Raw genomic sequence first — 115,366 nt, 5'->3', positions numbered from 1 at the left:
TTGTCCCTGTGCTTCCTTCTCCACCTGTGCTTAGAGTATTCACCTCATTTTTCACTGATATTCTTGTTTTTAGCAGAAACTGTGTTTCTTCCATTGGAGTACCAGGTGCTGCTGATCTCGAGAGCACTGCTGGGGGTGTCTCAGCATCCTGCCCAGGGCGTTGTCCAGGACCTGTAAACCAGAGAAATCCCCATCCCTCCTGGCAGAACAGCCTGTTTTCTGCTGGTCATTCCCATTCCTTGGCAGGTCGTGGTGAGCAGCTGCTCCAGGGGGCTGGCAGGTTTCTGCAAGCACCATCACTTACACTGACAGGCTGTTATTTTTCTATTAGGACTCTGATTTTAGGTTGTAAATCACTGAATTACCAGAGCCCAGGCCTGGCTGCTGTGCTGTCCAAGGGACTGTATGAAGAGCAGCTGCATTTGACTTCTGCTTCCCAGTTTTTCCTGCTTGCAGGAAGAGCACGTGGTGCATCCTTCTCCTGAGCCACCCTTTCCAAATCTTGTTTCTCTGCTGCCTTTTCTCTATGGATTATGAGATCATGCATCTTCGTCTTTCCTTCTCCTTGCAGTTTTTAACAGCTTCCAAAATTCTACCGCCTCACACTGCAAAAGGAGATTTCCTCTTCCTCCCATATTCCTCAGAAAGGAGCGAAGGGACCAGCTCTGTGCTGGGTTTCTCTGGTTTTCCTTCTGGAAGCAGAGTGAAGGATTTGCACAGCACTTCCATGTAGCACTGACTTTGCATGGAAAGAAGGCCAGGAATGGCCCTTGATTTTCTGAAATCTTGTTTTACCTGGATGTGGATCTAATTGATTGAGCTTCACTGTCTAAACCTGCTTAGGTCAGGAATTTGTCTGTGACCACTGCAGAGGTTCAATGTTTGGATATTTTTATAATTTCCTCTCATCTGTTCCTTTCTTTGCCTTGCCTTCTTTTTATCCATCCTCTCCTCTTTAATATTCTCTGGTATTCTTTAACTTTCCCTATTGTGCCCTCTTTATTTTTCCTGGAATTCCTCTCCTCCATGCAGCCTGTCAGACACAGGGGCCTGTCCCACACAGGCTCTGCTGATGATCTGCTCTGTGGCTCCTGCCCTGCTGTCATTGTCATGCAGAGCTGGATATTTTCTCTGCTCATAGGCCATCAGTGATTGCTTTACAGAAAGGCATCCACTGTTTTGATGGTTCCCCAGAGATGAATTTATTGGCAAGACACCATAAAAGTTCTTTTTTCTCCATTCTGCAGCTGAAACTGAACATGCTCATAGTGCCTATTATTTCTGGCACTTGCTGTTTTATTACTAATACAGAGATTTGTGTCTTAATCAGCCAGTTGATGCTGGTCAGCATTCATAGCTGTACTGCTCTAGTAGGAGGGCAGAATTGTGATAAGATTGATAGAAATTTCTGCTATGTCTGCTCTATTGAGCCTATATTCTGTCAGGCTTCTCTTGAAACCTTAAAAATAATTAAGCAGGCTTCATGCAATTAGTTTTTCTACCTCCTGATTCCTTGTCTTTTTGGCCTCACGATGTTTGTTGCATGGTAATATGTTTTTTCCTGGGCTGTACTTGATGGATCACTTTTGTCTGCAAATAATTCCTGGCAGGATTTTGTTGGATCACTGTCCTGTTGTTGATGCTCGTTCCAGTACAGTGAGCAAATTCACTTGCCCAACCTTCCCGGTGGGAGAGGGACATGGGTGAGAGGAGAAATCCTTCTCGGTGTGCCTGCAAGGAGATAATGATTTAGACTCTGCCTGACCAGGATTTCAGTATGTGCTGAGCTTTGAAGGCCTTTCCCTCCTCACAGGCACTACGGATGGCCTTGAGGCATTGTTTCCTTTCTCCTTTAAAATTGTTACAGAGCTTCCAATCCCAACAAGCGGCATTTATGGGTCTCCTAATCCAGTTATCGTGCTCCTGCACCTGTCTGATGGCTATCACAGCCTGTCTCCAGCAAGAGCCAGTAATGGGTTTGCTCTTTTTGCACATTTGTGGATTTGTCTAATGAATAGCTCTGAAGTCCTTATAAAGAATTGGTGTGCAGCTGATGGGATCTGGATATGCTCCCTCCTCCTGGGGATAGCTCACCTGAGCCCCAGCCACATGATCTGTCAGGGATGCCAAGGCATCCTTTGTTAACACTGAATGAGCTGTGCAAGGTGCAGGTTTTCCAGCATTGGAAGCATGAGCTGATCTCCTGCTGGGATCAGGTCTGTGGTGACACCACTCCAGCTGTGATGGCACAGGTACCTGCTCCTTCCTCACTGGGCTGTGGCATCACCAGCTCTGATGGAAGCTTTGGTTGATTCAGACACTCCAGTTACACATTGTCCAGCTCATCCAGTTACACTTAAGAGATTTGAAAAATGTTAAATTTGTTTTTCATCAGTGCTAATTAACGCATGGAGATGATCTTTGCCACGTTATGCTTTATCACTGTTTTGCAGTCCAAGCTGTCTCTGGCCTTCTCTGGGCTGGGACCACAAAAAATGTTTGTAGAGGTATTACAGAATCACAGAATATTTGGACCTGCAAGGATCATTGAGCCCAACTCTTAAGTGAATTGCCTGTGTGGAGGATTATGGTTTTGGAGAGGTGCCCACTAGAAATTAGTTGAAGAGTGATAGGAAGGTATCCAAATAAAAGCAGCATGCATATTAATAGTGTTCCAGCAGCAAAGAACAAGCAGAATTAAATGGGCCGTGTTTCTAAGAAATATTTTGACTTCTAGAAGACTGAAACATGAACTAAATCTATTCACTTGCACATCAAAACGTAGGCAGCTTGGTGTGGAACAGATCTGCCACATCAATTGAACAAATTTAGATTAAAGCTGTGATCATGACTCAATGCTCTGATGTACATGTTCAGAATCTCTTCCAGCTTCCAGAGGCACTGCCAGCACCTGAGTGGGGCTGTAGTTTGCAAATGCTTCATGCTGTTTGCCATACATTTCCCCAAACATTTGATTTTGTGGGAAGTAGGGGGGGAGTTCATCTTCTTGGCATTTTAATGAATATTGCTTGGATGTGGAGCTTACTCTGTGCTGAGCTGATGGCTCTGTTCTGTTCCCTGTGGAGCTGCTAGAAGCTGACTCCAATGGACATGCTGCAGCCATCCTGCCACACATGTCCCTAAACAAGTGATTCGACTTCTCTGAGTGCTTCTAGTAGTGGATGCTGCTTCTCTTAGTGCTCTTGGAGCCAATGGGTGCTATTAAATGCAGCATGCTGAAAAATAGTAGAAAAAAAACAATAGAGGCTTTCATGATGAATCATGACTTATTTCCAGTGCTCAGACAGTTACTGAGAATCCAGAGGAATCCATGAGAAGTATTCAAAAGAAACAGAAAGTTTTTGTGTGAGCTGCAAGTGCTCAGGGACAAACATGTCCTGGGTGGGCTCTCACAACCAGACTCCCATTTCCTGTTTTCCTTCTGCAGAGACTTGGCTTTCCTTGCCATGAAAAGCACAAAGGAGAAGACACTGCCCAGGCCAAAATGCATAGCCCGGTGTGGTTCTGGGCTTTGGGTAAGAGCTGGAGCCAAGTCAGGCTCAATCCAAACTCTGCTCACTGTCTCAGCACTATTACTGCTTCTCCATGAATCCTATTCCAGAGCAACAAACTCTTTCAGATGTGAGGAAGCATCACCTCCTGGTGTCCTTGCTTCTCTCTCTGCCTTGGCTTGGACAGCAGTATAACTTTCTAATTCTGGTTATTTTATATCTCAGTAAAGTTGCTGCAGAATCTGTCTTTGCATGACATTCTCTTATGCTTAATCTTGAAAAGAAGTAATGCCCCTCAAGAAGTGCTGTCAGACTTCAAACATGTTGAATGTACTTCAGATAAAAGCAGGACTGTGATGGTCCATGGGGTGTGATTCGAAGCGTAGGAGCTTTAGGAATGTGATGATGCTTCTGACATTTGCAGACAACCTCACCAGCAGAAGGTGAAAATGTCAAGGTAAGAGCGGATTCTCTCAAGACCCAGAGAGCTGCTGCTAAAATTTTAAGTTGTAACAAAAACAAAATGAGCAAAACTGGCAGAAAAGTCTGAGGAGTGAAGCAGCAGCTGTACAAAAGGTGGGAAGTGTTGGTCCTGTGCTTCAGCCCACCCGCTGGGCACAGAGGAAGGAGAGCAGACAGTACATGAGTCACTGTGTCCTCCCTTCCAGGTGATTTTACAAAAGACATGTGAACAAAATCCTGGCATGACCATCCTCATCAGCAGCACTGAGGAAAGCTGTGATTGTGCTCCATCAATGGAGGAGGAAGGAGGAGATCTAATATTTTTGGTCTAATATTTGCTGTGAGCTACAATCATTTGATATTGCTGTCCACTGCTGAAATGATCAAAGTCGTCCTTTTGCTTTTTAAAATTTGTTTTCCCCCCAGCAGATCACTTTCTTGCTGTTTCCTAAAGCTGCAAAGGGTAAACTGACAAGAACCCCCATAAATCGTTGAGCTTGTCCTTAGAGAAAATCTTAATTAATTAATTTAATTTTATCTGTTCAGCAGATTGCCAGTGGTTGGATTTCATCCCTTCAGAGCTCCTGAGGTCCTGGAGGGTCATTTGAAGAACATATCTCACATTTTGTGTATAAAAAGTCTCTGGCTTATCGTTACTCCAGCAGCAGCTGTGATGTCAGGGGGTGGAAGCTCCTGGGAAGAGAGGCAGGTACAACCCCATGGAATGCTCACCTGTTAATAGGAGCTGGCCTTTTGTGGAGTAGGACATTGGTTCTGTGGCAGAATTATCTCACCTGAGCAGGTATTTACCTTCCAGTGTTTTCTTTAGCTGCTATGACCGGGTTTATAATTAACTTGTGATTTGTTTGTACTCAGTATATTCTTATTTGAAAATGTGGGAGGATGCCTGGCTCCTACCAAAATGGTTTAATTCTTAAGCACTCATAGTCTTCGGTCAGTTGTGGGAGTTCAGGAGCAGGACTGGAGCCCAGCTGAGCTGACAGCAGGTCCAGGGCTTGTGCAGACACTGAAAGAGCTGAAGCGAGGCAGGGGCAGAGCAGCCCATGGCTCTTAAGGCTCCCTGACAGACCTTACAGGAGGTTTTAAAAAGAAAATAAATACATAAATATTTATCTCTGCTTAATTTTAATTGCTTTGTTTCCATAGAGTTACTTATTTTGGCCTCTAGGTTTTGATCTCCTAAGATGTTGCAAGATCTGTGCCCATGAGCAAGCAAATCTGTGTTCAGATTGAGTTCACTGCCTCAATTTAGAGGCAGACAGATTTTTGAGCTATAGCAAATAAAAATTAACTTCAGCCTGGCAAAATACAATTAAAATCATTGTGAAAATGCTGCAATTCTTGTCATCTCACACTACCATTTTTGACCAGGAATACTTATAGACAATCTTCACATTTACAATAATTGCAGCTGTTGGTGAATGTACCCTGACCTGGCTGCTGACTCCAGGGTGCAGGTGGGGCAGGTTTCTGGAGCCCCCATCACCAGCAGACCTCTTGCAGGATGCCAGCACCATTGGGCAGGAGCCACTGTAGCCTTGCCCACTCTTGGCAGGTTTTTCAGGTGCCTGGTGTGGGTGTTCCATCCTCCCAGTGGAAGCAGAGACATTTCCCAAAATAGATGATTTAAAAACAAAACTCATTTAGAACTGGCTGAGCAGGTTGCTCAGAGCTGACGAACTGTGCAGACATGTCACTGCCTCTTGTCTGAGAAGGAATTCTGCTGAGGGCAGGTACAGGATTGCTGGAAAGAGCAGGGATCTGAGAGCGAGGAAAGGCTGCACGAGCTCTGTTATTTTTATCAGTGGCTAAAACACCTCCTCTGCAGTCCTCTCTGGCTTCGTGCCCTGCTTCATTTTGGTTCTGTGGCATTGTGGCTGTTGAGGGTGGTTGTCTGCCACAGCTCCATCTCATGGCACTGGCTCTGGAGCAGGATGGGGCCACAGGATCTGAGGGATGAGACCCACAGGTGAAACTCAGGGCAGTGGGGAACAGACCTGGCCAGATGCATTTGTACAGGGGAGCAGCGGGCGTGAAGTGCAAATAAACCATTTGTACAGGCTCATCATCCTTCCTCTGAGCACTTGATCCTTACAATGCTGGCAGTTTGTTATTTTTATGGCCTAAAATCTTGAGCAGCTGCTCTGGTTCAAGGAAGGTGGAGTGTTGGGTGCTGTTCTACCTGTGGGATGCTGAGGTTTTTGGGATGACGTGGCTGGCCAGGGACCTGCAGCAGGAGGTGCTGGGAGGGCTGGTGGCCCTTCTGTGCCGTCACCCTAATTGCCAAGGATGCAGTTGTGTTCCCAGGCATTATTTGGTAATTATACTTAGTAGACCGTAGGGGACAATTAGGAAAGCTTAAACATGTGTCAGCTTCCACTCCATCATTTCTGTGAGCACCAGCAAGGCTTGGATTGCAGCTTAAAAAGGGGCAGTGCAGGGGAAGGGGAAGCAGCTCTCTCAGCAAGGCACAGAGGGGCAGCTTTTGGGGGGCAGGTGTCACCCTGGGAGCCTGAGTTGTCTGTATGGTTGTAAGGAAATAAAGGGATGACTGTAAATGCTTTTGACAAGAAATTCATGTTGCTTTTTCTAATCTAAGCCCAAGCTTTACTTGTGCTCAACACAAAGGTAAACACCAGTGGTGGAACAATGCTGTGTACTGTGCCTTGGTGTTTTTATTAATTCATGTTTATTGGCTCATTCTAGTGGGAGAGGGCAGGACTTTGGCTTGGTGGTGCAGCTGGGGAGGTCTGCAGGTGACCTCTGCCTTTGCCTGGAGGAAGAGGGGCCCAGGATGTGCCTCTGGGAAGGTGCATTAGTTCATGGGCTGTGCATTCTACTTTTTCTGGAATTTTAGGGCATTTTTCTGATCTTTTATGTTCCTCAGCTTTTGTGCTGTGGGGCTGTTTGTATCCAGATCTTATCACTCTTCTTCCCAGCACTAAAGACATTTTTCTCATTGTTAGAGCAAGAGTAAAGCAACAGGATGAAGTCTGTAATATCCTATAATGATAACTATATTATTATGGATGCTTTGTACATAATGATCTTTCCTTCAAGATTTGGGGAGTTGAGAACTGTAACAGCACATGATGAAACACCTGCACAGAGGAGCACGGAGGGTTGGGTTTTATGAAGCACACAAGGAATGTCTGTTGAGTGGCTGCTCTGTGAGCAATTCCTGCCTGCCAGGGCTGGATTTTGGAGTAGGTTTCTCAGGGAAGGACCTCTGGCTTTCTCCCTCCTTAAGGGAGTATTCCTTATAATGACTGGAGTGTGTTGAGTAAAAATAGAGACTCATGTTACTTAAATGTGTACTTCAAATAGCAACTCAGAGCAGCCTTGTAAACTATTTCAGTCCCTGAAATCGTGGATGGGTTATTCTAGAGGAAAGCTGGGATCCAGCTGTGGCACCTTGGGGAACCCACCCTGGCAGCTGGGATCTCCCTGGATCTAGACCCTGGGCTCAGCAGCAGGCTCTGGGCAAGGATTGGAGCAGCCTTTTGGCTGTGACCTTGGCCGGCCAGGAGGGCCCTGAAACAGAGCCTGGTGGGTTTTGTGTGCTCCCTGCTCAGGGCAGAGGAGCAGGGTCCATCTGCTTGCTGAGGCTGCCCTCTCCTGAGGCAGCACTTAAAAACACTGAATTGGCTTCCAGTCGTCTCCTGATGATTAGCTCTCTCATTTCTCTAATTGCTCTTGTCTGCTAATGGTTTGTTTTGTTCCACAGAAGTTTTGTTTTGTCTGCAGCAGTGTTGATGCAAGCGTGGCAGCATGCTAAGCATCAACATCCCGTTTGAGTTCCAAACCAAGGCACAGCTCGTTTCTGATAACATTCCCTGGAGCCATGAGGAGGAGAAGGGCGATTTTTCTCACTCAGCTCCGTGATGCAGCCATGGAGCGTGTGCTCCTGAGACACCTTTTGCAAAGCCTCCACTGAAACAGGGCAGGACCCTGGTTTGTCTCCCTGGCTGTGAGAATGTCACCTGCCCGGGGCTGCATCAGGGGGATCCCTGTGGGAGCTGTAGGTGTGTCACACCCCGAGCCCTCCTGAGCAGCCTGTGTTTGAGCAGCGCGTCACCCTCTGTGCCCCAGCTCTGCAGCAGGAGGAGATCTCCGCTCTGTCTGCGCTGCTAATGAATAACAGCCTCTCTGAAACCATGTGTGACAGCACAGGTGAGACCCTGCCACCTCTAAAAGCAGAACAATTAGGCCTGGTTTTTTCCCCTGACTTAAGCTTAAATCCCCAAGCCTGGAATGCAATAACATTCTCATGTTTTCAGCTGCTTCTCCGTTGGACATAGGAGCTGCTGTACCATAGAAATTGTATATGATGCTTCTTTTCAGGTGTCCTTGTGCCCTGATGATGCTGGTGGGGAGCTGCCCTGGTGTTTTCCTGATCTGTCGGGGTGTTTGTTATGGGCTGCAATGCTGTGGGCACCCCATTTGCAATGTGCCTGTTCCAGCTGCACTCACATCTCTCACCGGCTTCAGGACTGAGCGCACCGCGGTGGGAGTGGTCACTAATTGCTTGGAGAAGTTACTGTGTTCTGAAATGTTGCCCTAAAGCGAAAAACTTATGGAAAAGGAGGAAGGAGGGAATGGAGTAAGTTCTTTATATGTATACATATATATATATGTATCTATATATATACACACCTATATACATAAAATATCTTCCGAAGTGGCTGTCACCATCCAGATATGTGGACAGCTAATTGTGGCAGTACTGAAGCTCAGACATGTAAAGGTCACCTTTCAACCTAGACTGCCTCCTTATTTTCTCTTGAATCAGTTGGCTGATATTTCTGATTTGATTTTGTCTGTAAATTGCTGAATCCCTGTTATCTAAATATAACTTTGAGATGAGCTATAAAATGTCTGTGTCTCATGGTACTTGCGGTCTTTAAAACTTGGTCGGAGGAGCTATGTTGATTGAGAGCCAAACCTGCTTTTTTAAACTGGACTCAGAGGTTTTTTAAAACAAATATCTCTTATATATCAAGTAAACTTGTTTTGACACCTAATTAAGTTAATTTAGGTGGTTTAGTGTAGTTCAGCAGCAGCTCAAAATCATGGTCGTCTTCCACCTGGGCTGATATATTGATTCTTCTGGTGTTCCCTCCATAAATCTCCTGCTTCTCTGCAGCTGTAATTGCATTTCAGAAAGGGGAAAGCATGTGTGTGCCCAAGCCACCCATAATTACTGCTCTGAAATGCCTAGGGAGGTAAGTGCGAGCTCAGTGTCTGTCGTGAGGCTGAAGTTTCCCAACAGTTTCCTCACATTTTCTGCGAGCAGCTGTGTGAGAGCCGCTCCCAGAGGCTGGGGCAGGCGGGCGACAAAGCTGTGACAATGCCAGAACAGCTTTCACACCAGCTCCTGCTAACGTGGCAATGATGTGCAAAGCCTCTCTCGCATAAATCCCCATCCTGCTGGGGTAGGATTGCAGCGATGTGTTCTTGTGACTGGCCTAGAAGGTCATCTTTTGTTTTTCAGATGAACCTCCTTCAAGATCCCATGGGAGCTTTTGTTCTGGAAATCGATTGCAAGTCCACAGGGACGTTTTTTCCCTGATTGCTCCTCATACGAAATTGAAATTATACAAGCCAAGAGGGTTTGGTTGTTTTTTTTGGCTGGTTGGTTTTAGCTGCTTTTTTTTTTTGAATCCCCCTTTTGGAGCAGTGAAGTGTGTGTTCTTCGCTGGAGCAATTGGATTTTGTATTTGTGTTGATTCCTAAAAGTCAAGCTGGGCTTTAGGAACCTCGCACATACACAATCATCAGTTTGGCTCTTAGGCTGTGCTGTTCATGTGCCAAAGCAATGTTTATGTATATTGTATGAAAATGTGGTTGTCTGGGGGAGTGAGCAGTAAAATTCCAAAGCTCTGATGTGTGTTTCTGCCTACACCTGACCCGGGTCTGTTTATCTCCAGATGATGTAGCAAATCCATCTGTTCCTCCACACTGGAACAAGATAATTTTACTAGGAATTGACTAAAAGCAGTATGTTGTCACTGGGGTAGGAATTCTGTGTTGTTACTGCACATCTGCTTTAGCAAATACGGAAGAGTTTCTGCCTCTTCCCTTCACTCTGTGCACTTGTTCTGGTGAAACCTTAATGTAAGACTGGGGAGGCCAAATATGTGGGGTCTTTGTTAATTCACAGAATCTCAAAGGTGGAAAGATCCCATCCCTCAGGATCTAAGGGTATTTGCTGCCCCCCGGGCACAGGTAATCCTCTGGGATAAAGGGTGAATCGCCTCTCATTCTCCATCCCACAGGAAATGGTGTTCTGGGAAAGCTCATTTCCTACAGACTTTAAATCAAGTGGTGGATGATGGAGCTCCAGGATTTAAGTGCTCTCCACCTCTGGAGTGTCTGACAAGCCCAGCTGATGTTCTTCCAGCATCTGTGTGCCCGGCCAGTGCAGGACCAGCCAGACTTGGGAGTGTTTACTTGCATTTATGTGGCCCTTGAAAGGCTTCTTAAATTGTGTGAAGTTAATACAATGGGAGATGGATTTTTCCTGCCCACCTAAGCAAGCCTTTAGTGATTAATGCTGTAAAATAAAAACAACAGCAACAAATTCAGTTTTATAATGCGCTGCGGATTTCAGGTCTGTGAAAAATGCGTTTCATAAATGAAATTTTTCCTCCTCCTAGTACTGTTTCAAAAACACCTTATCTTCAGAAAAACCCCTTGCCTCCACAGCTGCATTTGGATGCTAATGGGATACATGGCTTCATAATTCTTTGTCTCCTTTCTTGCGTTTGTACAAAGCTAAACTCTGTTGCAGCATAGAAACGTTCTGCTGGAGAAGAGCAGAGGAGAGGTTCCGCTCTGTGGTTGTGAAATGAGTTGAGTTTTCTCATCTGTTTTTCTCAGAGAGATGCATTGTGTGCCACAACTACAGCCAGAAAAAGGGAATCCTGAGGTGCAGGGGGAGCTGTCACAACCTGCAAGAGGCAGCTCTGTGCCATTAGCTGTGGGCACAGCAGGATCGAGGGGCTCTCCCACCCCAGGAGCCATCAATGACCTCAGTGCTCGTTAAGTGACAAATGTCCAGCCCAGCCAGGTGGGGCCCTGCCCTGCCCTGCTCAGTCCTGTCCGAGCTGGGGGCTTGGCCCAGCCTTCCAGGGGTTTATCCCTAATCCACTGGGCTGGATGTTAGCCAGGGCTTTGTCTGAGAGGTTTCAGAGGCTCTGCTCCGAGCTGTAGCTGTAGCAAAGCACACTCCTACTCGGAAATAATGGCACGCTGCGAGTTGGGATACTCTCCCTGCTTGTGGAGCGATCCAGGAACGGGAGGCACGGATTATATGACTTGAATGCTGCACTATTTATGATGTGTGTTCAGCCACCTAAATCACATTGGCAGTGTTCGAGCTTCGCCTGGATAATTGATTCAAATGTAAATTGAATGGATAAATCCTGTACAGCTAAAATATGCCCTCTCTTTATCTTGATTCTTTTTCTTCTTTGTGCTGAATGGCATAGAAAATAGGGAGTTAGAATTCATAAATAGGTATTTGACTTCCTTTGTTGGAGGCAGGTATAGTGAAGTTTGTATGGTCTGTTTGGAAATGCTTTACAGTTCTGTTTATTGAATTATGAAGCTGTTTATAACTTGGCTTCTGTACTTCTGGTCAATAATCTGCTTGTGGCAATGTTTGTGCTGCTCTTCAATGGCAAGACCAGGTGGTTATTTATTTCAGTAAGTGCACATTAGTCAAGGGCAAAGTATCAGAGAAATTCTTTTTGTTGTTGTTTTTATAGCCTTGGAGTGAAATATTGTGGGGAATGTGTGCCCAGCTGGCATCAAAGGCTGTTTTGGTTTGGGAATCTGCTGACAGGGACTTGAACTGGCATCAGGACAAGCCTTTGTGAGCTTTTGGTGAAGGTTTTAATCTGTTTTCCCTCAAGGCTTCCCTGTTTCATCAGACTGGGCTGAGGTGCTGACTGACACAAACAAAGCAGCGCTCTGGGGCTTTCCCCCAGCCTGGGGGCGTTTAATCAGAAATTCCACAGATGGGAACTCCTGGGACTGGTGTCTTCCCAGTACGGTCTGGAGGCCCTTCAGTCCCTCATCCCCGGAGACCCCTGCTCCCAGTTCTTCTCCTGGAGCAAACATTCAGCTACTGTGTGGAATGAAGTGCTTGGCATTCCTCAGGCTATAAATATTGGGGCAGTTTTCCTCTCTCAGGGCACGAATCCCAGCAGTGCCCATACCGGGCACTTGCTGCCTGGTCAGGATTTTGCTCTGCCCTCATCAGCTTTCCCCTTTGCTCTGGCTTTAAAAGAATTAAAACACCCCAAATGGATCATCTCCACCCCTCGGGACTGTCACTCCTCGCAGGCAGCTCTTGCTGTCAGGCCCTGCAGAGGTACCAGCACTTTGCAGCACGTGTTAAAGCACCCACCTGCCTCCCCTCGCCGTTCTGGTGTCAGAGTCTCTGGGAGTCAGAGCCCACTGAGGTGTGATATCCATGAAGTGTGATATCCACGACATGTGCTGCTGCTCCTGCAATGCTTCCCTGTGTCCTTGGTGTCCGTGTGAATGTCCAGACCTGTTTTGCATCTCATCAACTTCTTGGCTTAGGAGATGTCCTTTGGCAGAATATCCCACATTTTAATCGTTGATGTGAGCATCCATTTCCCCCTGCCAGTTTTCCAGAAGCCCCAAATCCCACTTCAGCTGTGTCTGCTGCAGTCCTGCTTGCTGGAGGGTGGGTGCCCCTGTGATTTCTTTATTTCCCTTCTCTTCCTGCTCACCTCACTGTGGTGCTGGGGCTGCTGCTCTGGGGTGATGGGTGCAGGGACCCACCATACCCACCATACTCTGTGGAATTGCTGATTAAACACACCCAGGCTGCGGGAAAGCTCCAGAGTGCTGCTTTGTTGGTGTTGGTGCTGGGATGTGTTGCCTGTACCACTCCCAAAGACATTCCAAGTTCCATCTTTCCCTGACCCCTCCACCTTTCCTTTCCCCCATCCCCATCTGCTGGCAGTATTTTGAACACCCAAAACTCCCTGTCTGTGCTGGACTCTGTTACTTCTGTACAGGAAGAACTTTGTCTGTGCCCTGCATCTGCTGCCAGCTGTTGAGCATCAATATTTACAGATTTTTTTTTTTTTAATACAACTTCTTGTTGGTGCATTTTGTTTATGGGGGAAAAATTGCAAATAAAATTGTTCATGTCCAAACTTGTCACTATCCAGAACTTGAACATCCCTCTCCTATCTCTGCTGGGCTGTTAGGAATGGGAGTTTTTGTGGCTGGCTTCAGAGACCAGCTTTGGCTATTTAGACAACATCCATTCAATAAATCATAAGGGGAGCAGCTGCCATTCTCTGCTGAGCCACGGCACATCAGATAAAATATTGCTCATTTACTTGGTTTGGTAGAAATAAAGTTGCTGTAGTGGAACATCATTACAGACTGTTCTTAATTCACCTCAGGGCTAATTCTAATAGCAGCACACAACTCTCCTGTGACAGCCTGAGTGAATGAGATGGGTGTTTTGATGTCAAGCTGAATGTAAGAAAGGTTTTAGGAATCAAAGCTTTGAGAGAGAAATAACTACTGTTTGTGCTGTGATACTGGAAGAGGTCCCTGTTTTATTATTAGCACTATAGCTATTGAAAGCCCTGACACTTGTTCCTGGGGGATTTGAAGCAATTCAAGCCATGAAATACTGTTTCAGCTCAGCTTTTTACAAGTGATGGTGTGTCGGTGAAGCCGAAGGTGGCTTTGATCGCTAGTGGAGGCACCCAGGGCTGGCATTAACTTAATAATATTAGTTTGATTTTCTCAGCTGTGTGGCAGCCAGGAGCCCTGCAACCACCCAGCTGTGGTGCACAGCAGATATCTGGGGCTGGCCAAGCAGGAGGGCTGGGGAGCGGCTGTCCAAAGCCTCTGAATTCAGACCTGCTGCTTTGCACAAATGCAGTCAGTGTCATGCTCAGTAATGGGGCCACAACATCTGTAGGGACGGTGCCTACTGGTCTGAAAAGATGCTGGAGACCGTTACTTTAAAAATTTTTAAAAAATTAGGTCTCAAGGTGTCTTATCTCCTCCTTGCATCAGGGCTTGGCAAAAACAAGTGAGAATCGTGTGGTTCTGAAATTGTCATTGTATTGCAGCGGGACAAATGGCCACTGCCACAGTGTTTGCTGTGTTATTTCCTTAATGCCCACTCACCTGGGTGAGGCAGCAGGTGTTTCACCTTTGTTTGGTGTGGAATGCTGCAGAGGGGAGCCTTGGACCCTGCTCTGCCACAGGGTTTTGCTTTGCCCTTGCTTACCTTACTTATTCTCTAAAAAAATAGAGGCAACTGGTGGAAAACGTGTATTTGCTCCAGCTCCCAGGAAAACAGCTTGTGTTTCTGAGAGTGTTCCAGCTCACTGTGCAGGAGCAGGGCTGGATTCCTGTGTGTGAGCTGTGTTTGGCTGCCAAACCTGTGCCCTTCACTGGCGTGGAGGTGCTGTGCTGCCCTCACTGTCGCTGTCACTTGGTCAAGGCAGCGCCGTCACCCCTCAGTCCTGGGGTCTCCTCACAAGCCTCTTCACCACTAGTTCTGGAGGGCCCTGTGTCAGAGGCACGTGGGGAATTTGGTGTGAATGACAGGATGCTCGTCGTTCCTGGGAAGAAATGAACAGCAGGAGGGAGGGATTTGCAGGGTGCTGGTTGGTGTTACCAGAGTTTCACACGCAGCGTATTTCACGTGCAGCAATGCTCCTGCTGCCCATGAGCGTGCTGAACACACCCCTCCCCTGACAGCCCAGCAAGCCTCTGCTTACAATAACTTCTGCTGGGAGAGAAAAACCAATTGCATCCTGAAATAGCAAGGCTGGAGGAGCAGAGCTCTCCTGCCAGCTGCTGCTGATGACCTTGATTCCGTGCAAAATGTCATAATTCAATGAGAATATTTATACTGAGCTGCACGGCACAAGCTCAAAGATTCTCAGCTCCTCATTTCCATCTGACTAATTTCACATGGCAAAGAGGGGAGTCAGGTTTTTTTATTCAGATTCTCTGCTCTGAGTAAACCTCCGGAGTGCTCATCTCCTGTACATAAAAGTTGCTCAAAATAGTGGTGATAAAGCTGTTTAGTTCAGCCGTATTCCTGTGCTATCGGTGACTTTGTTAACAGCAGGCCTCTGCAGACACTGTCCCTTTGATGCTGGGTGCTGTATGGCACATTAAAAATCCTTAGCTTGGTTCTAAAGCCTCACTAAAAACCCTCCTGGGACTTTGATGTTGAGAAGATTCCACTCAAAGTGCCCAAACCCTGTGAAGCTCCCCAGCCTTATCTCGGAGGCAGGCCAGCAAGTGGCTGCCTTGGGCGAGAAAATATCAGTGGCAGCAAAAACGTGTAGTGATTATTTACGGTCTGAGCATCTGCAGTCAGGAGAGGCTGTTGGAAATTCCCAGATCCTGGTGATGCCGTGAAAAATCCTGTTCTTCATTTTGAAGACAGTTTGGAGGGCTGCACGCTGTGATTCAGTGTTTGGGTATCGGGGTGATGCAGCTGAAAAACCTTGGTGGAGCATGTGGTGATGTCAAGCACAAAGTCCAGTTGTAAGCACCTGTGCCCCCAAATGTTTACCAAGGGTATTTCTTGCTCAGTGATGGGATGCTAAAAGCAACTGTAAAAGCTTATTTTGGTTTTAATTAGTATTGCAGTGAGTTTTTAACCATGACATCTTCCTTGCTGCTGTGCAGGTGGAGGACACGTGGTTCTTTGCCACAGAGTGTGGGGTGGCCGGGACCTTTGGCATGGCTGTGCCAGTGAGTGTCCCTTTGTGCATGTGAGGAGCTCTGCTGTGTTAATGGATGCTGTTAACAGATCAATCTGTGCTATCAAAGTTTTGCTTTTACTGTCTGCGGAAAATCAGCCTTGAGCCACGTTTTTTTTTGTAACTTAGAATCATGGAACGGTTTGGGTTGAAAGGGACCTTCCAAAGTCATCTAGTCCAATGCCCCTGCCATAGGCAGGGACATATTCCACTAGACAAGGTTGCTTCAAGCCCTGTCTATCCTGATCTTGGGCACTTCCAGGGATGGGGCAGCCACAGCTTCTCTCGCCAACCTGTGCCAGTGTCTTACCAACCTCATTGTAAAATTCTTCATCCTTATCTCTAGTCTAAATCTTCCCTTTGTTAGGGAACAGGCCCTGCTAAAAAGTCCATCCCCATCACTCTGAGTGTGTATTTGTGATGCTGTAGTGTGAGGTACCTGGCCCTGCCCCAAGCCCCTGGGCTGCGTCTATGCTCAGGGCTGGCATCTTGCTCCTTACCTGTGTCAGATCGGTATCAAATGTGTCTTCTTAGTGAAAGGGGAATTAAATGGTCTCTCTCTATTTTGTCTGTACTACGTTTGGCGTACAGGAATCGATCTGCCCGCACTGGGAATTGCTTTAAGGAGCTTTATCCCCTTCATGAACCCTTTTTTGCGGAACCTTCAAACCAGTGTATTTTCCGTTCCAGCTCCAAAACCCCAGCGTTTCACCAGCACCCTCCTGTCGCCCTGCCCTGCCCCGTGCGCCCTTTCCCTTGGTCACCGGGGGCGGTCGGGGGTCCCTGCCCGGTTCCTGCCCGGGCCGTGGTCCGGCTCCCCGCCCCGCGGGGCCGCTCGCCGCCAGCAGGGGGCGGTACAGCCCCAGGGAGCCGCCCTGAGCCCCGGGGGCCGCGGGTTCGAGCCCCGCGGGTTCCAGCCCCGCGCTGGGCGTCCGCCGAGTCGCTCTCCCTGCTCCCGGCGTGTTCCCCGCGGCCTCTCCTTGGTGCTCCTCTGCGCTACGCGCTACGTGGGTGTATTTCACCAGCCCGTGAGCAGAACCTCTCCCCAGGTTAGCTCTGGGCCCGTGCACCCCCTGCCCTGCGCGCTGGGGCTGCTCCTCACTCCCGGCCCCGCTTTCCCTCTCCGGGAGCTGAGCTCCTCGCCCATTTTTGCACTGGAATGGCTCTTCGGTGTGGAAGCATGGGGACCCAGGGAGGAAGCGTGGGATATGTGGCGACTCCTCGGTGCATGGGACACGGGATGGGTGCTCACAAATAGCAGCACCAGCTGTAGGTGTGAACTGGGATGCTGAGCCCCGCGGGAGGTGTGACACTGTTCTTTGCCCTCCAGCCTGCTCGGGATTTTAATGTCTCTTTGTCCTTTATTGCCTCTTTGTCTCCTCCTTTCGGAACCACATCGATTGTTTTGATGCTTCTGCCCCGAGACAGGATCGACACACCATCACCAAACTGATGGAAGGGAAATGGCACCTGGGTGAGTTAGACTTCATCTGTGTTCGTCAGGCTAATTAACTCATCAGCAAGGTTTGTTTAACATGAACTCACTCTCTGGTTTCAGCTGCAATTTCTTTAGAGCAGTCCGTGTCTTCCTGGATATAAGCATTTATTTCCATAACGCTGACTCCAAACCCTGCCTGCCTGCAGGGCTGTAATTTATCCCCTGAGGAGCATCTGGACAAAGCAGGGCACTAATTCTGCCACCTGTGCTGATGATGTGTCCGAAGAGACCGTGTCAAGTCTCTATTAAAAGCTGTGAATAAGACAGAAAGCCTGAAATCTTTACTTCCAGAAGATGTATGAATGTAATATAAAGCTGCTGCTAATTCTTCTCAGGAATTAATGGAGACGATCAAGGACAATTTCACTCAATACTGCTTTCCTTTTTGTAAAGTAAAGCTTCCCCAAACCTCAGGCAAGGCAGAAACATGACTTTGAGTCTGTGTCGCTATCCTTCAGTCAAATAGAATTAGCTGTCTTTATTTAAAAAGTCTTTGCTGGCACCACAGTGCCAACACTTTCTGAGACAACAAAATGGACAGAAATCCATTTTCTAGCCTGGGAGGAAGGCAAAAAATAAATTGGAAGAATGAAGAGTGAGGAGGAATTGAGGCGTTCACAGCACTCGCAGTGCGAGTGATTGGAAGTGATGGGAAGAAAGCAGGAGAGGGATTCATTTGCTTAAAACATGGAACTGGAATTGACTTTGAGGTGCACGTTGCATCACTGAGGAACCCAGGCTACCGTGGCTCTGCTGGGGGCATGCTGGGCAGCAGCAGGAAGGGAGGGATGGAGAGATGCTGGTGTAGGTCAGCTACTGCCGAACCCAGGGATGACTCTGACCGTGCACCCCTAACACGGGGCAGACATCTGGTGTGTGCCCCATGGTCCATCACTGGAGGCTCCTGGCAGTCCTTCAGGAAGGTCACAACCTCTTCTGCTCACCAAGTGTGCCTTGTGTGGGGCCACCTGAGAAAGGATGCCCCGGGGAAACCTGGAATGGGCCAAACCTGAAAGTCCAGCTACAAAATACCCACCCAGAAAGGTGCTCAGGGCAGCACTTTGGCTGCACCTTGGTCTTTGCAGTGACAGACACTGACAAAATATTGCCAAACTTGGTGAAGCCAGTGCCTGCCCAAAGCAGTTGAGAAGGGATTTCCAAGGCTGCCCAGGCTTCCCTGGGTGTCCCTGAGAGCCCTCCAGCCTGTGCCGCTGTCAGTGTTGTGTTGGAGCTCTGGGCAAGGGCTGAAGACACGTCTGCAGAACTGCCTCCATTTTTGCACTGCAGAGTGTCCAGTGAGTGACACTTTTCCGTGCATTTCTTTTCTATCTCACTGCACTGCATCTGACTAATGAAGTTTGTCCCTTTTTGGGGGCTGATAGCATTATGCTCCTCCTGCTTCCGTCTGCGTCTCAGAAGAAGAAAATGTCCTGTCTATAAAATTCCTGGAGACATCGATCTGTGCTTATCTCATGGCAGTGATTTTACTCGGCTTTGCTGTTTATGCTTGGCATTGCAGATGCTTCCAGAAATCAATGCTGCTGCTCTCCCTCCTCCTGACAGGCAGCTCCTTGGAGCTGCTGCCCGTGCCTCTGTGTCCTTCTCCCTGTCTTCCCTGCTCAGGTTCTCTTTGTGGCCCTTCCCCAAGATCATGTTCCTGCTTCTCAAGTTCCCCATGTAGGAAACTGCACGGCTGAGTGATCAGACACAGGTACATCTGGAAAGGAGGACTCTGACGTCTGCCCACGCACACCCTGCCATGGGTCTGGGGTTTGTGCACGAAGCAGCAGCCCTGGGTCAGCATGAGCTTGGCAAGGTTGGCTGTGCTGCAGGAGTGACGGGTATTAATTAAGCTGCTCTGCCCTCCTGGGCTGCTGACAATGGGAGCTGCTAAACCAGCTGTAAATCTGGCCCTGGGGATTGTGGGTTTCCATCAATCCTGGGCTCAAGTCGAGGCCCAAAAGTTGAGGAGGGTTTGAATCCTTCAGTTCTTACTAAAACCTTCCATCTCCTTTCTAGGAGACTCTAGTTAATGTTTCGGCAAATCCTGTTGCTAGAAATTGGTTTTGGAGCCTGAGTCTGGGAGGATTCATCCATCCCAAACCAACCAGAACACAGGTGACTCTACAGAGACAGTGCTGCACTAATGCCGTGTTTCTGGTGCTGAATTCAGTGTGTTACACTGCATTGGGGAGCTCAGAGACAGCTCCTTCCTTCCACTTCCCTGAGCAATTTCATTAACAGGAGTGGGAAGAATTCTCCCCTCAGCAAGCCGGCTCGCATTGAGGCAGAGGGAACAGAGCAGTGAGTGGCACTTTTCCATTTGCCTGTTTTCCAGGCTGTGGACTGAGCTGCCCCTGGCTGAGGTGCCCAACCTCCTCCCAGCGCAGATCTAGTGTGTTGCCGTATTCCCCAGTAAAATGCCGGGTGGGGTAAACAATTCATCACCTGAACTTCAGCATTCTGGGGACCAGGCTGGGAGTTCACAGCCCAGCTGCAGTCAGTGCTTAAAACTTATTTTGTTCCTCCCCGCCCGTTTCCCAGTTTCTATTCCAGCACAGCAGTTTGCTGGGTCATTTTCCTCCCCGAGGGCTTTCTCCTTCCCCCTGAGCTGCTGCCTTCTTGTTGGCATCAGGGAGTTACTTTCCATCGATGTTTGAGCTGAGCAGTTCATTAATGTTCACGATATCTGTTTGGACACAGTCACAGGCTCCTAGGAGGTGTCCCTGAGAGGGAAAAGGCTGAACATGTGTACAGAGCAGCTCCATCACAGCCTGCAAGTCCTGCCACCAGACTTAGGCTTTTCACCTCCAGAGAGAGGATTCAGTTTATGTATAGTCTTAATAAGGAGTTACTATTTGCCCATTAAAGAATTTTAAGTATGAGGTTACTCTTTTCATTTTTTAAGTTTTATTTTTTATTTGCCAGGGAAGAGAAGTTGTGCTCCTGTAGCCCGCAAACCTCTCGAATGCCTCAAAACCACCATCTGTCATTAAAATGTAGTGCAAAAATTCTGATTTTATTTCATCTTCAGTGTTGCTCAGCATTTTAATTTGACCTATATGGTGTAATTCTCCTAAGTTTTCCCTAGACTTCCATGGCTCTGAATATTAGAGAAAAAAATCAGTTAATGTAATCATATTTCATAAATTATTATATTTAATTACTTTAATATTACTCCTCTAAAGATCTTGTTGCTGTTTAACCTGCCTTCTTGCAGAACCCCAAGCTTGGGGCAGTGCAGGATGCCAAAGGCTGCTCTGGAGCATTTCTTCTCTGCGGGTGTTGGTCTTTCCTTGAACCCTTCTGCTTTCCAGCAGTTGTGCTGAGACAATCTCGTCTACGATTTCTTGCAATGCTTTATTTTAATATATCTTCCCCTGTCACTGCAGGACTGCATCCAGCCTCCTGGTAAGTGATATCTAAATCACTGCTGCAAGGAGAGGATGAAATATGGGCACATGAGAGGGGAGGCAAGGGATATGACTGAGGAGGAAAAGTCACAGAGCAAGAAGAAATATGGACAGGGTGTGTAAAATGGGCCATGTTCCTCAGAGCTGCTGTCACTGCCGTGGTTCAGGTGTGGTTCAGGACGTGTGTGTATGGACACAGATCTCTGCCTCTTGCTGTGGAATAACGAGAGGATCCCTTGGGAGAGTGCGGTTGTGCTGTGCATGTGCACGTACACAGCGACTCGGGTGCTTATTGCACACACAGTGGCACTCTGAAACCAGCTGGAAATCCACATTTGTTTGTGCTCAGCAACTGGCTTTTGCCAGCAGCGATATTCCTGCAGCCTGTACACAGCTGGAGCAGGCTCGTGAACACTTCACTGTGGGTGTGTTCATGGTGACCGCTCAGCCTGGTGCATTTGGATCTTTGAAAGCAGCAAAAAGGAGCAGCATGGATAGGTTGCCAGTTAGGATCATCTAGTCCAGCCCCTGATTTTGTGACTAGACTGTCACCAGCACATCAACTGCAGTCTAGGTTGAGTGTTAAATAAAACAAGTTTCTGTGACAAGCAGAGGTTTGCTCCATTGAGCCTGAGCCCAGGGCAGCACCCGGTGAGGGACTCGGTGCAAGCACTTCACTGCTGCTGCAAGAGCACTCCTTGTGCTGTACTGAAGAGCATCCTGAGTATATTTTTGTTGCTTTCTGTATTCCCAGGGGACAGCTAACCCTAAACTCACTGTGGTGGTAGCAGCTTTCTCCTAAATTCAGGCTGGGTGTATCTGCTTGTGTTTGTTCCTGTGCCAACCTTGTCCCTGAGCCTCCCTCCCTCCTCTCCTTCTCCTCTCCCATGTTTGCGGAGAATGGTTGTATCTCTGCTGCTCCATGTTCCATGAGGCTGAGCACACCGGCCCCTCTCTGGCTCCCCAGCCCTCTCAGCAGCCCTTTGCTGCCCAGTTTCTGGCCAAGTCCATCCCAGTTGAACATGGGTGACCAGACCTGAACAAAGTGCTCAGATAAGATCTTCCTGGGGCTCTGCACAATGGAAACTTCTGTGAAGCCCAGCCAAGGCATCTGCTGAGGGGTGAGAGTCTCATTCCTGCAGGATGAGACTTTCCTTTGAAATCCATATTGCTGGTACCAATGTTCAGCTACCATAAGAGTTGCTTATTTGAAATTATGTTTATCTTTGGCTTTATGCATTTCAATACAAATTTGTTTTTTACAGTGGATTGGTGACACTTTACAGATCCAACTGAAATCAATGAAGAAACCGACATTTATCAGATCTCTGCAACTTTTCCACATTGCTTTTTGTCAAGGAAATCTTTTCCCAGGACTGCACTTGAAACAGGAATGAGCCTTTTAAGTCTCACACCTCCTCAGGGATTGGCAAAAGTAGTTAGTTTCCTGCTCTAAGTCTCCTTGAACCCATATTCCTGTGCTCTGTGTGCTGCCTCCCTGTACAGGCAGCCCCGTCAGCCTTCCACCAGGTTTAGATGCTTCAGTAACTCTCATGATTTCCTAAAAATGTTGTTTTCCTCAAAGCATAGAGATCCCCACTGGATCCACCATTGCAGGGCATCCTTTTTATGACAGACTGGGGGTGGGGGGAAAGCACCATCTGAGTGATGCAGGCCACAGAGGGGAATGGCAGCGGGTCAAGTCAGTGGTGACGTTGCCTTGTATAAATCAAGAGAGGTGGCAGCTGGGTGTTGCTCACAAGCAGCAGAGGGATGGCTGCTTGTGGGCCAGGGAGGCTGAGTGGAAAAGGTGTGTCTGTTTGGCTGCAGCTTTTATATAAGGGCCACTGCTTTCATCTCAGCTGTGGGGAAAAAAAGGGACATCGCAGAGTCTCAAGGAGTCCAGAGGAGCCTGAGTGGAGCCAAGAGCCCGTCCCAGCTGGCTGCAGCTGAGTCAGGTAACACCCTCTGTGCACTGGTTGTGTGGTGGCAGGGTGACAGATGTGGTGGCAGGGTGACAGGTGCAGTGGCAGGGTCCTCATTCTGGAAGTGCTTGACTGCTTTAGTTGGAGATTGTGCTGGACACCAAGCTCCTGATCACCTCCCCATGTCTGCCATTTCATAATTAAATTTATGTTAGAATTTATTAAGTTATAACTTCTAGCTAGCTCATTTTTATCACTTGTACTTTAGTTTATTGCTTTTGACAGGTAGAAGGAACAAGGATAACCCTCAGACACTTCCCTTGGCAAAGCCCCTCACCAAAACCCCTGTAACTGTGCATTGCAGGGATACAGAAATAACTTAAACGTCAAGTGTGGCTCGTTTTGTGTGAACATTTTGGGCCAGTAACAAGGGATGAGGAAAGGGCTTTTATTGACCCACACATGGAGTCTGTCCATGTGTGTGGACATGAGGAAGGTCCTGTTGCTCTGGCCTTGAGCAGAGTCTCCTTTGATCCGGATAAAGAGTAAAGGAGGGATTCCTTGCTTGACTTCTTTCCCCGTAGAGACACTGGGGTCACTTCTGAGAGTATTTTGCCTCACTGTCCCCTCTGACATCTCCCTTTCCAGCAGGGGAACCTTCTGGAGATGATGGTTTTGAAGCTTTTTGGAATCATCTTTTTCTGCGGCCTCCTCTCGCCCTCGCAGGAAGTCTTGTCTGGCCTGTCCTGTGCTGTCAGCCCGCGGGCAATGCAGAACGGTAACTACAAAAAGGCACAGGTTGTGTTTGCTTTGAAAGCTCTGTGGGACTGTGATGGGGAGTAAAAATGCCTTAGTGTCTTCACCTTTATTTCATAATTCCTCAGGGCTGCAGACTTTGCTCAAAACCCCTGAGAACATCGCCAGATTCATGGGTCAGGGAAATCTCTGCTCCAGAACTGGGGCATGTTTCAGCACCAAGCAGCCACACAGAATTTCAGGGCTAAATCTGGGTTATTTCCTCTTTTTGTCTCAGTTTCTCATTTCCATATTGGAGCAGCTGATATTTGACAAACCACTGCTGTGAAGTAGCAGACATGATAATATTTGCAATGTTCAGGCTTGTTTCAAGTTGCTTCTACTAAAAAAACTCCAAAAACCAAAAGCAAAAATAAACAGGCAGAAATCAACAAACAAAACCCCTTTGACAAGGGGAAAATGAGTTATGAGTGGAAGCCCAGCCTCTGAGTGGGGTCGCTGGTGTTCCTGGCAGTGCACAAGCCAAACTGTGACATTCAAATTGGGAGTCTGGGATGCTTTCCACTGCTGCCCCTCCTGTTTACTTCACCAAGGGCAGCTTTGGTTTAGTGCACCAAAGCTGTAAAATACCATCCCTGTGCGATTTGACTGTGTGGAGACAGCTGACGTCTCCCTGAGGAGTTTTGGGGAGTGGAGGGGTTTTGCTGTGCCAGGATGGATCTGCCTGAGTGGGGAGAGGTCACTGCTGCCCGTGCTGGTCCTCACGCACTGATGTTTTCCAGTTCTCTCAGATGCCATAATTCATAATGGGCTCATCCACCAGCACCTGCAGGGTCTCGTGGTTCCCAACATCATGGGTGAAGGGGGTCAGCTGAACTCTCCCACCAGCATCACGGAGTAAGTGCTTTGCTGTGAGTGCACCTTCAGCATCAATTCTGAACAAGACGAGCTGAGCTGCCCTGGCATGGTTGGCCTGGGCTGTTATCCTTGTTTTATTGTGGTACTGAAATTCTGACCTGAATAATATTGTCTGTGTGGTAGCAGTGTGGGTGGCAAGGGACACTGCAGGTTATGGGTGCAGGTGCAGAATGACAACTCTGGTGGTGCTGTTAATGCCTGACGGCACTGAGGGAGGGAAAAGGGACCACAGAGGGAAAAAGCAGATGGCTCTCCAAAGTCAGCTTCCACCTCAATCTGGTTCTAGGCTGCCTTCTTTTAGTCAGCTGTCTCTTATCGTTTTGCCTTCAGCTGGACATGGCTGGAGTGCTGTGGGTGCTGTAGGCTCCTCCCTGGGTGCAGCTGCTCAGCTGCTGGAAGGTGTTTTTAATTTGTGCCAGCCTTTGCTGTTGTTCACAGCCTGCACCTCATCAAGGTCCAGGTGCCCAAGCTGTCGGTGGTGCTGCTGCCAGGGATCGGAGTCCAGCTGACCATCGGGGCAAAACTGCAGCTCAGAGGCAACTGGTGAGTGGGGGATTCAGGATGGATGTTGAGGGAAACCCCTATCCTGACGTATTTTGCATCTCTTAAGGGTTTTGAGGTGTTTCTCACCTGTAATAAAGTCACAGAGCAAAACAGACACCAAAAGATGGCTTGTAGCATGGGTAGTGGTCTGCAGGAGATGGAGGAGAAGTCTGTTTCTCCTGGCTTTGGTGAGTTTCTCTGGGTAGAGGCTGAGAGATGGAATCATCCTGTTTGCTTTTTTGCAGCTTGGTTGGCCTGCTCTCAGAACTCATTGATATCTTAGTGGAGGTGAACATTACTGCAAACATTAAATGCACGAATTTTGAATCTGGCACGTTCCAGGTTGTCACTGAAGACTGCCTCTGCATTCTTGGAGCTGTGAAGATCAAGGTCCTTTCTGGGTAAGTGCCTGTGGATTTATGTTTCCTGTTAATGTGCAATTCTCTCGTCTTTATCCCACAGTATGGACAGTCGGCCAGGACACAGATGTTGCTCAGCTGATACAGAGCCAGGCCTCAGGGATGGAATTTCTTTCCTGTTGCCAGTGCCAATTGCTTCAGTGGAATGAGGGTTAATTTGCCCTGTTTGCCTGTGGAAATTTTAAGATCTGAAGCATGAGGTTTGGTACATTTCCCAACACACTTTCTCTAGACTTAGCTAGAGAATTGATATTCCAAAGGGTAGGAGTAATAGGGCTGGGAGAATTCCAGGAAAACAGGACCATTACTTTCCCTGGTTGTGTACTCTGCCTTTGGCTGCTGTCCCAGGAGAATGCCAGGCACGTGGAGTTTACCTCTGACTGCTGTGGTTGTGTGTAATTCCATGCAAATGTCCCATCTCTTGCTCAGTCTTATTAAATTCTTGACAGCAAGGATTTGCTGACTTCATGTATTGATGAACACAGCAGTAAAATGATCATGGGAAATATTTTCTTCCATTGCTTTTGAATTACTCACTTTTCAAGTTCATCGAAATTCTCCTAATTAATTTTTGCATTATGCATTACATTTCAATGAGTGCAGCAGCTGCTTTGAAAAACGCTGTGTGAGTGAACAGAGGAACATGACTCACCTGCTCTGGGGGTCATGTTTTAATTTTTAGCAGGTATAAAGTGATGGTTTGCAGGAAGCAAACTCCTGGGGGGGGCAAGGGGAGTGTAGATATACACAATTGCCTTCATGGCAGTTCCTCAGAAACATTTGTAGGCAGAATTTGGGCATAAATAACAGGTGCCCTATGAATTCCTGCTGTCTGTGTCTTGCCAACTCAACAGTCCAGAAATATATTGATTATCGGACAAAACTGCCTCTGTGCTGCTGCAGGCATTGCACGTCCTGAGCGAGTTGTTCAGCAGCAACGTGGAAATGTCACACGGCAGATTTCTCCTCTTGTTATTCCAGATGCAAATTGTTTGTTCCCAGTAACTAACATGAAGATATTTCCTAACAGCTCCCTCTTCCCTTAACTACAGCACTGATTTAAATACTAGAGGGAGACACCAAACACAAGGTTAGACTGCGAGAGGCTCACTCCTTTCATGCAGTGAAAGCTCCCTGAGAGCTGAAGGAAAAATTTCTTCACGAAAAGGGTTGTCAAGCATTGGAGCAAGCTGCCCAGGGGAGTGGTAGAGACACCATCCCTGGCAGTGCTAAAAAAATGCAGCTATGGCACTTGAGGACATGGTTTAGTGGTGAACATGGTGGTGGTGCAGAGTTGATGGTTGGACTTGACAATTTTAGATGTCTTTTCCAACCTTAATGATTCTGTAATTCTCAGCAATGAGCCCAATTCTCCCCTCGGGGTAAGTGGCTCTTTTGTATCTCCAGCCCGTGCCCTGTCGAGCATCAGCTGCAGCATTAGCCCTGAAGGGAAGACTGAGGGTGTAGGAGAATGTAAAATGAAGGCTGGAGATCTTTTTATCTCCTGTCCTGGAGCTTTGTTTGTGCTGATTTGGAGTTTTTTTTCTTTCCTTTCCAGCTTACTCACCCTGTCAGTGAATGAGCTGGTGCTTCGCCAGCTGACAGCGACTCTGCCTGCTTTGGTACAGCTGAGGATTGTCCTCCTTTCACAGCTGAAACACAGAGATTTGGGAAAAACTGGTTATGAGTTCACAGCAAGCTGCACCATCTCTCTGTGCTGCTCTCCCACATCACTGGCATGTGCCATGGGGCTGGCGGGGTCTGTGGGCAGCCTGGCAGCTCCACGGGACTGCTGCCTGTGGGGTGATGCCTCAGACGTTCCCCAGATCAAAACATTCCCCTGCAGTGTGGTCCCACAGCTCCAGGGATGCTCCACTGCCCCAAGTCTTTCACAGCATCCCAGCTGTGCCTAGTACCATGCAACTTTTTCCCTGGAGGGGAAAGGAGGGGGTCTGGACAGGCTGTGGGTGATGGTGATGAGGGGGATTGGACAGTCGCATTTCTGCTTTGTGTTGCAGCTCTGTCCTGTCGTCGATATTGTGATGAACCTGGTGAACATTCATCTCCTGAGCACTCTCAATGGTGCGTTGCTTGTGGAGGGCGAGGCACTGCTTCCCCATGTTTCCCACAGTAGGAGCAAATCCCATTTCCCATGTCGAGTCACTCAGTGCATCAACAGAAGTCCAACACTTCTGCAGGACTGTTGTTGAGCCTGGAATTCACACCCCAGCATTCCAAGAGAACTGCTCCCACCTTGGCCCCCCCTTACCTCCTTATTCCGTTTTTATCACCTTTGGATCTTTTTTACTGTCTTTGATGCTCTTTTTGTGCTGTATCCTAAAGGCAGATCCCACCAAGCTGAATTTGGGGATGTTCTAGCCTTTTGGAGTAGCAGCGAGCACCTCTCAGGCCTGAATGCTTGGACTTGTTTGAGGGTGCGGGGGCTGGTGGCCTTTGGGGACAGGGGAGGTTGTGTTGCTGCTGATTTCCTGGTGCTGTAACCATCCTTTCTCTGTGTGCAGCCGTGATCCCAGTTGGCACAGCAGGAACGATCCACTACCAGCTGGCCAGCATCCCCTACACCTCCGGCAAGTTCCTCGGGCTGGATTTAGATGTAAGTTAATGCTGGGCAGCAGGACCCTGGCAGCGTGGCTGCGTGTTGCCTTTCAGTGTGCTCACCTCATCCTGTGGGAGCTGCAGAATCCCACGAGGAGCTGGGCTAATGACTTGTCCTGGAAATGCAAGCTCCTAAGTGCTTAGATCTTTATCCAAATCACCACTAAGCGACTGTGTGTGCTTTTCTTCTTCTGCTCTGTATGCCAACTTACCCTGAGTCTGCCCTGTGAGTCCGGTGCTTTCCCAAAGCTCTGAGGAGAGGAGGGAGGGCACCGGCTGGCACTCCTGTGAGGATCTGAACATGCCTCGCGGCTTTGAGGACTGATGTCTGTGTTACCTCTCTTTGCAGGGTGTGGTGAAGCAGGTGGGAGGCAGCACCATTCCCCACGACTCATCCCCCTCCGCTTTGCCTCCTCTGATGGACAGGCTCCTGCTCTTGGTGATGCGCCAGAGCTTCCTCAATGCAGTCCTGGCCCTCCTGCTCCAGCTGCCACCACAGACCTTCCCCTGCACGCCAGATGTTGTGAGTGCAGCAGGGCCTGTATTTCGTGCCGGAGCAAGTGACAAGGAACAGGCATCAGCCTGGCCTCGGGTCTGCCCAGGAATGGCTGTTTGTGCGTGTCCCTGGGTGTGTGCATGTGTGTGCTCGCTGGCAGAGGATCGACCCCAGCACTGCCTCCTTCCTGCTCTTCTCAGAAAGCTGTAACAGTGCCTGCACTGCCCAGATGTGCTCTTGTCTGTAAGGACACTGCCAGGGACACCTGCTGGGACCAGCTGGGTACTGGTTGTGCCGTGGACTCCTGCAGGCGCTGCTCCGTTTCAAGGAGTCTGCAAAATGCAACTGAGAAGAGGCGCTGCACGTCTGCAGTGCTGTTCCCTGGGTGTTTGCATCTCCTGTGCCTCTGATCTCTACTTCCAATGGGAAATGTTAGGGGTCCACACACTGGCAGGTGTTGAAATCCTCTGGGGGACATCACCTTCCATGGCTGGGTACTATCACCTTAACAACTACCTGGAATCACCCAGACAGCTGGGAAACAATGGAGAGGGTGGGAGGCTCAGGGTGCTGTGTAATGGGGGGCCTCTGGAAGGATGGGAGTTGTTGAAATCAGCTCAAGGGCTCAGTGGGGCTGCTGGTGCTTCTGTCCCCACAGTTCTCCAGTGCCAGCCGCCTGCAAGAAGCCGTGTGGACCATCGCTCCTGCTGGGGTGAGGAACTTGTTCTGGCACGAGGGTTTGTGTAAACCTCTCCAGAAGACACCTGGATGTGCCATCATGCCCCTGCTAAAGGTCCCCAGTCTTCTGCTCCCCTCCTCTTGCACCAGCATGGCCTGAGCCTGTCCTGCTGCCTGACCAGCTGATGGGAGTGGGTGTAGGGGCTGGGGGTTTGCACAGCCCCTGCCCAGTGCCCACTCTCCTGTGTGCCATTGGCTGTTCCAACCTTCTCCTGCTCCCTGAACAGGGGAAAGTCATCTCCTACAGCTTGTAGCCATTGACATAGAAAGCTGATAAATATCCCCTGTTTCCTTGTCTGGTATCTCCCATTTCTTGGGCACCCTCTGGCACCCACAGCCTCCTCTATGTCCACCTCTCCTTAGGCCCTTATGCCCTCAGCATGGAGAGCTGATCCGTGCTGCTGGACCTGTTTGCTCTGTAAATTTGGCTTGTCCAAGGTGTGTGTGACCTTGGGGAGGCCCTGTGGAGCTATGGGGCTGTGAGAGTGTGCCTGAGGATTGCCAGTCCCCTGCCTGGCTGGTGTGTGGGGTGCCAGCAGCCACCTCCATGTGTCCCCAATTCCCACAGTGCTCCGCCTGCCGTGGGACCAGTCCTCTGAGCATCAAACTGACGTTGAGAGGGAACCCGCTCATCCTCTTGGAAGAAAACAAAGCCAGCGTCAAGCTTTCAGTCCTGATTCAGCTGTTCAGTAACCACTTAGATGGATCCATCCTCAACTTCCTGCTGCTGAAGGCCGTAAGTGTGGATGGAGTTTTCTCCAGGGGAACAGCGTGCAGCCAGCTGGTGAGTGGTGGCTGGGATGGGGATGTTTCTGTGTGCTGAGCCTCTCCCTCTCTGCTTGCAGGACCTTGCTCTGAACGTCCGCGTGTCGATTGTTGGGGGCAGGCTGGTGCTGCAGCTGGCCCTGGGCAGGTGAGCTGTCCCCTCATACAGCTGAGGACATTCTCTGTGCTGCAATGTTGGCTCTGGGACCCCCTGACTTGAAATGTTTTCCATGTCTGTAAACCAGGCATTTCATCTCCTGGGTGTGAGAATTTCATACCTGACTGATGGCATGAGGTGGACGGGGTAGTTCAGGAAGGATTGCAGCAGTTGGAAAGTTTTAAGAGGCTGGGGGAAAAGAGTGTCAGTTTTATAACAAGGAGGAATGAGGTAACCTGAATAATTTTAAGACCGTCAGCTTGACTTTGATCCTGGGCAGTGGTTCGAAATGCCTGATATTGGACATGAATGATAAAGCAGTAAAGGAAAGTGCTGTCATTAATGCCAGTCAAGGTATGATTAAAGATTGGAGAGCATTTCTTATAGCGGGAGGTTTGAGGATTTTGGGCCATTTAGCTTGTCAAAGAGCTGGATTTAGAAGCAAAATTGGCATAGCTTGTATGCAGCAATATAGGGAATAGAAATGCGTCAAAAGGCTTTTAATTCAATAGACAAGGGTATAACAGGATTCAATAGAAGTAGAAAAGAGAAATTGAACGTGGAAATAAAGCATCCATTTCAGATATGGATAGTCGTGTGATTGCAGTGATAGGATGAGGAGCTGTAGCAAATTCACCAGGTCCTTAAATCCAGACTGGGTGCTTTTACATAGAATCACAGAATGGTTTGGGTTGGAAGGGATCTTAAAGATCATCCAGTTCCAGCCCCGCTGCCACAGGGTTCCAGAAGCTCTGCTCTCAGCTGAGGAGAGCTGCCTCCTTCCTGAGAGTGAATAATCTGGGCAGGGAGAGGGAAGGCGCAGCCAGGAGCTCTGTGTGCCCTGCTGCAGTGCTGCATTGTTGACAAGCAAATTAAAATTAGGTTAAGCTAATTCCTGCTCTGTTTTCTCTCTTGCAAGTGTGCCAGTCCCTGGTTTTTGTGTTACAATGCAGGTGTCCCTTTGTGGGTGATGCCTCACAGGGGTCCCTGCCCAGGGGCTTGGAGGTGGCCAGGGTCTGGCTGTGAGCTCTGGCTGGTGCCTTGTGTCTGACCTGTAGTTTGCCCTCCTTTCCCTGCAGCACTTCCCTCTCCTTGGAGTCTTCTGATGTTGGCATCAGTAATGTAAGTCTCTAACACCAGTCTGGGCTTTACTGGGCAGGGAGAGCAGCCAAGCATGATGCCCTGTGGCTCTTGGGGAGGGAGGGATGGAGCCAGGCAGTGGTGTGGGATGCTGTGATGGATTACCCCTGCCGATGGTCAGAGCTGTTACCCGCTCTGTGGTGTAGGTTGTAACAATTCCTCTGTTGCTGGTTTTTTTTTTTTTCCCCTTCTGCCATTTCTAATAAAGCAAATGTAAAGCTGAAATCTGTTTGTTTATTCACCTCTGCTTGGGCAAAGCTCACATTGAGCTGCAGAAAGAACATCACAAGGCAGAAGTTTGTCTAAAGGAAGGACTGAATACAAATTGAAGAAGAAAAGTAGATTCACTTTAAAGAGAAGAGGGACTGTTTGTTCTTTTGCTGTGTCAGTGGGCAGCAATTTTCAGTCCCAAGGGTCCTGCTTGCTGCTGTCATGGGCCAGGCAGCATTGCTCATGTGGTTGTTCCTTCCCTGATTCAGATCTCCGTCCTGAAGCCCCACTGCAGCAGTTTGCTTGTGGAAAAATTCCTGCCTGTGATCAATGGTAAGGTGACCAGGATGGCTGTAATTTTGGGAGCACTTCGAGTTCTGGACAAGGAGGGGAGAGGGGGTCTCATGTGTGTGTTTGGAAGATGTACTAGGAGTGTAGGAGCCATTAAAACCCTGAAATCCCCATTTTGATGATGTAGCTAAAAGTCCAACCTTATATTTGCCCCATCCCACCCCAGCACCAGTTCTGGCAACAGTCAGTGATGGAGAACCCAAGGAAAGCCAAGCACACAGTGATGGCCCCAAGAAGCTCTTCTCCCTGTGTCCTTCCTGGAGCAGCTCTGTCACAGGGTGTGAGCTGGCTCAGCACGTAAGGACCTGTCTGTCCCCTGCAGGTGCCCTGAGCATCGGGATCCCGCTGCCAAAGGTGCTGCGCATTCCCTTAGTGAATGTGGATTTTCGGATAAAAACGGTGAGTGCTCGGGTGGGCTGTTCCCTCCTGTAGGGCACCAGGGCTGTTTACAGGACCCTGCCAGTGGTGGCTGTGTGTGCAAGAGCTGTAGATTTTAATCCCTGAAAGACCAAAAGGGCTGCTCTATCTGACCTCCCTCAGGTCAGGGAATGCTGCCTGAGGATGTGATGCCCACACATGGTGTGGACCCAGGTGCATCATGAGCAGTGCTCAGGCCCTGGGGTAGGTCCCAGCTCCTTGTCCAGGCCCTCTTTTCTTTCTGGAGAACTCAGTGGGAGCATCTCTGATGTGGATCCAGGGATTCAGGCAAGCCCTCTCCAGTGGCACCATTCAAAGTGTCTTGAACTGCCCCAAGTTCCAGCCGTGTTCACCCTGGAGGTGTCCGGAGGAACTGGGATATTCCCCAACACTTCCCAAAGGGTTCTGTGCCTTCCTTATTACAAACTGGACATGAGGACTTTTGCAGGAGAGTTCTCTCTTTGCTGTGTGTTGTGAACCAGCAACCCTCGACAGGAGATAATTGTTTGTGTTTCTCCCTGCTCTCCTTCAGGGCCTGATGGTGTTTCTGGTGTGAGCTGTGGAGCCTGAGGCATGGAAAGGGCTGTGGGGGTAGAGAGAGGAAGAGAGCAGCGAGGATGGAATGCCAGGACCAGCATTATCTGCTTTTTTTCCCCTAAACTTGATTCAAGGTTCTTGATAATATTTAAGACATTTTAAAGTGAATTGGCTTGTGTGAGTATGGTTTGACACTTGTGTAAGCCAAACCTGACCGTCAGCTCTGTGTACAAATATTAATTTAGAGAAGTTGGTGTGATTTTGGGGTCACAGTTACAGCAGTTGCATGTGGTGCTGCAGTGGAATTGGGAAATTTTTTCTGAGGTGAAACTCCTCCTGATAGAATGAAAAAGTGAACTTGTTGCATGTGGCTTTTGAAGTGAATCTCCCCATCCTTGTCCAGAAGGTGTGAGGTGCTGAGCGGGAGCTCAGAATACATTTGCCATGTAACTCTTTTAATAAACGTTCCTACTTTTTTAGTGCTTGGAATGAGCTTCTGGTTTCTGATGCTTCTCAGGGAGAGCTTCTGTCCTGCCTCCACTCTGGGATCTTGTTCCTTTGTGACAATCGATATTTTGGGTTTGGGTTTGAAAACTCTTCCCCATGAACTTCCTGAGAAACAGAATTGAATTTTCAGTGGCTCCTCCTGGCCTGATAACCTGCTGACCAAATGCTAATCCACAAGCAGAAATCAAAATTAAATCGAATTTCCAAAGGTCATGAAGCGTTTCCTAATGGAATCTGGAGGGAAAACTTCCTTCCCAGAGGACTGAGAGGTCTGATAGCTCTGGAGTACACCCATCTGCCTGCCAGAGCCATGTCTGCTTAGGCTGATGTCACAGCCTGTTTGTCTCTGCATGTTACAGTGACAAGAATCCCAGTATTTTGGATTTTAAGAGGCCTGAATTATTCTGGGTTAAAAAAATATGAATCTCAGGTTTTAAATGGCCTCTCCAATATCTGTTTTTCTCAGCACTGGACATTACTATGAGCATGTTTTTTACTCCTTGTGTCCCCAGAGATTGTGGTGGTCTGGCACCGACCAGGTGAGGGATAGGGCAATATTCCACTCTGCATTTCTGCCTGAAGGTAGGAATAGTTCAGCATCTGCAGGGCCCAAACCTGTGGCTGGTGCATGAGCTCCCAGCATCGCTGTGAGATGCTGCAGAGGAATCACTGAACACAGCAGAGAAGGTGCTGGACTCATTGGGGTCCCTCTTTGTGTGAACTGGCCAGAGCTCACCTGAGCTGTGCCAAACACAAACCTGGTGTCACACACTGTCACCACATGGACTGACCCGCCTCGTGTCCAGCAGAAGGGCTTTGGGTCAGTTGAAGTCCGTGGTAACATTGAAGATGAGTGTCCTGGTGAGTATAAACAGCTCCTTTGGTTCCCAGCGTGGTGCAGGCTGATGCTGCCTGTGGGACTGTGTTCCTCGAGACTGTTCAGCTGCTGGTGACATGGGCCTTGCCCTGTCCTTGGGCAGAAGTGATGCTCCTGTGTGGTGACAGGGTGCCACACTGAAGCAGCAGGCTGGGTACAGCCCCATTGCTGGGTGAACCCCTGTGAACTGGGGTGCCAACAAGGGTGAACACTGTGGAGCACTGGAACCTGCTCAGGAGCCAGGAGCAGGGAGCTCAGATCCCACTGCTCATGTTCCCTGACACCAGCATGCCCACGCACCCTCTTACCTGCAGGACAGGATGAGTGGCCCCAGCAACCTGTGCTGGCAGCTGCTTTGTGCCACTTCAGGGCTCCTGCACTGCGGGGACTTGGTGTCTCCATCCATCCTTTTTGCCCACAGGCTGGCAGAACAGGCTGTGTTGATACAAGGTTTTGTTCTGGTTCCTGAGCAAACACCGTCTGGATAGTAAGTAAAGTTTAGGCCCTCTTTTCGTTCCCATTTGGCCATCACTTCTGTGTGTATTCTGCTCTGCTGGGAGGCATTCATTTCTCTGGCACATTATAGAGGGCTCTGTGATCTGGCACTGTCTCAGGCCTCTGCTTGTCTTGAGAAAGAAAACAGTGTGACGAGAGCATGTGATGAGAGTTTGCTGCTGCATGGAGCACTGGCACAATTGCAAGCCCAGGGTCACAGAAGATGGAAAAGCCATCTTGTGCCCCTGGAAAAGGGTTTTCCTCTTGGGGTCTGTCCTCCATCATGCTGCTCATCACATGGGACTGAGGGGGAAGCAGTAGAGGAGCCTTTTCCAAAGGAAAGGGCAGCATCTCAGTGTTACTTGCACCTTCTCCAACATGTACATCTAAATTTCTAGTGGCTTCAGGAGCATATCCAGAGCAGGAAACTGCAATCCAGAACCCATAAGAGCTGGGACAATCCTGTTCAGGAAAGTTTCTTTAACACTGGTACCCTGACAGGCTGGGAAATCTTGAGCTGGGTGAGCAGCAGGAGGGCTTGCCAGGGACTGGCTGTGCTCCTGGCTGCACGTGCGACTTGGAGCTCTCTGGCTCTTGCTCCAGTGGTGACCCTGGCAAAAGCTGCATCCCTCTGCTCTTTCATGGGGGCTGCAGAAGGGGCTTGCTCCCCCTGCTCCAGGATTTGAACAACCTGGCTGGTGCCTGCTGCTCCATGTGCCGGTGGTGAGGGAAGCTGGGTGTCACCAGACAGCTCTTCCTGCAGGACTGCCCAGGAAGGTGCTGGGTTTTGTGCATGTCAAAGGGGCTAATGCAAACACTTTTTTCAGCATTCCTTTTCCCTCGCTGTGCTGGGGGTCTCAGTAAATGGGGTGACTGGAGTGAGAAGCAGAAGACCCTCATTCTCCAGCATGAGCCAGCTCTGCTCTAAGCCTGTGGCTATTCCCAGGTGGGGCTGGCAGCTGAGGATGCAGCTCCTGAGACTCCAGCCCTGTGCTGGAGAGGCAGAGTCATGCAGTGAAGCTTGGAGCCAGAATATTCCCTGTCAAAGAAATGCATCTTCTTACTACGGTAACTTATTCCTTTTGGGAAACTGGTTTAACATATATTAGTCAAAGAATAATGGTTGCAGCTCTACCAGGAAACTTTTATTAGGAGCTGTTCCTGCTATGGCCAACCTCAGGCATTAACATCATTAGTCAGGTCCCCACTCTGGGCACATAAACCTTCAGGGTTCTTTACTCCTTGCAGTAAATCAACCTGGCTTGTTTTGTTTGCTTTCCTGTTTCTGAGCCTTTGAAATACAAGGTTTTGAAGTGTTTTTCAGAAGCTTCAGAGGCCAGAAATGATGGGTGTAGTTGTAGCAAGTGAAAGCAGATGTAATGGATGTAATTAATAAGGTTTCATGGCTGGGGTGTTACGTGAGGCATCACCATGGCAGAGCTGAGGCAGGAGCTGCATGATCAGGGATGAGGATGCCCCTCCCGGGCATCAGCAAAGCCCCGTGTTCACCCTGGCTGGGGTAGATGCAGCAGCACCCAGTGATTGAGTGACTGGGGCAGCTTTTGGAGCTCTGTTACCACCCACCCTTCCCTTTTGGATGCCTGTGTCTGTTGTGGGTGTTTTATCCCCCTTTTACATTCCTGAACAACTGGGAAATGTGTTTGATCAGTAGGAAAGAGCATCCTAATGCCAGTGACCACGGCGCCGGCGCAGTCACCTCTCATTCAGCATTTTCTCTGTGATGAGCTTTCTCAGAAGCAAAGTGTTGAAAATATAACTGCCTTCAGGTCTAAAATTAGAAACCATTCTGCAGACTGATTTCCTTCCCCTCCTCCTCTTTCTGACCCAGGAAACACACCAGCTGTAATGTTCCCATAGTAACACGAGACATGGAGGAAAAGCAGATGAAAGATCTCTCGTTGTAGGGGTTGTGTCGTTCTGCAGAGGCACGAGTCTGTTTTGCATCCTTGTAAATGAGTGGAATTGATTAAATGTAGGGTCTGGACATGATGGGCAAAATTCATCTGTTTCTAGATACAAATTGTTGAGGGGGGAAAAATGTCAATAGTCACACCAGCAAATGCGGAATTAAAGAGAAATGTTTAATTAAAACGTGGAACGTTGTTACAATCCATCCTCTGTACAACAAAACTACCAGGAGCAGGGCTGGAAGAGAAAGGTGCTAGTGCAACACCATTATTATCCAGAATATAAAACCATGATGTTTCAGTAAGGCAAGAGAGAAGATCTTCAACGTTTCAAGCAGTGACAAACCACAGAGCGAGATGTGAGAGTCAGCGGAATGATTTTGCCACTGTTTTACCCCAGACACTGGACTTCACTCCCGGGTGCTCGCCTCTCCAGTCTTTGCCTCTAGCTGGAGGTTACAGGGGATCAAGACATAGTCCTGAGCAAGGAAGGGAGGAAGGAGGACTGAGCATGGTGCCTGTGTGGCTCCATCAGCCCACACGGGGCTTCACCACCCCCCAAGGCCCTTTGGACACAACCACTGCCTGTGTCCATGGGGCTGAAGAGGAGCTGGGCCTATTTAAGGCAACAGAACTTGGTTCTGCAGGTTACCAGGGCTGGATGATCAGGCTCTGATTCATTCTGATGCTGGGAGGTTAGCATTGCTCCCAGGCTTCCTTTAAATCAAGCACAGCAGGGAGCAATTTAAATGTCTTATTTCTTACCTTGTGAATTGTGATGTTGACATTGGTGTAAGTGAAACTGGCGATATGGGGCAGGAAAACACCTTGTCTCAGGACCACTGAGAAAAAGAAAGAGGAGAAGTTGCCAGCTGGGTGCTGTCTGGGTCCATGTTGATCATCCCACATGGCAGCATCCGCAGAGCTCCCATCTCCTCACCGTTTATCTGGGCTGGCACCTCCTCACGGACTGTGGGCAGGAACAACTCCTCCAGCAAGGCAGCCTGTGGGGGAAAGTCAGGGTGAACGCATGGTGTGGGGCTAAAGCATGAGGAGAGGGGTAGAGACCTGTGAGAGCGTCCTGATGCTCACGGCACCTCTTCCCATCCCACAAGGACCCAACTGTCCCTTCCACCGGGTGCAGCAAGCACCCAAAGTCAGTATTTCCATATTTCCCTGCTGGCACCCACTGCCCAGGATGGCTGGGGCAGCTGAGGGGGACCAGGCTCCTAGAGGATGGTACCAGGAGTGGCCACAGCTGGAGGTACCTACCAGCACAGGACCCACGTCAGAGGCAGCCAGGCTGAGCTCGATATCCCTGGAAAACAAAGAGCAGCAGAGGAGCTGCTGGTGCTGAGCTGTAATTAGCAGTTTCTCCTGTTTCCCCAAACTCCCTGTCTGGACTCAGGGCCTTTGTGGGAGTGTGGAAGCTGCAGTTCCCACTTTGCTCCCTAGTTGTGTTTGTGGAATTTCACTGTCTCCCTGGGAAGAAGCTACCTCTGCAATGCCCAAACTCTAAAAGCTAAAAGCCTCCCCAGACCACTTTGCCTGTCCTTTCCCTGCTGTGACTGGGACGTGTCCCCTTCGGGCTCCCGCAGCTGGGCTCATTACTCTACGGCTGCCACAGAGATGATCATCCTCGTGTCGGCGATGCTGAAGTGGAGCCTGGCAGTCACATCCTGTGAGGGGAACAGAGGGCAGGATCAGTGAGGAATTGGCCCCACTTCAGCTTTGAAGAGTGGGGTATGATGAACCCATCCATGTGCTGCCTCCTGCAAAGTGCTCCCTGCATCCTGCACAATGCCACGTGGGCAAACACTGCTGGAGACTGGGAGCACTGTGATGGAAAAAGGCTGAATCAGCCCCTGCAGTGGGGCCAGGGCTCAGAGCAAGGGGCAGTGCCCGTGGGCAGCATGGACACACTCGCAGCACACGCTTCCCAAGCTCGGCGTGCTTCCACACTTACCACGTTCACACTCAGGAAGCTCTGGAAAAGGGATGATCCTGCTCCGATCTGGGCAGTAAGGAAAAGCTTCACGATTGCTTTGTCTTCCTCCAGTGCCACGTGAGGTGAACTCCGGGTCACAGCTTGAAGCACCACTGGTAGGTCCTCTTGGAAGAGGGAGCCCATCTGCCGAGGGAGCAGGGTTGTTTCTGGGCATGGCAGCCATCCCTGCACCCCCAGGGTGGGAGGTGGGCAGGTGGGGAACACTGCCTGAGCTGGGGCTGTGCTTCTTGGGGTCACAGCCACAGCAACACACCTGAGTGATCCTCTCAGCCAAGGTGGCAGTGGTCAGCGAGCTCTGAAACACCAAGCACAGCTCATGATCAGACCAAGGGTTGCCCAGGGCTGCTGCTCCAGGGCTCATGTCCAGCGTGGCCATGCAGCCCCTCTGAAGAGCACCATCCCACCCCTGGGTACGTGCAGAAGCCCTCCTCACACCAGCCCATGCCAGAAACAGTGTGCAGGTGACTCCTCACGGCAAACTCTCCATGCACCATTAGACCAGGAATATTTTTAAGAGCTTGGGGCTGAGGGGCTGTGACTCCTGCAGGTGCTTGGACACACTCTCATTTCTGTGCAGGGCATGTGGCTCCTCCAAGTCATTTCTGGGGCAGGGCTGTCCCTCCAAGTGTGTATCTCCCACTCCTTTCTTCCTGCCTTGTTCCACTTACCAGGAGGCTCACATTGAGGGCTCCAGACTCTTCCAATGCGGAGAATAAGCTGGTGTAGAAGTGCTCGGAGAAAGCCAAGATGAGGTGGGAAGGGCTGGAGCTCACTGGCTCGGGCATGCTGAAAGGCACAGGGCTGACTGGCAGGGGGATCGCCGTCCCTGCCACTTGGAAAGTTGTCTGCAGGGACACAGGCAAGGAGAAAAGGAGTTTCAGGTGTCTCAGTAGCACTGTGAGGAAGCAGCTCTTCCAAGAACTGGAGCTGGGCTGTGAGAGATGAAAAGTAAGGACTTACTTGCAAAGAGATGATGATTCCCTGCTCAGAGTACATGGGGGCAGCCAGGGGCAGGTACTGGACCTGGCAGCTCGGTGTGATGGGGAATGGAGCTGCAAATGGAGCAGAGGGATGCTCAGTAAGAGGAGGGAAGCAGTGACAGGGGATTGGCTCCAGAAAGTGTCTGGGTTTCCTGAGTGAAAAAGACAGGGAAAGAGCTGGGCAGAGGGAGCAAGTCCCCGGGGAGATGATGGCAGCAGAGCCTCTGCTGCTGCAGGGTAGGAATTTATCCCACCTCATTAACCTGCTCCAAAATGATCCTTGAAACCCTCAGTCCATAATGAGACTGAAAGCCAACTGCCCACCTGCCAGAGAGATCAGCCGTTCGTTTGGAAAGAGCAGCAGTTTGGAGACTTCCAGGCAAATCTATGGAATAAAGAACAAAAAGAGAGGTGATAGATGGACATGGGGGTTTGCCGGCATTGAGTTTCCCTGGAATGCCTCTGCGGTGGGTGCTGCCATCTGCTGACAGCAGGAGCCAGGGGATGATGGCAGTGTCCAGTGAGCACAGAGCTGTGGGGGAATAGCACCATAAAGTGCTCTAATTCTTACAGGCCTGTACAACGCTGTCTCATGCCTTTACAAACTTTATCTTACTTTTTCAACGTTGATTTGCTTGTCCACGTCCGATCCTGAGGACTTGCTGGGTGAAAACAACAGAACAGAAGTTAGGAGAGAACTAGATCAGCCAAAGGTAGGTGAGTGTCTTTTATCTGACCCAAAAGGCATCCAGAGACAGAATTACCATTGTTTTCTATCATCTGTTAAGCTATGATTACTCTTCAGAATCCCAAACCACCAGAGAATTGCCACTGGACTTGCATTAAAAGCATTCCAGCTGCACAACTCTAAAAGTACTGCTCCTTTGTGACAGACTGAAACTCTCTTAAAATGGGGAAACCACCCCAAAAGTAGAGGAAAGTTCCTCCCATGAAGGTAAAGTTTTAGTGCTGAGCTTTGAGGGCAGTGAGCAAGTCTCAATCCAATCACCTTCCAGCCTAGAAACACTTGTGCCTCAGTTTCTTCTTTCACCTGTTACCCAAATCCCACAAGGAGGAAAACTGCGGGGCTGACCTGTCCTCAGTGACCCCCTCAGTGCTCTGCACCTCCTCCAGGGTGGGTTTGCAGTCAGAGGTCACCAACTCCAGGTTTCCTTCGGGGTTCATGTCCACATGGAGGTCTGCCAGGATGGACAGTCTCATCTCCTTGGTGGTTGAGCTGTGATGGGGAGGAGAGGAAGAGGCCGGAGCTGGGGGGTGCTCCTGGCCACACTCCCCCCAGGCTGTCCTTGCTCCTGGAGGTGCTTTGTCACTCCAGCCTTGAGCTTGGGCTGGTTCCAGCCCTGCAGCCCCAGCACTCACGGGGCAGATGTGGTGCCAAGGTCCACCTCGATGCTCAGCCGCATCCCGGTGTCAGGGATCAGGGTCAGGGAAAACTTGTCAACTTTGACAGAGATAATTTGGTTCCTGCTGGAGCAGAAAGGAAGGTGTTGGGAGACCAACACAGACTGATACGCAGTCCCTGAGAACCCCCAAAAGTTCACAAGAACTGCACAGATAAAATCCACACCCTGAGGGCAGCATGGGTTCTGCTACTCTTGGACCTCAAAGAAGGAGCCAGGAGCTCATTTCTAAAACTCCTGGTCTCCAGGAGGATCTTTCCCTCACTGGTAAAGTGCCTTTTGTGACAATATTCAAACACCAGTGTGAACCAGGGATATGGCAGCAAGCCTGGGCAAGAGAGGGCAGCTCACCTGCTTGGGGAGATGGGAGACGGGTCTGGGGCTGGCGGGGCCATGAAGTCGTGCCTGAGGACCGACTCTGCATGTGGCTTTGAAACTTCAGCAACTGCAAAACAGGGCAGATGTTTTATGGGAGCCTCTGGGGCTTGTGTCCTGATGGACAGGCTGAAACCCATTTGCATCCCTTACTAACCCCCTGCTGCTAGCCACAGGCAGGGAGTAAAGCAGGTGAGCTGAGTAGTGGCACAGGATTCTGGTGCCAGCATTTGGTGTTTCACCACTGGAGTGGAAGATGTCCCTGCCTCCCCTCCCTGCTGCTGGCATGGGAGATGTGGGTCTGCACTTACGGTATCTCAGTCCAGAGGGGGTGAGGATGCCGCCACAGTCGGGTGACCTGGTGGTGTGAGCTGGGACCAGGAGGCTCAGGAAGATGCTCAGGGTGCAGAGCATTGCCATGCCAGCACCTGGAGGAGGAGGAGGAGAAAGAAGAGGAAGAGGAGGAGGAAGAGGGCATCCACAGCAGCCTGGTCAGAACAGCATGGCCCTTGCCTGGCCACTGAGGCACAGAGCCACAGATCTGCTCCTTGCCTGAGGCTGTGGTGGGGAGCTTGTCAGCTTTGGTGCAGTAACGACCCACAGCTCTCATGTGGTGTCTTAAAAGCACTGACAGAAGGCTCAGCCTTGAAGAGCCTCTGCAATCCTGTGAGCTAGAACAGTGCCTGCAGCAATATCTCACTTGCTGAGGAGCACAGAATGGCCACAACTGGTATAAAAACAGCAAATAAACAGAAGTTAAAATTAATAGAGGAAGGAATGGAAGTTATGGAGGAGTTACAAAATCAAATGAAAAGGTGAAAGTGTTATCTGTCTCCAAAAAACATTTGGGAATTGTTTACAATGTCTTTAATGCTCTTACAACATTACAAAAACAAGTAATTCAGAAAGTTTAACCTGCAGAAAACATACATATTTATCTCAGTCTTTGCAGAAAGCATCACTTCTGGTGAGTGCTGACCCTTATGGAGACACACAACAGTAAGTAGGAGCAATGCCCGTATCAAGCTATTCAGTTTGCAAAGCATCTTTACCTCTCCTGGCTGGTCTTCCCATTCTTCTGACTCAGTCTGTGTCTTGCCGTGGCCACACCAAGAAATTCTGCTGGTTTTATATATCCTCCCAACCAAAGCTGATGGGGCAGGAATTGGCAAAGAGGGCTGGGAACCAGGATACTGGGGGGACGCTTTGTTTTCTGTACCATGTTTATTGTTTCCCTATAGACTTGATTACTTTGGCCGTTGACCTGGCGAGGTGAAGGATTGAACAGCAGGTGCTGGGGCAGCTTGTCTTCACTGTGGTGTTCCTGAGGAGCACAAAGAAAGGCCTCTGGGTGGAGGGTGCCAAGAAATCAAACATTGTTAGAAAGCAAACAGGTGGGTTTCTTTGCTCTGCAGCCACCCTTTCTTCTGAACACCACAGGGACAGCACCTCCAAGTCCACCTCTGCTATGGACACACTGAGAGCTGGGGTTGTTCAGCCTGGAGAAGAGAAGGCTCCAGGGAGACCTTAGAGCCCCTTCGAGTGCCTAAAGGGGCTCCAAGAGAATTGGAGAGGGACTTGTGACAAAGGCATGGAAAGACAGGGCAAGGGGAAATGGCCTTAAACTGACAGAGTGCAGGGTTATGTTAGAGATCAGGAAAAAATTCTTCCCTGTGAGGGTGGTGAGGCCCTGGCACAGGTTGCCCAGAGAAGCTGTGGCTGCTCCATCCCTGGAAGTGTTCAAGATCAGGGTGGATGGGACTTGGAACAACCTGGTCTAGAGGAAGGTGTCCCTGCCCATGGCAGGGGGTTGAAATGAGATGAGCTTTAAGGTCCCCCACAACCCAGACTATTCCAGGATTCTACAAGAGGCTGCTGTGGTTTGTGTCACTCTCCCAGCTGGGCAGCTCAGACCAGAAGGGATGAGATCAGCACATGACCTGAAGGAGATCCTGGCAATTTATTCAGGATGTTCTCCTTTTCCATCAGGCCTGGGTAAGTCTGTTGAAGGTAACGTGTTTCTATTGGGTTCAGCGAGTTTTAGACCAGACAGAAGGTATGAAATAGCCCATGTGCAATAATCCCTTCCTTTCTTTAACCCATTCCCAACAAGAAGCCACTGGCAATATTTATTACAACTGGCTGAAAAACGGTGGGTGACATCCCCTCTCTTTGGCAATGTCTCTACAAGCAGTGAAAGCATTCATGGGAGGGAATAAGAGCTCCCTTCCTTCCTGTGCTTGATGTCCATCGTATTCTCCTGGCTTCCTTTTGGCCTGGAGGACAGAGCATGGACCCCCTGCAAACACCATATACACACACCCTCCCTGGCCACACCAGTTCCCCTCTGCGTTCTGACTTCCCCCCATCCCTCCCCAATACTTGTGACCTCTGCTTTGAGGCATGACCAGTCTCCCAGAGAGGGTTGAGTTGCCCCTTTTGGTCTGGCTGCCTTGGCAGTGGGGTGAGGTGTTCAGGGCTTGTTGAAACACCTGCAGCCTGGGCAGCAGCCATTGTCCTTTGTGTGTCAGTGACGTGAGGTGCCGGGCGCTGGTTCCAGGTGCATCTTGACACATTCAAAGCCCTTGGCTCTCCCCAGCACTGTGTTGCTTTCCTGCTCAGCATGACAGGGAAATGCCAAGAAAAGCAGCATTCCAGCCACGCTGTGCATTTCCATCGAAGGCATCCTGGAAGCAGTGTCAAGAGAAAATATGAAGATCGAGCAGCCTGCCAAGGGAGAGCAGGATTTACGCTTCCACACTGATGTAGGCAGCCCATTGGGAGGCAAGAAATGTGTTCAGAAAAGTAAATCCATTGAGAAGATTGTAACCCTCAGATGAGTCCCCTGCAGCCACGGGAGGTGTTTTGTGGGATCTGACTTTGGTAGGGACAAGGATGCAGCCTAGAAAAGTCTCTAAGAAATGAGTCTTTGCTGTGTTTTAGAGCAGCAGCTGGGAATTTGCCCCTGTGATTCCTTTTTCCAGTGCAGGTGATATTGGCAGCTCTCCCTGAGATTGGGGATTTTCTGGGGAGCGTTATTATCTCTTCCAGAAGTGCAAGGGTTGGGGATAAGCTGCCACCCTGGTGCTTAGAGGTGGATTTTCTCCTCCTGAAGAGCTGTTCTGGACCTGATGATGCCTGTGGAGGCTTAATTAGATGTCAACTCACAGCATAATGACTGATCAAGTTACTAGCACAGAAGTGTCTTTCTGGCATGATGTGCTCCTTGTCGGGAGTTATCCATAAATCTTACACTCCTGTTAGATAAGATGTAAATCTCCTTGTCTGGGCTTAGCAGCGGGCCACTGAGCACAGCTCTGGGAGGGAGGTAATGACGGATTAAACCTCATGACAAGTTTTATACAGAAATGAAGAGAGGAAATAAATTACTTTGTGCTGCATTACCTCACCAGGCTGAGCTCCCAGAGCTGGGTCCTGTTGGGTGGGGCACCCAGGAGGGGACGGGTTGGGACAGTGGTGGCCACAAGTCTAAGGGCCAGCCACAGGGACAGCAGCAGCCTGGAGGAGAGTTCTGTGCAGCCCATTTGCAGTCTGGTGGGATGGATGGATCTCCCATGGTGGAGTTAGGACAGGGTTGGGCTAAGGACCCCATTCTCTTGGCAGCTGAATGTTCTTCTCACCCTCACTCCAACCCTGCCTGAAATCAGTAAGAATATTATTGAGGTTATCACAGTTTTCACTGTGTTATCTCCCAGCTGAGCCCACGTCCTCCCCCAGTGTTTGCACAACCCCATGAGCCTTTGGGGAGTGGGAGCTGCTCATCCAATAGTCACAATGACACATGTGGCTCCAAGAGCAGAACTCACCACTGCCCATCTTAGGTTTCTCCCTGCTCCCACTTCTGTCTGTACCATGTAATTAAGCAGATCAGGTTTTTCCTTCAGACTTGGTGCACAAGTCCCTGTTGGCTGTGAGCTCTCATTTGAATGGAATCCGAGACTGAGAATTTACCCAGACTTTAAGATTTATCAGTGAAATTATTTGTATTGGGGGACATTGGAAACCCTGAGGGTTTAGCTCATGCAAGAGTATCACCCAGCCCTTTAATTCTTTCAGTTCTCCTCTTTCTCAGTCAGGTTTTAGAGCCTGACTGTTCCTTACCTCTCTCCAGAAGATCAGCAGGGCTCCTGGGTGTGTTGGGATGGAATATGTTAATAGAGATGTTTCATACAGTACAGTGGGAGCGCTGCAACCCCTCACCCTCTGGCACAGGCTCCTCTCTGGGGGGTCTGTGCTGAACTCATATTCTGCAAATTCTCCAGCAGGCTCAGCTGCTCTAAGTGGGAGTGGTGTTCTGCAGAAAATGGCAGAGGAAGGCATGAGCAAAAAGCCCAACACCAAACCCATGAAAGGCATCTCAGGGTGAGTGATGAGCCACAGCCTCGCACTGCGAGCCCGGAACCGGGGACGAGCAAATAAAAGTGGGAGGTTGGGAAGTGTCAGCCTGGAGGCAGCCACGAATCACTCCCTGCTAACAAGTGGGATATTAAAGCTGGTGATTTTCTGCTTGGCTGTGTCTACAAACACACAGAGAAACCGTAACTTAAAGGCAACAAAGTGCATCAGCTCCTGCCTCAGCACCGTCCGGGGCAGGTGTCATAGCTCTGCAGTGTGAGGGGGCCCAGCTTTAGTCCATGATGTCTTGATGAAAACCCCAAATTTCTGGGGGATCAGGGCTGGCCCTCCATCCCCCAGATCCATGCTGGATGGGGCTATAGAAATGTCTGGATGCCAAAGCAGTTTTTTCCTGATTTTTTCAAAATTGGACTGTGTGATTTTTCGTTAGGAAGAAACATGTTTCTACATGTAAAAGTAGTTCTAAATAAAAAGTTTGAACAAGAAGAGGAAGAAAAAAGGTAGTGAGAATATCAGTGAGAGGTGACTTTGCTGTAAGCTGCAAATCCCGCACATCTGGATCTGACTGCTCCTCTTTACCCAGCTCTTTGCCTGCGTCTTCCCTTCAGGCTGAAGGTGAAAAGATTCTGTTCCCTGGTGATCTCTCTGGTGCTCTCCCCTGGCTTGGGGTTCTTCATGGCTTAGTCCAAATGAGCATCACTGGGAAAAGGTGAAAGGGAGCCAGTGCCCACAGAGAGTACGGCTGGGGGATCTGGGGGACTCGCTCATCCCTGGGGTTTATCCTGTGCTGACCAAACTTTGCTCTGAGCAGCTTTACAGAAGGAAACATGGAAATTGCTCTGGTTGCAAACCTGATAGTCAGAGGGCAGCTGGGGCAGGACACCACGGGCACCCTCAGGTTCAGCCCCAGGAACTCCCATATCACCTTTGTCAGTGCTAGAACCAACCCCCCATCAGGTAAGTCCCAAAGGACACATGGCTAGTGTGCTGGGATTGACAATTCCTAAGGGACAGGTAAGAGCACTGTTAGGTGTTTCAGTCTTCAGGTTTGGATTTCTGCAGCACACAAATACTTTTTGCAGTTCTTTTTTCTCTTTTTGTTATGTAAACAAGGGTTTTATGGATAAATTCAGGCCAGCTCTAGTTGTGCTATTCCATGCAATGTGCACATTTGTCTGTTTTGTACTCCCAGACCGTCAGAGCTTCTTTTAGGGATGAAAACCTTCAGCTTCCTTTAAAACCAGAAGATGGCATTCTTGAGAAAAGATTTGCAAAGACAGAAAACAGATTTTATTAGACATGAGGCATATTTTGCCCTAATCCGTACCAGATCAGTTTCTTTAGTGCGTGACTTCCCCCCTTTTGATCTTCAATAAATAATTATTGCTGTGTGCACGAGGGCTCTGAGGGTGACGTGTTCTCCCTGCCCAGCGTGCGGTCCAAGTCATGAGCAGGGTCCTTCACAGCACCCTTCACAAAGTGCTGCCAGCTCTGGTAAGTCCCATCCTCCTCCCATCCTTGTTTCCCAGAGATCATCTCCTCCTCCTTTTCCTCCTCCTTTTCCTCCTCCGCCTCCTCCTTTTTCTCAGTGCACCGTAACAGGTTTCACAGTTTTGCCACACAAAGGAGCTTTCAGACTGGCGAAAAGGAGCATTTCCAGCCATTCCTGGGTTTATGCAGCAAATGCACTGGTGCTGCTGGAAGCCTCCTTGTCCCAGCCTGGCGGGTAGGGATGTGATGCACGGACAGAGCTGTCCTTGGGGTTGAGCACCTGGTTCCCAAAGCCTTGTCAAAGGGCAACTTGCAGCCCCCTAACATGTCATAAAGTCAGTCCTTCTTAGTCAGATACCTGTGGGGCTCTGGCCCTGCTCTTTGCTCAGCTTAAGGCATGTTTAATCCAGAATAACCCAATTCAGCCAGGGACAGAGAAACTGAAGCAAGCCCTGATCTGTGTAACCAGCAGTGGAGGCTCCCAGTGTTTGTGGGTGGGTTCTGCACTGGTCTGGCAGCCTCAAAGCTCTGCTCCCACCAGAAGTGTCTGTGCAAGGTTCTCTCACACCTTTCTTCTCACCCTACAGCTGTGTGCAGCTGTGGATGCAGTGCTCGGCCTTGTGAATGCAAAATTCACCACCACGATTTGTAAGTTGGCATCCATCCATCCATCCATCCATCCATCCATCCATCCATCCATCCATCCACCTCCTTCCCTTCCCCTGTCAAAGGGCAAAGTGCAGATCTGGTAACTTCTGGTTAGTTATCCTTCTTTGCTTCCATGCAGCCAAAATCCCTCTGGGGATTTCTGGTTCACCCTTTGCTGAACCCCGCTGCTGATCAGTGCAACTTCCATAGAGCTGGATCTGAAGGTGGGTGCTGCTGGCTGCCACTGGGTCTTGGAGTGGTGACATTCCTGAAATCCGTTTTTTCAGAGGTGTTGATTTCCCCTCAGCTCAGTGTTTCCTGTGGAGTTTGTTGCTCCATTTCATTGCAGAGCAAAGCACCCAGCACCTGATCCAAATGCAAATCCTGGAACATCTAAGAAAAATGGGAGATGTGGGGCAGCAGACAGGGATGTTGGTTAGGAATATGTCTGTGTGCGGTGTCCTATGGGCATGGAGAACTCGGGGGGGACTAGGATCCTGGTGGGGACTCCCTTTTGCTCCTCCTTTCCCTTTGCAGCACAGCAATCTGGAGGCAGAGTTGGATGTTTCGGAAGAAAAGTTGTGGCTCTCCCTCGCTCTGTGACTGTAACGTGGCTGCTGCTCTCCGGTGCCAGCACAGCAGAGGGACAGTCCCTCTGAGTGCGAGAGGGCACACGCTGCCTCTCACTCCTGCACTGTCACACAGAACCTCCTTTGTCTCTGCCCGAGTTTTTTACAGCTTATTCTAACAGTGGGTTAAAAATAGACGAGGGTCACCATGACATAATCCAGCTGACCTAAAACCTGGAGAGATGAAGTTGTCCTGGTTCAAGGCAGAGAAAATTCTCTGTGTGGGAAGCAGCCCCTCTCTGGAAGGTGACTTCCAGAGAGCAAGGGGGGTTCTGGAGGCCAAAACTGGGGTGAGGAGTTTGCTGAGGGTGAGCAGGATGCTGAGTTCTCCTTCCCTGCGTCTATCTCATGTGGCCTTGGCTTCCTCCCCGCTGGGGATGTTTGGTGTGAACCAGGGGTCTGCATCAAGCTGGGATTGCTGCTGGGAATCTCAGTTTGCGTAACACTGTACCAGGAATTTTCCCCTCACAGCCTCTCCAGCTGCTTTCGTTATCAATACCAGATTCATTTAAAAAAACCCACAGAAAAACCGGAGTTAATCCTGAAAATGAAAATGTTATTTCAAGGAATAACATTTCAAGGAATTACATTTCAAGGAATAACAAATGATGAATCAGCCTCCTAAACAATTTTCCCACGGGCACAAATGCTCAGAAGTGATCCCTGCTCCCAATGTACCATGTGCATTCGTGGGGGTGTTTTGGCCACCAGTAACTCTCCCTGGTGTGGCACCTGTGGGGTGGGATACCTGGCACATTCCTCCTGTCCCCAGACTGTCAGGGACTCTTTAGGACAGTCACTTGCTGGCCCCTTCCATTGCAGTGGAGCTGGAGGGGGGAAGTGTTGGGCAGTGCCTCCAGTTGGGTTCTGTCTGCCCAGTCCTTCGGAGGCAGGAGGGATCTGCATGGACAGAGCCACTGCAAAGGATGCAGACAGCTTCTCTGAAGCCTCTTTGAACATTGCTCCTGTCCTCAGAATCAAACCCCCTTGCTATCACAAGCTTTCTGAAGTCTCCAAAAATCAACACATCTCCCTTAACCACACCTAAAACCAGCTGAAATGGCAGTAAAATCCCCCACCTTGCTGCATCCATTTATCTATTTAACTCGTGGGAAGTATGCCAAAAGCAGAGACTAAACTAAAATACACAAACCCGAGAATTCCCACCCTGTTAATTTTCCCTCTGAGTATTCCCAAAATCCTTTGGTAAGCAGGGAAATGCTGGAGATGCTGGCAGTGCTCACCATGGCTGAGATGTCTCTGACAGTGTCTCCTACTCATTTCAGGGGTGCTGTGTGCAGGGATCCTGTCCGACCTGCTGGGCAGCACCCACAGCATCAGTGGGGACAAGGTAGGGACGCTGCCGTGGTGGCTTTGCCATACCCTGGGTCACCCCAAGACTTTGTGCCATCAGTCCATCACACCCAAGCACAGAATCAGCTGTTAAATCCCACCCAGGTGCTTTTTGCTGTTAAATCCACAGATCACACTGGTGCTGGACATACCTGTCACTGAGACCTGAGGATGGGGACTCTGTGGCTGCAATCCCCAATCCCCACTGTGGCCAGGAGTCAGTGGGAATGGGTGGGGGAGGGAGCAGCAGGGTGCTGGGCTTCCTGGGGTGTTTCTTCCTTTCTTTGGCTTTCCAAGAGTTTGATTCCACAAGCTGAGATAAAAAGACCTCATGACCCCACAGCGAGACTGTCCTGCCATGCACTGCCAGAGCCAGCTGGGCATGGCTGGGCAGAGGCCATGTCCTGAAGGAGCTGATCCCTAAATAAATCACATTTGCATCCACACCTCCCACAAGTCAGGGGTCCAAGAAAGTGACCCCCTGCTCCCGGGTGCACGTGCTGTGAGGGGTGGGGACTGTGCCCGGGGTTTAGGACCTCAGAAGGAGTTAGGTTCAGGCTGGTGTTGGGATTTATCAGCTGCTTCACTGATATTGATCCTGAGTGTGTAAGTCACTGACTCCTGGATAATTTCTTGTCATTAGTAAGTCAATAAACAGCTTCGATCCTGACTTCATTGACATGATTTGAACATCTTTCCTGGTGACAGGAAGCTGGCACTGAATGGAGGATATTTTTGGAAAGACTGTTGTGTTTTACCCCCAGGAAAACCTGCTGGGGAGGCGGGCTCCGAGAACCCCGTCTGTTCTCCACAGGGATTTGTTCTGCATCACGTGTAAGGACTCATTCTCCTTGGGAGTTCTCAACAGTGAGGAAGGAGCTGTAAAACCAGCTCCCCATGAAAACTGGGGCTTGTGATGCCTCTCTTCATGTCACTGCAAACACGGGTCAAATTGTCCTTATTGTTCTTTTGTGAGCTAACAAACAAATTAAATGGTTTGAGTTTCAGTCCTCTGATCAGAGCAAAAAAATGAATCCAAATACCTGTCCACTGCTTTCCTAGAGAATTTGAGAGTGGGAATCTCACAGAGCACCTAGTTAATTCTTTGTGAAACAGCCCCTCTGCTGAGCCACACTATCATGTCACTGGTGCTGGTGACCTGGGGTGGACGTGCAGCCTTGTCCAGCGCTGTCCCCTGGAGCCCTACACAGACCCAGCAGCCCTGATCCCTCAGCAGCAGGGATGTACCAGTCTCTCAGTGGTTCCACAAGGATGGCAGGGCAAACCTGGGTTTCCTCAGGCAGACAGGCCACGTCTGAATGTTGCCATCAATGGGAGAGCAGAGCAGATCTACCTCATTTTCCAGCGACGGCTATGACATTTCCCCAGGCTGCACTGACTGGAGCCTGCTGACCTCCTGCTACCATCAAGGCCTCCGATTCTTCTCAGGGATACGTGCCCCTTAGTCTCTGCCTGACAGCTCCATTTCAGGTGATCCAAGAATAGAGAATTGAACCTGTCTGTTCACACCAGTCCTATTCTTCTCCCTTTGACCAAATCCGTTCTGGTTTGCTCCGTGTTTCTGTCCTCGCTCAGTGATTTGGCTTTGTATTCTTGGGGCTTTGAAAGTCACTTTAGCGAGACTTGGACATCACAGCTTCATTCTCTTTATGGGAATCTGCTTTGTTTTTTTCAAAATATCCAATGGTCAGGGACCTCTGCATTCAGCAGCTGCTGGGGAGAGGCCAGGTTGCTGTCATGCCTGAAAGGTCACTGCACAGGAGCTATTCCCAGAGGTGCCACCCTGCCCCTTCCCTGTGCACTGACCAGTATTGGGGCTGTCTTCATGGTAATTCAGGTTTTGGACAGTGGCTCCCATGAGTATGAAGCGATTCACGATGGATGATAACTTAATACCATCTTGTTAACACCCTCGTCCATCTTATCAAAGGTCATGATCTCACCATGACAGCCGGGCTTTGTGCTCTGGAGGTCCTGGCTGATCAGGTTGCAAGGAGAGTGTCAACTCCTTCAGTGCTTTGACATCTTTGCCACCCCTTCCTTGGCCTTTAATTAAGGTATTTTTTCAAAGCTGGAAATAATGTGTGTCCAAAGCTGGCTCATCTGCTGGAAATATTTATTTCCAAGTTTACAGAAAGTATTAACACTGAGCAAGCAATTTTTTGGGATTATTTTTCAGCAGGGCTGGGGAGCAGCCATCACTATTCACTCCTGTTGTCAATGAGGACATCTGGGAGCAAAGAGTTCACCCCAGTCCCAAAGAGTTCACCCCGCACCCAGGCTGGTGCATTCTCCCTCCAGCACAGGCAGCTTTTGCTGTGCTTGTTGGGATGTGCTCCATGCACGGGGACCGTGTTTGGTCCGGGGCCTATGGAAGAAGGTTTCTTTTCCCTGCCCCAAAGAGCTGCTGCTCTTTAGGGCAGGGAAACTGTATTATCTTTGTGTCTCCTGGGCAGCAATCAGGGCAGGGACCTGGACAGAGCTGCAGGGAGGAGGCAGAAGACCCTGGGCAGCTGCAGCACATCTGTTGCATGGGGCGGTATGATAGGAAGGTGTGCCCACAATGGGATCAACAATCCTTCCAGGACTTCAAAAATACCACAAACCAACAAACTCTGGCCTGGGAACTTCCAGGTCAATGGCATCAGCCTCCTAACAGTATCTTCCTGTTAAAGCACATCCCATCTCCAGCCCTCTGGAGCACTCCGAGCAGAGGTGATGGGCTTGGAAGCAATTCCACACCAGTTAGATAAGGGCAGCATTTTCCAGTTGGATGGTGTCTCTCCAAAGAGTCTGTCAGCTCAGGGTATCTGTTAGGCCGTGACATCCGATCAGGCTGTAGGCAAGTTGGATGGGAATGCTGAGCATGTCCTGCTGGCCTGGACAGGGAATAACTGGCTATTTTACTATCTCCACAGTCTGTCTTTACACTGGAAAAGGTGCTGCCTGGCCCTTCATTTATCATAACAGGTGACACATCCCCACACATGGGCTTACTGCTCAGTACTGCAGCCCTGAGAACTGCAGAAGTATGAACAGCCACGGATGGCCAGTGTTTTGATACATTTTTCAGTCAGAACATCAATTTTATTTGGAAAAAAAATAAGAAAAGAAAAGAAAAGAAAAGAAAAGAAAAGAAAAGAAAAGAAAAGAAAAGAAAAGAAAAGAAAAGAAAAGAAAAGAAAAGAAAAGAAAAGAAAAAGAAAGGTATTTTATCAGGGCATGACATCTCAGCCACGTCTGCATCTTGACAGGCTGAAAGGATGATGTTCCAAACCAGGCACCCGGAGCTGGCTGAGTCTGCGCCTACAGGTCGTTGCTCAATGATTTACCTAACTCCTAATATCTCCAAGGAAATATTTGCAGTGGAAGTCACCAGAAATAAGACCTTGTTTGTTTTGCTCCCCACCAATTATTCTGGATGTCCCAAATGACATCACCTGCCTTTTTCCTTCTGTAAAGCTCTATATATGAAGATCCTGGATCCCGGTGATCTTCAGAAGACAGGGACATCGGCTGGAGACAGAGCTTGGTCAGGTAAGAGCAAATTTATTCCTCAGTAAGTGTGTTCCTTGCTTCTGTCTCTGCAAACTCTCAGTGTTGCTTTGGGAGTGGTGGCCTTTTAACAAAAATTGTTATTCTTGCCTGCTGCCTGCCTGAATTATCCTCCAAGAAGTAAATGGTGCCTTTCAGTGTGAGTTTCTCCAGCAGAGATGTGCATGTTCATTGGATTGCAGTCCTTGCCGAAGAAAGGGTATTTCAGGGTTTTCATAAACAATTATCACTTAAATTATCTTTGGTATAGCTCTATTATCTGCAATAGATTTCTAGCTAAGGCAAATTAGACCTCTCACACGTGTTTTGATCCCTTTTTGATGAGTTATTTACATTTAGATAGATTTGGAGCAATGAAGTTCATTTTGGTTCTTTAAAAAACAAAAAGAAGCTACTTCAAGTTGGAGGTCCCACAGAAATATTTCAATGACACTGAAATGTTAAAGTTTACTTTCTCTTTCTTACAATTCTATCAGGTATTTCCACGCAGAGGGAAGCCTCAGATTCTGATGTTTGTGCAGAAATCATGACATTCAAACTGGAGGTGCTCTCCAGTGCATTTGTACTGTGGAGATGTTGCTTTACTTCTAGAGACAATTGTGTTGTCAGAAATGTCATATTTTCCCATAATGCAGGATGCAGGATTTGTTTCTTAGAGAAATTTCCATCCAGAATGGATGTACCCCAGATCACACAGCTAAGTCATACCATTACTCACCAGCACTGAGGGGGTCGCAGCAGGAACATCCCAACAACCACTCACTTTCCCCACAGCTGCTGTGGCCATCGGTCTTTGGAGTAACTGGTGTTGACATTCTGGTTTCTCCTGCAGGAAAGTGCCACCAGGAGGATTACTGTCCATCATCACCAGTGTGATGAGTAGGCAGTAGAGGTGCCAGCAGCCTCCTCCCTGATCTTGTCTTCCCTGACAGCCATTTGTCCTTTTTCCTTCCTCCCTCCTCCTCTTTCCTCCCTCCATGGACCGGTGCTCACTCTCCCAGCACTGCTCTCATGGCAGTCACTTCCCACAGTTATCAGGACTGAAGATGTCGGTGTTTTGGACTGTTGTCCTCCTCAACAGCCTGCTGGTCCCTTCACAAGGACTTGGACTCCTGTCCTTGGTTGACAGAGGAGATATGAATGGTAAGTGTATGTAAGAGACAGGATTTATCCTTCTTTTGAGAGCAGTTTTGCTCTTTTGTCTCTTGACCATGCTCAGAAAATCAGAAGCTGGTCCAGATCTGCCCAGCAGTAGTGGCAATGCTGGTAATTTGCATTTATACAGCACTTTGGAGATGGCACTTCAGATACTTTACAGTGGCTGGTGCCACCACCTCATTTGTATGAAGAGGGACAGGGGAGGGGAAGGAAGAGCCAGGCTGGCTTGTGTGCTGAGTCCACGTAGCTCACAGTGACCTCTCATCCTGTTCTTCAGGTATGAGAGATTCACCAGCCAAAGGTCTTCCCCAGAGATCTCAGGATGGTCTCCTTGGTGGCAATCTGCTTGGTGGTCTCCTTGGAAAAGACGGAGTTGTTGGAGGTCTCCTGGGCAAAGACGGTGCTGTTGGCAGTCTCCTTGGAAAAGACGGTCCTGTAGGCAGTCTCCTTGGAAAAGACGGAGTTGTTGGAGGTCTCCTGGGCAAAGACGGTGCTGTTGGCAGTCTCCTTGGAAAAGACGGTCCTGTAGGCAGTCTCCTTGGAAAAGACGGAGTTGTTGGAAGTCTCCTGGGCAAAGACGGTGCTGTTGGCAGTCTCCTTGGGAAAGATGGAGTTGTTGGAGGCCTTCTTGGCAAAGATGGAGCTGTTGGTGGCCTCCTTGGTGGAGATGGTCTCCTTGGTGGAGATTGTCTCCTAGGTGGTCTCCTTGGCAAAGATGGTGTAGTTGGTGGTCTGCTTGACAAGGATGGTGTCCTCGGTGGTCTCCTTGGCAAAGGTGGTGTCATTGATGGTCTCCTTGGCAAAGATGGTCTTGTTGATACTCTCCTTGACACCGTCCTTGAGCTTCTCATTGGCAAAAATGGTCTCCTTGGCAAAAATGGTCTCGTTGGCAGCCTTCTTGGTAGAAATGGTGAAGATCTCATGGGGTGAGTGAGAGTGGGAGATGGTGTCCCTGAGCAGCCCACTGTGTCTGAGCCATGCCAGGGAAAGGAGATCCTGTTCTGGAGCCTGCACACACAGAGCCCCCTCCCTCCCCTCTTGGGGCAGGCTCATAAACAGGGCTTCATCTGCTGGGATTTTCTGCCTGTGCCTTTTATGTGCCACAAGCTGCTCCTGATGGAGCAGGTGGGGGTCCCTGATGACCCAGGTGGGCAGGACCCCAAGAGCATGGCTGCCGTGCTGGGGGCTGAGGGACAAGGGCTGTGCAAATGTGCTGTTCACTGCCTTTTCCTTATTTCAACCATCCAGACTGAGAATTGTGAACAACACCCTCCCCAAAATCAGTCTGCACTCCCTGCCGGGCTTTGGGCACCAGGTGGACTTCAACACCCAGCTGCTGGTAGAGAGCAGGTAAGGCGTGTCCATCAGGGGCATGGCTTGGGGCAGGCGGTCACCATCTCTTTGGAAAGTAGATGGTCAGCAAATGTCCTGAGCTGCCTGCTGTGCTTCCCCTGGACAGTGTGCCGGGCCAGCCGCTCTGCAAGCAGGTGGAGGTAGATGTGACCATGCTGGTCCAGGACACGTGGACAGCTCACCAGAATGCTCTGAACTGCAAGACTGTTGACATAAACACCTATGTGAGGTATGAATCAGGTGGGACTTGTGGCAGTGGGACACCTTGGTGTTGTTGGTGATCCAGCTGCTGGGCTCAGAGGGGAACAGTTGACCTTTTTTTAAGATTTGGGCTAAGAAAAGAACATTTCTGGGTGTGGGGAACCTAGCACTGGGCAGGATTCAGAGGGCTTGGGAATAGTAATATTTCGGCCCTGAGTATGGACGATGCAAGTGAGGCCTCATGTTTCTCTTGTGTAAAATCCTCTTACTTTCCAGCATTAATCTTTGTCACTTGTTATTTCCTATTTTCTGTTACCAGACCCAGAGTGCCAGTTCTGGATGAGCCTTTGAAACGCCTCCTTAGCAATGTCCTGCAGGATCTGGTGAGTCTGCAGAGCCACCTTCATGCGACCCACCAGTACAGTGCTGGGTGGGCAGGGCAAGCAGCACAGGCAGCAGGCCAGGCTGCCCCATGGATGTGGATATTTGCACAGCTGTGGGCTCAGCGGGGCGGTCAGCCTGTCCTCCTGCCGAAAGGCACCAGCACCATCACCTGTGCCAGGCTCTGGTGGCAAACAGATTTCTGAGCCAACTGCTGGTTTAGCAGCCACTAACCCGGGTGAGACCCACGCTGGCTCCAAGGGGCCGCTCACCCACCCGATGCTGAGTCCTGTGTGATGGGATGTCCCCCCCAGCCCCGCCTGCAGCAGCTCTGCCCACATGTGCAGCCCAGCAGAGCCCACTGTCACTGGCTGTGTGGGTGCCATGTCACCCACTGGTGCAGCGCGTCCCAGGACCCTCTCACTTCCCTCTGCCTCCCCAGGGCTGCAACATCATCAACGCCAAGCTCAAGGTGTTGAGCTCCCTGCTCGGCTCCAGGAACCGTAAGTGTTGACACCTCCTGTTCCCCTCTTCCCAGTGACATCCTGCCCTGAGCATGGCGTGGCTTTTTTCATTAGGTAAATACAAATATTTTACCAATTTTCTAAAACCAGAACTCCCAGCTCAAACCCAACATTCAGTTTCCCTGCCCCAGCAGCAGCAGACAGCTCTTCCTGCAGAAACCCAGCACAGGAATGGTTGCTTTTAGAAACAACATTTTGCTACAAAATATTGTTTTCTAGTGGCTTTTCTAGCTGGGAATGCTGTGAGCGGGAGCTGCTGCTGGTTCCAGTAACTCTTGGGGCCATGGGATTTGGGAGCATCCCCTGCCATTGCAGCTGAAGAGTTTTCTTCCCTGTGTTCACAGAGGTGCTCCCACTCGGGGCTCTGGGGGACCTGCCCTCCTTCTCCATCCTCAGTGCTGACGCCATCCAGATGGATCTGAAAGTAAGTGCCACCATGTTCCCCCGTCCCAAAACCTCTGACTTTGGGTGATTCATTGGAACATGGTGGCTGTTTGTCAGAGCTACTCAGATTTCAGCTGCCTTCAGGCACATGTTCACTGGAAGGTACTGATGAGTCTGCTCTGGCCACAACCCTGCTATTGCCACTGCTGGGTCTCTACCTTATTTTTTGCCTTTTAATCCTTGATGGTGGCATGAGCAAGAGTGGCTTGATGCTACTTAATTAAGCATAATTGTAGCACTCTCATAGTTTTTAATCAGAAAAGTTTAATTTCATACAGGAGCAGCAGTCACTGCTCACAGACATATTCTGTTCATAAGTGGTTTGTCAAAGTAATTGACAGGGACCAGAATCATGCATAAAATATCAGCAATGTGTCTTTCCAATCAGGATACGTGGCAGTGCTCCAACGGGGAAGGGGTAACAGATGCAGCCCTTGCCTGTGCCAGGGCAGCCTGGAGCAGCCCTGTGATCATTTAAGTGCTGACAAACCTCGTGTGAGCCGCTCTGCGAGGTCCACAGGCAGGCAGGGTGCCCAGGGCAATCCTCTGAGCCCCACCAACATCCCTCCCTGCTCTGTCCCCTGTAGCTCCTCTCTGAGAATGCCAGAGGTGGCATGACAACCCCCATGCAGGGGCTGCCACTCACTGCCAGCCTGAAGTTGGCCACCGGCCGCCCGCCACGGCTCAGCCTTTCCCAGGACACCCTCAGCGCCCTGCTGGAGCAGGTCCAGGGGCAGGGAGCCCTCAACCTCAGCATCACCAGCTTGACGGGTAGCAAATTCCCTCTGCAAGGCCAGGTCAGTGTCCTGGTTGCTCTTGGGTGACCCAAGGACACCCAGTGTTGCCTGCTTGTGTTTGTGGGGTCCAGCTGAGGCCAGCGTGGGCTTTGCACGAACCCTCCCGGGCAGCGACGTCACCAGTGCTGTTCCCACAGGTTCCCGAGAGCAGCTCGCTGACCATGGATGCCCTTTTCCCGTTCATCCCCCAGGTCAGTCACCTCCTCCATGTGCATTGATTCCAACCCCACCACTCACCCCACCCTTGCCCTGACCTCCTCTGCCCCTGCAGCTCGCCCGGGTCCTCCCTGGCTCTCTGCCACTGGAGCTGCGTGTCCAAGTGAGCAACGAGCCAGTGGTGACTGTGAGGGACGGAAGAGCCACTGCCACCCTCAAAGCCTCTATCGACGCCATCAGTCCCGCCCTGCAGACCTCCCAGGGGCTCCTGTTCTCCCTCGATGTGGTGAGTGAGCTCCCAGGAGATGAGATCCCTGAACAGGGCGATGGCTGAGGCTGGATGACTGCTGGCATCCCCTTGGCTTGCCCTACCCTTGGCCCTGCAGCATTTGCACTTTTGTATTTACCGCATCATCAAAACAGTGATGCCCAGTCCTTTAAACAAGCTCATAACCAAGCATAAAACGTAAGTGAAATGTTTCAGGAATAACACAAAATAAAGACAGGAAGGTGAACCCTGGGGAGAGAGATACATGATGCCATCTGTCACAAAAATGTGGCTTCTCGGCACAGACAAGTGTTTTTTCTCAGAATGGGTAATTTACAAATACACTTTTCAGTCTTGGGAGCTGTGCAGGGGAATAACCTCATTTCTTTCATTGTTCCATTTCCAGGACATCGTTCTGAACATCACCCCATCAGTCTCTGATGGCAAATTGCAAACCTCCCTGGCTCTTGACAGGTAGAGCCCAGCTCTGCGGGTGGGGGGGCTCTGCCTGGGGACAAATGGAGCTGGTGGCAGAGAGGGGGGACAGTGACGTAGACATAGTAAAGATGTCAAGGGCTGCTGGAGCCTTCCTGTCTCATCCCAGCCCCCACCTCAGACCAAATCTATGGCTGATGTGATGAGACAGTTGTAAAAAAGTTGTTCTGTTTTTAAAATCCTGTATCTTTATGAGGGTGAGGAAAATTCCAGACTGAGAAAGGGCCTGGAGGAGGCTGCACCAACACATCCCAACTCTTCCTTGTTTTCATCTTTTGTAGCATCAACCTGACACGGTTCCCCTCGAGTCTTGACGCTTCCACTGTAAGTGCATGCCCTGGATCGAGGTGCTGCAGTGAGTGATGCAATGGCCAGAGGCTCTGTGTAGGGGAGGAAAACCAAAAGCTAATTCTTCTTCAGTTTTCACCCTTCTACTTCTCTTGGCAGAGGGCAATTGCTCTCTGTCCTGCAGATCCTTCTGTGCTGTACAGCAGTGACACTTGGGTGTCTCTCCTCACTTGTTGGCAGCACAAGTGGGGGTGCTGGGAATGGGGGAGGAATAATTAAAAAGAAATTACCCAAAGAGCATATCCACCCTCAGTCCTGGGAGTGTTTCACTGGAGGAAGAAGCTTCCTAGTGCTTGTGTTTCATAGCACTGAGTAGAACTCAACCGATAACCCTGCCATGGCCCAATAACCACTGCTCTCCTCTGCTACTGACACACCCTCTTCCCTGCAGGCCTCCTCGCTCACAGAATGGCTCAAGAAGGTCCTCACAAATGTATATGTACCTTCTGTTAGAGGTATGGGGGTTAGGGTCCCCTCTCATCTCCAATTCAGCTGGATTCGGGGCTCTCCCCCCCCCTTGCTGCCTTCATTCTGGGTTTCATCCCTGTGACGAGATTCTTACACCTGTTTTTGCAGATGCCTTCCATGTGTCGGTCCCACTGCCCAATGTCCTTAACACCAGCCTCAGGAACGCTGAAGTTGACATCACTGATGTAAGAATTGCATTTTCCCATCGTGCTGTGTCCTGGGGAGTGGGAATGTGCCCACCCAGGGCTGGGACGTGCAGATCCCACACCCCCATCCCACCCTGGCCAGCCTCATTTCCCATGGGCTGCTCCCAGTTTCCCTCTGCTGGTGTGGACCCACAGGAAAACCTCACCTGGGGTATGGGAAAAAGCTGGTGAAAGTCTGAATGAAACAACTGAGTCGTTTTTGTGCTGCTTCTTCCAGGTGGACGAGTTTTCCGGCCAGACCACTCTAGAAAGATTCTGCTCAGGAGGAGCCTCGATGCTGTTCCCTTTCTGAGGCAGCACATGCACCCCAAGCCCTGCTCTGCTCCACTCTCTCCCTCTTCCTTTCTCTCAAGCCCTGCCCCATGCTGTGGCTGTGGCCTGAGCAGGACGGGCAACAGCCTTTGGCCAGCATCAGGGTGGGAAAACTTCTTGGCTGGTGGATGTTTGGGGGTTTCTGTGGCCGCTTCTAACATCCATAGCCAGGAAGCAGAGCTCTTAGGCATAAAGGTTGCTCTTGTATTGCTCTTTCAATAAAATCTTTCACTGTCACAGTATTTCCTTCTCTGGATATTTATTCAGATGTGTTTCCGGCTCCCCACACCTGTTTGCCTGCTCCATGCCCCTCTGCCACATGGATGGGTGGGGAGGCTGTGCCTTCAGAGGATGAACTGGTACCTCAAGAGAGCATTTCTGAAGCACAGCCCGTGGCACCAGCTGTGAAACAGCCTCTCGCAGGGGCACTGGGTTGGGTGCACGTGGGTGCCCTGCTGGAGCCCTCTCTCGTGCCTGACTGACGAGGGGCAGAGGGGAGATTGCAATGCAGTGCTGGCACAGCTCTTGCTGATATCTCCCTCTCCTTTGGAGCTCTTTGGAGCAGCTCCCGCTGGCAGCAGGTCCCACATGGAGCCTGCTGGTGCTGGTTGTGCAAGGCTCTGTCCAGAGCCCGGCACAGATAACCTGAGCTCACATTCCATAGGGATTTATTTAGGTGTGTATTATGCCCTTGTTGTGTAAGACGCACCAGGTTATCAAAAAAAGCACATTTGATCTCACAAAGGTATTAAGTGTTGAGGGCACCAGAACAAAAGCACCCTTATAGCCAGGAGTGGCCATGGGGGTGTCCCAGCACAGGAAGGAAACGCCATCTGCCAGGAAGGAGCTGGCAGCTGCAGGATGGGTGGGACAATCCTCAGGAGCCACTTCTCGAGGTTCCTCGAGCACTACAGGAGACAAAAATCTCCTGGTACTTTTCCAAAGCCTCCCCATGCACTTGCTGGAAATTTAAGAATTTCCCCCTGATGTGGTAAGCTGTGTGTGCCAGCCCACGTGCAAGTGTCAGCAGGCATTTCTGTGGAAGAAGCTGATTTCCCAGCACGGCTCTTTCAGGTCAGTGCAGCCACAGTCTCAGGCAGCAATTTCTTCCCTTTATCCCTGGGTTCTTGGGTAACAGTGCTACCTGATACTGGCTGTCCAGTAACCTGTTGCTCAATGCTTTTCCCTGGTTTACAAGTCTTTATTCATAATGGAATATATGAAACCCACAAATGGTGCTTTACACCCTCAATCCACCAGCTTTGAAAATTTAGGCACCTTTCCACATTTCCTGCAGCACCATCACTGCATAAGGGTCTGCTGTGTGGGTGAAAGCAGAGGTGCCCACAGAGCAGCATAAGGTCTCACCTTGACCAGGAGCTGAGCAAAGCCAGGCTTGAAATTCAGGATGAGGTCAGGTAAAGAAAAGGAGTCCAAATAGTGGCACAAGGTACTGTGAGCTTGGGGGGACAGAACCCCTGTTTTACCCCCAAACCTTATGATACACCCTGGTGAGCCAAGAAAAACCATGGGAATAAACCCAACAATAGTAGGAATGCAGGTGAGTAATTCTAGTTTATATTTAGTGACTAGTCTGAAAAATCAGAAAAGAAGGTTGCTACAGCAAAATGAAAACCCTCTTCTTAAAATCCATTCATTTAACATGAACATTTCAGGAGGTTTTGTGTAGTGGTATCCTTTTGAGGTTCTGGTTAATTTTATCGTTATAAGGTTAAAATGAGCCATTTTAATAAGAAAGGCCAATGTGAGTCACTGATATGATTTCAGCCTTAATTTTCACACTCACCTCAGGGTGAGGGGGGCTCAGGTTGGGCTGTAGGTTACGAGGAATCATTTCACAGTGTATGAATGGTGTCACAGTGCCCAGGGATGGAAAGGATTTAGGGGGTGACCATAAATAGGAATAAGCAAACAGGGGTGGGCAGGAGCTGGCTGGAAACCTCCCTGTGGATGGATGGATGGACTCCCCCTCTCCCCACTGTGTGTTCCCAGATCCATTGGCCCAGCGTGGCTCTAACTCGTGAATGGTTTCCGTTCTCCTAAAGCTCGTGTTTTCTATTCACTGAAAAATTGTCACCCATCTTGAAATACCTGACAGCCCTTGATCTCAGCCCAGCCTATCTCCACTCTCCCTGCTGTTGTTCCCCAGGTCCTGCCAGCACCTACAGCTTTCCCAGTCCAGCAGCAGACACGATGCCACCATTGCACTGCCCTCCTGTGCATCCTGCTGACCCCAGCATGGAGCCAGGCAAGAGATGCCATCCTCAGGCTCAGTAAAGGAGTTTTGAGTGATGGTGAGTCACCAGTGCCACTCTGGAAAACAGGAGCCAAGGGGGTCCTTTGGGATTGACACCCTCATACCAGCACCCATGATCAGGGAAGGAAGAGCAATTGCATGTGGAAAGGGAAGAGCACGATGCTTGTGAGCAAACCTTCCCCCTCCAAACTGATCCTGGAGTAGTTTTGTTTATGTAATTAAAATTTCAACTGGCCAGACTCTTAAAAGAAGAAAGCTCCGTGTGGGATCTGACGGCTGCTGGGAAGTCGTGCAGGTTTGTGGGGCAGAAGAGGCTCCTGAGCCGGCCGGGGAAGGGCCGGGCTGGCGGCAGTGCGGGGGCGTTTGCCCGTAGAGGGTGCGCGAGTTGCGCGCTGGCCGCGGCTGCCGAGCCGCCGCTCCCGGCTGCAGCCCGCCCGCCTGACTCCGCTGCAAGCCCAGCAGAAGCAGAAGGAATAGCAGGGCAAAAGAACCGACCTCCTGATAAAACTGGAAAGCAAATTAAACAGGAAAATAACTGAGAAAACTTGGTGTCTTTTATAATTTCTGGTCTAACTGGCCTCTGACTCTCCCACCTCCTGAGCATGGCTGTGTTAGCTGTGGAGCCCAGTTGGGCGTAGAGCTGCCACCTGTAATGTCCCTCTTGCTGTCCCTGGAGGCTGAGGATCGTGGAGCTGACGCAGGGTGTCCGTGCAGGTCCTGCCCGGCATTGGTGCTTACCTCGACCCCTACACTCGAGTGGCCCTCAATGGCAAGAGATGGCTGGGGCTGGGGCTGGTGCTGCAGCTGTTTGGCGGCATTAAAATCAGACTCCTGAGAGGATGAGTGATGCAGATGTCCTCCCCTGCTGGCATAAGCCACCTCGCCATCAAGCTCTGCCAGCCCCAGCCCACACCCTGTGAACGGCAAATGTGTGAGGGCATGTTACACCGCTCCATCCCACCATCCCTGCAGGTGACAGCCACTCACCAGCCACGCCACAGGGCCGGTGGTGCTGGTGTCTGTGTGCCCCTCACACAGCCACAGTGAGTGATGTGCTGTCCCACAGGTCCCAGGGCACAATTCTGCCCTGTGTGCCATGTTCAGGGGTCATTTTAATGGACATGGTGTGGGGTCTTCTGAGACGTGAGCACGTATTGTAGGAACCACTCAGGCTGAGATTTTCTCTGCTCATTTAAGGAGACTATACACTAGTAGATAAAAGGCAGCAATAAATTTCCCACTGGCTATTTTGGGATGCAAATTACAGTTATCTCATGCAAAATCCAAGCAGAAACGATTCACTCTGCTGCTGCAATTGCCTTGCTCCAGGAGGTCTGTGCTCCACGCTATTCACAGGGAATTGTTTAACAAGACCCATTTACTTTGCAGCAGGTTGTTTTCATGGTGCTCCTTTAGTTTTCCACAGTCTGCTCCCAATTGTGGATAATTTATTGGCAAGTATCCTGAACAGGCTTCTTCCTAATCTGGTAAATCGGAAAAATAAAACGTTCCGGGAAATAGCAATGAGTCTGAAGGGTTGTGGTGCAGCTCCCTGTGGCGTCACCAGTGCCTGGAGCAGGAGCACAGCCACTGTCCCAGGGCTGCTGCATCCACCCACCCAGTGGCTTGGGATTGGTGGGGGACACATTCCATGTCTCCATCAGCTTGGGAGGAGCTTCTCCCTCCTTCCCAATGCAAGGTCTGCCCAAGTGCTGAGAGTTTCTAAGGAGGCCCTGGACTGTGCTACGGACTAATGGAATCTCTCCTCCTCCTGAAAGCCCCAGGGTCTTTCTAGCCATCCCCCACGGGCTCCTGGGTCCCAGCCCCAACCCCAACTCCTCTGAGGAAGGGCCAGGTGCCCAGGGCCAGACCCAGAGCTGGTGGAGTCATCAGCAGGGCTGCCATTCCAGGTGTCCAGTGCTCCCATGCCCAGGGAAAGCCTGGCAGAGCCAAGCAGGGCTGTGTGTCCCTTCTCTGGCCCCGAATGTGGATTATCACTGCCCCTCCCCAACTCCTGCAGCTCTGCCCAGTGCTTGACATTGCCCTGGGATTAGTCAGTGACCAGCTGGGAGCACACGGTGGGTCCCACACCTTGTCCTGCCTTGGGCCATGTGTCACCCACTCCAGCGGAGGGACACCCTTCCCTCCTCTGCTCCACCCTGGCCCCAGATTTGCCCAGTGCCAGGAGCAGGGGTCCCCAGCAGCTCCCTGCCCAGGGCCTACCTGAAACCCAGGGCTCTTCTGGATGAAACAGAGCTCCAGGCAGGGGAGGGGGGGATTTGCAGTCGAGTCCGACAAGGAATCGCTGACTCCCTCCCTCTTTCCCCAGCACTGGTGCCCCTGGATTTGCTGGGCTGCATCCAGTACACCAGGTCCAGCCTTCCCCTGGCAACTGGCCAGTTCCTTGAGGTGGATTTGAACATGAGTCCTGCATCTTCGCCTTCCATCGGTGCACAGGGCTTGGGATATTTCCCTTGGGTACATCAAGGTCTCCTTCAGCCATGTACACCTGGGCAGGGGGCTGTGGAAGCTGGCAGAGGTCCTGGCTCCATGCCTTGCTCTCACCTCTGTCATGGGAGAGCACAGCAAGTTTTAGGTTTCACAAACTTTTGGAGAAGGAAGTGTCACGGGGCTTGACTTGGCGAGGCCGTGCGTGCAGCCATTTCACAGTGAGGGAAGATGAAGTTGACCGTAAAGGCAAATATTGCAAACGTTTTGACTTGTGTTTACTTCTCCTGTGACTCCAGGCTGTCATCGCGTGTGTGGCCAGAGACCTGGTGGACTACCCACTAGGAAAGCCAGAGACTGTCCCCAAAACCCAATGGGACCCCATGCCACCCACCCTTGCCACCCACAGTGGACACCAACTCCTCCCACTGGGCCTCTCGGTGAACTTCCTCAGGTGAGACAGAGCTGTGCTGGGTTGCAGGAATTCAGGATCAGACCTGTCCTGGAGGGCAGCACTGTGCAATTCCTGCATCAATGGGCAACATGCTCTGCAGCTCCTGGTCACTGTTTGTGCTCCCACTGGCAGAAACTTTCCATTTTTGGATGTTGGCAGGTTCTCCAGGCATAGCCTAAGCCACATGAATTGCTGATGGAAATTGCAGTCCCCAAAGCACCTGTGGTGACCCTAAAGAACAATGCAGGTGTGATCCAGCTCACAGCTACAGCAGAGGTGATGGTGATCCAGCCAGGTGATGTCCCTCTGCCTTCTGAACATCGTGTGTATGAAGGCACAACCCATGCAGAAATTCCTTCTGCAGCTTCCTCTCGCCACAGGGCAGTTTCCCCATAGATGGGACCTGTACCCAGCGTGGCATGGCTGGGCTGCAGCCTGGCCAGCGGCTGGAGGAGCCACCCCAGCCCTGACCTCTTTGTTTGACCATGAGACACTTCCTTGAGGAGACAGGGGCTGCACATAGAGGGGATGGAGTTTGGGACTGAGACCCGGGGAGAAGTTCAGCAGTCACCTCCTGCCCCATGACACTGTGCTGGGCTGGCTTGTGTCCCACATGTATGCTAGGAGAGGGGGTTCCCCTCCCCAGGCTGCTGAACATTGACTTCACCTGCCCAAGGGTCCCACTGAGTGTCTCTCCATACCCAACACGGCACAGCAGCAGCTTGGTCTTATCCCTGTAGATGTTGCATCCTGCCTGCATTGCTTGAGCAGATTGAGCACATGTGTTTTTTCCATGGAACAGTGTGTTTTGGACTCTTTTGTGGGTGCTCGGAAGGGTGTGGGTGTACTTTACATTCTTGTGCTCAGGTTCAATGAAGTCCAGCCCTCTCTTCAGCCACAGCAGGTGTTCAAGCCTGTAGGCATGGCCAGCTCTGGTGAAACCCCTGGGCTCAGGACAGACTCCAGGTGGGAAGGCTGCAGTCCCTTTTGTCCACCCCCAGCTCAGGGGGTGCACAGCTCTGCCAGCAAATGCTGTGTCAGACCCAAACATGTCAGACTCTTCAAGGCCGGGACCCAAAGCTGTGGGGTATCTTGTTCGTGTTGAGCACCCATCACACCATCACCTGCCCTGGGATTTACTGGGGCTTTGTCCTTGGAGCACTTAGGGACCCAGGGGGGAAATCACCCAGCAGCGCCACTGAACTCTGCATGAACCACATGAAACTTCTGCTAATTAAGGCTCTAAAGCCACCCGTTGCTCCTGGGGTGAGAGGGAGTAGCTGGGACAGCTGCATCACTGCTTGTGAGTCTGTCTTGCCCTGGTCCAGTCCAGATCCACCCTGAAACACACCTGGAACATCAGCATCAGATTTTTCTGTCATCTTTGATGTTACTTTTCCTTTCCTCTCTGTATTTATTTCCCTGTTTTATCTGTTGTCTCTCAAGTCTCCTTTAAACTGTGGAGATCTTTCTTGGATGCACAACCAGCTCCTGCTTGCCTCTGGGGCACAGGCAGTTTTCTAAGAGCAGACGGTGTGCCACAAACCCACACACTCTTTCATTTGTTTTGCAATTTGTGATGTTTCTGTATGCAATTAACTCGTTGGGAGGTAACTGCTCACCTCTCACTGTCCTTGGACTCATTCTGCTCCATACGATGGTGCCGAGCTGTCCTGAAGCAACCCTGGGACTCTCCCCAGAGCTGGTGGGCACCACAGCCAGAGTGAGGGGTGAGCTGCTGGGCTGGCTGGGTGCTGCTGGCCACAGCCCAGCCCTGCAAGGTGTGGTGGTCAGGGTCAGGCTGGTGCAGGGGTCACACTTCACAGCCCGTGAAAGGGAATTGTCCCTGCTCCATCCTTTCCTTGGCTTTCCTCATTCCTGCAGCTCGGGTATATAAAAGCAGCTGCCAGCAGCCATGACCATGGGAGCTCCACCTCGACATCAAAGGGTCCAGGTAAGTGGCACTGAAGGACCGTGGCCACTGTGCTGGCTCCATCAGGCGACCTACAGCACAGTGTAACCCGGCTTGGAAAGCAGGGATTTTAATGATGCTTTCCTTTGATTTTTGTAGCTGCATTTAATCATTTATGAAAATTAATTTTTAAAGCTAGCAGAGCTCTTGCTTGTTAAATTCCACGTTCATTCCTGTTGTTGTTAAGTTTGTGATAATGACTAAGCTGGCAGAAAGAACTGGGAGTTTTTTCGTGATCTTGGTGACCAGAATTCAGAGCAATTTTCAGCTCTCCAGACCTCATCTCGGTTAGTGTAAAATAAGTGTTTATCTGCAAAGCCAGACATGCTTTTCTGCATGTGCAAGATGCTCGGCTCACTGAAATATGTGTGACCGAGGAGCAGCACCCTGGTAGATATTGTTAATAACTGCAGAGATAGGTGCCTGCTTGGTCACGTATTCTCTCTAAGAGCTCTTCTAAGAGCCCTGACATCCATTTTGGTACCCTTTTGCAATGCTGCACACGTCTTTCAGAGCCCCTCCAACAAATCCCACTGATTTTATTTGACACGATTTTCAATAGAAGCTGCTCGAGCCTCTCTCCTTCTCCCCTGTTCAATAATCGCAGCTACAGGAGCTGTGCATCATTACGTGCTGATCAAAGGGAAAATGTAAAAGACAGTCGAGTGAATTAAAGTCTAATTTAATTGTGCCGAGAACTGTCATAGAGGGATTTTTTAAAAGTATCTGGAAGAGATAAAGAAGTTGTTCAGTCTGACCTAAATAATGTTATTTCTCAGTGCTGAAGCTCTGCAATCTGCACCCTGTACATTATTTTTCTCGGGAGGGACAAGCTGAGCTGTCTGTCCAGGACACGGACTGTCCAGGAAAGTGCTCCTAGAGCTGGAACCCCTAGCAGTGCTGCAGAGAGACCATTTTCTCATTTCTTTGCAAACACCTTTCCATGCATAAACAAACACTCCCCAGCCTGCGTTGTCACCCCTAGAAGCCCAGCTTGGGCAGGAACAGAAGGTCCTTGAAGGTACTTTCTTTTGGCCGGGGGCAGATCAAACAGAGGGAAAACGAACTCTTTTCACAGCTTGAGTGGAACAAGATGAGAAAAACAAACAACCTGCCCACGGGAAAGTGAGTCTGATTCTGGCTGTGCTTTGAGCTTTAATAACACAGGGTGCTCTTCACAGCAGGCAGAAGGACATGACTGTGACACTCATCATTTTTTATTTGGCTGTGCTCCTGTGAGCGTTTCTCTTTCAGGGCCATTTCAGAGTGGTTGGAAGCCATCTGTCTCTCTCAGTACAAGGTCCTCCTGCCTCACCTCCATCCCTCTTCTTCTCTTAAAATGGCATTTTCACTTCCCTGCAGCGTCAGACACCCAGCTCTGCAGTGGGGGAGGCCAGTCAGGCATGGCTCCAGAGCAGTGTGGCGCTGGGCTTCAGCTGCTCCCTCTTCTGCTTCCCAGAAGTGGGAAAAGGGTGCTGCAGGTCTGGGCTGACATCCTGGTACGAGGGGGATGGTGTCTGGAGGCTGCATGTCCAGGAAGAATCTCCCCACACCCCAGGGCCGTGCACATGAAGGATGGAGAGCTGGACCAGTACCCAGGCTGTCGATACCAATGTGGAGCTGGTGCTCAGGCTGATGTGGGTCTTTCCACAGGTGCTGTGTCAGGACATGCCACCCTTCTGGTATGTCATCTTTCTTGGGGGCCTCCTTCCCCCCTCCCAGGGTCTCCTCAACCTGCTGAACCCAGCACAACCTAGTGGTGGTGAGTTCAGATATTTTCTGTGTTTCCAAGGCAGAGTCATGGCACAGTCCTGTGATATTTTGGGCTCATGGCATGTCCCTCTGCTCATGAGGGAGCTGCCTCCTGGGGAGCTGCCTCCTGGCAGGCCCATCTCCATGGGGAACCCAACTTTGTTCAAGGATGCTCAGGGGTCCCTGTGAGAACTCACCAGCAGAGCACCCTAACGTGGCCAAACCAATCTTTCCTGTCAATGAAATCCTTCCAAGAGTGGAATTCCAATCAGTAACTGGGACTCCTTTGGTGCAGGTCTGCTTGGCACTGGTCTTACGGGCGGAAAAAGTGGATTGCCTGGCATAGGTGCTCTTGGTGGAGGTGGGCTGCTTGGCACTGGCCTCCTGGGAAAAGGAAGTCCAAGTGGAGCAGAAAGTGGAGGTCTCCTTGGTGTAGGAAATGAGCCCAGCGGAGGTGGGGTCCTTGGCACAGGCCTCCTAGGTGAGGAAGGTCCGCTTAGCATAGGGGAGGGTTGGAAGAGGAGGGTTGCTGGGTGGTGAAGGACAAGAGAGTAACAGAGTTCTGACTGTTGCAGGAGGACAACCTGGCAGCAACGGGCTGCTCAGCACAGGCATCCTTGGTGGGAAAGGCCTTGGAACAGGCCTCCTTGGTGGAGAAGGACTTGGCACTGGTATCCTTGGTGGGAAAGGCCTTGGAACAGGCCTCCTTGGTGGAGAAGGACTTGGCACTGGTATCCTTGGTGGGAAAGGCCTTGGAACAGGCCTCCTTGGTGGAGAAGGACTTGGCACTGGTATCCTTGGTGGGGAAGGACTTGGCAATGGTCTCCTCAGCAATGGTCTCCTCGGCAATGGTCTCCTTGGCAATAACAGCCTTCTTGGAGAGACAGGTCTGCTTGGCACAGGGCTGCTTGGAAAAGGAGGTCTCCTAGGCAATGGAAGTCTGCTTGGACTCAATGGTCTTCTGAGTGAAGCAGGAGGACTTCTGGGTGCAGGAGGACTGTTGGGTGGTGGAGCCTCCCAGAAGATGACACGCTACGCCTGGTGAGTCAGAAGCTCCGTGGTGGGGCTCACTGCAGGGTGACCCATAATGTCCAGGGGATCAGACCTTCCCTCTCATACAAACCACCAGTCCTGGGCTCGCAGCTCACATAAGGATCTGCAACAGGGGAAATTCCAACGAGAAATGGGAAAAGTCTTGCCTGTGGGAGTGGTGTGACACAGCCATGGGCAACACAGGAGGTGGGGGAATGTCCACCCATGGAGATGGCTGAGACTCAGGAGGACATAGCCTTGAGAAACCTGACCATGCTTTGAGATTGGCTGTTTGTGGAGCGAGAGTTGGTCCTTCCCCACCTTCACTTTTACCTGGGAATACCCACAGGTCAAATGATGAGCAGGAAGAGATGGGGCTGTAGGATCTGCTCCTGCTGATCCTGCCATCTCAAGGTGGGTTTGCCTCGGTGTTAACCCCCAGGTTGAAGGTATTGAACCTTGAGAACGCCCGAGTGTCATGGAAGGTCCTTCGTGGGACTGAGCTTGTGCTGAACCTGTACTCAAAGCTGGTGCTCCGCTTTCCAGGGTGAGCGAGGCTGGGGAGCGGGGCCACGGGGACCTGAGGGCACTGGGGAGGATGGGACACTCCTGGGGGCTCGACAAACACCCCCAAACACTGAGCAAGAGGCTGGTGAGGAAAGCTCTGGGCTGTGCTGCTGACTCTCTCTGGAACCATTTCCAGCTGTCCTCGTTCCACAGACACTCGCCATCTGTGGAAGTGTTCAAAAAACATGTGGATATGGTGCTTGAGGCCGTGGTTTAGTGAACATGGCGGTGGTGCTGGGTTGATGATTGGACTTCTTGATCTTAGAGGTCTTTTCCAACCTGAACAATTCTGTGGTTCTGTGATCTGCTACAGGACCAGGAGCCTGAGAGAAGTCCCAAAACTGAAGCACTGTCCCAGCCGAGGCCACGCTTGCGGTTCCACCACAGGCACCGCTCTCCTGTGCTGCTTTGGCTTCCTCCATAACCCTCCACGCCACTTCCTTTTTTTCAGGATTTTTCAGTTTCTGAGTGGCTCCTCGGTAGAAGCAAACATCACATCACACATTGCCCTGACCCAGGACTCCCCCGGTGACCTCAAGTTGGTGCTTAAGGATTGCAACCACCTCCTTGGTGGTTTCAGCGTCAACCTGCGGAAAGGGTGAGCTCCTGCAAGTTGGCAGCGGGGCAGAACTTCAGTCTCAAATCTGGGCATGGATTGACATCATAAAAAGCAGACTTTGCGATTCAGATAACAAAGTCCTGAGCATCTGCAATTCCTGGTGAAGCCTGGGGGAGCTGTGGGCTTGCGGCATCTCTTAACATCGGAGGAGAAGAGGGGGCTCCTCTACAGAGTAGCTCAGTTTTGAGCCGTGCAGAGGAGCTCAGTTTTGTCTTGATGTCAAGCCCTGGGTTTTGACAACTTCCCTGGTAATTTTTGTCTGTCTTTTTCCTCCTCAGCCTCCTCACCAATCTGGTGAGCAGCTTGCTGAACAAGTCTCTTAAGTCCCTTGTCCCTGCGCTGGTGAGTGTCTGAAGATTCTTTGCTGTGAAGCTGCATTTCAGCTCCAATCAGTGCTCCTGCCAGAACTGCCTGGCAGATTTACACACACACACACACGCACGCGCGCAGAATCACAGAACAGTTTGGATTGGAAAGGACCTCAAAGGTTAGTTAGTTCCAATCCCCCTGTCGTTGGCAGGGACAATATATATTGGGACAACCCATATATATATATATTTGTGCATGCACAGATACATGCCTGCAGCCCATAAGTGAGTTACACAAAATTGCTTGATCTTCCTTACAGTCAGAATTTATTTGTTAGGAGTAATTTCAATTCTATCACATGAGGTTACGGGGTAATTTATACTCAGCTGCTCCCTGTGGGGGTGAGAAAAAGCAACGGCCCCGTTTAGAGCAAAGGGGGCCTTTAGAGGATCTTTTACCTTGTTCGGTAGAACATTTTTAGAAGGGAGCTGAACGAATCATATAGCTCTTTTTCCATGGAAGAACTATCCCCTAGGATGAAATCAGAATGATTGTCCCATCCTGATTTAAATCTGTGAAACTCGAGCGGTGCCGGGGAACGCGCTGCTGCAGCCACGCTGTTCTCACTAAGATTGTGCCACTTGTTGCCATTGCAGCTCTGCCCCTTAGTGAACGTCTGGGTCAGCATCATCAACATTAATCTGCAATTCCTCAACCGTAAGTCGTTAAATTTTCTTTTCCCTATTAAGTTTTAGAGTCACACTTGGGGTTTGTGTTTCTGGCCACCTCCACGGGCAGTGGGTATCCCCAGGAGAGCTGGAGCTGTGGGAGCAGGGGTCTCTCTGCCTGGAGCAGGAGCAGCTTTTCTCCGCTGGCAAAGCTGCTGTGGGTGGCAAGGTCCTGGCTCACCACCACTGCCAGACACCACAGCCCTGCTCTTCTTATGGGTATTTTCCTAACCAGAGCTAGACCCAAGCTGCTGCCAGGAGTTGGCTATGCCAGGACCCCCAGGTGCAGCCCCACAGAGCCAGAGGGTTTCCCCTCCCCAGCTCTGTTCATGTCAAACCTCGCACACAATTGCTGCTTCACTGAAAGCAGAACGGTCCCCCTCAACATTTCCCTTGTGATGGGATCTGCACCTGGGAGCTCCGGGGCAGCAGCTTTCATGGGAACCTTTGAACTCCATGGAGTTTGAGATCTATAGGAAGGACAAAGGGTTTTCCTCCTTGCTGGGCAGTACAATGCTCTCCCGGCCTCTGCCAGATGCTACGGGTGGGCACAGGCTCCAGCAGGCTCAGTGACCCACAGCTAGTGCTGCCCAGCCCTCATGGCCTCTCCCTCTCCCCAGGTGTGATCTCCTTTGGGCTTCTGGGGAAAATCTACTCTGCTCTCTCCAAGCTGCCAGTGACAGCCGGGCACTATGTGGAGCTGGATCTGCAGGTACAGCCATGTCCCATCCTGTGTTCCATCCCATGTCCCCACACTGATGCCTTCCCTCCACATTCACATGCTCTAACATCCTGGTTCTTTGCAGAATTCCCCATTCCCAAGCACCTTCATTGACTGGCTCCTTCAGAGTAAGTTTGGACCCAGTGCTGCTGGGGATCCCCACTGGTGTCTGTGAGCCAGAATGGGGCAGCTGCAATGGGGGACACAGTCCTGGGTCGGGGCCAAGAGTGGGGAGGGTTCTCATGGCTCTGGGATGCAGCCAGAGCTGCCAGGTGCTGTGCCTGGAGCACTTGTACCTCACAGGGCACAGCAGTGCTGGGGGTGGTTGGGGTCCCTGGTCCTCAGAGATGGCCCCCAGCTCAGGTGTGAGTACCTTTGTCCCTGTGCAGTGGCAGGTCTGGAATACAGTAGCAAGTCTGTGCACTCCTACTTACGCCCTGCACAGCCCCGGAAAAGTCACTTCACCTCTTATAAAAGGATTTAATAATATTTGCTTAATAAGAGTGAATAATGGTTCTCAGGATGCTGCGAGGATTAATTAATATTTGCAGAGGTGATTGGAAGAACTTTCAGCTTCATATGCATGGAAAGTTAATATATAAGGAAGGTAAGGAAGAGTTGGAAGTCTTCCCAGCTTCCCCAGAGCTGTATTCCTGAGGGCACTAAATCATCTCTGCCCGTAAAACTGGGGGCTCTCAGGCCACTGCTGCATCAGGAACCACCGAGCCCAGTCCCGTGGTGGGGGATACCAGGGGACTGTCAGGCTCTGGGGACCCGGGAAGGGATTGCACTGACCTGGGTGTCTCTCCCCCAGCCGCAGGTGTCGATCCCGGGATCAATCCATAGGCGCGGGGCTGGCAGCACCCTGGGGTAAGGAGGATTTGCTGGCTGGGGACCTGGCTCAGAGCTCTGCTGCCAATTGTGCCGGTGCCAGTACCTGAGCTGGGTGAGAAGAGTCCTGACCCTGCTACCTGGTAGTGGGAGGTGACACGGGTAGCACAGGGCTGCCTAAAACCTCAACTCTGCTATCCCTCCAGGTCCCCCTGCAGGCGATTCCCAAGGAGGAGGAGGGAAGGGAGGAAAACAACTCAGTAGGTGGAGAATAGACATGAAAATGGAGAAACCCAACCAAGAAAACACTCTTTCTTCTGCTCTACATTTCAACCTTCTCAGATTTTTGTGTCTCTGTCCAGCCTAGAGTTATCTGTGCCAATGGTAATCTGTGCCAATGATAATCTGTGCCAATGGTGAGCTATGTCAATAATTAGCCATGTTGATAATTAGCCATGTCGATGATCAGCCATGTTGATGACACTGTGGAGCCCCAGGTCTTGCCTGTGTCTCTCCTGGCTGTCATGGCCACAAACCACTCGTTATGGCACTCACTGATGAAGGGATGACGTTGACCCCCTGGTTCTTCCTCAGGCCCACCCCAGCTGCGCTTGGACTGGGGTTTAGGCCAGGTAATGGCTCAGCACAGAGGGGACATTCCAGGTGCTGGAAGCAGACAGTCAGGCAGGGGTTTGGTCCCCTCAGGAATTTCATGAGTTTGCACCAACTGCACAAAACCTTCTGAGAAGGGAAGAGAGAAAAGGGACGAATGCAATGAGCTGTAAACACTTTGTCTTTGCTCTCTTTCTGCTTCTTGATTGGCTTACCATTTCAAAAGGGAATTCTGCTGTTTTCAGTGATTTCATACTGTTAAAAAGAGGCAAAAAAGCCCCCAGCCTAATCCAGGTGCACACTCAGCCAATTTGTTCCCAAACAGCGACGCTTTGAACTGATCAGAGTGAACGCTATCCTGCCTTGTAATCTCCAAGTGGATTTGGATGTGCTGCATTGTGGGTGAGGTGGATTTGAGGCAGATTCACACCCTTCTTTTTCTCCTTACAATAAAAATGATTTTTCTTCATCTGCATTCAGCATGTGACTTGGTTCCTTTCCAAACTGCCAAAGGATTTTTGCATTTGCAAGGGTTTTGTTATTTATCACTCCCATCAGCTACAGGAGTAACTCACATGTGAGGAATATTGAATAGGTGAGTCTGCTGGAAAGGTGGGGAACCACGGGGGCTGCAGCCCCAGAGCCGGGCCTGAGTGGAGCCCAAGCCCTGCCCAGGCTGCCAGACCCCCACTCTCACAGCTTAAAGTAGCTACAGAAATGTGGTCAGTGTGGCAAATAAATATTCCCCTCATTTGTATTTATGCAGATTTATTCTGCCCCTGTCCCTGAGCTGCTGGTTCTTTTAGTGTGTGTTCCTGCTCCCAGCTGTTGCCAGTGGGCTGGGAGCTGTTTAACATGAACAAGCACATCCCTGGGGCCCCAGGGAGACAGATCCCCCTCCAGGCTGGGGCTGGGACCCCCAGGACCCCGGGGAGAGCAGTGGCAGTAGCCAGCAAGCTCTTGGGCACAGGAGCTCGCTCCTGGCTGCAGTGGCATCAAACCTCATCCCGGAGCTGGCTGTGACACAGCCCTGGAGCAGAATGGCTGCACGGGGAGAGATGCCAGGGCCAGGGCCAGATTCCCGAGTCCTGCAGCTTCCAGATCCACTGACACAGCACCGTGTGCCACCAGCCACTTCCAAGTGTCCACACTGGCTCTGCTGGGCATTCCTGGTGGGCAGCACCAACACCCTCCTCTGCCTCTGCCCATCATGAGTCCCTCTGGTCCTGCCCAGGGCCCCAGAGCCCCATCCAACAGGCACAGGGGAGTCCTGGTGCTGTTAGCTGAGAGCTTGCAGCCAGCATCCTCCTGGGACACTCCCAGGGCCAGGGCTCCTGCTCACATCTTCTGAGTGGCTAAATGTTCCCCTGAAAACCTTGGAGGTTCTCGCTGCTCTTTTCCCAAGGTAATGGCGTGGCTGATGGCTCACCAGTGCCCCAACACCACAGCCCAGCCTCCTCTGCTGCTCCTCACTCCCTTTATCTCACCACTGTGAGTGAGCCATACCCTGAGCAGCCAATGTCACCCCTGCCCTGCCAATTAATGGCAGAGGTAACAATGCTAATGAGATGTGGGCACTGGGCGCGTCTGTGCTGCACCCAGTGCACCCCGTTCTGGCTGCAGTAACACCCACATGCTGGGTTGTCTGCCTGTGCTCAGAGCACAAAGATGAAGGGCAGATGCCAGGTGACCTTTGATGTCAGTGGCAGAGCTCTGTCAGAGGGGGAGGACGGGATGGGTGGCAGTGCCTTGGCACAAGCTATTGAATCCATAACGCCTCACTGGGCACCTTCAGTTTCCAGTTCCTAAGGAAACAGAAGGAGGAGGATGAAAGAAGGTGCCAAGCCCCATTCTAGGCTCACTTGCTGTGAATGACTGCAAAAAGAGGTGTAAATATTCCCTCGGTAACCATAGAGCCAAGATGCCAAAGCCCAAACCTCTCCAGGTGGCAAGGTGCCATGGGGCTGGGTCCCACCTCCGCTGCCACAGAGGCAGGGGTGGGCAGCCACTGGCCACTGTGAGCCCTGTGGGGACAGCAGCAGCATCTGCACTGGTCTGACCCACCAATATTAATAAAAACGGTACCATGGGGGATGTCCCTGCTGCTGCTGGCACCACCTGGGCACAGTGTGCCTGGACAGGTGACTCTGGAACAGCTCAGATCTTTGCCAGCTCTGGCTGCAAGGGCACTGATGGGGTTTTTCTTGAGGTTTCTCTCACCCTACTGGGTTCTCCTGTGGAGACTGCTCTGAGCCTCTCCCAGGCTTCTGCACCCCATTACACCCATCTGCTGCCTGGAGCATCCCAGGGGCACTGTCAGCACTGCTACTGCTCCTGCCAGGCTCTGCTGTGCTGGCTGCTTGCTGAGCATGGGATGGGGAAAGCTTTCCCATCAACAGTATAAGGGCTTTTCAAAATGTAGTTTGGATAAGAAATTATGGGAAGAATCTTTCTTTTATTGAAATGTCAGAATGTTTCCCTTTTTTAAAGAGAAACTGGTTTTGGAATTGCCTCCTGTTTGGTTCTGATAGCTTCAACCAAAGCTTCCTACTACTCTTTTTTAAACTTCCTGTAATTAAATTACAGAAAGATGACATAAAAAAAAAAAAAAAAAAAAAAAAAGAAAGGAAGAAGAAACAGATTAAAAGACACTAAATAACCCAAAGAGAATGGAGCACCTTGTTTAATCTCAAAACCTCATAATCAGCCTGGCCAAAAGTGAATTTCATTTCTGTTCCACTCGCTGTCCTCATGGATGCAGGAAGGGGAGGAGGACAATCCTTTCTGGCTGTTCATTTTCACAGCAGTGTGCTGAATATTAATCACCCTCAAACCCTCTGCTGGAGGTGCTGCTGCAAATTGCCCATCCTGCAGCCGCTCTGTAATTCCCACATGGGAGCCACAGCTGGGACCAGCGAGGGATCCAGCAGTGACCTGGCTCTGCAAGTGTCAAGCACACCCCCAGCAGTGTCCCTGAGCACCCTGACAGCTCAGTTAGACATGCCACCATGCATCAGGCTGTTGTCATCCTTGGGTTTGCTCCCAAGGAACTGGGCACCTTTCTCCTCCTCCTTAATGCAAGAAGTAAATGTAGGGCAACGAGGCTGAGATTTGGGTGTTTTCAACACTGATGGACTTTGCTTTTGACACCCTTGAAGACATAATGAGAAAGCCCTGCCTGCCCCCAGGCTGGCAGTACTGCCAGCTCCATGTTCCTGGTGGCAGTGGCAGCTGCCCCAGACCGGCTGCCAGGGAAGGTGGCTCAGACCCAGCAGGAACAGGGACCCTGGGCAGGGGCCCCCTTGAAATAATGTGAAATAACTCCCTTTCACATTTCCTAGTGGAAGTTCTGCTGAAGGGGAAGAGCCTTGCCAGGCACACGAAGCACAGAAAGCAGTCCTCTGTTTTTCACAGATACAGCTGTCCAAAGGAATTGCAGCACCTTCACCTCATGGGAGGCATTTTAATTACTCTATTGACTCGTGCTCCTGAGAGCCCCAGGCGTGTCAGAGCTCAGGCTGGGATCAGAGGGATGCAGAGAGACAGGAAGGGAATGTGTGACCATTCCTGACAGCCCCAATGCAGCCCCACCACAGTCCCAGCACCCTGCCCTGCACACCTGGTGCTGGGCCATTCCACGCTCTCTCTGACCAGCATCAGACCTTCTTCACATCTCTGATCTGTGTCTGACTGTTAAATAACTCAGCAGCAGGGGAAAAAAAAACTTGAAAAAATATCTGGAAGATAGAGAGCCATTAATGAAAAACATCAGAAAATAGATATCAAGTAATGACACCGCAAAGAGAGCTTATTAATAGGAAAGGCTAAAGATAAAACTAATTTAAACCTGATGAGACAAGACATCTCATCTTCAGGAGAATGAGAAGTCAATAGTTGTCTGTCAGTAAAGGAAATAAATTGCTCACAAGGGAGGAGGGAAAGCCGCAGGACTCCTGGGCCCCAGAGAGCAGTGGTGCCTGTAACAGACTCTGAATTCACAAACCCCCAGAACTCAGAGCTGCCACTCACCACCGGTACCTCTGTCATTGCCATGCAGGTCACAGCCCAGCAGTGCTCTGGGAAGCACATGGACATGGAGGGAGGCTGGGGACAGACAATGCCAGCCTAGGGGGGCTGCAGAGCAGCTTGGGGCTGGTCTGGGGGTGCACCAAGCAGTGGCAATGGAGAGCTTGTTGCATTTCCAGCACAGCACAGAGTTCACCAGCGGCTGCAGAGGAGCCTGTAGGAGCAGCTGTACTTGCCCTGCCAGAACCCAACCACTTCCAGAAAGAAGTGAACTAAAGATAGAACTGGTTTGAGAAGTGGAAAACAGTTTCGAAAGTTCTTTATGTTGCATTAAATCCCAAAGCTCTGTGCAAAGAGCTCGCTTCAGAAATGGTGATGAAAAGCTACTGAAGGAAAACTCCCTGGACCCACAGCCCACAGCAGTCCCAGAGCAGGGAGGAGGAGGAGGCCTGGGGGAATTGGCTGGCAGGCACATGGAGCCTGTCTGCTGGAGTGAAAAGAGAGAAAGAGGAGGAAAGCATTTCCCTTGGCACCGGCTGGCAGGCTGCTGGCATCACTCAGAGGCAATGCCTTGTCACCTGCCACCACCTCAGCAGAGCGAGGCTGCAGCTGACCTAAAGCAAACTGTGCTTACAGGCTTCCACCAGGGAGAACGTCCATCCTTCCCTCCACCAGCACCATGACATGCAGAGGGAAAACAGACTGCAGAGCTCCAGGGGCTCTGGGGAAGGGCATGATACACCGTGACCAGCTCTGGCACTGGGAAAAGCCTGACTGCTCTGCCCAAGCTGCTTCGAAAGTCTTGGAGAAGGGAGCATGTTTGGGCAGGTGAGCGTAGGCAATGACGGGCATCAATTTTGAGACTGTCCTGAGGCCAATAAAAGCCAGTGCTGAGCAGCGAACAGAGGCTGTGAGCGCCCGCTGCTCTCTGTCCCTCCACTCCCTGAGCACAGCCAAGACCTGAGGACAAACAAGTTTGTTCTTTGATGGGGGTCCGGGGAACAAACGGGCTCTTGTTCTCCCTGACAGCGACCTTTTTGCCAGGTGAAGCTATTTGTGTGTGCGGGTGATGTCCAGCCTCGCCCACACACCCTGCCAGCAGAAAGGAAAGTGCAGGCTGTGTGTTACAAAATTCCGGTGTCAGGAGACACCCTCAGGGCACGGCTGCTGTTGGAAAGTAAATGTCATCCCAGCACTTCAGGTCTGTACTGGGAAACCTGATCTGCCAAACGCCTCCTTAGGTGTTTGCCCATGGGTGTAACTGGGGCACGACTGGCTGGAAGGGCACTACTTGGACCTGCAGAAGGCACAGGTGTACGTCAGAGTGGGAGACGGGAGGTCCGGGAGAGTTCAGGGCTCTCATCCCTGCTCAGGGTGGGAACAGAAACGTGCAAGAAAGAGCACGAAGTACAAGTTCAGCTTTCCCAACAGCTGGATTCAGGCAGCAAACCTGAGAAGTGACACAGAAATTGCATCCCACCTCCAGGCCTCAAAGAAAACAACACATTCCTTCTTCCAGGCAGTGCCAAAGGACTGACTCGGCCTCCAAGGTCACCGTAAGCACTTCCTAATGGATGCTTTGCTGCCTTAAAACCTCAGTCTTCATTCCCGAGGCCTATAAAAACTAAAGAGGCGAAGCAAATGGTGAGTGCTGTGGCTCCCCAGGGAGCCCGTGCAGTGAGCATTATCACCTCCTCATCAAAATGTAAAACCCAGCTCTCCTCCTCATTAGTCTCCCGCTCTTAAAATAATGATTGTAAAACGGCCACAGCTGGCCTCAAAACAGGATGGAGGGGGGAGGGCACACTGTCATCTGCATTTCCCACTTGGAATAGGTGCTCCTGGAGAGGTCAAAACGAGCAGGGGAAGGTGGGTGTCAGCCCTTTCCAGGGTGTTGGTTTGGCCCCTCATCCCAAAATGCCCGGGAATCACGAGCTGAAAGATCTGCCATAGGGCAGTTAAATTAGGCCACTAGCCTGTGGGCTTGATTAGCCGAGCACGTCGGCCTCAGTGCCCAGCACTTCTGAGGGGTGTTGCTTATACATCCTGCTGCTTCCTTTGGGATTTTATCCCAAACTGCTGCCTCCTCCTGAAATCCCCCTGGGCCAAAGGCTCACCCTCACTGGGCAGCAGAGGTTCAGGCCCTGGTTTGTGAACTTGGGCCAAAGACACTTTCCCATGTGGAAGCAGGAGGGCAGACCAGCCCTGTGTGCCTGTCAGCACCTCAGAGCTCACATGGACTGCGCTGACTGTGCAGACTCACTTCTAGGAAAAGGGACTCAGCTCTGAGATAATAAGCAAAATGTATTTGTTTCTTGAAGCCTAATGAATATTCAGTGAACCATGCTATTTTCAAAGAGATACAATTATAGCCCAGAAAGAGCTGAGCGGGAGAGGCGGCTTTCGAGCAAAACCCTTTCATGTTTATTTTAAAATTCTGCAAATTCATGTCATGACTGCCCTGCCACCAGCTGTTCCTTCAAAACTGGTCACTGGACAGAGCCTTTTACATGGATTTATTTTAATGACACGATTATCTATATGAAAAGGGGTGATCCCTTCTCACATGTCCGTTTACTCACAAGTGCAGGTCACAGGTCCTTGTTTGAATTTCACAGAGCAGGCTGGAATGTGACACTGCAGCCAGGGTCAGCTGCAGGCTGATGAAAACAAGGAACTGTCAGATGTACTTGAAGAACTTACTGGCCATTTAAATTAGCACAACCACTTCTATCACTGAGCAAAGGGAAGGACATCCATAGATGTTTGAATCACAAAACTGCACCCCAGGTTTTAAGAGGAGAGAGATGACCCTCAACTAGCAGCTGTCTCTTCCCATGCATCCCCCCAGGACGGGAAACAAGGAAATCTCCAGACAAGACCCAATCCTCCCCAGTACCAGGGCAAGGCTGCATTCCTTCAGCCCCAGACACAACAGATTCACCGGTGCACGTTAAACACCATTTTTCATTCCGCAGTCCAGCGCCACATTCCAACACACGAGCATGGTGTGGGTTCTTGCATCCCCTTTCCAAGCATTTTGCCAATATTTGGAAAGAATTCATCAATCTTCTGTTCTCTCTACCCTTTGACAGTACTCCTGCCATTCTCCAGCAGCTGCTGGAGCTGTGTTTTGTAGGCACTACCAGCTTTTGCAGCTCCTAAATTCAGCTGAGCTCATAGGAAAGACCTGCTCTGCACATCCATCTCTCAGGCTGGGCCATGACAGAGGACGTGATTGCAGTCAGAGGACAGACCAGCAGCACTGCGAGGGTGGGACAAGCCTCGGGGCAAGTCAAAATACACAATCTCACAGTACTTTTGTAAGTTCACACATAGCTTCCATTCCTTTGAACCTGCATGCATCTATGAAGGGTAGGTTGGCACCAAAGCAGAAACATATATATGTATTTTATTATTTCATAAATAAATTTTAATATACATATATATCTCCCTGTTTCTACTGTATCTCCACCTGATCACAACAAGAACCTCCTTGCTTCTTCCTGGAGAAAATATGCTGCTTTCATCCAAGGGCAGCAGAGATCCCTCAGTGAGAAGCAGCAGCACGGGACAGGGTGGTTCGGCAGAGCGGAACTCCCTGCAGGGTCTGTGAGCTGGCAGAGGTTACCTGAAAGAAACAACACAGGTCCTCAGGCACAGAAAGACTGGGGAGGATCCATTCTAATTTTAGGCTCTTCTGGCAGCAGCTGGCCTAGAGAACAGCACTGTGCAAGGAAATGAGCACTGCAGGTAGGTCACCTTCACCATCACGTAGTCCCCTGGTTGGGCTCTGCCTGGAGCCCCACACTCGGCAGCATCCTCCAGCTCAGCGTCGGGGAAGATCACCTTGATGTTGCCGTCATTCCTCCCACACAGCTCCGAGGCAGAGCGTTTGCTGGGCTGGAAAGAGGACAGGGAACATTACCTGCATGGCAATTGCTCTGATTCACTGCTGAGCTTTATTGCCTCGGGAATTAATTGAGCACTATTGATGGTATTAAACCCACATTAACCAAGCCCTGGAACAGAGTCCTGTGGCCAGAGCTGCTGGTTGACACTCACACACCAAAGCACAAATTCTGTGCTTGGCCAGAGATGCATCCCTAACCGATCCCATCCCCTGTGCTCAGCTCAGTGCTCTGGAAAAGTCAGGCTGTCTGCTTACGTGTGAAGAAACAGTCTTGGGAGTCCTGGGATCACATGGGGAAAGCAAGAAGGGAAGGCAGAAGTGGTGACTGCTGTGCACAGTCTCAGAACCAGCAAGAAGGGAGGATAACAATTCCATTCCAGGCACACTCACCCCTTCCACAAGCACCAGCTGGGCCTGTCCCACCAGTGCTGCGTTGGCCCTCGCAGCTTCCTCCCGGAAGGTGGCAATGAGCTGCTCCAGCCGCCGCTTCTTCACGTCCGTGGGGACATCGTCCTGCAGCCGGTGATGCGCCCGGGTCTTCTGCACACACACAGAGCCAGTGCAGCCCCTCAGCACCCAGCCTGAGCTCAGAGCCTTGTCTGACCCCAGCCAGCTCCGCTGCTCTTCCAGCAACAGCTTCCCAGCATTTCAGTTTGTATGACAACAGAACTATTCCAGTGCCAGCCACCTGTCCTCGTGCTACTCACATCTTTATCCTCCACCTTTTGATGCAGGGCACTGAGTATCAGTGGCTGTGAAGCAGTTTAGCAGCTCCTGTGGGGGATGTGCCTGTGCCTGTTTGTCCGTAGACCATTTCTAATCTATCTCTTGAATCTTTGCTTCCTTGTGTTTCCCAACCTTCTGTCCTCTTCCCCAACAGTATCATACACTTTGGAGAACATTCTAATGGACACTAACCAAATACCCACTCTTCTCATGGAAATACTTTCTCAAAAATTCACCACTTCCCTCCAGACTTGATGGACAGTCCTTATACCTGGGCTCCAGCCCACCTCCATCAGCACATTCCTCATCAGCAAATAATGTACCTGCAGCCTCTGCTGACACAGTTGCTTCCCTGCAATGACCCTGCAGTTACAAACCCTGACACTCCTACAGAGGAGCTGGAAGCTTCCCAGGCACAACAATAGCCCTTGCAGAACCACGTACCCTGCAAGTGCTGCCTGGGAGAAAAGAAATCTACCAGTAGACCAAGTCTTTGGGTATGATTTGCAACAGCTTTTTACAAAATGTGTTATTGTGAGAAACAGCACTGACAAGTTTAGGTGACACACCTAGAGCTAACAGCCTTCTCCACCAGGGCCTGCACTCACCTGTCTCATACTATAGGCAAACAGGAAGCCAATGTTGTAGCGGACCTCCCGCAGCAAGGACACCGTCTGCTGGTGATCCTCCTCTGTCTCTCCGCAGAACCCAGCGATGAAATCACTGCTCAAGCTCACTCCTGTAACAGAGACACAGCTGTACACTTCTCTCATGGAAGAGAGGAACACAGCACTCAGCAAAGGACAGTGAGATGCAGTTGTGCTGAGTTCAGATCAAGCCACAGGAAAACACACCTGGAATAGAGTCACGCACATGGTGCACAAGCTCTAAATAGGCTTCTCTTGTGTATCTGCAATGAAAAGCACATGGGTTTGCTAACTGGAAACCCTAGACATCAGTGAGGAGAAACCAGCAGGCCAAATCAGAGGGCAGGACACAGGGCTCCTCGTGGGCTGACCCACCCTCGCCGCATGGCCTCCAGGACTCGTGTGCTCCCACTCTGAGCAGGGAGGTGCAGCTGTTTGCAGATGTTGTGTCGCTCCTGGATGAGCTGCAGGACCTGTGGCAAGTGATCAGGAGATGTCTCAGACAGGTTAACTCTACCAGGATGCCAAGGGAAGAGTCTTCCCTGGGTAAAAGCCAGCAAACTGCAAACCTGCCAGCTTTAGCCCCAACATCCAACTCCCAGGAGCTGCTGTTCCCACTTTGGGAACCCACGTTCTCTTTGGGGAGGCAGCACAGCCCACACTTCACATTTCAGAGCTGCCTCCCTGCCTGCAAGCAGAGGCCAAGGTGCTTATTTTACACGTGCCTCATCAGGAAAATCCTTGGGGTGTGGAGAGGTGAAACGGATCCTCATTTCTGGATCAATCCTAGAGACCTGGTCCAGCAGGTGTGCGAAGCGCAAACCTCCCGATTTGGCTTTGTAGACTGTGCTAAAGCCACGGCTCAGGCCTGGGGCAGCCACTGACTGAAACTGCACCTCAGACAGGTCTCGAAAGCTGTTGACATTCTGACCCAAGAGGGTCACTTCTTTCACTCCCTACAAAATAAACAGGGGAAGAAATGTAACTCAGGCAGGATGGCTGAGCTGCAAGGGCAGCCATGGTTTTACTCAAAGGAGTTTCCAACAGAAGCCCTCCCTTCCCTGTCTGCCATGGAGTATTACAAGGGGAATCAAAGCCACTGGTGGAATCCCACAGTAACCTCATCTCTGCAGATAAAGGCAGTGACACTGGTTACAAGTACCACTGAAGACACTGTCACCAGGAATCACCCTTTCTCCCATGGTGTGGGACAGGTGGGAAGAGGCTCTGCCTCACCTGATCTGAGAGCATCCTCACTTCCTGCAGGATGGAGGCAATGGGGCGGCTCCTTTCCCGGCCCCGGGTGAAGGGCACGATGCAGTAACTGCACATGTTGTCACAGCCCCGCATGATGGACCTGCCCAGAGGTAAAGCACAGGTCACACCATGACTGCTCCAGAACCATCCGTGCTGCATCCTGCCCAGGGTGAACCCAGTAGTGCTGCCTCCAGCCAGCTCCATACACAGAACACCCACACTGGATTCAGCTTGCCCTGAGCTAATACCTCCTGATTCTTCATGCACATTTCCAAGAAAGCTGGAAAGAACTAATGAGGCACAGACTTCCACTGCAGCCTGGCAGTGATGAAAGATCCTTCGACATCCCACTCCTGCAGAGAGTGATACTGTCCTTCCATATGCCAAGCAGAGTCTGATTTCATGTTTGGCAATGTCATCACCAAAATGAAACAATCAAAAGTTATAATGTGTAGAGGATTAGAAGAATAAATAGCAGAACTTGGGGCAGGGCACCACAGAAGGCAGGGGATGAGAGTGGCATGAACTTCAGAAAGGGACAGTGGAACAGAAATCACTCAATGCAGCATCAGGCTGAGAGTCAGCATTCCCAAAGGAGAGGGAGAGAAGTCCACAACAGCCAGAGCTCAGGAAACGCTCTCCAGGGCTCAGTCACACAGCAAAGCAGCAGCAAACACACACACAGACTCTGTAAACTCAGTGCAGCCAGGGCACTGCATCTCCTGGGCAGCTGCTCTCACTGACACATCTGCTCTGCACAGCAGATTTCCAAACCCGAGCCACAGAAACAAGCACTGGGAAAAGGCACTCACACAAACGCTGTCCTGCCACCTGCACTAGTCTGGACAGGCAGGATGTCAGCATACGTCTCATCTAGGGACAGCAGGACGTTGGCAGCTTGCTGGCCAGACTCTGCCACGGCCAGCAGCCGCGGAAGGTCACGGTAGGCATCAGGGCCTGCCACGACATCGACCAGCTTCTCCCTCTGCAGAATCTCCTCCTTAAGCCTCTCGGCCATGCATCCTGCCAACAAAGGAGAAGGGCCCTGGTGAGGCAGTGCCCACCTCCCGTTACTCCCCCGCAGCCCTTCCCAGCTGCTTTCACCCCAGGGAAAGGCGGGTGCTGCCGGTGGGTCCAGGTGACGCAGCGCGGCCGTACCCAGGATCCCGATGCGGAGCGGAGCACGAGCCTGGGGCCGCCGGGCCTTCAGCGACTTGAGGTGCTGCAGACGGTTCCAGATGGCCTGCTCTGCCTTCTCCCTGGGGAGACACGAAAAATGGGTATTCCACCTGCTGCACCCGAGCAGAGCCCCAGCCTTAAGTGGCCCAAGTGCTTTGTGAGGAGAATTCAGCTAAAGGCAGGGAATCATCCACCTGATGGATCGAATGGCACCTGAAAGTGCCCTTTGTGGAGTGGGGATTATGTCTCAACTCTATCTCATCTGCTGTCACTTTGCTTGCTTTAGAGCATCTCCACTGCAGGAACACCTCAGGGGCTAAGCTCTTGGGGAGAAAAAGTGCCTAGGCCACAAGGTACCCTGCAAGTGACAATGAGCATTTGGTATCTTCTGCATTCACAAAAAACAAGCAAAGTTCCCTTTATATCAAGTTGCCCCTAAACATATTTCTTGCATTTTTGAAGTACAGACACTGTACTAGAGAGTCGCTTCAAGAGAAGACAGAATATTTAAAAATAAAACCATTAATTGTGCAGGTCTCTCACTGCCCATGGCATATACACAGAGCTTACACTACCAAAGAACTTCTCACTACATAGAGAAGCGATTCATAGCACAATTAACGTTGCAAATCACAGCACCAGCCAGCCCTACCCTCAGCTAAAGAGCCAGTTTCACCCCTGCACACTGCTTTCCTCATGCAACACATTTATTGCCTGGGTTTTCAAATGTTAATTCCTTAAAAGCTGTCCCAAACCAGCAGTGACAAACATTTCCTTACCTCACGGAACAGGTGACAAGAAGAATCACATCTGCCTAAATAGAAAGCAACAAAAAGAGAAGAATTTATAAAAGCCAAACAATAAGTTCTGATGCCCTGCCCAGGTAACCTGAAGAGCCAGACTATAAAACTCACTTAACTCAGGGAAAAAGACCTGCCTGAGTACACGGCAGGTTTCAACAAACAGAGGTGCAAGAAAGAAACAGAAGACAAGTAGAGTCTTCTACTAAATGGTTAAAGTAAACTCAAAGATGAGATGGGGGGATCCCGCTGTGTCCAATCCCTCTCCAACTGAGAGGAAGCCCAGTAGTTTAAAGAAAAAAGACAACCCACAGCTTTCTACCACACTTGTTAAGTAGCTTCCTTCGCTCCGAAGAACACAGACTGCAAAACTCATAACATCTCACAGGATTGCACTCCAGAGAAAAGCTGGGACTCACAGGCACAGCCAGGATGTGAGGACCCTGCAGCCTTGTGCTCCAGAAAAGCTGCCAAGGTGCTGCCTTACCTCATCCAGCTCCTTTGTCCTGGCATAGCCATTCTTCTGCAGGATGGCCCAGGCAATCTCCGTGTCATTGACGTTCATCTGGCAGCCGTAGGTCTCCAGGTACACTGCAACAAAGGGCGTGTGACGCAGGAGCCTGCTCAACTCCTGTCCACAACCTGTCCTATCAGCTCTATGGGAAGAAGTCTTCAATCCCACCACTAAAGTCAGGGAAGCAGCACCAAAGCTGCCAGCACCTGCAGCCCACAAAGAATAAACCAAAGGACAGACTCTGGGAAAGCTGTGTGTTCTGCAAGAGGACATGGCTAGGCCGTGACTGCAGAGCAGCAGCAGCAGCTGTGCCCTTACTGACATACACACAACACTCAGGGCAATGAAAACCATGCCCTGCCAGGGCACCACAGCAACGCAGCCCCACATGGGGATGCCACAGCCCCACGGATAGCCCAGCACACACTGCAGGCCAGTGCCAGGCAACCAACTCCATGGTGGAAGAATACACACGACTTTGCAGCCAAGGACTAAACTCCTTCTAGCGTCAAAACCCCCTCAGGGCCCCAGAAGCTCCCAAATAACCCATTTCCCCCACTTTGCTCCGGCTGCGAGGCACCACTGTCAGCACGGGCCTTACGGCTGCCCTTTGACAGGGCAGCGAGGCCACAGCCGCAGGGTTCGGCTGACCCCAACAGCTCCGGCCCCGCAGACCCACACACCTTTCGGGGCCCCGGCGGTAGAGCCCGGCTCAGGAGGCAGCTCCAGCGACGGCCCCGGCTGCCCCGCGGCAGCGGCCCTCAGGAAGTGCCGCAGGTCGGGCCCCGCGGGCAGCGCGACGCCGCGCCCCGCCGGCCGCTGTCCCGGCCCGCAGTACGCTCTGCGGGCGGCGGCCCCGGGCGGGCGGAGCAGCCCCGCCGCCCGCAGCGCTCGGGCCCCGGGCAGCATGGCCGCGGCCGGGGGGGCGCTTTGGGGGACGGACCGGCGGGCCAGGGATGGGGCGGCCCCGCCGTGCGCTGACACAGCGGCCCCGCCGCCGCCCCCGCCACTCGGCGCCGCGTTCCGCCCCGCCGCCGTTCCGGGCCCGCCCCGCTGCAGGGCGGCGCCGCCGCGGCAGTCCCAAAATCACAGAATTAATTTGGTTGGAAAAGACCTCCGAGATCATCGATTCAACTTGTGACCCAGAAGCACCATGTCAACTAGACCAGGGCACTGAGCGCCACGTCCAGTCTTTCCTTAAGCACCTCCAGGGACGGTGACTCTGCCATCTCCCTGGGCAGCTCATTCCAAGGTCTAATGACCTTGTGAAGAAATTCTTCCAAATATCCAACCTAAAACTCCCCATGTGCAGCTTCAGATCATGTCTCTTGTCCTGTCCCTTGTTCCCTGGGAGCAGAGCCCGACCCTCACCTGGCTGCACCCTCCTGCTGGGGAGCTGTAGAGAGAGAAGGTCCCTCCTGAGCCTCCTTTCCTCCAGGCTGAGCCCCCACAGCTCCCTCAGCCTTGCCTGGTGCTCCAGCCCCTTCCCCAGCACCACTGCCCATCTCTGGACACGCTCCAGCGCCTCCATGTCCTTCTTGAAGTGAGGGAGCCAGAACTGGCAAAGGACCTCACAAAGGTGTGGGCCTCACTGGTGCCAGGGGGACAATCCCTCCATGGCCTGGCTGCCCCACCAGGCTGATACAGGCCAGGATGTCCTTGACCTTCTTGGCCACCTGGGGCTCATGTTCAGCTGCTGTTCACCAGCACCCCCAGGGCCCTTTCCACTGTGCTCTTTCCAGCCACTCTGCCCCGAGCCTGGAGTGAAGGATGGGACAGCGGGACACAGGTGTTCCATTGTGCCTCGCCAAGGCCATGGAAACAGCCCAATGAAGTGGTCCTGATCCAGCTCCAGCTCCCACCTGGCCCAGTGCAGCCCCAGGCACAGACAGTGACACTGACACGAAGGCCCCAGCACCAGCACCTTTATTGCTGCTCAGAGGGAGGGAGGGGAGGGGGTGGCTCAGGACAGGGCACCCCCAGCTCTTGGTAGCACCAGGTGAGGCCCCAGAAGGAGGATGGAGGGTCCGGGCCAAGGCAGCAATGTGGGACACTGGCAGGAGCGGTGCCCTTTGGCTCTGGCAGGGGCAGGGAAGGGCAAAGTGGTGAATGGAGCATTTGCAGTGCTGGAGGGCTCTCACTGCCTTATCTTCATCCCCGGGGCTGGAAGTGAACATCTGCTCCGAGCAGCAGGAAATTCTGCGAGAAAGAGAGAAAGCGCTGGGCTGCCACTGGCCCTGGCAGCTGCATTGCCCAGCACCCACCACATCCCTGAAGGGAGAATGGATTGGCACATGTGCTCTGGTTTGCTGCTGGGCCATTGGGATCTCGGCTGAGAGCACCCTCCCATCCATCACTTCCCAGCACAGCTGGGGGAACTGGATTTGGAGGCTGTGCTGGTATGCAGGGGCTTGGGGGCAGCGGGATGGGCTCCAGCTGGGACCAGGTGCTCCCCCTCACTCACCTGGTAGAACCTCACAAGGATATTGGAGAGCTGAATCCTGTCCAGAAGCGGCAGAGGGAAACCCTCATCTAACCGGGCTGGAAAAGACAACACGTGTCTGCATTGGGATGGGAATGGGAATCAAGGAAGCACGGAGCACACAGAGAAGGTGGCCACCGCCTTCCCCCAGTCCTTTTCTCTCCTCTGCTGCTCCACAGAAGGGCTGCTTGTTGTGCCATGACACTCCCCTTGGCCCCTCCAGCCACCAGCCCCACTCTGGTCTGAACTGCTGGCAAGGCAGGAGAAGCAGAGATTCGGGGAGAGGGTCTGGAAAGCATTAGGATATGCACAGGGCTCATTTTTTCCATTGCATTTGCTGCTGGGAGCCTGTCAGAGCAGCAAGAGGCTCCCACCACTTCACTGCAGCCTCCTGCACGCACTTTCCCCCCAGATCAGCCTTAGCAATGAGGATTTAATTAGCGAGCTGGCACCACTTGGATGGAGCAACCTGAGTGTAGGGTGCTCCAGCACCCCCATTCTCCCCAGCAGGTTCTCACCATTAAGACGTGGGAGCAGGATCTTTGAAGTCAAGATGTTCATTAAGGACTGTATCGTTCTCACCTGGGGAGAGGGGAGGAGGGAGGAAAAGCTTTAGTCTGTGGGACAGGAGATGTGCAGGCACTGGAGGATAAGTGGGAAATGAAAAAGAGATGAGGAGCTGGGATGGGCACCCACTTTGCCAGAGACCAGCAGCTTTGTCTGGCCACACTGGCAGAGTGGGAAATGTTGGGGTGAGAGCAGCGAGGGATCAGGCTCCGCATCCTTTCCCAGCCTTGCAGGCTGAGGCAGGAGGTGGCTGCAGGGTCAATGTGGGGTCCTGGGTGCATCCTCAGGTCCTCTGTTGGGAGGCAGGGGGAATGAGCCGTCCCCCAGAAGGCTCCCAGCTCCATGCTGGGGGCTCTGGTCATGGTCATAGCTTACCTCGAAAGTGCCGACAGCAGAATCCTTCAGAGAGAGCCTGATCCTGCACAGGGACAGAAGGGGTGCTTTGGAGGATGTCCCAACGGAGGGAACAATTCCACCCACCACCCATCAACAGCCATGCAGATCCTTCTCCCTCCAGCCCCAGCTCATTCCCTCCACACCAAGCCCACATCCCTGGGACCTTCCCACCCCGCCTCTGTTGCTGGGCACCCAGAACAGAAACAACCCCAGAACAGAAGCCACCCCCTGCCCAGTCAGTGGCTGCTCCCCTCTGTACCTGCCCACATCCAGGCTCCCAACTATGCGGTCGGATCTCACGTTGATGACAGCAGACACGTTCCCTGTCTGGGGAGAGAGCACAGAGCTCTGGCAGTGCTCACCCCACCTCACCCCAAACCAGACACCCGGGGGAACGGCTCTGACCAGCTGAAACACAGCAGGACCACTGCCCATCCAGGGGCGTGTTTGCACCCAGCATTAAACCTGGAATTGTTTTCTTGACGCCCCCACTGCACCCGGACAGCACCCGGAACCTCCCCTGGCAGGATCTGGGCAACAGGACTGGGCTCAGCTCAAACTCCCTTCTTTGCCCCACTGCCACAGGCTGTGCCTGAACTCACCAGGCTGAGGAGGAAGAGTGGAGCCAGACTGGAGTTGGGAAGGATGGCATAAGCCTGGGCTTCCACAATGGGATTGAGCGAGATTCCTCCTGGTCCAATAGTCAGGAACGGAGCAGTGGGAGTGGACAGCCTGAACTTCACTGGCATGTTTGGGTACATCTCCTCCAGCTGTGTGGGCATAGGGAGAGGATGGGAACAACGGCACAAACCCCCGCTCCTGGGGGAGAACACCTGGCACAGAGCAAAGCCTGTGTGTGCAAGAGCTCTGGGCAGGCAGGGCCAGACTGCTCACCTGGGGAATGAAGACTGAGAAGAGGGAGGTGTCCAAGCTGAATCTAGAATCCTTTGGGATCTGCAGGGAGACGACTGTCACACTGGGGCAATGTGGCACAGAGGAGCCCATGGTGAGCCCTCTCATCCCCACACACACCTGTGTCTGACAGCCCAGCCCCATCCCACAGCCCCCAGCTCTCTCACTGGGGCTTCTCCAAGACTGCTGGCTGCTCCCGGAGCTCCTCAGCAAATGGAACCTCTTCCAGGGACGCAGGGCCAGCCCTGTCCCACTTGTGCCACTCACCATGTCCTCCGTGATTTCGAAGACCAGTGCCCCGGCCTCGTGGTAGGCGATGCCGGCTGTGTTGAAGAAGTAGCTGGAGGCTCCAAAGTAAACCATGCGGTCGTGATCCGAGGGGAAGGCCAGTGGCAGCGGTGAGAAGGGGACGGTGGAGCGGTGGGCCAGGGAGTAGAACTCACCCTGGGAGGAGGGAGAGAGGTGGAGAAGGGGTGCAAATAGCGGTGGGCTTCACCTGCTGACTCAGGCTGGCAAACAGCTTTTGCAGCGGGTACCAAAGCCTTGGTTCCCATCTGCCTGTGGCAATGGCATTGGCCAAATCAAGTGTCCCCAGGGCAGCCTCTCACCTTCAGGCCTGCATCCAAGAACTGGGCAGTAGCTCTTGGGGCTGCCACCAAGGAGTAATCAATCCCAGTCTTGGCATCTATCCTCGCTGTGACTGTAAACAGAGGGAAGAGGTGAGTGAGAGGGAGATGGTCAGGAAAACTGGGAGCAGATGGCCTCTGCTGGCATCTGGGCAGTGCCATGCCTGGACTTCCTGGTGCATCAGCTCAGTACCACCTGCATGTGTGCTTGCTTCTGCAAGAAGCAAAAACCCCCCATTTTCCTCCTGGCTGTTTCTCCTGTCCAGCTCCTGGACCTGAGGAATGGCCTGGATCCCCCAGCTAAAGCAGCCCGAGCCCCTGCCAGTCCTGGGGCACAGATCCTGGAGGGATCTCCGCAGCCAGACTGGGCACACAGTGATTTGTCTCTGCTGAGAAGGTGCTCCCCAGCTCCCAGCTTGGGTGCCAGAGTACCAGCAGATGGGGAGTGGACACAAGGTAAAACACTGTCCTCGTGGCTGGGAAAAGCTGGAAAGAACTGCTCCTAAACCCACATGCAGCCCCTCAGTACCTGGCAAGGTCTGGACAAACTTCTGGAGCTCGTTTCGTACAGACTTGTCCACAATGCCACAGATCTGTGGGACAGACAGGCCACAGAGCTGAGCGGGGGCAGCCAGGTCACAGCCCCCGCTCGGAGCCTCAGCCACGCTCCCTGCTCTGTGAATAAACCTGCTTAAATAAAAGAGCACACACTGTGATGATTGTCTCCATTCATCAGGCAGTGCATGAAGTGTCTAAGAACCAAGCAGGGCAGGGTTTATACCTACAAGCATCTGCTTGCAGCAATTTCCCCTCGGCACAGTTGAGCTCTGGGGAGGCCCTTGGAAGGAATCTCATGTGGCCCATGCAGGAATGAACTGGGCTGAGCAGCCAGGACTTGGCCGAAGAAGACCAACAGAAAGGATTAACCCACCCCACAGGCATGTGCTGTGGCTATAGTTACATCCCTACATCTGATCCTTCCAGCACTTCACCTACAAGTGAGGGCTAAAGACCACCAGAAAACCCTGGAGCCCTGCCCTCCATTGTTCACATACCTTGCTCTCCAAAGTCTTCCGCAGCCTGGACTCAATAGCCCTGTGGAAGAGGTTGTAAAGCCACCTGCAGAGAAACACAGAGAGAAGCCCTGAATAGCTCAGATCCACACTGCTGAAGTGTGTGCCCAGGAAAGGGAGACCCTAGAGATGCAAGACCCTGGGAACATCATTCCCACACCAATTTGGCATCTGGCTTTGCCCCAGGGTTTACATTTGCAAACAGACTCACTGGTAAACCACAGAAGTCTGGTGTCTGCCCTAACCACACCCACCCCCTGAAATGCGCAGCCACAGCAGGAGAAACTCAGGCCAGATTTAAGACGAGGCAACCTCAGATTTGCCAACAACTTACTCCTCACACCGGGGCCACATTCCAATGGCAGAGCCACATTCCCATGGCAGGTGGGCTAACACACAGTGTTTCCAGACCTTCCAGTGAAGTTACATACCCCAGCCTGCCCGAAAAGCGGACCCGGACTTTGGAGATGTGGGCACTGCACTCCGAGGTGCTCACGGTGGGCTTCCCAGCGGCATCGCTGCCCAGCCTCAGGCTGATTTTGATGTAGACATTTTCCACCTTCAGGTTAAAAGATCCGTGGGCACGGCTGCAGGGAGAGGGGGATGAGAAAGGGATGTTTCTCAATGCCAAGGCCTGGTGAAGGGACCTCAAGTCTGCTTCAGGATGAATCTATCTAGATCAGTCTCCCCCTTGTATGGTGCATCCAGAGGAGACTGGGAAAGTTTTTAAACTCAGGAGAAACAAATTTCACTGGCACATAAACTAGGAGTGGTAACCTTTAAATAGAGGGGACTGAGAGTAAGTAGAGGTGGTGGAAGAGAGACCTGAGATTCCGTGCAGCTCCCCCATCGTGTGCCTCGTTCCTGCCTCCCACCCTGTTTTATATATCACATCTGGGGGAGCAAAGTGACAGCTGCCCAAAACACAAGGGAGAGGGAGAGGAGAAGAAACCTGTCCAGATCCAGAGAGGGAGACATGGAGTGAGTGCCTGAATGGGGAGAGGAAGAGCTGGGCACGTACAGAAAGCGAAACTTCACCCGCCAGTCCCCATTCAGCTCCGCAAAGGCGTTGGAGATGGAGACCTGCAGGCCCACGTTGGAGATGGGGGTAATCCGTGAGTATGGCAAGCGGAAATTGGGAAGGCGTAGTCTAAAAATACATGAATGAAAAGTCATGTTATAGTGGTTCCTCACTCCCAAGCACAAGGCTGGGGAGGAAGGGAGGGAGGGAGGGAGAGAGAGGGAGGAAGGGAGGGCTGGTGTGGAGTCACTGCACAGGCAGCATCCCCAGCTGTAGTTCTGCTGCTGCAAAGCTGTGCCTGGCAGGGACACGCAGAGCAGAGCAGCACCTTTGTGAATGTGGCCCTTGCAGCCACCCACGGCAGCTCCAAATCCTGCACAGCAGGAGCAGAGCGGCATCCAGGGCAGCAGGGAGCTGGTATTTCCACAGAGGCTGGGCTCCTGCTCACATGGGAATGGGTGCCCTGGTCCCAGAGGCAAGGCCATCTCCACCACCCAGGCTTTGACTGTACAAAATCCACCCATACCTGGAGTGCCATCCCCCCAGATCCCCTTTCCCACTGGGCAAGGAGTGAAACGGGAACATATCTGCCTGAACCAAGGACAAAGCCAACATCTCAGGGGGCTGTGGAGGGGACAAGATGGTCCTCACGGCCCTGGGGGCTCCATCCCTACCCCACCTGCCCCTTTCCTGGGTTGGGTGGCAGTGGGTGGCTCCAAAGACTGTCAGGGCTCACCTGGAGAGCTGATAGCGCACCTTCCCCGACTTATCTGAGATGTCTGGCAGCTTCAGCTGGGCCAACTCCTTCTGCAGGATCGCGATCCCCTGCTGATTGGCTGCAGGGACACAGGGAGATCATCACTGCCACCACTGCAGCAGGACCCTCCTGCTGTGCCAGCCCACAACACTGCCTGCCTGCAGCTCCCTGAGACCCCACAGGGCTGGTTCCCCTCTGCAGGGGCTCCATCAGGTTGTGGGGTGGAGGGCAGACAGGGGCAACAGGGGAAGCCCTGGGCGATGGTGCATTTGGCACCTCTGTCCGAGGATGTCCCCATCCTGCCCCAAGACCCTGCACTTCTCACAGGGTACCTGGCTCCACACCTCTGCCACCAGCACATCTGTGAGGAGAGAAATCAGAAGCAGAACCCACCGTAGTCCAAGCCTGCCTGGGTGATCCTCACCACGAAGCCGGGGTTGGTGGCTGTGGTGAGTGCCAGGCACAAGGCCACTGCCCCGCAAGCCACCACCAGGCTCTGCACTCCCATCCTGGCTTCCCGCAATGCTGTGCTGCGCTGGGCTCTCCCTGCCCACACCCCACACCACCTTTATATCCCTGCCAAACCAGGAACCACAAGCGCGGGTGGTGTGCGGACCCACGGGGGGCGTCCCCAGGACTTCCTGCTTGGCCACCGCCCTGCTCCTCTGTGCCGCTGGCACCATGGCACGGCCCAGCACAGAGGCACACCTGGTGCCTCTCACTGAAGGCGGGGAAGGGGCAGTGGAAACTGGGAGGCAACAGCCCAATTTCCAGCCCTCTGTCAGTGCCAGTGGTCCCTGCCTGCAGCAGCAGTGGATGCTCAGTGGAGCAGAGCTGGGTTGGGCACTGCCAGCTGAGCCTGACAGAGCCACATTCCTGCAGCCTGCACCCAGCAAAAGCTGGGAACAGCCCGGGCTGCCCTGGAGCAGTGTCCCAGCCCTGCTGCTCCCCATCCCTCTCCCTGTCCTGTGCATCTCCGGGCTACTCTGTGAGCTGTTGCTGTCACACCACGGACCCGCCAAAGGCACCAGAGCAGCCTTGGGGCGCCAGAGCAGCCTTGGGGCACAGCAATGGCTAAAGAAGGCAGGGCACAGCTTCTCACCTCGTGTGAGCAGACCCCGGGGACTCCCACACCCAGTAGGGCTGGCAAAGCAGCACCTGCCTGGGCTGGGCAGCTGCACCAGGGCAACTCCATCAGTGGGGTGCCCTGCACCTCCAGGCCCTGTCATGGGGCTCCTGCACAGAGCAGCCATGCACAGGAGGAGACATCCATCACCCCAGCATCAAGCCCCAAAGACAACACTTCTGAGGCCTGACATGTCACAGCTCTTGTCACGATGGCTGGAGACAGGGGCAGGAGCCAGGCTGCAGGCAGGTAGGGGTGAAAGAGGAGCACCCCTGTGCCCCCCCAACCAGGAGAGCTGGGCTGGCTGATCTCTTCTTGCAGGACAAAAGTGAGGGAAGAAGAAATGTTTCAGTTACTTTCATTTCCTGTTGGGGTCCAGGCACAGGAAAGCCAAGGCTGCTGATGCAGGCAGATCTCATGCTGTATCCAGGGAAGTCCTGGCTGCCAGAGGCAACATCCCTGAGCCAATCAAGGATGTTGTGAAATGCAGCTATTGCTCAACCACAGCAATCCCTCGGTGCTGCAGCTTCAGCAGACCCCAAGGGATGAGGCCACGGAGTCCTGGGTGCCCGTGCTGGAGGAACTCGGCACGTGGAGATCGAGGATGGAGAGACCAAGGCACTCTGTTCCCCTCTGCCTTTCTTCCCACGAGTTTTCAGCAGGGTCACTTGCAGGCTGCCTGGCAGACACCCAGCAAACGCCCACCGGGCTTGTATGAGCGGCTACGGCTTTGGAAAGTGGCACCGCAGTCACTGTCAGCTCTGAGACCTGGGAAACAGGGACATGGCAAGGACGGCACCTGCAGAGAGGGACAAAGCACCCAGGGCAGGGCTGTGTCCCACAGGCGCCCACCATCACCACCCACGGGCTGTGAGTCTCCATCAGTGCCAGCCCAATCCATCCCTGGGAGCCAGGAGCCCACGGGCAGAGCTCCTTTTGCCCAGAAAGAAGCATCCAAGAGCAGAAGAGAAAGGCAAAAGGCCAAATCCCCACTCACAGCCTCTTTGGCATTGTGACCCTGCCTGTCACCCATCATCAGCTCTTATCTGGGTCTGGCTCCGTTTGGAGCAGGAGCTCCCAAACCTGCCATGGTGACAGCCCATCCCACTGAAGGGCTGCTTCAAAGCAACATTCCAGGTGTTCAGGAGGAGCATTGAGGAACCAGAACTCTTCCATGAGGAGAAATGAAATTTGATAAGGAATAGCACAGAGAGGAACTAAAACCAGGAAGTCTTCCCCCTGGGTTTGAGCAAAGTTTGAACTGAAAGAAAGGCTTCAAAGAGCCGAACCCTGACCAAACACTGCCGTGTTTGGCAAGAAACAGCCAAAGCCACATCTAAAGCTCAACATATGTGCCGGTCCCAGTAGTGCTTCCTGCAAGTGGTGCTAGAGGGGATGGAACATGAAATCCTGCCCTGCCTGACCCAGTCCTTTGGACAGGTAAAGGCTTCTCCCGCCGAGCTGCTCTGCCTGTTCTGGGAGTGTGGGGTCTGCTCCACTGGGGAAAGGCTGGTTCCCCCAGGCTGCTGGAGAAGGAATGGGAATGCTCAGATGGGAACCAGGAGCCCAGGAGGGCAGGGACTTGCAGGAGTCCTGCGCTGCTGCTGCTGTCCTTTGCCCAGGACTGCAGGTCAAGACCCCTCTCTCCACTGTCCATAGGCCACCCCGTGCTCCCCAGGTCAGGAGTCCCTCTGGCCCCACACACTCCTCAGCACGTGTGGCCAGTTCCCCATCCTGCCCCAGCTCTTTTCACATCTCTCTCATGATGCCATGGCTCAAAATATCCTGCAGCCACGTGCTGGGGTTACCCAGGGACTACAGGGACCGGGCTGGGGCAGTTCTGCTCCTTGTGCTGTTAGCAACTCAGGCACATATGCCATCTGCAAGGAAATCCGGACACATTTGTGTTCCCTGGTGACATAACCAGCTCGGGAATTCCCCGGGCAGCTTGTGCCAGTGCCAAAAGCTTCACTGCTGCTGCTCATCAGCCTTCCACTGGCAGCTGTATGTGGGTCGGGGAAACACCAGGGAAAAACCGGGGACTCGGCAAGAAAAGTGAGAGCAGCCTGGCTGGATTTGGAGGGAACTTGGAAAGAGAAGTCGTCAGCCCAAAATAATTGGGCCCTGGCTGGACCCCTGTCCATTTCCAGCCAGGACAAATTCACTGTCACCAGTAGAACTGGGCTGTGGTCAGGACCTGTGGCAGCTGTGGTTGTCCCTACACCAACAGGGACTTCACCAGAGCTTGGAGAAACCCTGTCACCAAGGTGTGGGGAGCTGCGGCTCCTGCCCACTGCACCGCGTGTGGTGTCACAGCCTGACGCTGTCCACTGTCACCTGCACATCTCTGACAGCCTCAGCCCCAGCAGCAACTAAAAATACAGCTGAGGAACATGTGGGGGCTCCTCCACGTTTGTTTTCCCAGCTGCAGGCTCAGCATGACCCAGCCTTGGTTGTTCCAGGAGCTGGGAGGGCTCTGGGCCAGTGCGGGGTCACTGCTGACGCCAGCCCTGACCGCTTCATCCAACACAGGCAAAGGGGACACCCGGGGGGGACCCCAGAGCTCACACAGCCAGAGCCCCAGGGGGCAGAGCCAGCAGCACATGAGGCCCCTGGATGTGGGGATATGGGCAGGAGCCACCAGGGTCCCACTGGGAGCCAGCCCCAGAGACCAACACTAATGCTGGGCTCACCACCCTCACCCTGCCTGCACCCCAATATCCCAGTGACATCCCAGAGGACCCTTAGGACCAGCACAGAAACAGTTTTGCAGCTCCTGTGGGGGATGTGCCTGTGCCTGTTTGTCCGTAGACCATTTCTAATCTATCTCTTGAATCTTTGCTTCCTTGTGTTTCCCAACCTTCTGTCCTCTTCCCCAACAGTATCATACACTTTGGAGAACATTCTAATGGACACTAACCAAATACCCACTCTTCTCATGGAAATACTTTCTCAAAAATTCACCACTTCCCTCCAGACTTGATGGACAGTCCTTATACCTGGGCTCCAGCCCACCTCCATCAGCACATTCCTCATCAGCAAATAATGTACCTGCAGCCTCTGCTGACACAGTTGCTTCCCTGCAATGACCTGCAGTTACAAACCCTGACACTCCTACAGAGATGTGGCACAGAAATCACTCAATGCAGCATCAGGCTGAGAGTCAGCATTCCCAAAGGAGAGGGAGAGAAGTCCACAACAGCCAGAGCTCAGGAAACGCTCTCCAGGGCTCAGTCACACAGCAAAGCAGCAGCAAACACACACACAGGCTCTGTAAACTCAGTGCAGCCAGGGCACTGCATCTCCTGGGCAGCTGCTCTCACTGACACATCTGCTCTGCACAGCAGATTTCCAAACCCGAGCCACAGAAACAAGCACTGGGAAAAGGCACTCACACAAACGCTGTCCTGCCACCTGCACTAGTCTGGACAGGCAGGATGTCAGCATACGTCTCATCTAGGGACAGCAGGACGTTGGCAGCTTGCTGGCCAGACTCTGCCACGGCCAGCAGCCGCGGAAGGTCACGGTAGGCATCAGGGCCTGCCACGACATCGACCAGCTTCTCCCTCTGCAGAATCTCCTCCTTAAGCCTCTCGGCCATGCATCCTGCCAACAAAGGAGAAGGGCCCTGGTGAGGCAGTGCCCACCTCCCGTTACTCCCCCGCAGCCCTTCCCAGCTGCTTTCACCCCAGGGAAAGGCGGGTGCTGCCGGTGGGTCCAGGGGACGCAGCGCGGCCGTACCCAGGATCCCGATGCGGAGCGGAGCACGAGCCTGGGGCCGCCGGGCCTTCAGCGACTTGAGGTGCTGCAGACGGTTCCAGATGGCCTGCTCTGCCTTCTCCCTGGGGAGACATGAAAAATGGGTATTCCACCTGCTGCACCCGAGCAGAGCCCCAGCCTTAAGCGGCCCAAGTGCTTTGTGAGGAGAATTCAGCTAAAGGCAGGGAATCATCCACCTGATGGATCGAATGGCACCTGAAAGTGCCCTTTGTGGAGTGGGGATTATGTCTCGACTCTATCTCATCTGCTGTCACTTTGCTTGCTTTAGAGCATCTCCACTGCAGGAACACCTCAGGGGCTAAGCTCTTGGGGAGAAAAAGTGCCTAGGCCAGAGCACACAGCGGCGCTTTGGGGGACGGACCGGCAGGCCAGGGATGGGGCGGCCCCGCCGTGCGCTGACACAGCGGCCCCACTGCCGCCCCCGCCACTCGGCGCCGCGTTCCGCCCTGCCGCCGTTCCAGGCCCAGAATTCCACCGCGGCAATCCCAAAATCACAGAATTAATTTGGTTGGAAAAGACCTCCGAGATCATCGATTCAACTTGTGACCCAGAAGCACCATGTCAACTAGACCAGGGCACTGAGCGCCACGTCCAGTCTTTCCTTAAGCACCTCCAGGGACGGTGACTCTGCCATCTCCCTGGGCAGCTCATTCCAAGGTCTAATGACCCTTTCTGTGAAGAAATTCTTCCAAATATCCAACCTAAAACTCCCCATGTGCAGCTTCAGATCATGTCCTCTTGTCCTGTCCCTTGTTCCCTGGGAGCAGAGCCCGACCCTCACCTGGCTGCACCCTCCTGCTGGGGAGCTGTAGAGAGAGAAGGTCCCTCCTGAGCCTCCTTTCCTCCAGGCTGAGCCCCCACAGCTCCCTCAGCCTTGCCTGGTGCTCCAGCCCCTTCCCCAGCACCACTGCCCATCTCTGGACACGCTCCAGCGCCTCCATGTCCTTCTTGAAGTGAGGGAGCCAGAACTGGCAAAGGACCTCACAAAGGTGTGGGCCTCACTGGTGCCAGGGGGACAATCCCTCCATGGCCTGGCTGCCCCACCAGGCTGATACAGGCCAGGATGTCCTTGACCTTCTTGGCCACCCGGGGCTCATGTTCAGCTGCTGTTCACCAGCACCCCCGGGGCCCTTTCCACTGTGCTCTTTCCAGCCACTCTGCCCCGAGCCTGGAGTGAAGGATGGGACAGCGGGACACAGGTGTTCCATTGTGCCTCGCCAAGGCCATGGAAACAGCCCAATGAAGTGGTCCTGATCCAGCTCCAGCTCCCACCTGGCCCAGTGCAGCCCCAGGCACAGACAGTGACACTGACACGAAGGCCCCAGCACCAGCACCTTTATTGCTGCTCAGAGGGAGGGAGGGGAGGGGGTGGCTCAGGACAGGGCACCCCCAGCTCTTGGTAGCACCAGGTGAGGCCCCAGAAGGAGGATGGAGGGTCCGGGCCAAGGCAGCAATGTGGGACACTGGCAGGAGCGGTGCCCTTTGGCTCTGGCAGGGGCAGGGAAGGGCAAAGTGGTGAATGGAGCATTTGCAGTGCTGGAGGGCTCTCACTGCCTTATCTTCATCCCCGGGGCTGGAAGTGAACATCTGCTCCGAGCAGCAGGAAATTCTGTGAGAAAGAGAGAAAGCGCTGGGCTGCCACTGGCCCTGGCAGCTGCATTGCCCAGCACCCACCACATCCCTGAAGGGAGAATGGATTGGCACATGTGCTCTGGTTTGCTGCTGGGCCATTGGGATCTCGGCTGAGAGCACCCTCCCATCCATCACTTCCCAGCACAGCTGGGGGAACTGGATTTGGAGGCTGTGCTGGTATGCAGGGGCTTGGGGGCAGCGGGATGGGCTCCAGCTGGGACCAGGTGCTCCCCCTCACTCACCTGGTAGAACCTCACAAGGATATTGGAGAGCTGAATCCTGTCCAGAAGCGGCAGAGGGAAACCCTCATCTAACCGGGCTGGAAAAGACAACACGTGTCTGCATTGGGATGGGAATGGGAATCAAGGAAGCACGGAGCACACAGAGAAGGTGGCCACCGCCTTCCCCCAGTCCTTTTCTCTCCTCTGCTGCTCCACAGAAGGGCTGCTTGTTGTGCCATGACACTCCCCTTGGCCCCTCCAGCCACCAGCCCCACTCTGGTCTGAACTGCTGGCAAGGCAGGAGAAGCAGAGATTCGGGGAGAGGGTCTGGAAAGCATTAGGATATGCACAGGGCTCATTTTTTCCATTGCATTTGCTGCTGGGAGCCTGTCAGAGCAGCAAGAGGCTCCCACCACTTCACTGCAGCCTCCTGCACGCACTTTTCCCCCAGATCAGCCTTAGCAATGAGGATTTAATTAGCGAGCTGGCACCACTTGGATGGAGCAACCTGAGTGTAGGGTGCTCCAGCACCCCCATTCTCCCCAGCAGGTTCTCACCATTAAGACGTGGGAGCAGGATCTTTGAAGTCAAGATGTTCATTAAGGACTGCATCGTTCTCACCTGGGGAGAGGGGAGGAGGGGAGGAAAAGCTTTAGTCTGTGGGACAGGAGATGTGCAGGCACTGGAGGATAAGTGGGAAATGAAAAAGAGATGAGGAGCTGGGATGGGCACCCACTTTGCCAGAGACCAGCAGCTTTGTCTGGCCACACTGGCAGAGTGGGAAATGTTGGGGTGAGAGCAGCGAGGGATCAGGCTCCGCATCCTTTCCCAGCCTTGCAGGCTGAGGCAGGAGGTGGCTGCAGGGTCAATGTGGGGTACTGGGTGCATCCTCAGGTCCTCTGTTGGGAGGCAGGGGGAACGAGCCATCCCCCAGAAGGCTCCCAGCTCCATGCTGGGGGCTCTGGTCATGGTCATAGCTTACCTCGAAAGTGCCGACAGCAGAATCCTTCAGAGAGAGCCTGATCCTGCACAGGGACAGAAGGGGTGCTTTGGAGGATGTCCCAACGGAGGGAACAATTCCACCCACCACCCATCAACAGCCATGCAGATCCTTCTCCCTCCAGCCCCAGCTCATTCCCTCCACACCAAGCCCACATCCCTGGGACCTTCCCACCCCGCCTCTGTTGCTGGGCACCCAGAACAGAAACAACCCCAGAACAGAAGCCACCCCCTGCCCAGTCAGTGGCTGCTCCCCTCTGTACCTGCCCACATCCAGGCTCCCAACTATGCGGCCGGATCTCACGTTGATGACAGCAGACACATTCCCTGTCTGGGGAGAGAGCACAGAGCTCTGGCAGTGCTCACCCCACCTCACCCCAAACCAGACACCCGGGGGAACGGCTCTGACCAGCTGAAACACAGCAGGACCACTGCCCATCCAGGGGCGTGTTTGCACCCAGCATTAAACCTGGAATTGTTCTCTTGATGCCCCCACTGCACCTGGACAGCACCCGGAACCTCCCCTGGCAGGATCTGGGCAACAGGACTGGGCTCAGCTCAAACTCCCTTCTTTGCCCCACTGCCACAGGCTGTGCCTGAACTCACCAGGCTGAGGAGGAAGAGTGGAGCCAGACTGGAGTTGGGAAGGATGGCATAAGCCTGGGCTTCCACAATGGGATTGAGCGAGATTCCTCCTGGTCCAATAGTCAGGAACGGAGCAGTGGGAGTGGACAGCCTGAACTTCACTGGCATGTTTGGGTACATCTCCTCCAGCTGTGTGGGCATAGGGAGAGGATGGGAACAACGGCACAAACCCCCGCTCCTGGGGGAGAACACCTGGCACAGAGCAAAGCCTGTGTGTGCAAGAGCTCTGGGCAGGCAGGGCCAGACTGCTCACCTGGGGAATGAAGGCTGAGAAGGTGGAGGTGTCCAAGCTGAATCCAACATCCTTTGGGATCTGCAGGGAGACGACTGTCACACTGGGGCAATGTGGCACAGAGGAGCCCATGGTGAGCCCTCTCATCCCCACACACACCTGTGTCTGACAGCCCAGCCCCATCCCACAGCCCCCAGCTCTCTCACTGGGGCTTCTCCAAGACTGCTGGCTGCTCCTGGAGCTCCTCAGCAAATGGAACCTCTTCCAGGGACACAGGGCCAGCCCTGTCCCACTTGTGCCACTCACCATGTCCTCCGTGATTTCGAAGACCAGTGCCCCGGCCTCGTGGTAGGCGATGCCGGCTGTGTTGAAGAAGTAGCTGGAGGCTCCAAAGTAAACCATGCGGTCGTGATCCGAGGGGAAGGCCAGTGGCAGCGGTGAGAAGGGGACGGTGGAGCGGTGGGCCAGGGAGTAGAACTCACCCTGGGAGGAGGGAGAGAGGTGGAGAAGGGGTGCAAATAGCGGTGGGCTTCACCTGCTGACTCAGGCTGGCAAACAGCTTTTGCAGCGGGTACCAAAGCCTTGGTTCCCATCTGCCTGTGGCAATGGCATTGGCCAAATCAAGTGTCCCCAGGGCAGCCTCTCACCTTCAGGCCTGCATCCAAGAACTGGGCAGTAGCTCTTGGGGCTGCCACCAAGGAGTAATCAATCCCAGTCTTGGCATCTATCCTCGCTGTGACTGTAAACAGAGGGAAGAGGTGAGTGAGAGGGAGATGGTCAGGAAAACTGGGAGCAGATGGCCTCTGCTGGCATCTGGGCAGTGCCATGCCTGGACTTCCTGGTGCATCAGCTCAGTACCACCTGCATGTGTGCTTGCTTCTGCAAGAAGCAAAAAACCCCCATTTTCCTCCTGGCTGTTTCTCCTGTCCAGCTCCTGGACCTGAGGAATGGCCTGGATCCCCCAGCTAAAGCAGCCCGAGCCCCTGCCAGTCCTGGGGCACAGATCCTGGAGGGATCTCCGCAGCCAGACAGGGCACACAGTGATTTGTCTCTGCTGAGAAGGTGCTCCCCAGCTCCCAGCTTGGGTGCCAGAGTACCAGCAGATGGGGAGTGGACACAAGGTAAAACACTGTCCTCGTGGCTGGGAAAAGCTGGAAAGAACTGCTCCTAAACCCACATGCAGCCCCTCAGTACCTGGCAAGGTCTGGACGTATGTCTGGAGCTCATTTTGTACAGACTTGTCCACAATGTCACAGATCTGTGGGACAGAAAGGCCACAGAGCTGAGCGGGGGCAGCCAGGTCACAGCCCCCGCTCGGAGCCTCAGCCACGCTCCCTGCTCTGTGAATAAACCTGCTTAAATAAAAGAGCACACACTGTGATGATTGTCTCCATTCATCAGGCAGCACATGAAGTGTCTAAGAACCAAGCAGGGCAGGGTTTATACCTACAAGCATCTGCTTGCAGCAATTTCCCCTCGGCACAGTTGAGCTCTGGGGAGGCCCTTGGAAGGAATCTCATGTGGCCCATGCAGGAATGAACCGGGCTGAGCAGCCAGGACTTGGCTGAAGAAGACCAACTGAAAGGATTAACCCACCCTGCAGGGGCAGGAACACTGACTGCACTGAAGATGAGCTCTGCTGAACTCCTACAGTTCTGTGTGCCAGGGTAGAAGAGTGCATCCCTCTGCCTCTGCCATCCACTAGTGAAGCCCCAGCACTAGTGGGGATTTTCTTGCAGGCTCACCACTAGCCTGGGAAATTTACTGCAGGACGCAGTCCTGCAGATGGCTGAGGAAATCTGCACAAGCTCCCTTCAGTGTTTTCCCTGTAATGTCACAGCAGCCACGGGCAGGATCTGTCTGTCATCTGTCTGACTGGGCATGCAGCCCACAGAGCTGATGGTGAGATGCAGCGCTGCGGAGGGGCAGTCACCCCCTCATCTGACAGAGATGAGGACAAAGACAGGACAGAGCCTTGGGCATGGCCTTAGTGACAGCAGGTTGCAGCTCTTCCCTGTGGCCAGTGATTTTTTTTTTGTCTGTGCTGGAAATGCCCCATCGCTGCCTGTGAGGGTGTTGCTGCAGGCAGGCAAATGCAGCCCTGGTCCCAGTGACTGGGATTTCCCCGTGACCCAGATTTCCCTGTTGCCTGGATTTCCCTGTGACTGGGATCTCCCTGTGAATGGAGTCCTGGGACTGGGAGAACAAGGACTGCCCACGCATTGCAGTGAGTGCAGGAGGCAGACACAGGCTGGGCTGGGTTGTGGCCCAGCTGTGCCCAGGGATCCTGGTGCAGCTCACTCCCTGCCCCCGCCCTCTCCTGCCCATTGCCCCTCACACCATCACTCCACAAAGACAATGAGGAACGTGTGTGGGGCAGACAGTGCTTGGAGGAAGAACAGAGGGCAGTGGGGTCCCTTTGCAGTCCCAGAGGTGCCCTCCTTCCAAGGGACAAAACAGCAGAAAAGGCCTCTGAGGCCTGGTGTTGCTCTGCTGCCAGACCATCTGCTGCCATGGGCCCCAGGGGCCTTGGTAAAGGTGTTGCACGGAATTGGGAACAGTGCCTGGGCAGGATGGGATCTTCTGCAAGAGTGGGATTTGCCTGATCTCCCACTGCCTCCTTCCCAAGCAAGGTTCACATCCAGAGAGGCTGTAACTCATGCCAGTTATCCTTGTAGTAATTATTGCTAACAGCTTGTTTCCATGTCTTTTTGCAGGTCTCCTGCATGTCAGTGTCTGTACCAGGCAGCGGTACCAGAGCTCCCTGATCCCCCTCAGTAAAACAAAACACCAAATGTCTGAAATCCAGGAATGAGAGTTTCCCCTCAGTGCTCCCCAAAGCACTCCAGAGCATGGCTGCTTAAAGGACAGCTCTGATCAGGTTACAGTGAGTTTGGCTGAGACATAGCATCTAATTAACTGACCACATGGAAAGAAAAGTTTTTGTTAATTAGGAACCAGTTATGCTGGGCTTTGGTAAAGGGTCCAGGTTTCAAATTCAGCCTAAGTCACACTATGCTATAGAGCCTGCAATGCCCATTCCTTTTGTTTTTACTGAATTGGCAACAGAGTCGTGTGCTGTGGCTATAGTTACATCCCTACATCTGATCCTTCCAGCACTTCACCTACAAGTGAGGGCTAAAGACCACCAGAAAACCCTGGAGCCCTGCCCTCCATTGTTCACATACCTTGTCCTCCAAAATCTTTCGGAACCTGGACTCAATAGCCCCGTGGAAGAGGTTGTAAAGCCACCTGCAGAGAAACACAGAGAGAAGCCCTGAATAGCTCAGATCCACACTGCTGAAGTGTGTGCCCAGGAAAGGGAGACCCTAGAGATGCAAGACCCTGGGAACATCATTCCCACACCAATTTGGCATCTGGCTTTGCCCCAGGGTTTACATTTGCAAACAGACTCACTGGTAAACCACAGAAGTCTGGTGTCTGCCCTAACCACACCCACCCCCTGAAATGCGCAGCCACAGCAGGAGAAACTCAGGCCAGATGTAGGACGAGGCAACCTCAGATTTGCCAACAACTTACCCCTCACATCAGGGCTACATTCCAATGGCAGAGCCACATTCCCATGGCAGGTGGGCTAACACACAGTGTTTCCAGACCTTCCAGTGAAGTTACATACCCCAGCCTGCCCGAAAAGAGCACCCGGACTTTGGAGATGCGGGCACTGCACTCCGAGGTGCTCACGGTGGGCTTCCCAGCGGCATCGCTGCCCAGCCTCAGGCTGATTTTGATGTAGACATTTTCCGCCTTCAGGTCAAATGAGCCATGGTCCCGGCTGCAGGGATGAGAAAGGGATGTTTCTCAATGCCAAGGCCTGGTGAAGGGACCTCAAGTCTGCTTCAGGATGAATCTATCTAGATCAGTCTCCCCCTTGCATGATACATCCAGAGGAGACTGGGAAAGTTTTTAAACTCAGGAGAAACAAATTTCACTGGCACATAAACTAGGAGTGGTAACCTTTAAATAGAGGGGACTGAGAGTAAGTAGAGGTGGTGGAAGAGAGACCTGAGATTCCGTGCAGCTCCCCCATCGTGTGCCTCGTTCCTGCCTCCCACCCTGTTTTATATATCACATCTGGGGGAGCAAAGTGACAGCTGCCCAAAACACAAGGGAGAGGGAGAGGAGAAGAAACCTGTCCAGATCCAGAGAGGGAGACATGGAGTGAGTGCCTGAATGGGGAGAGGAAGAGCTGGGCACGTACACAAAGAGAAACTTCACCCGCCAGTCCCCATCCAGCTCCGCAAAGGCGTTGGAGATGGAGACCTGCAGGCCCACGTTGGAGATGGGGGTAATCCGTGAGTACGGCAAGTGGAAATCACGAAGGCGCAGTCTAAAAACACATGAATAAAAATTCATGTTATAGTGGTTCCTCACTCCCAAGCACAAGGCTGGGGAGGGAGGGGGAGGGAGGGAGGGAGGGCCGGGGTGGAGTCACTGCACAGGCAGCATCCCCAGCTGTAGTTCTGCTGCTGCAAAGCTGTGCCTGCAGGGACACGCAGAGCAGAGCAGCACCTTTGTGAATGTGGCCCTTGCAGCCACCCACGGCAGCTCCAAATCCTGCACAGCAGGAGCAGAGCGGCATCCAGGGCAGCAGGGAGCTGGTATTTCCACAGAGGCTGGGCTCCTGCTCACATGGGAATGGGTGCCCTGGTCCCAGAGGCAAGGCCATCTCCACCACCCAGGCTTTGACTGTACAAAATCCACCCATACCTGGAGTGCCATCCCCCCAGATCCCTTTTCCCACTGGGCAAGGAGTGAAATGGGAACATATCTGCCTGAACCAAGGACAAAGCCAACATCTCAGGGGGCTGTGGAGGGGACAAGATGGTCCTCACTGCCCCAGGAGCTCCCCACCATCTCCATCCCTTCTGCCCCTTTCCTGGGTTGGGTGGCAGTGGGTGGCTCCAAAGACTGTCAGGGCTCACCTGGAGAGCTCATAGCGCACCTTCCCCACACGCCCAACACGAGAGTCACCCGACATGTCTGGCAGCTTCAGCTGGGCCAACTCCTTCTCCAGGATCGTAATCCCATGCTGATGGGCTGCATGGACACAGGGAGATCATCACTGCCATCACTGCTGCAGGAGCTGGAGCACACGCCGGTCACACAACAGAAGAATCAAAGAAAACATCCAGGTGATGCCCTGGCTGCTTTCTACCTCCCAGGCTGGCTTTAAAGTAAACCTCCATTCACAGAGCCCTGTGAGCACACAGGCAATGCTGCCTGGTGCCCTGCTTGCAGCCCCAGGGGAAGGTGGTGGCCACAGAAAGGAGAGAGATGTCCCAGTCCTCACTCTCCAGGCATCAAACCAGGTGAGGTGTGTGGGAGGTCAGAGGCACTGTGCTGCTCCATGTCCATTGCCAGCAGGCAAAGATGGATGGAGTTTATGTCCCAGGGAGCAGCACGGCATCAGTGGATGCTGCACCCCTGCCTCCATCTGGGAAGGGCAGTCACGTTCTCTCTCACATGGCTGGCAGAGCTGCTGGGTAAATGAGCTGTTTCTCACACAGTGTATTTCCATCCATAACTGTGCTCTGCTGGAGCCGGGGCTCTGCCTGCTTCGATAAAACCAGCATGGGGCCCATCCATCTCTGTCACTGCCCCCCCCCAAAGCTCCCCACCTCCTCTCTCTTCTGCAGCTCCCTCCTCCAGGGCTCAAAGCTTGGCTGCCTGGACGTGCTGTGGGACCAGGACCCTCCTGCTGTGCCAGCCCACAACACTGCCTGCCTGCAGCTCCCTGAGACCCCACAGGGCTGGTTCCCCTCTGCAGGGGCTCCATCAGGTTGTGGGGTGGAGGGCAGACAGGGGCAACAGGGGAAGCCCTGGGCGATGGTGCATTTGGCACCTCTGTCCGAGGATGTCCCCATCCTGCCCCAAGACCCTGCACTTCTCACAGGGTACCTGGCTCCACACCTCTGCCACCAGCACATCTGTGAGGAGAGAAATCAGAAGCAGAACCCACCGTAGTCCAAGCCTGCCTGGGTGATCCTCACCACGAAGCCGGGGTTGGTGGCTGTGGTGAGTGCCAGGCACAAGGCCACTGCCCCGCAAGCCACCACCAGGCTCTGCACTCCCATCCTGGCTTCCCGCAATGCTGTGCTGCGCTGGGCTCTCCCTGCCCACACCCCACACCACCTTTATATCCCTGCAAAAACGGGAACCACAAGCGCGGGTGGTGTGCGGACCCACGGGGGGCGTCCCCAGGACTTCCTGCTTGGCCACCGCCCTGCTCCTCTGTGCCGCTGGCACCATGGCACGGCCCAGCACAGAGGCACACCTGGTGCCTCTCACTGAAGGCGGGGAAGGGGCAGTGGAAACTGGGAGGCAACAGCCCAATTTCCAGCCCTCTGTCAGTGCCAGCGGTCCCTGCCTGCAGCAGCAGTGGATGCTCAGTGCAGCAGAGCTGGGTTGGGCACTGCCAGCTGAGCCTGACAGAGCCACATTCCTGCAGCCTGCACCCAGCAAAAGCTGGGAACAGCCCGGGCTGCCCTGGAGCAGTGTCCCAGCCCTGCTGCTCCCCATCCCTCTCCCTGTCCTGTGCATCTCCGGGCTACTCTGTGAGCTGTTGCTGTCACACCACGGACCCGCCAAAGGCACCAGAGCAGCCTTGGGGCACAGCAATGGCTAAAGAAGGCAGGGCACAGCTTCTCACCTCGTGTGAGCAGACCCCGGGGACTCCCACACCCAGTAGGGCTGGCAAAGCAGCACCTGCCTGGGCTGGGCAGCTGCACCAGGGCAACTCCATCAGTGGGGTGCCCTGCACCTCCAGGCCCTGTCATGGGGCTCCTGCACAGAGCAGCCATGCACAGGAGGAGACATCCATCACCCCAGCATCAAGCCCCAAAGACAACACTTCTGAGGCCTGACATGTCACAGCTCTTGTCACGATGGCTGGAGACAGGGGCAGGAGCCAGGCTGCAGGCAGGTAGGGGTGAAAGAGGAGCACCCCTGTGCCCCCCCAACCAGGAGAGCTGGGCTGGCTGATCTCTTCTTGCAGGACAAAAGTGAGGGAAGAAGAAATGTTTCAGTTACTTTCATTTCCTGTTGGGGTCCAGGCACAGGAAAGCCAAGGCTGCTGATGCAGGCAGATCTCATGCTGTATCCAGGGAAGTCCTGGCTGCCAGAGGCAACATCCCTGAGCCAATCAAGGATGTTGTGAAATGCAGCTATTGCTCAACCACAGCAATCCCTCAGTGCTGCAGCTTCAGGAGACCCCAAGGGATGAGGCCATGGAGTCCTGGGTGCCCGTGCTGGAGGAACTCGGCACGTGGAGATCGAGGATGGAGAGACCAAGGCACTCTGTTCCCCTCTGCCTTTCTTCCCACGAGTTTTCAGCAGGGTCACTTGCAGGCTGCCTGGCAGACACCCAGCAAACGCCCACCGGGCTTGTATGAGCGGCTACGGCTTTGGAAAGTGGCACCGCAGTCACTGTCAGCTCTGAGACCTGGGAAACAGGGACATGGCAAGGACGGCACCTGCAGAGAGGGACAAAGCACCCAGGGCAGGGCTGTGTCCCACAGGCGCCCACCATCACCACCCACGGGCTGTGAGTCTCCATCAGTGCCAGCCCAATCCATCCCTGGGAGCCAGGAGCCCATGGGCAGAGCTCCTTTTGCCCAGAAAGAAGCATCCAAGAGCAGAAGAGAAAGGCAAAAGGCCAAATCCCCACTCACAGCCTCTTTGGCATTGTGACCCTGCCTGTCACCCATCATCAGCTCTTATCTGGGTCTGGCTCCGTTTGGAGCAGGAGCCCCCAAACCTGCCATGGTGACAGCCCATCCCACTGAAGGGCTGCTTCAAAGCAACATTCCAGATGTTCAGGAGGAGCATTGAGGAACCAGAATTCTTCCATGAGGAGAAATGAAATTTGATAAGGAATAGCACAGAGAGGAACTAAAACCAGGAAGTCTTCCCCCTGGGTTTGAGCAAAGTTTGAACTGAAAGAAAGGCTTCAAAGAGCCGAACCCTGACCAAACACTGCCGTGTTTGGCAAGAAACAGCCAAAGCCACATCTAAAGCTCAACATATGTGCTGGTCCCAGTAGTGCTTCCTGCAAGTGGTGCTAGAGGGGATGGAACATGAAATCCTGCCCTGCCTGACCCAGTCCTTTGGACAGGTAAAGGCTTCTCCCGCCGAGCTGCTCTGCCTGTTCTGGGAGTGTGGGGTCTGCTCCACTGGGGAAAGGCTGGTTCCCCCAGGCTGCTGGAGAAGGAATGGGAATGCTCAGATGGGAACCAGGAGCCCAGGAGGGCAGGGACTTGCAGGAGTCCTGCGCTGCTGCTGCTGTCCTTTGCCCAGGACTGCAGGTCAAGACCCCTCTCTCCACTGTCCATAGGCCACCCCGTGCTCCCCAGGTCAGGAGTCCCTCTGGCCCCACACACTCCTCAGCACGTGTGGCCAGTTCCCCATCCTGCCCCAGCTCTTTCCACATCTCTCATGATGCCATGGCTCAAAATATCCTGCAGCCACGTGCTGGGGTTACCCAGGGACTACAGGGACCGGGCTGGGGCAGTTCTGCTCCTTGTGCTGTTAGCAATCCAGGCACATATGCCATCTGCAAGGAAATCCGGACACATTTGTGTTCCCTGGTGACATAACCAGCTCGGGAATTCCCCGGGCAGCTTGTGCCAGTGCCAAAAGCTTCACTGCTGCTGCTCATCAGCCTTCCACTGGCAGCTGTATGTGGGTCGGGGAAACACCAGGGAAAAACCGGGGACTCGGCAAGAAAAGTGAGAGCAGCCTGGCTGGATTTGGAGGGAACTTGGAAAGAGAAGTCGTCAGCCCAAAATAAAACCTCCCTTACCCATTTCCAGCCAGGACAAATTCACTGTCACCAGTAGAACTGGGCTGTGGTCAGGACCTGTGGCAGCTGTTGTTGTCCCTACACCAACAGGGACTTCAGCAGAGCTTGGAGAAACCCTGTCACCAAGGTGTGGGGAGCTGCGGCTCCTGCCCACTGCACCGCGTGTGGTGTCACAGCCTGACGCTGTCCACTGTCACCTGCACATCTCTGACAGCCTCAGCCCCAGCAGCAACTAAAAATACAGCTGAGGAACATGTGGGGGCTCCTCCACGTTTGTTTTCCCAGCTGCAGGCTCAGCATGACCCAGCCTTGGTTGTTCCAGGAGCTGGGAGGGCTCTGGGCCAGCGCGGGGTCACTGCTGACGCCAGCCCTGACCGCTTCATCCAACACAGGCAGAGGGGACACCCGGGGGGGACCCCAGAGCTCACACAGCCAGAGCCCCAGGGGGCAGAGCCAGCAGCACATGAGGCCCCTGGATGTGGGGATGTGGGCAGGAGCCACCAGGGTCCCACTGGGAGCCAGCCCCAGAGACCAACACTAATGCTGGGCTCACCACCCTCACCCTGCCTGCACCCCAATATCCCAGTGACATCCCAGAGGACCCTTGGGACCAGCACTGCAGTCAGTGTGTCTCCCTCTGCCAAGGGCTGCATTCCCCCAGACAGGCGGGCTCCTCTCGCAGCACACCAGCTCGTGACACAGTCTGGGAGCCTCATGGGAGACAAAGGGGACACAGAGAGCCAAGGGTGTTGATTTTGCAGAAGAGTAAAAATAAAAATGCAAGAATGGTGACCTCGGGCAGACCTCGGGGGGATCTGAATGGTGGCTCTGTGCCGGAAGAGGGGCAGGGCAAGAGGCTACATGCAGCCTGTCCCTGCAGCTGCTTGGGACAAACAGGACATGGAGAACAGGAGCAGCAGAGAAGGGTGAGCTCATGGGGTGAGGGGCCCCAGGGGCACCCGGGTGGCCCCCAGAAGCTCTGCCTTTTGCTGGACTTGCTCCCCAGCACTCTGACTCCCAGCCTTGCTGTCTGAGGCTGGCTGGAGGGCATGGGGAACTGCTTTGGGGGATGTGGGAATGCGGGGCTGGAGCTGCCAATTACCTTCGCAGGGTGGCCCAGCTGAGCACAGATGGCAAGAGACACCTCGAGGTGCAGGTGGGGAGCTGCTGCTCTGGGTGCAGGGTGGTAGAGTCCTGCTCTACCTGGGGCTCAGATCCACATCTGTCTCTTCCTGCTCACCAGTATCACAGAGGAATAGATCCACTGTGCTGGTGCCAGGACACAGTCGCACTGTCCTCCTCCCCGCTGCCCTCAGCGCCCTCTCCTGGCCCTGGTGTCTGTCCATCACGAGATGCAAGAGCCACAGCTCTTGGGTTCGTTTCAGAGGTGACCATGCAATTAGAAAAGGTCACAGCCTTGAGCTCACCTTCCCCTGCACTCAGGGGAACTATGAAAAACCTGAAGGTGGTGAGTGAACTAACACAATTACAGGAGAAATTGGCCGCTGGTGAGGATGGGGAGCTGCCCAGCTGGTCGCAGTTGGCACTGGGAATGCTGAGCAGGGGCTTGGAGCCAAAGGCCAGTACTGTGGTGGGCTCAGCTGGGTGCCCCAGGCTGATACCCGGGGCCAAGCTTCAGCCCACCCACACGAACACTGGTGCCTGAGCCCCTGCAAGACTCGTGATCCATACGGGCAGTGGGAGGGCTCTTGCCAGCTCCCAAGGAAATGGGAAGCAAACGTGAAGGCCTCGCTGGCGCCGTCCTCCCTCCCACATGCCAGCAGCCCAGCTGCACCTCCTCCCGTCTCTGCTTGTTTTCACAGCATGTCCTTTGGCCGCTCGCTGATCCCTGGACAAATGTTCACTAGTGAGACTGCCCCGGCAGCCTGCAGCCCACGCTGTGGCCGTCCCACCCGCCCTGGTCCTGTCTCCTTTCCCAGCCCCAGTCCCGGCCTTGAGCCCATTCCCACGAATGCAACAGTGGAAATTACTCCAGCCTGAGCAAGGGGCAGAGAGGCTGAGAGCGCTGGACATGCACAGGGCTGGCAGAGCTGGTGATGCTGTGCCCACAGTGCCTGGGGCTGGGAGAGCTGTGCCCAGCATGCCTGGGGTTGGGAGAGGTGTCTGTGCCCAGAACTGGTAGGGCTGTGTGAAGCAGCACTTTGCCTTAGGAGACACCAAATCTGTGGCTTTGGCTCTCATGCTGGTTGTTTTTGTATGGCTCTG

General features: G+C 52.4%; 7 protein-coding genes across 9 annotated transcripts; 3 read left to right on the top strand and 4 right to left on the bottom strand.

The window, feature by feature from the left end:
* The first annotated feature begins 16,626 nt into the window (after window positions 1-16,626).
* On the top strand, window positions 16,627-33,169 carry LOC104687718 (BPI fold-containing family B member 4-like). Its single transcript, XM_010396955.4, has 18 exons — window positions 16,627-16,839; window positions 17,219-17,264; window positions 22,532-22,659; window positions 23,275-23,404; window positions 24,165-24,279; window positions 24,739-24,843; window positions 25,089-25,244; window positions 26,821-26,884; window positions 27,281-27,344; window positions 27,785-27,876; window positions 28,228-28,401; window positions 29,033-29,086; window positions 29,681-29,848; window positions 29,958-30,025; window positions 31,114-31,156; window positions 31,654-31,717; window positions 32,058-32,134; window positions 32,685-33,169. The coding sequence occupies exons 4-18, from the start codon at window positions 23,293-23,295 to the stop codon at window positions 32,706-32,708; spliced, it is 1,380 nt and encodes a 459-aa protein (XP_010395257.1). The 5' UTR covers window positions 16,627-16,839; window positions 17,219-17,264; window positions 22,532-22,659; window positions 23,275-23,292; the 3' UTR covers window positions 32,709-33,169.
* A 3,692-nt stretch (window positions 33,170-36,861) lies between these two features.
* Window positions 36,862-41,700, bottom strand: BPIFB2 (BPI fold containing family B member 2). The gene is made up of 15 exons (XM_039563542.1): window positions 41,592-41,700; window positions 41,257-41,350; window positions 40,865-40,969; window positions 40,578-40,721; window positions 40,101-40,146; window positions 39,809-39,869; window positions 39,465-39,556; window positions 39,173-39,349; window positions 38,758-38,799; window positions 38,463-38,627; window positions 38,108-38,175; window positions 37,769-37,814; window positions 37,437-37,500; window positions 37,262-37,338; window positions 36,862-36,975 (listed from the first exon to the last, which is right to left on the bottom strand). Exons 1-15 carry the CDS (start codon window positions 41,698-41,700, stop codon window positions 36,907-36,909), a joined length of 1,359 nt encoding a protein of 452 aa, XP_039419476.1. The 3' UTR covers window positions 36,862-36,906.
* Window positions 41,701-53,126: 11,426 nt separating this feature from the next.
* LOC104687845 (BPI fold-containing family B member 4-like) lies at window positions 53,127-60,659 on the top strand. Its single transcript, XM_010397106.4, has 16 exons — window positions 53,127-53,336; window positions 54,386-54,497; window positions 54,790-55,438; window positions 55,761-55,862; window positions 55,972-56,094; window positions 56,386-56,449; window positions 56,890-56,950; window positions 57,316-57,395; window positions 58,003-58,212; window positions 58,350-58,403; window positions 58,484-58,654; window positions 59,043-59,110; window positions 59,413-59,455; window positions 59,871-59,934; window positions 60,056-60,132; window positions 60,371-60,659. The coding sequence occupies exons 2-16, from the start codon at window positions 54,401-54,403 to the stop codon at window positions 60,443-60,445; spliced, it is 1,938 nt and encodes a 645-aa protein (XP_010395408.3). The 5' UTR covers window positions 53,127-53,336; window positions 54,386-54,400; the 3' UTR covers window positions 60,446-60,659.
* A 6,696-nt stretch (window positions 60,660-67,355) lies between these two features.
* Window positions 67,356-75,267, top strand: LOC104687719 (BPI fold-containing family B member 4-like). Of its 3 annotated transcripts, none has more exons than XM_019284345.3 (12): window positions 67,356-67,599; window positions 69,271-69,379; window positions 69,665-69,859; window positions 69,945-70,410; window positions 70,844-70,948; window positions 71,420-71,566; window positions 71,866-71,929; window positions 72,553-72,613; window positions 73,245-73,336; window positions 73,431-73,473; window positions 74,160-74,215; window positions 74,383-75,267. In XM_019284345.3, exons 1-11 carry the CDS (start codon window positions 67,561-67,563, stop codon window positions 74,189-74,191), a joined length of 1,353 nt encoding a protein of 450 aa, XP_019139890.2. In that variant the 5' UTR covers window positions 67,356-67,560; the 3' UTR covers window positions 74,192-74,215; window positions 74,383-75,267. The 3 variants fall into 3 exon arrangements, with proteins under 3 accessions (XP_019139890.2, XP_010395261.2, XP_019139892.2); XM_010396959.4 differs by having other exon boundaries at window positions 67,357-67,599; window positions 69,665-69,850; XM_019284347.3 differs by lacking the exon at window positions 69,665-69,859 and having other exon boundaries at window positions 67,358-67,599.
* A 6,938-nt stretch (window positions 75,268-82,205) lies between these two features.
* CDK5RAP1 (CDK5 regulatory subunit associated protein 1) lies at window positions 82,206-88,774 on the bottom strand. Its single transcript, XM_039563682.1, has 13 exons — window positions 88,534-88,774; window positions 87,824-87,927; window positions 87,316-87,350; window positions 86,516-86,616; window positions 86,170-86,380; window positions 85,337-85,457; window positions 84,826-85,056; window positions 84,476-84,573; window positions 84,308-84,363; window positions 84,062-84,192; window positions 83,118-83,267; window positions 82,577-82,717; window positions 82,206-82,445 (listed from the first exon to the last, which is right to left on the bottom strand). The coding sequence occupies exons 1-13, from the start codon at window positions 88,757-88,759 to the stop codon at window positions 82,365-82,367; spliced, it is 1,686 nt and encodes a 561-aa protein (XP_039419616.1). The 5' UTR covers window positions 88,760-88,774; the 3' UTR covers window positions 82,206-82,364.
* Window positions 88,775-89,759: 985 nt separating this feature from the next.
* Window positions 89,760-96,241, bottom strand: LOC104687846 (bactericidal permeability increasing protein). The gene is made up of 15 exons (XM_019284360.3): window positions 96,078-96,241; window positions 95,664-95,763; window positions 94,928-95,056; window positions 94,338-94,493; window positions 93,889-93,952; window positions 93,363-93,426; window positions 92,816-92,907; window positions 92,475-92,651; window positions 92,190-92,249; window positions 91,898-92,065; window positions 91,555-91,622; window positions 91,275-91,317; window positions 90,851-90,914; window positions 90,315-90,391; window positions 89,760-90,049 (listed from the first exon to the last, which is right to left on the bottom strand). The coding sequence occupies exons 1-15, from the start codon at window positions 96,190-96,192 to the stop codon at window positions 90,002-90,004; spliced, it is 1,425 nt and encodes a 474-aa protein (XP_019139905.3). The 5' UTR covers window positions 96,193-96,241; the 3' UTR covers window positions 89,760-90,001.
* A 5,668-nt stretch (window positions 96,242-101,909) lies between these two features.
* Window positions 101,910-110,461, bottom strand: LOC120411068 (bactericidal permeability-increasing protein-like). The gene is made up of 15 exons (XM_039563606.1): window positions 110,300-110,461; window positions 109,263-109,377; window positions 108,539-108,667; window positions 107,957-108,112; window positions 107,508-107,571; window positions 105,514-105,577; window positions 104,967-105,058; window positions 104,626-104,802; window positions 104,341-104,400; window positions 104,049-104,216; window positions 103,706-103,773; window positions 103,426-103,468; window positions 103,001-103,064; window positions 102,465-102,541; window positions 101,910-102,199 (listed from the first exon to the last, which is right to left on the bottom strand). The coding sequence occupies exons 1-15, from the start codon at window positions 110,412-110,414 to the stop codon at window positions 102,152-102,154; spliced, it is 1,440 nt and encodes a 479-aa protein (XP_039419540.1). The 5' UTR covers window positions 110,415-110,461; the 3' UTR covers window positions 101,910-102,151.
* Window positions 110,462-115,366: the final 4,905 nt, after the last annotated feature.

This window comes from Corvus cornix, chromosome 20, assembly GCF_000738735.6.
Source record: "Corvus cornix cornix isolate S_Up_H32 chromosome 20, ASM73873v5, whole genome shotgun sequence".
NCBI lineage: Eukaryota > Metazoa > Chordata > Aves > Passeriformes > Corvidae > Corvus > Corvus cornix.
Note: the sequence above shows the minus strand (reverse complement) of the source record. Positions and strands in the feature narration are given on the sequence as shown.

What these genes read in the sequence shown, in the direction of transcription:
- CDK5RAP1 (XM_039563682.1), bottom strand. Translation starts at nt 88,759, where the DNA reads ATGCTGCCCGGGGCCCGAGCGCTGCGGGCGGCGGGGCTGCTCCGCCCG. An exon ending in CCAAGGATTTTCCTGATGAG is followed by an intron (nt 84,574 to 84,825) that starts GCACGTGTAAAA and finishes CACTTGCCACAG; the next exon opens with GTCCTGCAGCTCATCCAGGA. An exon ending in TGTGCGTGACTCTATTCCAG is followed by an intron (nt 84,193 to 84,307) that starts GTGTGTTTTCCT and finishes TCTCTGTTACAG; the next exon opens with GAGTGAGCTTGAGCAGTGAT.
- LOC104687719 (XM_019284345.3), top strand. Translation starts at nt 67,561, where the DNA reads ATGACCATGGGAGCTCCACCTCGACATCAAAGGGTCCAG. An exon ending in CCCAGCACAACCTAGTGGTG is followed by an intron (nt 69,380 to 69,664) that starts GTGAGTTCAGAT and finishes CCTTTGGTGCAG; the next exon opens with GTCTGCTTGGCACTGGTCTT. An exon ending in ATGTGGAGCTGGATCTGCAG is followed by an intron (nt 73,337 to 73,430) that starts GTACAGCCATGT and finishes GGTTCTTTGCAG; the next exon opens with AATTCCCCATTCCCAAGCAC.
- LOC120411068 (XM_039563606.1), bottom strand. Translation starts at nt 110,414, where the DNA reads ATGGGAGTGCAGAGCCTGGTGGTGGCTTGCGGGGCAGTGGCCTTGTGC. An exon ending in CGGGTGAAGTTTCTCTTTGT is followed by an intron (nt 108,113 to 108,538) that starts GTACGTGCCCAG and finishes TCATCCCTGCAG; the next exon opens with CCGGGACCATGGCTCATTTG. An exon ending in CTCTTTTCGGGCAGGCTGGG is followed by an intron (nt 107,572 to 107,956) that starts GTATGTAACTTC and finishes GTTTCTCTGCAG; the next exon opens with GTGGCTTTACAACCTCTTCC.
- LOC104687846 (XM_019284360.3), bottom strand. Translation starts at nt 96,192, where the DNA reads ATGGGAGTGCAGAGCCTGGTGGTGGCTTGCGGGGCAGTGGCCTTGTGC. An exon ending in TCGAAATCACGGAGGACATG is followed by an intron (nt 92,250 to 92,474) that starts GTGAGTGGCACA and finishes GTCTCCCTGCAG; the next exon opens with ATCCCAAAGGATTCTAGATT. An exon ending in TCTCAGTCTTCATTCCCCAG is followed by an intron (nt 92,066 to 92,189) that starts GTGAGCAGTCTG and finishes ATGCCCACACAG; the next exon opens with CTGGAGGAGATGTACCCAAA.
- LOC104687718 (XM_010396955.4), top strand. Translation starts at nt 23,293, where the DNA reads ATGATGGTTTTGAAGCTTTTTGGAATCATCTTTTTCTGCGGCCTCCTC. An exon ending in CTGCAGCTCAGAGGCAACTG is followed by an intron (nt 24,844 to 25,088) that starts GTGAGTGGGGGA and finishes GCTTTTTTGCAG; the next exon opens with CTTGGTTGGCCTGCTCTCAG. An exon ending in AAGATCAAGGTCCTTTCTGG is followed by an intron (nt 25,245 to 26,820) that starts GTAAGTGCCTGT and finishes TTTCCTTTCCAG; the next exon opens with CTTACTCACCCTGTCAGTGA.
- LOC104687845 (XM_010397106.4), top strand. Translation starts at nt 54,401, where the DNA reads ATGTCGGTGTTTTGGACTGTTGTCCTCCTCAACAGCCTGCTGGTCCCT. An exon ending in ACCTCCCTGGCTCTTGACAG is followed by an intron (nt 59,111 to 59,412) that starts GTAGAGCCCAGC and finishes CATCTTTTGTAG; the next exon opens with CATCAACCTGACACGGTTCC. An exon ending in ATATGTACCTTCTGTTAGAG is followed by an intron (nt 59,935 to 60,055) that starts GTATGGGGGTTA and finishes CTGTTTTTGCAG; the next exon opens with ATGCCTTCCATGTGTCGGTC.
- BPIFB2 (XM_039563542.1), bottom strand. Translation starts at nt 41,700, where the DNA reads ATGGCAATGCTCTGCACCCTGAGCATCTTCCTGAGCCTCCTGGTCCCA. An exon ending in GCTTCCTGAGTGTGAACGTG is followed by an intron (nt 38,176 to 38,462) that starts GTAAGTGTGGAA and finishes TTCCCCTCACAG; the next exon opens with GATGTGACTGCCAGGCTCCA. An exon ending in CTGACGTGGGTCCTGTGCTG is followed by an intron (nt 37,501 to 37,768) that starts GTAGGTACCTCC and finishes TTTCCCCCACAG; the next exon opens with GCTGCCTTGCTGGAGGAGTT.